The sequence below is a fragment of the Gossypium hirsutum genome, chromosome D06, assembly GCF_007990345.1.
Source record: "Gossypium hirsutum isolate 1008001.06 chromosome D06, Gossypium_hirsutum_v2.1, whole genome shotgun sequence".
Classification (NCBI taxonomy): domain Eukaryota; kingdom Viridiplantae; phylum Streptophyta; class Magnoliopsida; order Malvales; family Malvaceae; genus Gossypium; species Gossypium hirsutum.
In genome coordinates this window covers 1-122,784 of record NC_053442.1, presented here as the reverse complement: position 1 = coordinate 122,784, position 122,784 = coordinate 1, and the positions used below count along the sequence as shown (strand labels likewise).

Here is a 122,784-nt window from a genome sequence, read left to right as displayed (position 1 = left end):
TGAGTTTCTCTGTACAAACTTTCTATTTACGGGTCTCAATATCGCCTAGACGGCATATCCTCTTATTGGTCAGTAAAGCCGATAATCATATCATCTTTATCGAAATTAGCCAACCGCCTACATCCTTTCGGTTCGCTCCTTTCATCTTTCGGTTTCCCCACCTTTTTCTAAACAAGTTCACTCCTTGTTCTTCTTCAAGGGTATCTGCGTGCGTTTAAAGGATTTGGTAAACTTTTACCATCCATCTCGCATAAGATCAAAGCTCCACCAGAAAGCTTCTTTACAACATAAGGCCTTCCCAATTTGGCATCCATTTCCTCTAAATCTTTTTGCATAGAAGAATCTTTTTTAGTACCAAGTCCCTTCACGTGGGCGACTTATAAGCTGCTCATTCGTTTCTGGTCATTTGCCTGGTGAATAGCTCTTAGCCTCTTTCCTCTTTAGGTTCACTGTCGTACCGAGATTGATCCAATCGGCTTTATCAACTATAACAGATAACACCGTGAGAAGGATTTCACTTCAATGGTAATCTGCCTCCATTCCATAAACAGAAAAGCGTTGACCCAGTAGAGTTCTAACAGATGTTCGATAGGCAAGGAGAGCAAATGATAATTTCTCATGCCAATCCTGTAGGTTTCAGTCATTTTCCCCACAATCCTTTTAATGTTTTTATTGGCTGCCTCCACGCACCATTCATTTTGGACGATAAGGCGATGAGTTATGATGCTTAATTTTAAATTTGCTACAAACTTCAGCTATTGTGCTATTATTCAAGTTCATCGCATTGTCGGATATGATCCTCTCAGGCATTCCATATGCAGATCCTTCAATACTGACCTGTGACATTGCAATGAGCAGCCCACCAACTGAAAGAATCAATCTACGAAGAGACGTGCCCATTAGAAGCCTGGTGATATGGCCAATAACATCCAACCCACATGAAAACGCAAGAAGTCATGATGTGAAGGTGAAGGAGGCGTGTTTTGTCTCCGTAATTGGCATTTGTGGCACTTCTGCATATCATACATCTCCTTCCATGGTGGCCATAGTACCCAATCTCATGATCTGTCTGGCCATCGTGAACCACTGGCGTGCGTCCCACAATACCCTCATGGACTTCTTCCAAATTTTCTTGGCTTCCACAGCATCCACACATCTTAACAGTACTTGATCCTTCCTTTTTTTATATAACACTTCTCCATCTAAGACATATTCAATGGCTATCTTTCTCAGAGTTCTTTTGTCATTCTCTGTCGCTTGATCAGGGTATTCCCGATTCTTCACATATTGTAGGATTCTCTGATACCAAGAACAATCATCTTTTCCCTCCTCCTCAATATTGCAGCAATTAGCCGGGGTCTCAGAGATATTCATCTGAACAGGCCTCATTGCCTCAAGTCTATTCACCTGAATCATCGAAGCTAGAGTAGCTAATGCATCAGCCATTTGGTTTTCCTCTCGTGGGAGGTAATAGAAGGTGATATCGTCAAACTCCTCAGCCAATTCAAGAACTAGTTTCTATAACCGATTAGCTTAGGATCTCTAGTCTCCCACTCCCCTTTGAGTTGGTATATCACCAACGCTGAATCCCCGTATACTCTCAGTACTTTAATGTTCCGTTCAATGGCTGCACGAATGCCCATAATACATGCTTCATATTCTGCCATGTTATTTGTACAATCGAAGTCCAACTTGCTAGCAACAGGATAATGATCTCCACTTGGGGATACCAAAACTGCCCCAACTCCATTACCTGTAGCATTTGAAGCTCCATCGAAATTTAACTTCCATACGTGATCCATTTGAGGATTTTCTTCAGTATTCGCCACATGCATCAAGTCCTCGTTTGGAAAATCGAAATTCAAAGATTCATAGTCCTCCAAGGCTCTACTAGCTAGGAAATCGGCTATTGCACTTCCCTTTATGGCCTTCTGACTGACATATACTATATCAAATTCTGAGAGCAAGATCTGCCATCTAGCCATTCTCCCGTTCAAAGCAGTCGATTCCATCATATACTTTAAAGGATCTAACTTTGAAATCAGCCAAGTCGTGTGATACAACATATACTGCCTCAGTCGTCGGGTTACCCAGATTAGAGCACAACACAACTTCTCAATTGATGAGTACCTCATTTCGCAATCGGTAAATTTCTTACTGAGATAGTATATTGCCCTTTCTTTCTTTCCCGTCTCATCATGTTGGCCCAATACACATCCCATGGAATTCTCCAACACTGTTAGATACAATATCAATGGCCTATCTGGACTTGGAGGTGATAAGACTGGAGTATTAGCCAAGTACTGCTTTATCTTATCGAAAGCCCTCTGACACTCTTCATCCCATTCACCCGGATTATGTTTCTTTAAGAGCCGGAATACTGGATCACATTTCTCTGTCAGTTGTGAGATGAACCGAGCAATGTAATTCAACCTCCCTAGGAAGCCTCGAACCTCATTCTGAGTGCGCGGGGGAGGTAAATCTCGTATTGCCTTTACTTTGTCTGGGTCAACCTCGATCCCCTTTTTGCTAACTATGAAGCCTAATAACTTCACTGATCTCGCTCCAAACGTGCATTTGGCCGGGTTAAGCTTGAGCTGAAATTTCTTTAATCTCAAAAATAACCTTTTCAAGACCTGAACATGCTCTTCTTCCATTCTAGACTTCGCGATCATATCGTCAACATAGACTTCGATCTCCTTGTGCATCATGTCGTGAAACAAAGTCACCATAGCTCTTTGATATGTTGCTCCCGCATTCTTCAATCCGAAGGGCATTGCCTTGTAACAGAATGTTCCCCATAAGGTAATGAATGTGGTTTTCCTCATGTCCCTAGGATGCATCTTTATTTGATTGTATCCAGAGAAACCATCCATGAAAGAAAACAATGAATAACCCGCCATGTTATCTACCAAAGTATCAATGTGAGGCAGTGGAAAGTTGTCCTTTGGACTAGCCTTGTTCAAATCCCTATAATCCACACACATTCGTACCTTTCCATCTTTTTTGGGAACAGGGACGATGTTGGCTACCCAATCCGAATACTTGACTTATTGTAAGAATCCAGCGTCGAATTGTCTTTTGACTTCTTCTCTTATTTTCAACACAATGTCAGGTCTCATTCTCCTGAGCTTCTGTTGAACGGCTTTACAATCCTCCTTTATGGGCAGACGATGCACCACAATGTTAGTACTTAGCCCAGGCATATCTTGGTACAACCACACGAAAACATCTTTGAACTCTCGGAGCAAATTAATGAGGTCTTGCCTTGTCTTTGCGGTGATTTCAGTTCCAATTTTCACCTCCTTTCCATCCTCTAGGCTCACTATTTCTAATGATTCCCTATGAGGTAGGATATGCTTATCCTCTTGTTCCACCATTCTTAACAAGTCCGGAGATGCATCATAATCTTCGTCATTTTCAAAGTCGTGGGATCCCTCTAAACACACTTCTTGCTCAAAAATAGGCTCCGCGTTTGAGGCAGCGTCACTCATGTCATTGATATCTGAAGACCTATGAGGGCATATCAAAGAATATACCAAGAATATATAAATTTATGAATATGTTTGTGCAAAAGAATTACAAATGAAAGAATTATTTGTAAGGCAATCAATCAAATGGAAAATATAAAAGGAAAAAAAAGTGACTGATCGAGATGAACGTAGACACGTACTTCATTAAAATAATGATACTTAGGCCCAATGCCTATTTCACAAAAGATTTCATATCGTTTCTAGGCCAACAAACAATAGGAATGTTTTGAGCATTACTCTGAATAAGCCCTAAAGACTACAGGGATTTCTTCAGCAGTCCAATTGTTTAGCTCGCTTCCAGGCTCATAAGGGCAGATCTCCAACAAGGCCCTCCTTTCCGTTGCTTCTATGGCGTTGGTATAAACATTTTCCAACATTCTTCCCATGCCGCTACCGGACACTCCACACTCAGAATGAATAAATCCTCCCGACACAAAAGATACAGATATGTGGGGAAAGGTTAAAGGCTCACACTTAGCTTCATGTCCATTCAAACGCGCCCTTCTTTTCTCTTGTCTCTTCTCTACTTCTTTCTTTTTCTGCTTCATGTCTGGCTTGTACCCTAAACCAAATCTATCAAACTTTTCCTTCGGCATTGGTGCCTCAATCCTCCCCTGAAGATATTTTCCCAATCCTTTCCCGAGTAAGGCTCCTCTTCCTACCATCAATCGCAATCCCATCTCAGTGGTCCTGGATATTTTCGGTACTGGAATTCTATTTCCCTCCACAATAAACATCGCGTTCACAAATTCTAACGACCGAAAAGAACATTCTAGTGCCTCATCGTTGATGTCCACATAAGGTGCATCGCTAGTCATCATTGCGATAATATCCTCCTCTGCATCTATCGTTACCAACCGATCCTCCGATACCAACTTCACCTTCTGATGTAATGATGAAGGTACTGCCCCTGCTGAGTGTATCCACGGTCTCCCCAATAGACAGTTGTAGGAAGGTTTAATATCCATTACCAAGAAATCCACCTCATAAGCGACTGGGCCAATCCTTAATGGTACCTCAATTCTCCCCATAACCTCCTTTTTTGTTCCATCAAATGCCCTTACTATGCTCTGGCATGCTCTCATGTGCGAACTGTCTATTGGTAATCGACTAAGAGTGGACAAAGGCAATACATTTAGTGCAGATCCATTATTAACCAAGACCCCCAGGAGTGTGTACCCTTTGCATCGGACAGTAACATGCAGGGCTTTAGTAGAACCTCTTCCTCCGGATGGTATTTCATCATCATTGAAGAAGATAAAATTGTCAGCACCAATATTGTTGATCAACCGATCTAGCTTGTTTACCGAAATATCGTCAGCCACATATGTTTCGTTTAGCACCTTTAAAAGTGCATTCCGATGTACTTCTGAGTTTAGGAGTAAAGATAATACAGAAATGCGGGCTGGCTGTTTGTGCAGTTGCTCTACAACACTGTATTCACTGTGTTTCAAAACTTCAAAAACTCTTTTGCCTCCTCTTCTTTTATTGGTTCATTTACCAATGGCTCAACTTCTACTGCTTTCCCTTTCCTCTGTTCTTTCTTCCAATTCTCTTCCCTGGACGACTCTGCTTGAGCGTCATGTCTTTTTCTATTGCGCGTGTAAGAACCTATTTCCTGGTTTCTTTCTGCTTCTTTTCCCAAAATGGTCACATTACACCCGTAATTCCACGGCACCATTTTGTTATCCCTATAAAAGAAATTTGATGGTTTCTGGATTACAATTTTCGGTGTTACCTGAGCCCTAACCTCATTACCCTTAGGGCGTGAGATAATGACCACAGGATGATTTATTTTTGGAGCCTTTGTTCCCAACTCTGTCGCGCATATGCTCCTTATTTCTTTCGCATCTTCATAAAACCTCATCTCCTTGTTATCCATCATGCTTTGAACCAAAGCCTTGAATCCTTCACATTCTTGGATTTCATGCCCTGTTTTATGGTGAAATTCACAATAATTTCCCATCTCATGCCCTTCCTCAGAATCTGAAATAACCAACCCTCTTTTTGCCATTTCTTTCCAGACCCGTTTCAATGGAGTTTTTACTTCAGCAATGTCAGTCTTGACTTCTTCTCCCGTACCTTCGCTAACCATATTCACCCCCTTATCTGCGTGATTAGGTAACGGATTCTTTGCGTTAGGTGAGTCGTCAAGTTTGACAACACCTAAATTGATAAGTCCTTCTACTACCTTCTTGAAGGCAGTACAATTTTCTATCGAGTGCCCAGAAATTCCCGCATGATAATCACATTGCGCGTTCGTATCATACCATTTTGGATACGGGGGTTGTAGAGGACTCAAGTAACGAAGAGCAACAACATGTGCATCGAATAAAGTCTGATACAACTCCTTGTATGACATCGAGATTGGCGTGAATTGGGGCTTTTCAGTAATTTGCCTAGCTCCCGACTCTTGTCTTGATGATCCCTGTTGATTAGCAACCACTTTCTTTGGTTGATTCACGGTAATTGACCTACCATAAGCATTCACATTATTCACTTCATTTTCTCTTTTCCTCGAGGGTGCCCTCCTATTATTTTCTCCTCCATCTATTTTTCCACTTTTAATGGCATGCTCAATCATTTCACCATTCATGATTATATCCGAGAAGTTTTTTGAAGCGCTTCCCAACATGTGAGTGATGAACGGGGCTTTCAAAGTATTAATAAAAAGCGTCGTCATCTCTTTTTCCAAAAGTGGTGGTTGCATCTAAACCGCCACCTCTCGCCACCTCTGCGCATATTGTCTGAAGCTTTCGTTTGATTTCTTCTCTAAATTTTGCAGAGTTATCCTGTCAGGCATCATTTCTGAGACATGATTGTATTGTCTCAGGAAAGCCTGTGCTAAATCCCTCCAAGTAGCAATTTTAGCTCGGCTCAGCTGATTGTACCACTTTGACGCCGCTCCCGTAAGACTTTCCTGAAAGCAGTGTATTAATAATTGATCATTATTAATATGCCCCGTCATTCTTCTACAAAACATAGTAATATGGGATCCTGGGCAACTAGTCCCGTTGTATTTCTCGAATTCCGGCATCTTAAATTTGTAAGGGAGCACCAAGTCCGGAACCAAGCTCAGATCCTTTGCATCTATTCCATAGCTTTCGATGCTTTCTATTGCCCTAAACTTTTCTTCTATCCATTTCCATTTCTCCTCAAATTGTTTTGGAAATTCCTCATTCGCCTTGTCCTTTTCAACCATCTCATCAAGATCTGGGACAGCAATATTATTCGGGCTATCACCGGGATTAAAGCCCGCTCCGGGTTGAAATTCCTTGGGATTGAAGCATCGCCTTGGAACTGCTGGGGCCTAACCGACACAGAGGGTCTCCGCGGATGCAGCTCAGTCTGTACTTGCGCATGCGGAGGCGTGAAACCTGGAGGATAAAGTGGTTCACCATTGTTTTCTTCTTCACTAACAATCACAGGACCTTTACCCTTATCTACTCCCTTCAATAATTGCGTCATCTTAGCCACCAGATCATTTTGGGACTCCTCCATCTTTTGCACCATGTCACGCTGAATCTTTTCCATTTGCTCTTTCATTTGCGCCTGCAACTGGTCTTGCATTTCTTTTTGAAGTTGCTCTAGCTTCTCCAACCTTTGGTCCATAATTTTTGCCTTAGCTCAGGTGCCGTAACTTTGTTGGTTTTCCAGGTTAACTGAAATGATTTTATTCGATTAGGTTTTTTTTTTAAATGGTCATTAATGCATATGATGTGATGCAATGCATGAAAAGAATGCAAAGAAAAAGAGGCACTGATTCTAATTCAACTTCATTAGAAAACTTTACTAGATAAAGAGTTTCTTTACATAAAATAGACTACATATATGGCTTTGCCCTTACACTCAAAGCCTTAACCTTTCTAAGAAGCCAAGCTAATTCTCGGCCCCTGTCCGACTCTGACTCATATTTCAAACTTAATAGATCAGCCTGAACCGCCAGGGTTTGCAGATGATCAGCTACTTCGCGCACTTGAGCCACCGCCTCTCCCATAATATAATCTCTTTCTCTAATCTGCTCTTGAGACCGACGAAATTGTCTTTGCCACTGCTCATTATTTTCTTCCAGAAGCTCTATCCGGATTTCACTATTTTGCAATGCATTCTCTAGCCCTCCTATTTGTCCTTTTAATTCTTCAATTTTGTCTAAGCTCGCCCTTAATTCAACCGTAGCATTATGATTACAGTACTGGTGAAGCGATCTTTCTAGTTCAGTTATCCGGACCTTCAACTCCGTATTCTCGTCTTGGCAAACTAGTAGACTCTTTCCCAAGGCGACTTCTCGAGTCCGAGTATCCTGAAATTTCTTTTCCCATTAATTAGCTTTCGTCTTTTCCTCCTGAATTTCTTGTCGCCATTGTTCTGGCGTTTTACCCAAGCCAGCAGCTCTTACCGACCTACGCAACTTCTTGTAATCTGTCTTCAGGCTGTCCAAATCTTCTTCTGCTTTGTTCTTTCCTTTTCTCAATTTATCGGCCTCTAATCTTTGAATGTCCACATCCAGTCCTAACTGCATTTTTCTTCCTCTAGTTGTTCTATCTTCTTCCCCAATTCTAAACTCATTTTTTCAAATTCTTGTTTGATGATTTCTATCTCAGAAGGCAAAACTTGTAAGTGTTCCTCTAAAGATCGAGCAGTTTTTGCATTTGACGCCGGGATGTTGTCGTTGATCCTTTGATCACGCCACTGACTATACTCGGGGGTAATTGTCGGACCCATGGCTAAGATCTTCATTCGACGAGTCTGGTTCCAGGCACCAGATATTTCTCGAACCTTCTTCTTGTAATTGTCCTCCCTATAGGAAAAATCACAATAGGCCAACCCCTGCATTGCTGGTATGAATTGTCGTGATCTATACTGTCTTGATACGAGTAGAGGAGCATATCCGATAGCTCCCCATATCCCGAGCAGCGGAACCCAGTCAAAATCTCCACATCGGTACAATATCTCATCAGGAATTAACCAAGGAGCCCTCCATTCGATATCTTCATCCTGGAGATTCTGGAGTATCTCTATCCATTTTTCTTCTGAAATATCATCCCGTCTTGGCGTGGCCACCAATTCTCCTAGAGGGGAGTAGCTATCAGAGAATACCCGATAAGAGACCTTTTCGACTTTCCGGAAGTGGCTATGGAACCATGCCAATAAGAGCTGTGCGCATCCAATAAACCTTCCCTCTCTTGCTTTTCGACACGCATTCAAGGATCTAAAAGTTTCAGCGAGTATTGCCAGAACCGGTGTAACCCCTTTACTAAGCCGATCAAACAAATCAGACACAGCCTCGTCTATGTGTCCTAAAGCTTTGGGGAAAACCACTAGTCCATAGATACCTAAAGCGAAGACATCGACCCTTTTCTTTAAGTCAGGATGTACAAGCACCAAATCTCACAAACTTTTCCAAGGAACACATTTACTGTCGCCCTTCTGTTGGATCCGGGCAGCGACCCACTGCTCGCTCATCCCAGTGATGTTCATTAATTTCTTTAACAACGGAGGGACACAAGCAGCTCTGGAATAAGCCTTGTCGACTTGAATCTTTGGGCACCGAAGCAAGGTCGTATACTCCTCCACAGTAGGCGTCAAATTTACTTTCCCAAAAGTGAAACAACTGTAGGCAGGATTCCAAAACTGAGCAAGGGCTCGGAATAAATACTTGTCCACTTTGACACTAAGCAGATAAGGTAGGTCACTGTAGTTACAATAGAACAGCTGCTTGGCCTCGACATCCCATTGATCCCAGACTTCTTTCATTTCTCGAAGGTCATTCTGGATTACACAGATACGGGTAAAATCCCACAATTCTGACACGTACCCTTCGGTAAGACTATCGCCTTTCTCTCGTTGTGTCGTTTCAGCCCATATTCGCACAGCCACATTATCCTCTACTTTATCAAAAAACCCATTTTCCATGATAAGCTTTCTACCCAGAAACTGAATGTAAATCGACACCTCTTTTAGAATGAAGATGCCATGCAATCACAAACAAAGTAAATTAGCATTAAACACAGAATAAGATTTAAAATAAGCGACAATCATTCATTTAGGTAAGCACTAAAATTTGGAGTAGCTCTACCTAGGTCAGTTCCTATGGCTCATTACATGTGATTTGGTTCTAAAGTAGGGTACCTGAACCAGCAGATTCCTTGATCCTCACCCATTATAGGCTCATACGGACCGAGTTCGATTCAGGGGGATACATTTCCCTATGGCCATGCGGAGATGAAAATCTCACGAAGACATAGGTACGGATATATCCCGAAAGCGATTCACTATCCCATGCGGAGGTGAAAACCTCACGAAGGCGTAGCTTCTCACTCCCACTTAAAAAGGGTATGACCAGCGGTCATGCAATGCAATGTGTAGAGGTATAAAATAAAATACAGAACACGATAAAAAAAATATAACTCAAAACAAAAGAGATGCAATGAGAGGATCGTAAATTTAAATCGAATTTTCCACTTTCAACAGAAAGACAAGAAATAATCAACACGTGGCTTGACTCTCTTATTGTCCCCAGTGGAGTCGCCAAGCTGTTGACACCATTTTTTTAGGATGAAAAATGGGGTTGACTTGGGTTTTGAAAAAAAGAAACGGGAGTCGCCACCAATCCTCTTTTTTTATGAGGTGCGATTGGATCACCTCGAAGAGGGGTTGTTTTTAATAAACGGTTTGATTTTATTAAAACAACAAGTTTGGTCCACGAAATTCAGAAAAACGGGTTCGGGAGTCGGTTACGCACGAGGAAGGATTAGCACCCTCGATACGCCCAAAATTGGTACCTAGTTGATTACTTAATGTCTTAATGTCAAAAATTGAGAACCTTGAAGAATTTTAAAAATACGATCCTTGTATTAAAACGTTGAAAATTTTTAGGAAAAAGGGGATATTTCACGTTATTCGAGAAAGAGTATCATATCCAGTAAGTTAGGACACAATGTCTCAAATTCCCGATACGCGGATGAAAAATGCTTATTTAAAAGATATTTTATTATCTTGGTTTTAGAAATAAATCAGACCCAGTAAGTTAGGGCACGATCTTTTCTTAATTCCCGAGATCGTTTAAAAACTTGAGTTTGAAAAGATTCGTGTATTTAGATTTATTATGAAAATCGAAACCCAGTAAGTTAGAGTACGATCCTTTCGAATCTAAATACGAAATATTTTTAAAACAAATTTTGTTATATCGAGTAAAATAAAACACGAAAATCGTAGTAAAAAATGTGAAAGCAAATTACATTGTTGTTATACGTGGTAAAATCATAATACACATAAAAATAAAAAATAATACGAGCAATAGCAACAATATAAAATAAATAGAAGTCATACCTACAATCATATAAAATAACAATATATATAAACAAATAAATTAAAACATTCATTCAAAATAATAACGAAAATGAAATAAATAAGTAACAAATACAATTAAATATAAAAAGATATATATAGACATAAACTAAAATATGTATATATATAAATTAACAAAATGTATAAAGTATATTTTAATATATAAAAGAAACGATAAATGTGTATATATAAAAATATGTACATATATATGGGTGTATAAAACTATGGAATATGAAAATAATAAAATACATATAAAAGTAAGTATATATATATATGTTGAAAAATAAAAGAAAGTATGTATGTACAAATTAAAGTTTAAAAATAATGAAAATATACGTATGTATACGAATAAATACGTTAATTTTGATACATGTTAAAAAATATATTGAAAATGTATATATATATTTATGTAAATTAAGATATACAAAAATATGTATGTACGTGCATATAAAAATATATATACTTATAAAATAAAAGGATATGTATGTATATAAATTAATAGTAATATGTGTGTATATACGGATTTATAAAAAAGTATATTTTAAACTATAAAGATTATATATAAATATGTATATATTTAGGAAAATGAAAATATATATATAGATATATAGATATGTACATAAGTTGTAAAATATATAAACTATATAAGTATATATGTTATAAAAACAATGTATGTATATCACAAAAATATACGCATGTATATGTATATATGTGCCGAAAATTTAAATAAAATAAATATAAACAAATAGGTAATAATAATAATAATAATAATAATAATAATAATAGGACTAAATCAAAACGGAAACGAAATCTCAGGGCTGAAATCAAAAATGAAATAGAGTAAAGGATTAAAATGTGAGGCGCGCGAAAAGGGAAGGACTGAAAAGAGAAATATTCCCCAGTCCTAGAGTGCAACGTTTCAACGCAAAGGACCATACATGGTCAAAGGACCTGATTGAAACAGAAACAAAACTCGCGGCCCAAATCGAAAAAAATAAAAGGTTTGATTGCATTTCAACGCAAGATGGAGGGACTAAATGCATAAATTACCCATTAAGGACAAGCATGTGCAAGATTCCCCACTAATGTGCCGTTCATGATTGAAAAAAAGACCAAAAATGTTTTATATTTTTATTCTTTCACTTTTTGAATTTGCTAGAGGAAAAAGGCTCGGCCTTCTTTCAAACCACCATTTTTTTCAAACACCCAACACTTGGGTTTCTTAACACCTTGAGTGCCACCACGCCACCAAGACCGACGGCCGACGATGGAAGAAAAACCCCGGCGGCGCGGTCACGGCCAACTCCGGTGAGTTTCTCCTCTCCTTATTTCTTTTGTTTTTATTTTCGTAAGTAGAAAGAAATAAAAAGAAATCAAACTAGATATAAAAACACACAAAAATAAAGAAACGAAAATTACTTCTCCGATTCAAAGTTTATGTTTTTATTGTTCTTGTGTCTGTAAAAAGAGAGGAAGAGCCCCCTTTGCCGGCCATCGACCACCGCACCGGTCGCCGGACGCCGGCGACGACGACGCCGTTCGCGGTGGCTGGAAAACCAAAAAAAGCTCCCTTTTTCTCCTTTTTGCGAATAGAGTCCAGATCTGGGGTTAGAAAAGCCGAAATCCGGGCGAAAAGGGCCAAAATCGAAAGAGACCTTTCGGTTCCACCGTCGCCGGAAACAGGTAAACTCCTTTTTACTTTTATTTTTTTATCTTATATATATGTATGTTGATTGAATGATAATAAAAAAGAGAAAGAAATACTATAGAAAAACCGAAATAGAACGAAAATAAAGAAAACGAAAAAAAAACAAGGTGAATCACCTTCTAAAGCCCCCTTTTTTATTTCTTTCAATTTTTTCAAAAGCCGAATCTTCTCTTTTTTTGTTACAAAAGTCCCCCCCTCCTTTTTTTTTGTTTCTCTTTTTTTTTCACCTTCTAAAGCCCATTTTTTTATTTCTTTCAATTTTTTCAAAAGCCGAATCTTCTCTTTTTTTGTTACAAAAGTCCCCCCTCCTTTTTTTTGTTTCTCTTTTTTTTTTCACCTTCTAAAGCCCCTTTTTTTATTTCTTTCAATTTTTTCAAAAGCCGAATCTTCTCTTTTTTTGTTACAAAAGTCCCCCCCTCCTTTTTTTGTTTCTCTTTTTTTTCCCCCCTGGTCCGATTTTGCTTGTGGCTTTTATAGCCAAAAATACAATATTCTGTTAATGTTTATTGCTCCATTTTTTGTCCTTTTCCTTTGCTTGTTTGCAGGTGCAGCAAAAGGCATGGTGGTGGCAGACAGCATGGGAGAGTGGGAGTGGTGCTGGTGGCAGACAACATGGGAGAATGGGAAGAGGCAAGTGGGAGTCTAGGGTTTTGGGATTGGGCTTGGATGTTGGGCTAGGTTGATTTTAGGTTTTGGGTTTTATTATTTGGGTTATTTTGTTGGTATGGGCCCGGGCAAAAATGGACTTTTACAAGGATTAAATTTTTTTATTTCTTTTGATGATGTTATTTTTAAGGTTAAAATTTAATTTTATGTGTCTTACCACTATACCAAACACTTGTTAATTGTATCTGATCACGGTTTATGAGGACTAATTTTTTCGGGGCTCATGGCTACTCCTTTGGATAATGTCATCTCCAAAGTCCGAATTTAAGTTATCTTCTTAAAAATATAATGCATCTTACTACTACACCTAATATTTGTTAATTGAAGTATGATTCGTAAGAAAAAGTATATAGAATTATATAACTTTTATTTCTGAATATGAAGTAACCATGCATGTTTTTCATCTTTAACATTTATTTAAAAAGTTCCAATGACGCGTTCCCCTATCGATGTCATGCATTCAAAATATTATATGCTTTACGAACCAAATTAATAGCATCTAGGACCACCATTTTGATCAACTTTGTTCAATTCAAGAATCTCAATAGGCTATTCGGTAGGTTGGATTTATATATATATATATAAGTTGGGTTGGATATAGATTTTTTTTTGTTTGAATATATAGACTTCATTAAATTAAAGGAATGGGTACACTGTAAAACACGTAAGAAACATAAAAACACAAAGGGTTACAAATTAAAGGCTAGGCCACAAGAGCTTGGAGCCTATACAATGAACCCATGCTTACCTTCAAGAACCTCAAACCACTGAACATTGTCGAGGACAATGAACTTTTCTTTCACTGCATCCTTGAGGGAAAGCCAATTTAGTTGAAGCTTGTATTGGTGGAAGGTTCCTGACTGACTAATATCATGGCCATTCCGAAGTATTTGATCAGCAGAAGGTCGTGAGAACCCCGCTAACATACGCAAGAATGTGGTCTTGCCAGAGTCATTATTACTCCCTTTCAGCACAAGTGCTCCACCATTATGAACCGACCCATTCACGTGCCGCAAGATTTGTTGTGCATTTCTCATGCAAGACACATCGTTGAGAAGAATTCTAGGTAGTGTAGGCTTCCTCATAGACATTAATTGAAGTTGAACAATAGTTATCTAAAATTAAGAAAACTTAATATATTAAGATTGATGAACTAGTAAAATATTTAGACATGTGAGACCGAAAAGATATTCTATTGAGTAGACTTGTATCAAGCTGTGAGACAGAAAAGTTATCAGTTTGCCTAGGTGAGACTGAATCTTAGATGGTAATACTTAGTGAAGATGAGACCAAAAGGGTATTCCTAAATGAGGGTGGTAAGTACTGAAATTAAGGGTAATTATTGGCTTAGTTAATAATTAGGTGACTCAATTGATTCTAGGCTAATTAGCTCATGTTGTTGAAACTAAGAATAGGAAAATCCGATAACTTAACTTAGGGTTAGTGTAACACCCTAGACAAATCTCACATCGGCAAAGCACAAGAAAGATTTGGGCTACATAAAGCGGTAGCAACATTAAAGTGGTAAGAGGCATTTTGGGGGTGTATGGGCACTCCCAATAACAAAGACGTGAGGGTCATGTGCGTCTAAAGTGGATAATATCTTACCGAGCTGGGTGTTGGCTATGACACTTTGACCTTTTTAAACCCAATTTTTTTTATTTGGATCGTAATAAGCTAAAATAAGGAATACGATGCAAAATAAAAATTTAAAAGTAGGAGAGATTAAAAGTATAACTAAAATGGAGTAAAATTGTTATTCTATCACTATCACTTAGCTAAAGGGGTGAAAGGCATTGCCTGCCCGTAGCTACGCCGGTGGAGAAGAAAATAGGAAAAATATGTGGGAGAAAGTAAGCAACGATCCCACCAACAATGACGCAACTTTAAGATTTTCTTTATCTTTTTTAAGAGAGGAGTTCAATTAATGTTTGAATATATGGATACAAGGTTTAGGCTTAGGGTAGATATTAAATGAATTTTTTAAATATTAACGATAAAATTATATATCAAACAATTAAAGATAAAATAATCGCTTTTAAACAGCTGTATACTTTCATTTCCTTCGAAAATGATATCATCAGTTTCAAAATTCTCTTCTCTAAGAATATACTTAAATCGCATTCTTTAATCAATTAATTAAATGGAATTCAATATAATTATCCGTAAATGCCATTGTTTTCGGGATGCCTTTGTCGCATATCAATGGTTAAATAGAATTAGGCATATAATCAATTAAATCCTATGCTTTTACAACTCATTCATTAAAACCTAGTTGGATGCAGTTTATTTCTATCTATAACAAAGGTGATGATGAGATAATTAGTGAAGAAGTATCCGGTAGATATCATTTGCCGATGAGACCATGTAAATGAAAATAAAGAAAATCTCGATTATTTATTTTTTATATATTCAAACTCAAAATAAGAAATTATACATCATATAATATCGCTAAAGAAACCAAGTGATTAAGTCAAATGAGTCGTGCTTTTTTTTTTTTAACTAAACCATGCATACGTTTATTAATTTCATAACAACATCAAAAGAGAAAGATTCGTTCCGATTGTCGATTAACACTCAAGGGCACTTGCGTCGGCCACCGTGGGTGGTCAAGCTAGCATAGCAAGGACACATTTCTTGGTTACCGGCTGTCCCCGGTGGAACACAGTTGCAGCGTGCGCAACATGTCCCGCATGCCCTCTTGCATAGGTGTGGCCTCGATGATAATCGGCACCTCGCCGCACAAGCCCCGCCGCAGTCTGAAAAACAAAAAGAAAGCCAAACACAAAATCAACATGTTTAGAAAGTGTCTTAATGCCCTCTTAGCTTCCTACAATAACATTAATTTTCTCGACAATTACCAATTTTCGCAGGGGGGGCAGTTCCCTTGCGCTTGCTGGCACTTGTCACCAGTTGATCAGCAGCAACAAGTTGGAGAAGGAGAAGAGAGATGAGAAGTGAAGCAATGAAAGCCTTAACGACGGCCATAAGTAAGACAAGAAAATAATAGAGAAACCGTGTTTGGTTCTTGTGCGTCTTTAGTGTTCTTGTGTGGAACATAAGTGAAGTATTTCACGTATATATAGCCCCCAGAAAGTTGAGTGGACAGAGCAAAGAAAAGTATAACTAATGGTTGTAGTAAACTGGTGAAATATGATAAGCTGTAAGCTAAGGAGAAATAAAAAAAGAAATGTGAAAATGGTGAGCTTGTTGGGGAATATCTGGTGGAGGAACAACCCCACTGGAACCATCTGGAATAATAAAGTACCCATTTCTTTCTCACATTTATATTCCGTCCCTTTTATATATTATCAATAAATCAAATAATTACGTATTATTAAAAAGATAAAACATTATTTTATTTAATAATAATTATAAAATTATATATGATCAATATATCAAATATTAACCTAATTTTATATTTTTAATTTTTATTTATTACCATATTTTTCCTGTGGGGTTAATAAATTAGACAAAAAAAACTTGGGATTTTTGTCATGATATCTATCAGTCTGGGGTTTGAAAAACAGGGACATAGGCATAGCCCACCACTTTGGTTTTTTTACTATTCTTTAAAATGTTTATTTTGGGTTTTTTTACAAAATTATTATAAAAATAACCAAAATATTATAACTTTTTTTATTTACCAAAATATTATAATTTTTTCATTTACCAAAATATACCAAAAAAACAAAAAATAGAAAAAAAACCTGACACAGCCAGATCAGACCAATCACATTCCCGACATTAAAGGTGCCAAAGAGATTGGGGGCACCAATGGTGCCAAAGAGATTGGCGGCACGAATGGTGCTAAAGGACTAAAATGTAACTTTCTACAATTTTAAGGACTTGACATGTAAATTTATCATTTTGAATTTTGAAAGTGAATTGCTGCTATGCGCACTAAAATTAAAATGTGGCTAATTGCCTTCTAAGCCCTCCTTATTTATTATTTTTTTATTCCCCTTCAACTCACTTTTTTATTTAATAAATAAGCCCTCAACCTATTTTTGTAGTTAAATAAGCTCTTAATCTATAATTTTTACTCATAAAAGTCCTTTATTTTATTATTAAAGTAAATATATTTTACCTAAAGTAAAGCTATTTAAAAAAGTATAAACTAATTTGCATTTTATGTATTATTTTAGTAATTTGATGAGAATAGTTTATTTAAAAAATTTACTAAATTTGATGAGAATAGTTTATAATTATAATTTATTTTTTCTATTTGGGTTACAGTTATGGGTGATCGGTTTTATTATTACTTCTGGTTTTTCAATAAGGCATGCCTGGTATTTCTATTAATTTTTTTTAATTAAATCTAATATTAGTTAAGTGATAATTAAGATACTTAGAATTCTAATTAAGTAATAACTCTATTTTAATTTAATAAACTATTCTCATTTAATAACTCTATTTTAATTTAAAAAAATTAAGTAAACTATTTTAATTTAATTTTTTAAATTAAGATAGAGTTATTAAATGAGAGAATTCTAATTAAGTAATAACTCTATTTTAATTTAATAAACTATTCTTATTTAATAACTCTATTTTAATTTTAAAAAAATTAAATTAAAATAGTTTACTTAATTTTTTTAAATTAAAATAGAGTTAATAAATGAGAATAGTTTATTAAATTAAAATAGAGTTATCAAATGAGAATAGTTTATTAAATTAAAATAGAGTTATTACTTAATTAGAATTCTAAGTATCTTAATTATCACTTAACTAATATTAGATTTAATTAAAAAAATTAATAGAATACTAGGCATGCCTTATTGAAAAACCAGATGTAATAATAAAACTGATCACCCATAAATGTAACCCAAATAGAAAAAATAAATTATAATTATAAACTATTCTCATCAAATTTAGTAAATTTTTTAAATAAACTATTATCATCAAATTACCAAAATAATACATAAAATGCGAATTAGTTTATACTTTTTTAAATAGCTTTACTTTAGGTAAAATATATTTACTTTAATAAAAAAATAAAGGCTTTTATGAGTAAAAATCATAGATTAAGAGCTTATTTAACTACAAAAATAGGTTGAGAGCTTGTTTATTAAATAAAAAAGTGAGTTGAAGGGGAATAAAAAGAAAATAAAAAATAAGGAGGGCTTAGAAAGCAATTAGACACATTTCAACTTTAACGCGCACAACAGTAGTTTACTTTTAAAATTTAAAATGGTAAATTTGCATGTTAAGTCCTTAAAACTGTAGAAAGTTACATTTTAATCCTTTGGCACCATTTGTGCCGCCAATCTCTTTGGCATCATTGGTGCCGCCGATCTCATTGGCACCTTTGGTGCCTCCCATGTGATTGGCCTGATCAGGCTGTATCAAGTTTTTTTTTGTTTTTTTTATATATTTTAGTAAATAAAAAAAAAGTTATAATATTTTGGTAAATAAAAAAATTATAATATTTTAGTTATTTTTTATTTTTTTATAATAATTTTGTAAAAAACCCTGTTTATTTTAGTCCTTGAAATATATACGTACAAAATCTTTAAATTATTTCAAAGTTTCTGTTTTATTTGCTTTGGGAATAATATTGTTCTGGAGATGACAAATCCGTACTATATGAACTTGAGATCAATGGTCCTGTCTTAGACAAGACATGAGAGTGTCTTGTCAACACAAAAACAAAAAAAATTCAAATTTGTTAATATCTTATTAAGCTAATAATTAAAGTGGTAAAACTACGACAAAACCTTTATACTATACTCTAAATTACATTTTAGCTTTTTTACAGAAAAATGGGTAAATAAACTCCAACTGTTTATTAAAATTTCATGTTTATGTATAAGGTATAATAATAAAATTAGTTTTAAATTTTTATATGTTTATTCAATTTGATCCCTATTTTTTATTAGAAGTAAATTAAAACTTTTTGAAACTAAAGGGTCAAAAAACTTTAGCAATAAATTTTTTTAAAATTTTAATTAAACTATTTTAAAATTATAAACAATATTTATAAAAAAATTAAATTTATAAAATCTTAAACAAAGGAATAATTCAACCACCTCCATCCATGGCCAGCTAATAGTAGGCCGGTGCATGCAAATTCAATGGCATCCATGTCAGATTATTGGGTAGTTTTCTTTTTCCTTTTCATTAATTAATTAAATTTTCTCATTTTTCTTATGTTTTAAATCATAAACAACATTTTCTATTAGTCAAAGGTATTCATTTTATATTCACATTATGAGATCGAATAACAAAAATTATTTATTAATATTATGTACGATATTTATCTCTTTCAGTAATACGTAATTTGTATAAAAAAAATTGTGTTCTAAATTATTGTTGTAACAATGAAGACTTGTATTAAATTTTAAATTCATAATTGTCCAGAATTTGAAACTTTACATGTAAGAAATCACAAGTGTACTCGTCCATTTTACGATTTGAATGTATTCCTCTTCGAGCCAGGAGTGATATATCCACATAAATATTAATAAGCGATAATAAGGTTTAATAATTCCTAAATATATAAAATCTAAATTCTAAACAATAAAATATACCAAATTTTGTAAAAAGAGAGAAATTTTCATACACACAAGTCTATTTATATAGCACTATGATGAAAATTAGGCATAAACATAAATTTAGTCCCTAACATTTATTCATTTGTCATTTTAGTCTTTATTATTTTTTTCAAGGTCATTTTGACCCTCAACCTTTAAATTTTAGTTAAATTACTTGCTTTTGGATGAAAAATTTGACTGAACTGTTAAAATTTTACAACATTGATGTGGCCTCTAACGTGGTAGTCCACGTATAATTCATATAAATTCAAAATATATATATTTAAAAATCAAAATTTTTTAAAAAAGTTCATACAAACTTTTAGAAAATTTATCCATGTTAGTCGTGAATTATACGTAAAATGCCACATGAGCTGCCACATCAGTGTCATTAAAATGTTAACAGTTCAGTCAGTTTTCCGTGAAAAAGCAAACAATTTGACTAAATTTTAAAGGTTGAGGACCAAAATAACCAAACTGGCAAAATAAATAAATGTTAGGGACTAAATTTATCTTTATTCCTAAAAACTAAGAAACAAACTATTCTAAATAACTTAAATTCATTGATTTTAAGTGTTTGAAAATACCAAAATATTCATTGATATATATCCTTAGTAAATCAAATAATAGCACATTAAAAAGTATTTTAAAAATAAATTTAAATGCTTTTATTTAAAATGAAGTATCAAAATTTGGACCTTAGTTAGATGAGATAATATTTTTGGTCCCTCCATTAATTAATTGTTTAATATAAGCCATTTTAACATTACTCTGTTTAGCTTTGACTCCTTTTTTTTTAATTATCTCGACTCTCCGTCAAAGTAATAATACTTACAAAGTCCTTTTATTATAGGAATTGATCAAATCAGTCTCTCTCCTATTAAATTGATCAATTTAATCTTTAATTATTAAAAAAGATCAAATAAGGTCAAATTCAAACAAAATTAACATTTAGTGTTTAAAAAATGACAATAACAGTTAACATTGTTAAAAATTGACATTATTTATTACTTTTTAATAGTATAAGGACGATATTAATTTAACCCGGTCTTTATAATAGAAAAATCTCCCAAATGCATTCATATAAATATATATATATATATTATATGTTCATACTAGGTTTAAAGAATTTGAGGGACTAGAACTCCATGTGATGGTTTGATGGTTAATAGTGTTTATTGTCCCAAATATAATTTGGGTTCGAGTTGCGCTAGTCACATTTATTGTTCGGGCTTTTTGTCCTATCATTATAATTCAAATAATAATAAAAAAGAATTTGAGGGACTAAGGCTGCTAGCTTCCACTACTATTTCCCCATTGATAATAAAAGCAGATAATTTGGGCAAAAGTGAAAACAATGGATCCTCTGATGTCTGTTTCATGATTTGTATATTTATATGATTTCATATTATCATTCGGCCTCCTATATTTGGATGCCTTCTTCAATATTTTTCGTCACATCGAAGCAACCAAATTTGAAATTGGAACTCAAAAGGGACTACCTTACAATTCTATATCATATGAGTGACACTGCTACATTTGGAGGCATCTAGAAATTATGGAAACTAATTAATGAAATTGAAAAAAAACTCCGTTATATCAAAATTCAAAATTTAGTCCCTCTAATTTTATAATGTTTTTATTATACTGAAATTGGTAACACTATTGGTTGTGATGATGTTATTAAGCTTGTAAGAATTAGTAAAAGGGAAAGGTTCGCGTGCATGAGAATTGGAGTCGAAGTTTAATGTAGGGCAAATGAATGGATCTTCATATAGTAGAGGGACTAAAATCAAAATTAGGCCAATTTGAGCACTTGATGATGCAAAAATAAAATGCAATCAATTGGGACAGCTGTATCAAAGTCTCCCTTTCCACAACAGCTGTAAGTGGCTGATACTTATCCATCGAATTTCAATTTCAGCAGTTCTGGAAGTATGTTTCGAAAATGAATTTTAGTGACCCTTTTTAGGGCATATAGAGTTGTGCTCAACTCAATGCCCAATTATGCCTTTGTTTTAGCTGTATTAAAGATGGTGTTATACCTTTTGAGCATTTTAGTGCACTGCTTAACTACTATCAGCATTCAGCAGCTAATGATTTCGATTCCCCACTAACCCTAATATATTTTGATATTTTAAAAAGTTATAATTTAGCCCAAATATGAATTATCATATTAAGACAATGAAGCTAGATGCATTGGTTCCCACAATATGTGTTCATCTTGTGGGCTAATGAGGTAAAGGGTCCACAAGATACAAAGTTTTTAGATTTTTAATTGATATAATTTGATTATTGCGAAGTATCTAGTGAGACATGAGGTATAAATATAATAATATATATATAAATTAATATTTGTACCTATTTTACTTATAAACCATAATCAAAATATCTAATTCTGTAAAATAAAAATCTAAGTCCCTATAAATATTGAAAATCAGCGAGGCAGACTGGCACCTATAGGAAGTTGAAAAGCTCATTCGTAGTTTATCCAGCCAGATCATATATGAAGTAAATGGATAAAGGGAACTATTACTAACTGTAGGGGAGGGTAGGGCCATTTGGACACACACACGCACGAATGAAAATCATTGTCTCTGTCATGGCTGGACTAACATCGGGAACTGTGAACCTAGAACCAAACCAAAAGTCAAGTTTGGTACAAAAGAAAACAAAGGGTCTATAAAGATAAGAATATGTCACAGCTGGCTGCCTACTCCCCCAATCATTAAAACTTAATGCCTCACAGCTTGCAAAGGATGATCCCTATTCCATTCCACCTTTCTTTTATAAGGAAAACAAGAACTGCGAATGAAATATATTGTTTTGTATTAATTTAATTTTATAATTATTCGAATATATATTTATATTTGAAACTGCAAGTATCCCTTATGGAGTTTTGTATTAATAAGTCGAATAAATGTTAAGCATTTTGTACCCAACTCCGATTCCCAAGTTGGTGGTTAACTGAAATGGTCCTTTTTCTGGACTCTACATGAATAGCTCTCTTATGTCCTTTTTAAGCTCAAGGGAGGAGTTTCGTTTTAACATGCAATGACACAATAACTCTCGCCTCCGATGGTTGAACCAAATAAATCTAATATTATAAACTTGGAGAATGATTAAAGCTATAATGACGGATACTATGGTGTTTTGACGGATATTATTTATCGTTCCTCTGCTTAGCAAAGCCCTTTGCTCTTGGTGCTACGACGTTGATGACTCTCTGGTGTTTCACATGATCTAATCTTCGATGGACTTTAGTGTCATCACACCAGTTCCTCCTGGTAGCTGTTGTTGCTGATCTTCTAAGTTTGTTTTCGACCTTGGCTCCTACTCTATTGGTGTTCTTGCTTGTTTTGTGGCAACCTCGGTGTCTTTTTTGTGCTTCACAATGTCATGACCTCCGTCGGAGGGGTGCATGCCATTGGGTCAATTGCAGTGACCTCTCGTCATGATGCCAATGCTCTGTCCCTCTTCCTCCTTGCTTGGCGACTCTGGAAAAGCTTGTTGGGATTTTGGGCTTAGTCCTTGGGCTTTTGTTTGTTGTATCTCTCTGGGCTTTAAATATTTCTCAGTTTTAAAAGAAAAATGTTTTATGTTATTAGTTATTTGTATTTATCTATTTTTATTTTTATTTTGTAATGGTTAAATTGATTGAATCAAAAATCAATATGATTTGATCAGTTTGACAACCGACATAGTTCTTACAACATTAAACCTGATGATACTATATAGATTGTTTTGGTGAAATATTCAAATGAACTACATATATGAACAAATATAATTCATCCTTAACTTTATTGATTCCTTGTAATCATTGCCTTAGTTGCTGCCACAAGAGAATGAAAGTGCGCTAACCATCCTTATTTTGCTACCTTCAAAGTTTACACCACACCGGAGGGGAGTCGCACGACGAGTTGTCCGCCGAGGATACTGTTAAATTGAAGGAAAATAAAAGCTTTTAACGACGGATTTATCAATTGAAGGCATGTTGTAAAATTCATGCACAATACTCACTTTTTAACATAGTAGTAGCAAAAATCTGCCAAAATGGAAGTCTGAACAATCTCGGAAAGCAGGACGAAACAAGGCCATAATCCGTATCCCAGAGCCGTCAATAAGCGCCCTCGAGTCTCGAATACCTAGGCAAAAGAACGTGCACTCATTTAGATCCAACATTCAAGTCAATCAATCAAGAAACATTGTTCAGCCTATATGCAAGTCCATTCTACCTGGATAATCCAATGTGCACAACTAAAGAACCTCGCAACACCCAACGCAAACACGTAATGTGCGGTAAACGGTTCGATGATCTGAAACGGAGACACAAAAAGGAAAGGTGATATATGTTCAAACAAGTGTCGGTTTTGAGAGCGACGAGCGCTTATCGCTTGTTGCCTTACCTGAATGTTCTGCATGAGCCGCAACTGAGGCAGAACCGAAATAGCTTCGAGGTAAACACAGAAAGCCCAGCAAATCCTATTGAATAAAAGATGACTTGTTGTTGGATGAATAAACAACGACAAAACCGCACAAGGTATGACCTGTAAGGAAATAAACTGAGCGCGTTTAAGCGACGGAAAATGGATCGAAATGCATAAAGGTTAAAACAAAACACAATGCAGCAATAACAAAGGAACAAAGAGGTTAGATACGAAGACAGACCACATAGTGGATTCCTAAATTGTCTTTGTCGTGCATGTACGTTGACCTTAGTTTAAAACGGATCATGTAAATGATCCAAAGGGTTGTCCCTAACGTAGCTGTATCAAGTAGTGTATGTATGTCGTATTCCATTACAAAACTGCAGTATAATCGAACGGCTAAAAATATAGCTGTTAGTTCCTGTGATTTAAGGGAAAGTCCTGCAAAGAGAAGTGAAATTAAGACGCATGCAAAGGTAGTAGTTGATGTTCAATGAATTATCAACAAAATAAATACACATGTATATATAGTTTTGCTAAAAACAACATGGATACAATTTTTATACCTCTTGCAACTAAGTAAAAAGATGCTTTTAATTTCTTAATTTTGAGCAAATTAATTTTTATGAACAAGGTAGCAACCAATTAATTATAGTATCCTATTTTTTATTTGTATAATAACAAATTTAACCCTCAACGTTTACGAATTTTGTTGCTTTGGTCGTGATTTTAAAAAAAAAATTCAACAAACTTGGCCCTCATTGGATATCAACAAATTTAGAATAAAGAGCAAATTAGCAAAATGTGTAAACGTTAATTGCTAAATTTATTGAATTTTGTAGAATTTGAACCAAATTGACAAAATGTGTTGACATTAATGGCAATTATATCAATCAAAAGTAAGATAAATTGACGGAAAATGTGAACACCATGATTAATTGTCCTTAATTACTCACTTTCAACACTGAAAAGAATCAATTTACTCAATTGTCAAATTAAGAAAGACTATAGAAATTTTTTTTATCTTGCAAAATGATTTTATTTAAAATTTTAAAACCCAATCCAAAAAAAATTCCTACTGTGGTAAACTCCTTGTGTTGTGGTGCTACGAGTTTGATCTAACTTGACATCAACTTGAATCAGAAATTTTTAATTGAAAGTTTACTCACTTGTCTTGAATCAATTTTCAAAAAAAAAAAATTTAACGGTAATAATTATAGTGAGAATTTTTAAAATGAGAACTAAAATGATCTTGGCTATTAGATCAAAATAAATAGTTCTAAGCTTTAAATTTTGTATTTATCTTACCTTATTACAATACAAGCAATAACCTTCTTTTTTTTCTTTTCACCATGTAATTAAAGTATTACGGTTTAAATTTTTTTTTTGAGAAAAAAATTGGAATGGAAAGTAAGATATTAGAGTTATTAAGATTAATCAATTTGAGTTTTAGGTATTTATTTTTATTGATTGAAAAAAATTAGAAGCTTTAATGGATAAAAGCATTACTATAGTTGCGACCAAAATCTACTCCTATGGATCGAAACCTTACGGATTGGGGTTATTCCACCGTAAATGAAATAAACATACTAAACATCTCCACTAATGGATAATATCTGATCCTCGATTACCAGCCAAGAAACATACAACCAAGATTAAGGTCAAAGATTCTATTTTTTCTGACAGCAAGAGGCATTTATAGCAACAAAATATCACTAACTATGCATGAACATTCAAAAGATCATCAATCAAAGAAACCCAATCTATCCAGCTCAACTATGATCAAAACAAATCGAATTAAAAGAAAAAAAAAAGAGGATGTACCAGCACAAGCTTTCTCTTTGGTAAGCTTGTAAATAAGGACAAAAGTACCCAAAGCATGAACAGTCTCAGCAGCAACAAAAAGATTGTTGTGATCTTCCACCACCATTCTCAAGAACAAAAGAGCTGCCATCCCTGAGATGGTCACTAAAAACGCTTTCATCTTCGGTGGTTGTCGTCGGATCCATGTGGTGAAGGCGAAGATTGGGTTCTTGGTTGCCTTACCCTTCATTGTCTCACACACGAACTGGTTTTGTTAGAGGAATTTTTGGGAGTAGTTTCAAGTTAGAAGAGTGTCAAAAAGGTTAAACAAACTGTTTTAGTGGCGGAAACCAGAGAGGCACGCGGGTTTAGACCAACACTTAATGGAGGGTGGTTGAACTGTTTTTGGTTGTGGTTCGAGATGTTGACATTAAAGAGGATGAGGTTTTGTTAGCTCACTGTATTATATTGCCAATTAATTACATAAGTATTGTTGTGTTCTTTTTTTTACCACTTATCATTTAGTTTAGAAGGGATAATTAATTATTAATGCATTAGCATTTTGTGGTTGTCATATCAGCCCCGCCATCTTTTTTATTCTCTTGCCGATAAACATGGTAGAGGCATCAATTTCTCTAGGGCTGAAAATGTGGAATAAAGTACTGCTTATTGGTGGGTTGAGTGAAATAAAAATAAAATTCCATTTAATTGATTCAATAATTTTAATTATGAAAATCAATAATCGAATCGATTTAATCCAACAGAGATGATTTATAGAGATTATTCAGCTTCCAATATCATCCAAGTGGTGGGGGGGGTTATAGCAATAAACAAAAAGCTGTTTCACAGATAAACAGACCTCCAAATATTAGGAGACCACATAGAATGAAAATAAGACTGGTAAGAGACCATGACCAAAAGCACAACCACCACCATAATCATACCCCAAGGCAAGTCCCAAGTCCTACGTACCAAGTCCCTCTTCGTCCTCACGTAAGGAACCACCAACCTTTCACACTTACTCAAAAACTGAGCGGCGAAAATCAACATGACCGGCACGAACAGAAGGAACAGCTTCAAGTTAAACACCGTATGGTGGACCTCTCTCTTCAAGTTGATGTAAGAAGAAACCATGAGGAGGACACATATGATGCCGAATATTGAAAGGAGAGGCAAAGGTGGTGCTGAAATGGAGGTTATTGCTTGTTCCGTCCATCCTTTCTTCCAACCAGGACCTTTGTCCTTGAACAGCCAACCCATCTCTATGTTTCAGGCTTATTTGCCTCATTTATGTATGTATGCTTGTATATATAGAGGATTAAAGCATGAAAAAAGTTAGCTTCTTTTGCTTTGGTATAAATTCTAAGGTTTTAGATTCTTTTGCCTTTACCCACCTTTCTTTTCTACTCATTCCCACTATGATACAAAAAGAAAAATCGAGAAATTCATCTGATTATTATTAAGCAATGGTTTCTCTTGAAAAAATCAGACTAGTTTAATCTATCTCAATTTCGAAAATGAGTAATTGAAGATAATTAATCACAACTTTAACATTTTTTGTTATTTGTACATATTTTTTATTGATATAATACTAAATTTAGCTCTCAATGTTTATGCATTTTGTCAATTTAATCCTGATTTAACAATTTTAGCTTGCAACATTTACTTATTTTGTAGACATTTATGTAGAATATATAAACATCGATAGCAAAATTTGTTTTTATATCAATCAAAATCATGTACAATTGATGCAAGATATAAAAATTGTGATTAATTGTCCTGAGTTGTTTAGTTTTGAAATTGACAAAAATTAAATTGCTCAATTTTTTTAGAGGGACCAAATTCGCTCAATATCGAAATTGAGAGAGACTAGAAAAGTGTTTTTACCTTTCTTTTTTATTTAATTTATAAATAAAAATAAATATTTTATATTTAAAATAGTAAAAAAATTACTTAAAACAATATATAACTAATTATTTTTTAAAATACTAAAAAAGAGTTATTGGTTATTTTTTATTGACTTAAAAAAATTAATATTTTAGAAGAATCTAAAAAAATTTAAAATTTACTGAAATAATATACAAAAGTCATAAAAATTGTTATTTTGTCAAAATAAGTTCTGAAGTCCTAAACTTAGAACCTAAAATTAATATGAAAATTTTAAATTATCATAAAGAATTTGAAAAATCTAAAAAAATCCGATCAAACAGAAACAAACTCAATTAAAAGATTAAAGATTAATTTGGATGTAAAAAAATAGAAAATTTTATTTAAATAAAATGAAAAGGAATTTTTATAATATAGGGTAAATCATATTGATAGTCACCCGATTATCATTATATTTCTTCTTTGGTCACTCAATTATGAAAAATTATAAAATGACTAACTAATTATTCAATTATTTTTAATCACCCGTCGTTAAATGGCTAATGGAAAGATGATTGGGCAACTTTTAATGTGATATAATAACAAGTGTAGCCCTCAATTTTTGCACATTGTGTCAATTTTGTCTTAATTTTAAAAATTTTAGCTCTTAATGTTTACACACTACCTAATTTTATCCCTTTTTTACATGAAAAATATAATTTAATACACAATGCGTAAATTAGAAATTTAAAAAAAATATATTTATTATTAAACTAGACAATCCTCAAATATATTGTTTATGTTGTACTTAAAATGACTAAGAACTTGATATCTCTCGGTGATAATTAATTTATTTTTTTGTTAGCTTGAGTTGGTCCATTGATGAAGCAAATCAAAATTTATTTTTTCTTTTTTAAAATTGTCAGACTTATAATTTGGTTGAATTAACGAAGTGAACATTTTTTATTTTTAAGAAATTGAATTGATTATTTTTTAAAATTTGGGTCGTTTTGTTTATTTTTTCATTGAATCAAATAGGGAGACAACGTAAAAATATTGCAAGGAACAGTAAATTACAAAAAGATCAAAATACATAATGTATCAAAATTAGATTCCTTCACACCCAAAAACCAAAGTTAAACACATTCTCACCAAAAAGGAAAATCTTGCATTGAATAAATCACACTAAAAAAGCATTTATTGGAAACATTTAATACCAAATCAAATATATTCTCTTCTCATTATCAACTTCCCTCTAATTTACAATTTTCCATTCTGTCTACCTTAATGCCGCCTTAGAGACCAAAAAAATGTCATGTTAATGGGCACCCAGCTTTGTAAAGCGATTTGAAATTCTTTGCTCTGCAAATTTGCTTCCTTTTAAACCTTGCAGCTGCTGCTGCTCTGCTTTTGTTTACTATGTCTAGATCGATGAATGCTTCCTCTGCTGAAACGTTGAGGTCTGGGATACTGTTTGATGATGGCAACAATGAGATCATTTGAACCATCTGATCCATCATCAACGGTTGGTGGTGAACCCTGCTGGGAATTCCTTGTTGTTGATGATGTTGACCAACAGTCATTTGGGTTGATTGTATCCCAAGATTCAAGCTTTTATGTGTTTCTGGTGTGAGGAGGCTCTGATTTAACTGTTTAAACCCAAAAAGAACATAATTAAAAAAAAGTGATGAACTAACACGACCCCACTTTATCAAAAAAGTAAATCAATTAAAAACCTTTAGTTTCTTGGATTTCAACTCCAAATTCTCAGCTATCTGTCGGTCAAGCAATTGCCTCTTAATCTCTATATCCTGTTTGAATTCCCAGTAATCAAAGATTTTCGTAAACTATTGAATCGAAGAACCAAGTAAAAAAGATGAAGATAATGCGGTGACATTCAAGAAAATGAGTTAAAGAAAAAAACTCATCTTTTTAAGTAATTCATTGCGATGGGTAAAATCCTCCACCATCTCTAAAATTTGTTCTTTTTTCTGTTTTATTAAGAAAACAAAAACCCCAGAACGGACATGTATCAGAAAACAGAGCAGACGTGTAAACGCAATGAACTCAAAAAAAGAAAAAAAATTCAAGGTGATGATGACCCAAAGCGAAGATAAAACGACGTACCCTTTTGAGACTATTAACCGAAGAAACTTTTTTCTTGGGAGGCAGAGGCAGAGGCAGAGGCTTCTCATATGCTTCACTGGGACAAAAAGACAGGGGTGTATCAGGGCTTGAAGATAAGACCTTTTCGATGGGTCCCACGACGGTGGAAGAAGGAAGAGGCTGTTTCGACGGCGGCGGAGAAGATGTGCAAACAGATCTCTTCCTCCGGCAGCCCCAAGTACAAGAAAAGCGAGGAGGGCATAACATGAGACGGGGAAGCTCCAACATGATATTAGCAACCTCAATATCTTCCATGGCGAAAACACTGTCAAAGCTCTGTTTCATTGTTAACCCCAAAATTCCTCAATTTTCATCTGATACTTTAAAGAACAAGAAAAGGGGGGAAAAACATAATTGAAAGAATTGAAAAACAGAGAGCAAAAGAGAGAGAGAGAGAGAGAGAGAGAGAGAGAGAGAGAGATGAAGAGATTGAGTTGCTTGGAAAGAGGGTCTCGCTCGCTCTCAGCATATAAAGGACTTGCCATGGGTTATTGACACGTGTCAGACAAAGAAGGGGATTGAGAATGGTTTTAGGGTTTATGGCCGTATTTGATGGGCTTTTATTAAGTCTACTGTTGGTTGACTTATACGCGCGAGTTTAATAGAGGTTTTTCGTTCCTTTGGTTAATTTAGTTAAAGGAGTATTGGGAGACTTAAGATTAGAAACTAGTCCACGCTCCTTCAATGTGCGTGATTCTCAAACGCCCCATTATTGGCATGTTTGGATACTGGGTGGGCACATTTTTGTTTCTATGATTTTTGACTTATTATTTCCATGCCATTTAATCGCTCTATTTAATGGGAAGTACACATGAGGTATTGATTGATTCCCCACAAAGCTCATTTGGATGTAAAGTTACTTATTTGAACAAAATGAGAAAAATTCAAGAGTTTATTTAGTAGGGGGTAAACTCGGTTACTTCAAATGTAAAAAGACTCGAAAAATTTTATTTTTTGTCGATTTACGTTCACTGTTAGAAATGGTAATCAAACTGCACCTACAATGGCATCGGAAGAGATGCTTATACAAGAGGAGGCTTTCTAGGTAAGAGCGATCGATCATCGATGTATGGACTTGCCTTGATGATCAGGTGTGCATGCGAAGTTTTTGGGAAATCATCTTTAAATTGCTTTCCACGTTTCTTTTCTGGTTATCTCCAACATTTTATGATGTTTGCTAGGGAGATTGGTGTTGATTAAGCTCAAGTTTTGCTGAAAGGAAGCGATGGTCGGTTCATTCCTCTACAAAATTCTTTTATGTTCTTGAATGTTATTTTATTTTTCAATCTTTTCAGGTTTTGCTACCAATGACATTAAATCTGTTTTGTACCTCTCTTTTTTTTTTCAATAAATTGAGTCAACTATTATTATTTAAAAAATCAATCTTTTTAAGTCAGTTGTTTATAAATGGGTAACAAAAAGATGACTGACATTTTCTAAAATTGATAATAAAAAAATTAGTTTTTAATGTTTACACGTTACTTAAAATTATCCTATTTTTACATGAATATATAATTCAACACACAAAATGTAAATTAGAAATAAAAGTTCACCCAAAAAAAAACAAGAAATAAAAGCATTTAAAAAAAAAGTTCGTTTATTATTAAACTAGACAATCCTAGAATATATTATTTTTCCTTATACATCGAATGACTAGAAACTTATATCTCTTCATGATAATTAATTTTTTTTTGTTAGCTTGAGTTGATTGTCATTAATGAATCAAATCAAACCTTATAATTGAGTTGAATTAAAGAAGTGAGTTTTTATTCAAGAAATTGAATTAACTATTTTTCAAAATTTAGGTCATTTTGGTTTTTAACCAAACATAGGGACAATGTTAAAACGGGCCACAAAGAAAAACAAAGTTGTAGAAAGGATCAAATTACACAATGTATAAATATTGCGGGTTTAATTTTTTAGAATCACTACTAAATTATAAATATTGAGGGTCAAACTTATTATTATGTCAATTTTAAAAAGCTACCACATCAACTTTTCATTAGCCATTTAAAGGTCGGTAATCAGAAAAGAAAAAGTCCAATGGTGAAACAATCATTTTTGTAACTTTTTATAGTTAGGTGACTAAAAGATAAATTTCTAATAGTTGGGTGATTACCATTGGAATTTACCCTTTAATATATTAATTAAAATTGAATAAAAATAAGATGTCTACCAACTAAACTAATTTTTGGAACGACATTTGGCAGCTTATATGAATGTTGTATGATGACAGAGCAACAGTTATTCGTTAATAATAACCACAAAAAGCGACCATATTTAAGTTCTTTTCCTTAAATATCTAAATTAGGTTAAATTTAATATTATTTAAATTTTATTTTTCATATAAAGAAACATCAAACATCCTAAACTACGTCTCAAATTTTAAGTCATTCTAGTTATATCTTCAAATTATAATATTATATTATTAAAATTATTATGTTGTCAAAATTATTAATTTAACTGTTAAATTCGAAATGAAAATTTAAAATAAACATTTTAAAAATAGATATTATAAAAGTCTTAATTTTTGAGTTTTTGAAGCTTTTATGAAAATTATCGCTACTTTTCTTTTCTCTAGTTTTATTTTATTTTTAGTTTTAGAAATTTTTTCTTTAATTTTTTTAAAATTATGTATAATTTAACTATTAAATTAATAATTTTAATAATGATATTAATAGTTTAAAGATTTAATTAAAATATATTAGAATTTATGGTAGCGGAAATTGACTCTAGAAGTCAATCTATAGCAAACTCAAAAAAGCCCATTAAGTGGCAAAAGGAAATAGGGCCATAAACCCTAAAACCATCATCAACACCCTCTTCTTTTACGACACGTGTCATTAACCCAAGGCCCTCGCCATGGATTCCTTTATGTACCGAGAGCGAGAGAGACCCTCTTTCCAAGCAACTCAATCTCTTCATCTCTCTCTCTTTTATCTTTTGCTCTCTGTTTTCCAATTCTTTCAATTAAGACCGCCTTTCAATTCAAATCCCCACTTTCTTGTTCTTTTTAAGTATCAGAGCAAAATTGAGGAACTTCGGGTTAACAATGACACAGAGCTTTGACAGTCTTTTCACCATGGAAGATACTGAGGTCGCCAATATCCTGTTAGAGCTTCCCCGTCTCATATTACGCCCTCCTCGCTCTTCTTGTACTTGGGGCTGCCGGAGGAAGAGATCTGTTTTCACATCTTCGCCGCCGCTGCTTCCTTCTTCGGCAGTCGTGGGACCCGTCGAAAATGTCGTATCTTCAAGCCCTGATACACCCCTGTCTTTTTGTCCCAGTGAAGCAGATGAGAAGCCTCTGCCTCTGCCTCCCAAGAAAAAAGCTTCTTCGGTTGATATTCTTAAAAGCGTACGTTGTTTTATCTTCGTTTATGGTCATCATCACTTTCAATTAATTTTCTTTCTTTTTAGAGTTCATTGTCTTTACACGTGTGCTCTGTTTACTGATCCATCTCCGTTCTGGGTTTTTTGTTTTCTTAATAAAACAGAAAAAAGAACAACTTCTAGAGATGGTCGAAGATTTTACCCATAGCAATGAATTACTCAAAAGGGTGAGTTTATTTTTTTTACTCGTTTTCTTGAATATCACCGCATTATCTTCATCTTTTTTACCTGTTCTTCGATTCAATATTTTACTAAAATCCTTGATTTCTCGGAATTCAAACAGGATATAGAGATTAAAAGGAAATTGCTTGATCAACAACTAGCTGAGAATCTGGAGTTGAAATCCAAGAAACAAAAGGTTTTTAATTAATTAATTTATTTCTGTTTGCTTTCTTTGATGAAGTGGGGTCGTGTTGTTTTTCAAGTTTATCACATTTTTTTAAAAAATTATTTTCTTTTTGGTCTTAACAGTTAAATCAGCGTGTACTCACACCAGAATCAACCCAAATTAGTGTTGGTGAACATCAACAAGGAATTCCCAGCAGGGTTCATCAGCAACCGTTGACGATGGATCAGATGGTTGAAATGATGTCAATGTTACCATCATCAAAGGGTATCCCAGACCTCAACGTTTCGGCAGAAGAAGCATTCATGGATGTGGACATAGTAAGCAAAAGCAGAGCAGCAGCAGCAAGGTTTAAAAGGAAGCAAATTTGCAGAGCAAAGAATTTGAAAGGTGTTTATAAAGCTGGGTGCCCTTTAACATGAGTTTTGTGTCGGATTTTTTTCATCTTTTTTTACGGCGGCATTAACGTAGGGTGTATGGAAAATTGTAAATTAGAAGGAAAGTGATATGGAGAAGAGAAATTATTTGATTTGGTATTGATATTCTTAATAAATGCTTTTTGAGTATCTTTGAATGATTGATTCTGGTTTTACTTGGTGAGCAAGTATTTAGCTTTGGTTTTAGGGCGTCTTTATTTTGCTAAAAAACTTGCACCTGCTCAATTTATGACATAAAATATGGATATTATGTTCTTCTTGAAGTAGCAATTTGACAAGAATGTAATTAGGCGAGATGCTTGTACCACCCAGTCCCCAAACGTACCAATAACTGCAGGTGTGGGCGTTTCACAATCACGCACATGGAAAGGGCGTGGACTAGTTTCTAAACTTAACTCTCCTAATACTCCTTTAACTAAACTAATTATAGGAACTAAAAACCCATATTAAACTCGCGCGTACAAACCCATCATATAAATCCATAAACCCTAAAATCAGTCTAATCCTCTTCATTGTCTGAAACGTGTCAATAACCCATTGCTCTCGCCAAGGGTTCCTTTATATGCTGAGGGAGAAGCCAGGCTCTCTTTCCAACCAACTCAATCTCTCCCTCTATCTTTTGCTCTCTGTTTTTCAATTCAGTCCCTTTTCTTGTCTTTTAAGCATCAGAGGAAAATTGAGGAATTTTGGGGTTAAAAATGAAACAGAGCTTTGACAGTCAATTCACCATGGAAGATATTGAGGTTGCCAATATCATGTTGGAGCTTCCCCGTCTCATATTACGCCCTCCTCGCTTTTCTTGTACTTGGGGCTGCCGGAGGAAGAGATCCGTTTCCACATCTTCTCCGCCGCCGTCGCAACAGCCGCTTTCTTCTTCCGCCATCGTGGGACCCACCGAAAAGGTCTTATCCTCAAGCCCTGACACCCCTCTATCCTTTTGTCCCAGTGAACCAGATGAGAAGCCTCAGCCTCAGCCTCAGCCTCCCAAGAAGAAAACTTCGGTTAACACTCTCAAAAGGGTACGTCGTATTATCTTCGTTTTGGGTTATCACCACTTTGAATAAACTTTCTTTCTTTTTTCGAGTTCATTGTCTTTACACGTGTACTCTGTTCACTGATCCATGTCCATTCTGGGTTTTCTTTTTCCTTGTTAATAAAGCAGAAAAAAGAACAAATTTTAGAGATGGTGAAGGATTTTACCCATCGCAATGAATTGCTTAAAAAGGTGAGTTACATTAATAAGTTGTCATTTTCTTGAATATTTCACTAAAATCTTTGATTACTGTGAATTCAAACAGGATATTGAGATTAAGAGGCAATTGCTTGATCAACAAATAGCTGAGAATTTGGAATTGAAATCGAAGAAACAAAAGGTTTTAAATTTATTTATTTATTTATTTATTTCTGTTTGCTTTTTTTATAAAGTGGGGTGGTATTGTTTTTCAAGTTTATCACATTTTTTAAATATTTTCCTTTTGGTTTCAACAGTTAAATCAGAGTCTTCTCACACCAGTAACAAATAAAAGGTTGGATCTTGGGGTACAATCAGCCCAAGTTAGTATTGGTCAATACCATCATTATCAACACCAAGGAATTCCCAGCAGGGTTCATCACCAAACGTTGATGATGGATCGGATGGTTGAAATGATCTCAATGTTGCCATCATCAAACGGTATCCCAGACCTCAACGTTGCCGCAGAGGAAGCATTCATCGATCTAGACACAGTAACAAAGGGCAGAGCAGCAGCAGAAGCAAGGTTTAAAAGGAGGCAAATTTGCAGAGCAAAGAATTACAATGCCATTTACAAAGCTGGGTGCCCTTTAACGTGACTTTTGTTATTTTTATCCTTTTTTGCTCTCTGTTTTTATTTACAGAATGGAAAATTGTAAATTAGAGGGCGATTGAGAATATATTTGATTTGGTATTAAATGTTTATAATAAATGCTTTTTCAGTATCTTTGAATGATTGATTCAATAGAAGATTTTGCTTTGGTTTTTTGGTGTGAAAGAATCTAAAGTGAGATTCAAGGAACCTAAGATTTGCTATAAAAAATCTACAGCACACGCCATGGTTAACCGCGAGAGTTTCTTGGGTGATTGGAACTTGAGAAATTTGGTCTAATCCTGGTTTTGATCCTTTAAAATTTTCAAAAACCAAAATTGTGAGGATGGAAGTGGGTTCTTGACACCCAACAAGCACAAGGTTGCTGACTTTGAGACAGTTTGATGGTCCTCCACCTATGCTTTAAGTAGTAAAACAAAATGGATGGTTGGCAACTAGGAACCACTTATACGGAATTCTTTTTGACTGTGTGCCTGTTGGCTGCAATGCACGATAAGAAAGACTACTCCCCACTTCCAAGTAATTTTCTTATGCATCTCAAATAAAATTCATCTTTATACATCATCTCGTGTATGTAGCATGTTATGTGTAACTATCTGATTATTCAATCAATCATCTAAGTTTTCAACAATAGAAATTGATAAAATTTTTAACAAAAATGACCAATTTTCTTTTTAAGTTAGGGTAATTAATTTACTTATTTTTCAAATAATAGAGTAAAATACAATCTAATTTATAATATAAGACCTTATATGATATCCCAATTTAGATAATAACACATACATTTAATTTTTTTGGTAAATTCGTTTAAAATTTAAAACAAATTACAAGTCGTAGACATCTTAATTGATTTAAGGATGTTAAAATTTGAACCACCTACTAAACGTTTAATCGATTCACTTCGAATGGAAAGGTTTTTCTTTTTTCTTCTTGAATAATCGAGGTGGGATGGGGCAATTATTTTTGTTTGAAACGCAAATATTGGAGCAGTTTTTGGAATATGCTTGCCTCGTCCTGCTCCATATTTTAAAATTTTTTATTATACATTAAATGAAAAGTATGTAACACATATAATGGGGTCATAAAAATTTATATTTGACTTCAATTAAAACTTAAAAATTTTAAATTTATATCTAATTCGGTTATATATTAATCATTTTCCATTAAGCAAGTTTTAATGAAAAAAAATCTCAAAGTTAATATGATGAATAAATATCTAACATGTATTTACATAAAAAAGATATTAAACAATACAAAATAAAAGAGATGAAAAAAAAATTATAATAATTGCTAGCTCAAATGTAGTTATTTATAAGTGTAGTATATGTTATAGAACATGAATGTGCATGATCTTCCTTATCAAGCACCCGACAAGACGCTCTTATTTTGTGAACCTATCGAACTCTATTTAGAGTTAGAGACAGAATCTTTTATTGTAGTCCTAGTATATGTTTGGATATATTCTCTTTAATTTTCCTAAATAAGAGGATAAACGCATTTTAGCACGCTCGAATCCACATTCTCTTAGAGCTAAAATTTAATCAATTGACAGCATATTTAAATATATTCCGATTATTAATTTAATCGTGTTTTATAATGATCAATTATGATTGTAATTACAATTATGACTCCGGATGCAACTTCCAGAAAAAAAAAATATTAATTGAAGGTTTAACATATAAATATCTTCTTAAAAAGATATAATATAATAATAATTGTATACTTCCTTTTGTATTTGCATTGGAGTAGGAGTAGCTCTAAACTCTCTAATTGGGTTTTTAAGGAGCGTGAATGAAGGAAAGGATAAAGCTTATCAGTCGAAATAAGAATCCCAATGGGATTCAAGGTTTTTGTGTTTTGGTTAAGTTTCCAGCAAGCGTAGGGAACCCCTTTTCTTGTAATATATAAACTTTGAGAAGCATATATAGACACAGAGCACAATGAGATAGTAATATTTTGATTCTATGGAGAGGGGAACATTCTAGGTATGAGAAGCTCGCCCATTAACTGCGAGCGATGTCTGCACCTCATACTTCCATGACACTGATGCATATACCTTTTTGTTTCTACTTTTATTTTATTCATCCAGTTCCCTGCCTGCTTTATTTCCTTATAAGTTTTAAACACACTTTTTGAGTTGCCGCAAAACATTAATTTTAAGAAAAAATTTGTTAGTTAAATATGATAGTTATCCACATTCAAATTATCATTAGATTAGCATTTAATATTTTATTTTAATGCATCTAATTAGATTATTATATTAAAATACTAGTTAGAATTGAAAAATTACAGTCGTTAGTAAAATCGAAATTATCGTTGCTTTTAGTTTAAAAGATGAAAATCTTCTATCATTCCTATACTTAAAGTATTTTGATTAAATACAACTTCTTAACATTTAATAAACAAAATGATGAAAATATAGAATTAATATATTTTAAACTTAGTTAAACAACAATGTCTTTAATCATGGAAGACCTTATTAGCAGAGGTTATTAAGTAAAACCGATAATACTTATGTTGAATATAGTCTGGAAAGAGCAAACAGCATAATCCTGAACCTGGGAAATACAGAGTTAAACAAAGACACACCAACAGCCACACAGTATTACATAAGCATGTAAAAGCCGCAAATATGTAATAATAATTGCCCAAATATTTTAAGACTCGTAGTTCTCTTCCACACCTTCCTCCCCCTCGTACTCGCCCTCTTCCTCGACCGTGGCGTCCTGGTATTGCTGATATTCAGCCACCAAGTCGTTCATGTTACTTTCCGCTTCGGTGAATTCCATCTCATCCATCCCTTCACCAGTATACCAATGCAAAAAGGCCTTGCGACGGAACATCGCTGTGAATTGCTCACTTACCCTCCTAAACATCTCTTGGATTGATGTCGAGTTCCCGACAAATGTCGACGACATCTTCAAACCCTTTGGTGGGATATCACAGACACTGGACTTCACATTGTTGGGAATCCACTCCACGAAGTATGATGAATTCTTGTTTTGGACATTGATCATTTGTTCATCAACTTCTTTCGTGCTCATTTTGCCTCGGAACATAGCTGAGGCTGTCAAGTAACGGCCGTGACGAGGATCGGCAGCGCACATCATGTTCTTGGCATCCCACATTTGTTGTGTCAGCTCTGGGACGGTGAGGGAAATGTAATGCTGGGAACCACGGGATGTGAGCGGTGCGAATCCAACCATAAAGAAGTGAAGACGTGGGAATGGGATCAGATTTACGGCTAACTTTCGGAGGTCGGAGTTCAGCTGTCCAGGGAACCTCAAGCAGCATGTTACACCACTCATTGTTGCAGAAATCAAATGGTTCAAATCTCCAACTGAAAAATTATTAGTGTTGGTGTTAATTTCAGAATCTAAATTGTTTCACATTATAGTGAAAATGAACAATCTATCACTCACAGCTAGGAGTAGTAAGCTTTAGAGTCCGGAAACAAATATCATAAAGTGCCTCATTGTCAAGAACCATGCATTCATCAGCATTCTCTACCAGCTGATGCACGGAGAGGGTGGCATTGTATGGCTCCACAACTGTGTCAGAGACTTTAGGTGAAGGGAAAACAGAGAATGTCATCATCATCCTATCTGGATATTCCTCTCGAATTTTCGATATTAGGAGAGTTCCCATGCCTGAGCCTGTACCTCCTCCAAGTGAATGGCATACCTGGAAGCCTGGTCAAGAAATAACATAAACAAGTGAGCTTCATTAACCAATTCAAAATGACAATGGCATATCTATTTTGGGCTCCCTTAAAGTTACTCGATTCAATAATCCACCATCACCATTTTAATGATCTGTAGCTTCTTAATTGGCTGCAAGGGTTTTTTTAACAAATGTACGGGCCAACATTGATTACGAAAATAAAGTTTAAACACCTGATTCGACAAAAAAGTAATTTAAGTATTTAACTCAAACAAAGAACATAGTTTTAAAGTCCGCCTTAAAAATTCACCATTGTCATTGTCTATGACACATTGTTATTACATTATTACAGCAACAACAGAACAAATGATCACAATATTAGTCCATTTCAGCTAGATCAGGATCCAGAGATATGGTCATTTATTATAATTTAACATGTCATTGTTAGTATAATGTACTTCAAAAATATGCATAAACAAGATCTGATACTAATCCCAATTTCTATAATGTACTGTGTCATTGTTATTACTATAAAACAGATTAAATATCCACATGGTTGGTGTAATTATGCTCATTAGTTATGATTCTCCAGTCTCATTTAGATTTTTTTTTTTACATTTTTCTTCAAAATTCAGGTATTAAAATGTGAAGAACCCATGATAACAATAATGTAAAGACAATAATTACATGGTGATGAGCTGGTATGGGTCGCCAAGGGTCCAACAAATGCATAGAGAAGTTTATCAATTTCCATGAGATCTAACCTTAATGTTAAATTTTACAAAGAAACAAAACAATAGCTAAAAAATATTTGATCCAATAAAGGAGAAAACGACATCCAGCTGGTCAATCACAATCAAGATAAAGACACATGTATTCCTTTGCCTCCAAATTGGACAAAAAGCAGCTCAGATTCTATACTTATTTTCACAGTGAATTATGATCAACCATAAATTCAAGATATTACTACTCTCTACAGTGTCATGGATGGATAAAATAAGATACTTTATCCTCGATATGGCCAACGCCAAAGAAAAACAAATCAACAGGAAAGCAGATATATATCGTTATCATGAAATGAAAGTTATATCGTAATACAGCTGAGTAGTATGATCAAATAATTGCCTGCTAGTTTGGTTTTAATTAAACAAGAAACAAAAATAATAATCATCTATTAAATTATTAATCTTCTACTTCAACGACAACATTAATGATCAATAATCTGCTAAATTCGAATATATATTTACTTATTCATCCATTGCTGTATCTGTATTCCGTATATTGATTTTTGCCCGAGGATATCAAATTCTAAACAGAAACGTAGAAAAATAAACATTGATGTGAATAAAAAATAAGTAGAGTAAGTGTGTTGGAATGGATGAGGAAAATACTACGATCAGAATCACTTGAACCAAAATCAACGCGGAAATTTAGCTAAATGAAAGTATCTAAGAGAAACATGAAAAAAGGCAGAGGAATCGCATGTAGTATATAATAGTATATACCTTGCAAGCAATCACAATTCTCAGCCTCTTTACGAACAACATCAAGAACAGAATCAATCAACTCAGCTCCTTCGGTATAATGACCTTTAGCCCAGTTGTTACCCGCACCGGATTGTCCAAACACGAAATTATCGGGCCTAAAGATCTGTCCATAGGGACCGGATCTGATACTATCCATAGTACCAGGTTCAAGGTCCATGAGAACAGCACGAGGAACGTACCTTCCACCAGAAGCCTCATTGTAATACACATTGATCCGTTCCAATTGTAGATCAGAGGACGAAGATTCATCTCCAGTGTAACTTCCGGTGGGATCGACGCCGTGCTCGTCGCAAATCACTTCCCAAAACTTGGAACCGATTTGGTTCCCGCATTGGCCACCTTGAACGTGAAGGATTTCTCTCATGGTTTGGATTGGGAGAGGAATGGAAGGGGATATGTGGAGGGGAAGGGAATGGGACGGGAAAATGGTAATAATTATAGAGCGGGATGGATGGATATATATTTTTGAAGGGATTGTGTCTGTTTGTATTTTGGCTGTCGTGTGATACACGAGGGAAAGTGGAGGGTGTGGGTTCGTTTAAAGTTTAAAACGGAAAGGGAGTTTGTTGGGTGAAAAACGGTAAGGGCGCGCCATTTTAAGATTTTTGGGTTTTAATTAGATGTCAGAACGTGTCTTTCGGAATTTCCATTATCATTCTCTTATTACCTTTCCCTTCTCCCGTATGTTAGATAATTCCTCTTTCAATTTGTTAAATGTATTTATTAGTGCGAGTTTAATAATTAATCTTTTTATATTTTGTAATTTTAGTGATTATTTTATATTTTTTTAAAGTTAAGTGATTATAACGTAAATCTTTTCATAGTTTAGTGATCAAAGAGTAAATGAATTATGTTTGGGTTCGTATTTATGTTTATTTGAGTTTGTTTGTTTATTTTTTGTGTTGGTTGAGAAAATGTTGTGGTCATGGCCCATTTCAATTAAATGAATATGCTCGCAAATAATTTTTTTTAGAGTTTTACTATTATAAATATAACATATTCATAAGTATCCGAGTAATATAGAACTAAATTAATAGAAAGCACAACAGATATTTGAATTAAAGACTCAAACTTAAGTATTTAAAGACCTAAATTTATGAACTTATAATCGAACGTATACATCAACAATTAAAAATATATTCATTCATTTAACTCGGGAAACAAATATAAACAACAAAAAAAATTAAAATATTCATCGGAATTTTATTACAACTCTATTGGTAATTGGTTCTGACTCATCTGAACCGGGGATTGCTTGGTTGGCCCAATACTAGTGGGTCATAGTTAGGCCGCTGGACCTGGATGAAATCAAATTCTAAGGATTTTTTGCAAGGGTTAATTTATAAAGCATTTTCCCAATTGTAAATGGAAAAAGGCAAACTCAACGTGTTCCTCGAATGCTTAACAATAACAATGATATATATTATCAAGCGTTTAATTATGCATAAAATGAAAATTAATTAATTCTTTAATTATCAATTATAATTAATTTTAAAATATGTTACAAAAATATAAATTTCTACTAAACGTAGTATTAGTTTTAAGCTCATATTACGGATAACATATTTTATTTGATCAGAACTATCACATAAATTATTCATAAGGTTCATAAAAGCAATTCAGGTATCCTCTATTTCCGTTTTACATCTTTTCAAAATTTGTTACTATCCTTTGCAAAGAGTAAAAAATAAATAATTTAATATTAGTTACAAACTAATATAAAAAATTATAAGCAAAGAAATAAAAATAAACTTAATTCTCAATGTAATACTATTGTTAAGGAGGAATCGACTCTCTTATTGGGAGAAGTCTTTGAAGTGTTGTCCTTGAAGTAGCTAATCTGAACTTCGAACAATGGTTGTATTGTACCCAGAATTACTATGTTTGATTTTAATATTGAGATTTTGTCTTTTGACTCTGAAGAGAGTCCAAAGGGGTTCATGGAATTTGTCAAGAATGTCTAGGATCCACCAAGAAAATGTTTTATCATTTTGGCCTTGGTGGGATTTAAACCGAATCCCTTTAAGAACACTACCACTTAGCGAATGGTAGACCCTAAGCACTTCCGATAAATTCCAAAAACCCTTTTAGGCTCTCATCAGAGTCGAGAGATAAAACTTTGGAGCAAAAATCAAGTATAGACACATCAAATATAATACCTCCACTGTTTGAAGTCTAAATCAACTGTTTGTTAAAAAAAATTTGAATAAGAAAACCGATTCCATCAACAACTATAGATAAACTATATTCTAATTTTTTTTCCTATTTATAACTCAAAGGAGAGGCTTATAATTTAATAGTCCTATAATGTGCTGTTTCATGGGAGCCACATTAAGGGATGGCTGCTAAATCAGGTAGTTGTCCACTGTTATATAGAAAATTGCACAACGTACATATTGATTTTATCTTACACTAATTTTTATGGAACTTGGAATATTTCCGTCCCTACGCATTTAATGGGTCGTCGAGGGCATGGACTGATTACATGCACTACATACAACCACTATTTTCTAATATATATATATATATATATGTGATTCCATTCAAACATGGACCAACGCAACCGAGTCAAGTTACGAACATGACAGATACCGTGCATTATGAGACTCATAATTCAACTTTTTCTCTGCGTCGATTTCGGGTTTTTGTTAAACATATATACATGTTGACTATAATATCCATTAAGATAAATATTTAGCTCGAAGAATAATACAAGACCCGACATTTCACAGGCAGTTAGTATAGTGAGCAGGTATATGCATAATCCTGGAAAAGGACATTGGCAAGCTGTGAAATGGATTCTACGGTATATTCAGAAGACCGTGGATGTTGGATTATTGTTCAACCAGGATAATACACTTGGTAAAGGTGTTATTGGGTACGTTGATTCTGACTATGCCGGTGATTTGGACAAGCGAAGATCAACCACCGGTTATGTGTTTACACTTGCTGGAGGACCAATAAGTTGGAAGTCTACACTACAGTCTACAGTTGCATTGTCAACCACAGAAGCCGAGTACATGGCTGTAACAGAGGCTGTAAAGGAGGCTATTTGGTTACAAGGTATGGCTAAAACCTTGGGGTTGGTTCAGGAGCATATTAACGTGTATTGCGATAGTCAAAGTGCTATTCATTTAGCAAAGAATCAAGTCTATCATGCACGTACAAAACATATCGACGTACGATTCCATTTTGTGCGGGAAATTATTGAAGAGGGGAAAATTTGTCTTCAGAAGATCAAGACTGCAGATAATCCCGCAGATATGATGACCAAGGTGGTAACATCAACCAAGTTCGAACATTGTTGGAACTTGATTAATATCCTGCAAGTTTAACAGTTGAAGAAGGCACTATCAAGTATTGTTGTCAAAGGCAGAAAGAATTGTGTGAAAATAAGATTATCCTAATCAAATCTTCAAGGTGGAGATTATTGGAACCCACCCATTGTTTGAAAAGTCAAAAAGGGTGGGCACCGAAAGTAGAAAGTAAAATTGGTTGGCAAGTTGGGTTAAAAGTTGGCATGGGATAATTGCAATTTTGGTCCCTAATTGTATAGGGACATTGCAAGTTGATCCTTGAACCTCAACTATAAATAGGCCTAACCATTTCTTACTTTCTTCATCCCATAATTGCCATTCTCTACTTAAGGCATTATTCTCTCTCTCTATTTGTAAATTTCACTTGTAATTTTTGGAGTGAAATATATTTGGTAGTGCCCGAGGACGTAGGCAAAATTTGCTGAACCTCATTAAAATTCTGGTGTTCTTTATTATTTGTTTTGCATATTTTGTGAATGTGATTGTAATGATTTATTGTGCTATTAAATTACGATAGAGGGATATTCTGGCTAGGAAAGACTTGGTATTTAAGTGATCTTCGTGATCTACCTCTCTTTCCTGGGAATTGAACTTAGTGTGATTTTTCAGTACAATAATTTTACTCTTTCACACGCTTCCGCGCAACAAACTTCAATCTCACGGTTTCTATATTAAGGTCTTGAGGTAATACTAGGTCATCTCTGAGTACTCAAAGTTCAACTTTTACACTAATTGCATTAGGGGTGTGACAAAAAGAGCCAATCACCCAATGACCCTAATGATCGTGGATAATCATCCTACTTTATTTAGATAACCATCGGAATTCAATTTGACCTATCCCGACGGAGGAGGTTTCCATGCAACTGGAACAATGTCAGGAAGATTGAAATTCTTTGAAAAGACTAAAGGATCACGACACAACCAAATTTCTCATAAGGCGAAAGGAAAAACAATGAACCAAGGAATTGAAGGATGTTGGACTCACTTTTTTGAGGTGACATTACCTTGAATCCATTCTTCCCAATTACTCGGTTGAGGAGACCTAAACCAACAATGAAAATAAATAGAATTCTACAATTGCTGGACAATATACATTCCCGAAACAGATGGATAATGGATTCTTATTCATTAGAGCAAAAAAGGACAAAGATCTATTAAGTTCATACCACGACGATCATAAAGGTTTAGGTGGGAAGAGCTTTCCACCGACATTTCCAAAGGAAAAAAATTTAATGTTGGAGGAAGGTGAGCTTTCCCTATCAAATTCTAGAGATTTAAATTGCTAGAAGAGGGGGTGCCAAGAGAGGGAGCATTGCCTGCTAGGATGGAGGAGTAGGTACTTGACAGGGTAAAGGATCTAGATTTCGAATGACCACAGCAAACAAAATCCTAGCCAAGCTAGGAGACGATACAAGAATGCTTAAGAACACATCAATCACATATTTTGGAAGTTGGTAAGAAATTGAATGATGCTCACTAAAAGACCAACTATTGCAGACTTGTTCAAGAGACCGAACTCCTTCAAAAATGTTAGAGGGCCTTGTACTAGCTAGCGGAGAGGGTTTCTTCCCAATCAATTGTCACTCCAACATTTCACAGAACTGTCATCCTTAATAACCCCTCTTATCCCTGACTCAAAATATAACTAATCTTCCTCAAAAAAGACCAAATCAAGTATGTATTCTTTAACAGATGCAGTTGTCTACTAATACCGAGGATGGATTGGTTGCATCAAAGAATCGTTAGAACAAGCTTTTATACCAAACTAGGCTATGTCCCATGTTCCTAGAAAAAAGCCATGAATTTTATATTGGCTTTGTACTGAAATTGGTCATGGGATACAAGTCTTTCACACTACTGTTAAACTATATGAGGTGCTTTTTGTAGGCATAATCGTGAAACAAATGAGTGAAGTATTAATTCGGTTACATGAAAAATTAATATTATACACAAGTAGAGGTGCTCATGGGCTGGGTCTAAAATTTTTTTGGCCTACATCTTAGGCTAGGCTTGACCCAAAATATGGGCCTAAAATTTTGTCCAAGCCCGGCTCGGAAAAAAGTTTTAAGTCCGAATCCGGTCCAGCCCGGCCTGACCTATTTTTTTAATAAACACCAAAAATTTATTTTAAAAATAAAAAATTAAAAAAAGTATTTTAAATTTTAAAAAATATATTTATTATATTCAGGCCCGGCCCAAAAAAAGTGGTGCCTGATTTTTTTGCCCAAACTCATATTTCAGGCCTATATTTTTACCCGAACCCTCTCATATTTCGAGCGGGCCGTCGGGTAGGGCCAGATTGCCCGGCCCAGGAAGTCATCATAATATTTTTTAGAGCAAGTTGAATTTAATAAATTAATTGAATCGTACACTATTTACAAACCTAAAATCCGGAAAAAAAATGTTATGATTTTATTTTTTGGAGGTAGAAATTTTGGTTTTATTAAACTTGAGGATTTCGGTCCATTCACATTTAATGGGTCGTCGAAGCCAGTTTTCTAACATTTTTAAAAAAGTCTTGGATTCAAACATGGCTCGATGAGTAGCCGAAAAGAAACCATGTAATTGGAAGAGTCTAATAAGTGTAGTTACGAAAATGAGATAATGAGACTCAATTTTTCCATGCGTCATGAAGGACTCAAGACTTTTCTATGAAGTAAAGGAAGGGGCAGCGCGCTAGTAAACGAAGGACCTGCCAACGCAGACAATCCTGAGCTGTAATTTCTGTATAAAAGGGTGCTGAGAATTGGTGTTAGAGGCATCACAGCACTTCCACAATAGTAAAATCTTTTATTAGCCAATGGCCAATGCCATCATGCATTCAACTATGCTTCTTCTGCTTTCGGGGTTGCTATTGGCTATCTTCAAAACCACAGGTCTCTCTTTCATTCTTTACACTATCTTTTGTGTTTCTTTATGAATTATATGTTTCTATATACAGACCCAAAGCCAGAAAATATTTTTCTTTTGAGGAGGCAAAATTCAATTTTATCATTTAATAATTCCTTTAGGTACAAAGCATCTCCAACATTTTTCATATGTCCATTACTTACTAATACTTGTTTGTAATTATTATGCGGTTTGTAGGTATAAATTTATGAGAAGATATTGTATAAAATTGTGATTTTATGTCATTTTTATTCTTTTCCAATAGGCCGATGATGACAAATCAGATTTTTCTTCTTGATTCTCAGTTTTTTCCTCCTAAAAAAAATCAAATCCAACTAAAAATGCTAAAAATGTGGAGTAAAAATCTGATTTGTTATTCTCCTATTAGATAGAGATAAGGATAACATAGAATCACATTTTCATACAATCATTTCTTATAAATCTATATTATTTCAATAAATCAAGTTATATATCATACATCATATATATATATATATATAAAGAGCTATAATTTTTTTTTAAAAAATTAGCATGGTTCGCCAATCCTTTGCATTTGGTTTGTTATCAAATAATTGAGTAAAAAATTTAGGATTAAAATATGTTTGAAATATTTGTATTCTTTGTAACTTTGAAGTTTAGTTTTTGTATTTTTATTTTTTAGAATTTAGTTTCTCTATTATTCAAATCTAAAAATTTAGGTCTAATTGGTAGTTCATTTGAATTTTTTTAAAAACAAAATCCAACTTTTTATTAAATTAAATGACAAATGATTAGGTTAGGTAGAAATTGTTTAAATAAAATTATGATTATGGTCTCACTACTATATTTAAATTTTGGATTTAGTATCGATATTTTAATTTGATATAATTTAATTCTTGTATTCTTATAATATCATTAGTTGGTCCAAACAACTGACACCCTTAATTATTTCAATTAACATGATGAGGTCGATTTTTTTTCCTTAAAAAATACTTATTCCAACTTTTGTTCTAGAAAAGATTTTTTGTGTTAGAAAAGTACTTTTTTTAAAATAAAAAACTCATGTTAGCATTTTAACTAGAACAATTAAAGATGTTCTTAATTTGGACTAGCTAATGTCATCGTAAAAGTAGATGCCCAAATTATTTCAATTTAAAATATAAATATTAAATCCAAAATATGAATATAGTTAAAACTATAATTTGACTATTATTTTATATGCGTATATATAATTGTTTTTTTAAAAACACATTTTTAACACAAAAAATCTACCTCGAAATAGTTGAGGATGATAACCATTTAGGCTAATTAATGTTATCATAAAAGTAGATAATCAAATTATGTAAAATTAAAATATAAAATTTAAATCTCAAATGAGATCATATTGGAGGGATTAGAATTAAAAATTTACCATTATCAAATTAAACTCCTAACCCTAAACTATAAGTCGACTGAACCACAAGTTTGAGTTGAAGTGTTCATTTAAAAACAGTCTTGGTTTGGATCCTTAAAAAACAAATAAATAAAAACCCTAAACCAGAAGCCATTTAAAGGGTAAGACGATTTTAAAATTAAGGCATTGTGGAATTAATGTGATGCAGGTGCTGAAGTTGGTGTTTGTTATGGAATGAAGGCAAATGACTTGCCACCAGCAGCAGAAGTTATCGACCTTTTCAAACAAAAGGGCATCAAACGAATGCGGCTCTATGATCCGAACCCAGATGCTCTGCAAGCCCTCGGTGGTACCAACATTGAGCTGCTGTTAGATCTTCCGAGTGCAAACCTTGAATCCGTTGCTGCGAGTCAAGCCAATGCTGATCAATGGGTTGAAGACAACATAAAGAAATACAACACTGTTAATTTCCGATACATCGCTGTCGGGAATGAAGTAAAGCCTACAGATTCATTTGCTCAATCCCTTTTTCCGGCAATGCAGAACATTCGTACCGCAATAGTTAATGCAGGCCTAGGGGATCAGATCAAAGTTTCCACCGCTACGTTTTTCGCTGCTATTGATAAATCATCTTTCCCTCCATCGAAGGGCAGTTTAGATCCTGAATATCAGAAACTTCTTGGCCAAGTCATAACTTTCTTGAGGGACAATCAAGCTCCATTGCTTGTTAACACGTATCCCTACTTTAGCCACATCGGAGACCCCGAACATGTTCCTCTTGACTATGCTCTCTTTACGGCACCGTCTGCTGTTGTGCAGGATGGTTCGTTGCAGTACCAGTACCTTTTCGACGCGATGCTGGATACCTTTTACTCTGCCCTGGAGAAAGCCGGTGGGGTATCAGTGGACATTGTTGTTTCGGAAACTGGTTGGCCATCAGACGGTGGACAGGCCACGAGTGTCGATAACGCAATGACTTACAACACGAAATTGGTTCAACATGTGAACCAGGGTAAGGGGACTCCGAAGAAACCCGAAAAAGCTATAGTAGCTTACCTGTTTGCGATGTTTGATGAGAATGAAAAAGAACCGGCATATGAGAAACATTGGGGGTTGTTTTTCCCAAAAAAACAGGAGAAATACTCCATTAGTTTCAATTAAAACCGGTAAAGCCATTTCTCTCAGTCTCGGGTATACTAAAGTTTACCATTGTCATCGCCTCTAAAGAAGGCAGCATAGGCCATATATAGAGGCAAATAAGCGTGGATGTCTACTGTAATTTTATATAATTGGGTGCGTTCTGCTCACTTCTAAGTTAAATAAAATGGTTTCGGCTATTATCCGACTACTTTCTGAATTAATTTTTAATATTTTAGACATCACATTATACATCTTTAAAGTATAGATAACACATTAAATATTTTATAAAAGTACAGGTGAAAATGTAATTTGACATTATTTTCTTTTCATAAATTTTATATTTTTTAAAAATATATTTACCATCACTATTATTACTATTAGTCAACAAACATGCGGCAAGTATTTCTTATCTTAAAAAAATATCTTCCATTCAAACATGGACCGACCTAAAGACTCTAATAAAATGCCATTATCTGACTCGTGACTCAACATTTTCAACGCGTCCATAACGGAGTCATATTATTAATTACGGGTATAATTTCAATATTTATATTGTTATCAATTTAATCCTTTTATTTAAATTTAATCATTATTATTTTAAAAAAATTTCAAAATTTAACTTTCTATTAAAAATTAATTCGACTCTTTTTAAATTTGACTATTTTCAAAAGATTAAGAGTTAAATTTAATTAAAAATAATGATTAAATTAATAAAAGATGTAAATATTAAAAGCAAATTTGACATTCTCCCTAATGACACTAGAAAATGGTTAACTAAAAACGAAGTTTGAGTAGAGAATTAATGAGTTATATCAAAGTCTTCCATTGATATTAATTTCGTATTCAATATATATATAAATAAATAAGAAAAGGAGATGATGAATCAAAGACTTTTCAGTGGAGTACTATACGAGTGGGCAGGGCGCTCAAAAACTGCCAATAAACAAATGGCAAAGTTAGGCTTGAATTAATGGTGGTAAGAGTTTTAATTCATGTACCATAATTTCATATATATATAGGAATACTAGACCTGCCAGCGAACACCATCCTGGGCTGTAATTTCTGTATAAAAAAGGGCGGTGAGAGTTGGTGTTAGAGGCATCACAGCACTTCCAGAATAATAAAATCTTTTATCAGCCAATGGCCGATGCCATCATGCATTCAACTATGCTTCTTCTGCTTTCTGGGTTGCTATTGGCTATCTTCAAAACCGCAGGTCTCCCTTTCATTCTTTACACTCTTTATGTTTCTTAGTGAATCATTTATACAGACCCATAACTAGAAACTATTTTTGGAGGTAAAATAAAATTATAAATTTTGGGAGAATATTTTGTTTTTTTAAAAACATCAACATCTGTCATATGTGTATTCTTTTTGGCGTAACTGAGATATTTTCTATATTCTTCTTTTTTCGGTATTTGTAATTGTTGGAGTTTTCCTTCTATATCTGACTTTTAGTTTATAAAAATAAAAATATAATTTCATCATTTTTATAGCTCATATTTTTATAATTTTTTAAAAATAAAATTAAAATTTTATAATTTCGAAAGGTTTCATTGTAGGGCATGCATGGATCCATGAGTATATTTTAATCATAATCAAATTTTCATTTATATATAATTGTATCAAATTAAAGTTTATATATAATTTTAAAATTTATGAAATTAGATTAATTTGGCGAAACTTTTAAAAATCACTAATCACAAGACAACAAGACAAATATTTTTATGAATTTTAAAAATTGAAAATCTGTATTTTTTTTATATCTCACGCACCATTGGTAGGAGTAAATCGTTGTCCCCTAAACTACTAGCAGATACTTTCTAAACTCCTAACAGATACTTTCTGTAATCGGTATTGTGACTTTGTGAGTATGGAGTGAACCACGAGCAAAGTGATAAAAGATTTACGTTAAAATATTCTATTGAACTCAGTTTTGAGTTTTTAGAGTCCAATCCGAAAAGCTATTCAAAGTGTAAAATGTTTGATTTTAAAATTAAGGCATTGTGGAACTAATGTCATGCAGATGCCCAAGTTGGAGTTTGTTATGGAATGATGGGAAATAACTTGCCGCCAGCAGCCGAAGTAATCGATATTTACAGAAGAAAAGGCATCCAACAATCGCGACTCTACGCTCCCAACGAAGCTGCCCTACGAGCCCTCGGAGGTACCAACATCAGGCTGCTATTAGATGTTTCGAATCCTAGACTCGAATTCCTTGCAGCTAGTCAAGCCAATGCTGATCGATGGGTTCAAGATAACGTCAGGCGATACAGCACCGTTAATTTTCGATACATCGCTGTCGGGAACGAAGTAAAGCCATGGGATCCATTTGCTCGGTTCCTTTTCCCAGCAATGCAGAACGTTCATAATGCAATAGTTAAAGCAGGCTTAGGGAACCGAATCAAAGTTTCTACGGCTACGTTTTTCGGTGCTATGGAAGTATCTTTCCCTCCGTCTCAAGGCAAACTTCGTGGCGATTACCAACAACTTCTCGGTCCAGTCATAACCTTCTTGAGGAACAACAGAGCTCCATTACTTGTTAATGTATATCCCTACTTTAGCCACATGGAAAATCCAAGAGATGTTCGTCTAGACTATGCTCTCTTTACGGCACCATCTGTCGTTGTGACAGATGGTCCATATCGGTACCAGAACCTTTTCGACGCGATGTTGGATGCATTTTACGCTGCCTTGGAGAGGGTTGGTGGGGGAAGTTTGGACATTGTTGTTTCGGAAAGTGGGTGGCCGTCGGCCGGTGGAACGGCTACGAGTGTTAATAATGCGAGGACTTACAATACGAATTTGGTTCGACATGTGAATCAGCGCAAGGGGACTCCGAGGAAACCTGGAAAAGCAATAGAAGTTTACTTGTTTGCGATGTTTGATGAGAACAATAAAGAACCGGCATATGAGAAACATTGGGGGCTGTTTTTCCCAAACAAACAGGAGAAATACCCAATTAGTTTCAATTAAAAGGGGTAAGGCCATTTTCTTATGAAAGCCAAGGTAGAGGCAATAAATGTGGTCTGATTATTGTAATTCCAGAGCTCAGCTCTTTGCGAGTGAAATAAAATGGGTTTCTCATAGTTATAAAAATACCATAATAATATATATGATGATAGTTTAAGTATCAGGTTAGACATTTTATGAAAATATAAGTATTAAATAATACATAAATTTATAGTTCAAGTATCACATTGGATATTTTTAAAGTACAAGCACCAAATTAAACCTTCTATTTTTTTATAAACCGTATATTTAAAAAAAATACATTTACAAATACTATTATAATTGATTGATTCATAATTTATGTGTGTAAAAAAGACTTTGGTATTAATATATATATATAGTAATTTTAGTAAACTGAAGGATTTCCGTCCGACTTACTTAGGGTAAGTTTGGATGGGCGGTGCGTTTGTCTATAGTTAGTGTAAAAACAGTGATGGCGAGGAGATTAAATACTATAGCGATATTGTAGTGTGAAACAAAAAGTAAGCTAAACGCACCGCACTGCACCCAATCGTCTATCCAAACTCACCCTTATTCAATGGGTCTTTGAAGATAAAGACTGATATAATAAAAATATGCCCTTCAGCTACATGCGACAAGTATTTCTTATGTCTTCCATTCAAACATGGACCAACGTAACTACAAGCCTCTAATAAGTTTACTTACCAATCACTCATTTTTCTCTCTGCGTCCATCACGGAGTAATATTATTAATAATAAAAAAGAAATGGAGATGATGACCCAAAGACTTTTCTTTGAAGTATAGGAGGGGGCAGGGCACTCGCAAGCTGCCAGTAAACAAATTGCAAAGTTAGGCTTGAATTAATGGTGGTAAGAGTTTTAATTTATGTACCCTAATTTTCCAGGAAGTAACCACAGACAATAATTTTAATTTTTGTATAAAAGGGTGGTGAGAGTTGGCGTTAGAGGCATCGCAGCACTTCCAGAATAGTAAAATCTTTTATTAGCCAATGGCCAATGCCATCATGCATTCAACTATGCTGCTTCTTCTTTGTGCGTTGCTAATGGCTATCTTCAAAACCACAGGTCTCTTTTGTGTTTCTTTATGAATTATTTATACCTCTATATACAGACGTAAAACTAAAAAATATTTTTGGGATAAAATAAAATTATAAATTTTTGAGAGAATATTTTATTTTTAAAAAATCAACATGTGTTTTATCTTTTTGTCGGTAATTCTGATTGCTTAACTCCTCATTTCTATATTTGTTTTATTGTTTATAAAGATTAATTTTTTGCTCTTTATGATTGCCTATCCTAATAATGTCATCTCAAATATTTGAATTCAAATAGGGTGATGCTAAAATTTCTTCTAGTAGAATTAAATTATATTTTTGCGAGTTAAAATGTAATTTCATCATTTTAATTTCAAGAGATAAATTTCAAAGTTATAGATAAATTTTATTTTGATTTAAGATAATTTTTACAAATTATTAATTAATATAGCATCATTTTATGTTTATATATTGCATATATAAATTATTATATTTATCCAATATAGAAATTATTTAATGTATTTATTTCTTGAAAGGTATATAATTTAATCAAAATAAAAGTCTTATGTATATGCAAGGGCGAAGCCAGAATAATTTTTTTAGGGGGGCCGAATGAAATTTTAATTTTTTATAGTATATATTTGTGTAATTTTTAAAGGATTAAATCAAATTTTTATAATTTTAGGGGGTCAAAGTAAAATTTTACCTTTACTAATTTAAAATTTTAAAAAATTTAAAACGCCTAAATGATAAATTACAATTAAAGTTTTATGTGTATAATTGGACCAAATCAAAGTTTATATATAATTTTAAAATTTATGAAATTAGATTAATTTAACGAAACTTTTAATAATCACTAATCATTAATAATTAAAGTTTCATGTGTAAGAAATGAACCACAAATAAAGTAATAAAACACAAATCCTCAGTTTTGAATTTCATCTCCAATTTCCGAAGCTATTCAAAGCGTAAAACATTTGATTTTAAAATTAAGGCATTGTGGAATTAACATCATGCAGATGCCCAAGTTGGAGTTTGTTATGGAATGATGGGAAATAACTTGCCACCAGCTGCCGAAGTAATCGACATTTACAAAAGTAAAGGCATCCAACAAACTCTATGCTCCCGACAAAACTGCCCTACGAGCCCTCGGAGGTACCAACATCAAGCTGCTATTAGATGTTTCGAATCCGAGACTCGAATACCTTGCAGCTAGTCAAGCCAATGCTGATCGATGGGTTCAAGATAACATCAGGCGATACACCACTGTTAATTTTCGATACGTCGCTATCGGGAACGAAGTAAAGCCACAGGATCCATTTGCTCGGTTCCTTTTCCCAGCAATGCAGAACGTTCATAAAGCAATAGTTAAAGCAAGCTTAGGGAACCAAATCAAAGTTTCTACGGCTACGTTTTTCGGTGCTATAGAGGTATCTTACCCTCCGTCGCAAGGCAAACTTCGTGGCGATTACCAACAACTTCTCGGTCCAGTCATAACCTTCTTGAGGAACAACGTGTTGGGAAGAAACCGAACAACCGAAACAAAGCGAAAGCACAACCGGTGTTCTTTCTCTCCCTATAACTCCTGTCAAAAATTATGGCAAGCACAATAGCACAAGATATGTTCTCTAGCAACCTTAATCAACCACAAATCAACTAATGCAACCACAATAAAAATAAATAGAGACACCGGTATTTTACGTGGAAAACCCCTCTAAATTAAGGGTAAAAACCACGGGACTTTAGAGTCCGATAAAGAGCTCCACTATCATCAAATGTTCGGCTACAAGATCACAATATCAAGCCTACAACAAGCATTCAACTCCGACAAGGCTAACAATATGTAATCTTTAGCAAAAGAGAGAAAAATGAGAGAACATCACCAAAAACGTAGCTGCTGAAAAATGGGTATTTCCGATGCTACAAGACTCGGATGAAAAATCCGACCGTACAAAGTCAAGAACACCTTATCGCCTAGCTGCTGTCCAAAAATCAGCTCAATCGAACCACGGATGGACCTTCGATCGAGGAGTTGATCACTGCTGCACCAAGCTTGAAAAACTGATTTTTTTTTCTTTCTCTCTGTTTTAATTTGAGATTTTTTTTTGTTTAGCTCTACAAAAATTTCTGCCCACATCACCCGTTAAAAGCCCCCCAAAAATGGCTTTTGACAAAACCAAAAAGAGACAATAAAATGTGGTAGAAATTATGGGTTTCCCACATAGTGGGACCCACACCTAACAAATCTCCCCCTCCAACTATGTAGGGAATGCCTCCATACCGGAGGTCAAACAACATGCTTCAAACTTTACTCTTGGTAAGGCCTTCGTCAACATATCAGCACCATTATCATTAGTGTGTATCTTCTCAAGCTCTAACAGCTTAGCTTCAAGAACATCTCGTATCCAATGGTACCTCACATCAATATGCTTAGATCTAGCATGAAAAGTTGAGTTCTTACCAAGATGAATAGCACTCTGGCTATCACAGTACAGGACATACTTCTCCTGAGTAAAACCAAGCTCATGCACAAGCTTCTTCATCCAAAGCATCTCCTTACACGCTTCGGTTGCTGCAATGAACTCTGATTCGGTGGTGGACAATGCAACACACTTTTGCAGTCTCGATTGCCATGCCACAGCTCCCCCTGCATAAGTGATTAAGTAACCTGAAGTAGATCTCCTTGAGTCAATGTCTCCAGCCATGTCTGAATCTGTATACCCAACAAGAACAGGTTTCTCATTGCCGAAACAAAGTTTCATGTTGGAAGTGCCACGAAGATATCTCATAATCCACTTCACTGCATTCCAATGCTCTCTGCCTGGATTAGAAAGAAACCGACTAACTGTACCAACGGCATAAGCCAAGTCTGGTCTCGTGCAAACCATTGCGTACATCAAACTACCCACGGCTGAAGAGTAAGGAATTTTCTGCATCTCTTCCTTCTCCTTTTCTGTGGAAGGATTATGCTTAACACTCAATCTAAAGTGCATAGCAAAGGGAGTATTCACCGCTTTAGCTTTGTCCATACTAAACCTTTGAAGTACTTTCTCAATGTACCTCTCTTGTGATAACCATAATTTCTTGGCCTTTCTATCACGTGTCAGTCTTATGCCAAGAATTTTCTTTGCTGGCCCCAAATCCTTCATTGCAAAGGATTTACTCAACTCTTGTTTCAACTTCTCAATTCTAGAAGCATTCTGACTAACAATAAGCATATCATCAACATAAAGCAAAAGAATAATAAAATCATCACCAGAGAATCTCTTAACAAACACACAATGATCAGAAGTAGTCTTCTTGTAGCCTTGCTCCCCCATAACAGACTCAAACTTCTTGTAACATTGCCTTGGAGCTTGCTTCAAACCATACAAGCTCTTCTTCAATCTGCACACATAGTCCTCTTTCCCTTGTGCAACAAAACCCTCTGGCTGCTCCATGTAAAGCTCTTCTTCCAAGTCACCATGAAGAAAAGCAGTTTTTACATCCATTTGTTCAACCTCTAGGTCATAACAAGCTGCCAAACTCAGTATAGTTCTGATAGAGGACATCTTCACAACCGGAGAAAATATTTCTTCAAAATCAACCCCTTTTTTCTGAGTATAACCCTTGACGACCAATCTAGCTTTGTATCGTGGAGATGAAGACTTCTCTTCTTGCTTCAACCTGTAAACCCACCGATTATTCAAAGCTCTTTTGCCCTTAGGCAGTTTCACCAATTCAAAAGTATGGTTCTCATGCAAGGATTGAAGTTCGTCTTTCATCACTTCAACCCACTGATCTTTGCATTCACTCTCCATAGCCTCTTCATAACATTCAGGTTCTCCCCCGTCAGTCAAAAGAACATATTCATCAGGAGAATACCTGACAGAAGATCGTCGATCTCTGGAAGACCTTCGAAGTGGAACTGCTGGTGGAGCTATAGGTGCTTGTTGTTGATCATTCACAACATCATCCATGGGAGTATCAAAGTCACCTATAGTCTGATGGTCACCACTAACATCACCATGCACATCATCCTGGATAGGATCTGGTGAAGAGTCTAGGGGAACCGGATTCACATCGATCAAGTCACCACTACCTTGTGAATCCACTTTCTCCGTCTTATCAATGTCATCAATGGTCTGATCCTCAATGAAGACAACATCTCTGCTTCTCACGAGTTTCTTCTGAACTGGATCATAGAGTCTATAACCAAACTCACCATCTAGACCATAACCAATAAAAATGCATTGTCGAGCCTTGGCATCCAACTTGGATCTTTCATCCTTTGGAACATGAACAAATGCTTTACAACCGAACACACGTAGGTGATCATATGACACGTCTTTACCAAACCAAACTCTATCTGGCACATCACCTTTCAAAGGAACACTAGGAGACAGATTTATCACATGTGTCACTGTATTCAAAGTTTCAGCCCAAAATGATCTTGGTAACTTTGCATCTGACAACAAACATCTGACTCTCTTAATCAATGTTCGGTTCATTCTTTCAGCTAACCCATTTAACTGTGGAGTCTTTGGTGGTGTTCTCTGATGTCTGATTCCCTGTCGCAGACAATGCTCATGAAACGACCCTGTGTACTCGCCACCATTATCAGTACGAATGCACTTCAACTTCTTCCCAGTTTCCCTTTCAACTGATGCTTGAAACTGTTTAAACACCTCAAAGACTTGATTTTTAGACTTCAAAGTGTAAACCCATAGCTTTCTTGAACAATCATCAATGAAAGTCACAAAGTAAAGTGCACCACCATGTGATCTTACTTTTATCGGACCACAAACATCTGAATGGACCAACTCTAGCAACTCTGATTTCCTATGAGGAGGATGGCTTCTAAATAAAACTCTTCTCTGCTTTCCTGCTAGACAATGAGCACAATTCTTCAGTGTAGCATTCTTTAAACCCGAAAGTTGATTCTTCTTCGCTAAACAGCTAAGCCCCTTCTCACTCATGTGACTGAGTCGTTTATGCCACAACTCAGTTGAGTTGTCATTCAGTGTCACATTCACCGTCTCTCGAGAAGTCAAAGCTTGCATCAAGTACAAATTTGAGCTCTTCTTTCCTCGAGCCACAACCAAGGAGCCTTTAGTCAGCTTCCGCTGCCCTTCACTGAAGGTGTTACAGAATCCCTCATCATCAAGCTTTCCTGCAGAAATCAAATTCAAACGGACATCCGGTGCATGTTTGACATCCTTGAGAGTTAACTTTGTTCCATTGTTACTTACCAAGCTAACATCTCCCATACCAATAACCGAAACCAAACCATCATTACCCATCTTCAATACCCTAAAATCACCAGGAGTATAAGATGTGAAGAATTCCTTCCTCGACGTGACATGAAGTGATGCACCAGTACCAATTACCCAACTAGTCTCGTCGCATGCTAGGTTGATCAAATTCTCATCACAAATAACTAACAGATCTTCACGAGTAACAGTAGCAACACGCTCGAATTTTTCATCGTCATTTCGATCGTGTTTATCACCACCACTTTTGTTCTCTTTCTTCCACTTGAAGCAATATTTCTTGATATGACCTTTCTTACCACAATGATGACACTCAAGATTCTTGTATCTCGATCTTGATTTGCTTCGGCTTTTATCTCTACCCTTTCCATCTTTGTCTCTGTTTCTCCCCCTGTTCTCGATAACCAACACCTCGGACTGTGATGTAGAACCTTGAGATCTTCTTCTAACCTCTTCATTCAACACACCACTCTTAGCCAAATCCAAAGTAATAATACCCTGTGGGGCAGAATTAATGAGTGAGACTCGAAAGGTCTCCCAAGAGTTTGGTAGAGTAGCAAGCAACCAAAGTCCTAAAATCTCGTCATCAAATTTGACACCCATACCAAGCAACTGATTCATCACACTCTGAAATTCACTAACATGGTCAGCTATAGACATTCCTTCTTTATATTTCAGCGCCATCATTTTCTTCAGCAAAAACAACTTGTTATTGCCCGACCTCGAAGCATACAAGCTTTCAAGCTTCTCCCACAATGTTCGAGCATGTGTCTCTTGATCAATGTGGTTGTAAACATTTTCTTCAACAAATTGCCGAATAAAGCCACACACTTGTTGATGCTCAAATTCCAATTCTTCATCACTTTTCGAATCGGGTTTTTGAGTAGTAAAGACCGGAAGATGCAAAGCCTTCACAAACAACAAGTCCTTCATTTTATTCCGCCAAAGTTGATAATTTGTGCCATTCAACATAATCATCTTGCTCGTATTAATTTCCATAATTATCTGACACAATAACCAAGCTCTAATACCAGTTTCTTGGGAAGAAACCGAACAACCGAAACAAAGCGAAAGCACAACCGGTGTTCTTTCTCTCCCTATAACTCCTGTCAAAAATTATGGCAAGCACAATAGCACAAGATATGTTCTCTAGCAACATTAATCAACCACAAATCAACTAATGCAACCACAATAAAAATAAATAGAGACACCGGTATTTTACGTGGAAAACCCCTCTAAATTAAGGGTAAAAACCACGGGACTTTAGAGTCCGATAAAGAGCTCCACTATCATCAAATGTTCGGCTACAAGATCACAATATCAAGCCTACAACAAGCATTCAACTCCGACAAGGCTAACAATATGTAATCTTTAGCAAAAGAGAGAAAAATGAGAGAACATCATCAAAAACGTAGCTGCTGAAAAATGGGTATTTCCGACGCTACAAGACTCGGATGAAAAATCCGACCGTACAAAGTCAAGAACACCTTATCGCCTAGCTGCTGTCCAAAAATCAGCTCAATCGAACCACGGATGGACCTTCGATCGAGGAGTTGATCACTGCTGCACCAAGCTTGAAAAACTGATTTTTTCTTTCTTTCTCTCTGTTTTAATTTGAGATTTTTTTTTTGTTTAGCTCTACAAAAATTTCTGCCCACATCACCCGTTAAAAGCCCCCCAAAAATGGCTTTTGACAAAACCAAAAAGAGACAATAAAATGTGGCAGAAATTATGGGTTTCCCACATAGTGGGACCCACACCTAACACAACGGAGCTCCATTACTTGTTAATGTATATCCCTACTTTAGCCACATGGAAAATCGAAGAGATGTTGACTATGCTCTCTTTACGGCACCGTCTGACAGATGGTCCATATCTGTACCAGAACCTTTTCGACGCGATGTTGGATGCATTTTACGCTGCCTTGGAGAGGGCTGGTGGGGGAAGTTTGGACATTGTTGTTTCAGAAAGTGGGTGGCCATCGGCCGGTGGAACGGATACAAGTGTTAATAATGCGAAGACTTATAAAACGAATTTGGTTCGACATGTGAATCAGCGCAAGGGGACTCCGAGGAAGCCTGGAAAAGCAATAGAAGTTTACTTGTTTGCGATGTTTGATGAGAAGAATAAAGAACCGGCATATGAGAAACATTGGGGGCTGTTTTTCCCAAGCAAACAGGAGAAATACCCAATTAGTTTCAATTAAAAGGGGTAAGGTCAGTTTTGAAGAAAGCCAAGGTAGAGGCAAATCTGATTAGTGTAATTCCATAGCTCGGCTCTTTGCAAGTGACATAAAATGGGTTTCTCTAATATATTTATAAAAGATAAATGGCCTTTCTACTTGTCCAGATTACAAGTATTTCTATGACAAAGATAGTAACATACTTTGCACTTTAAGGGATGCTTTTATATAAAATCAAGCATTTCCTTTGGAGCACACATGTTAGTAACGAGTTTAATATTTAATTTTTTTATCACACCATTAATCCACAATTAAGTTTCTTATTAGCAGTAAACTTGCATGCTATCCAAGACAGAAGTTGAAATCGCCATGTCATAATTCCATCTGCTTGCCATAATATGCATTAACATGTCTGCAAAAAGGCTTTATTTTTCTTCCATTTTACACATTAAGAAATACACAGCACCATTTTCGCTATATTATATCAAAATACAGAACTAGTAAAGTTGTATTGAATTGGTTATGCCTACTACACTTAACTGAAAGGCTGAAACCAAACTTCAATTGATGTGGCCATATCTTTTACCTATTCAAAATAGTTGTTTATTATGTACGGTTGAATTTGTTACATTATGACTTGTGTTTTTTAAGGTCAATTTATGGTTCTAGTCCTTATACTATATTTAATTTTTAAATTTAGTTTTTATACCGTAGTTTAGCATGGGATTAATACATTATATTGTACTTCAGTTTAGTTTCAATATTCAATTTGGTACTTGAGTTTTTTTTTGTCTCTAATACATACTTAAGTTTAGCTTCGATGATCAGTTTTGATACCAAAGCTTTTTTGTCTCGATTAAGTACTTGTGTTTTTGTATTAGAACACACTTGTCAAACATTCATTAGGCCACATGATGTCATTTGGTTGGGTACCAAATTAAATATTCAAACCAACTCAAGTACCTAATGGTATATTAACCTTTTAACACGATTCAATCTCTCTACTTTTATAATGTCATTAATTAATCGAAATAGTGAACATCATTAACTATTCTGATTAAAATGTTCACACATTTTTTTTTAGAAACACCTATTTCAATTCATTTTGTTTGCATAAATTTTCCAATGTTGGAAAGTGTATTTTTAGGGAAACCCACTTCAAGATTTTGACAAAAAAAATAGTGAACTTATTCGACTAATTAATGAAATTATAAAAAAATAGACCAATTACACTATGTTAACTTAAAATACATTGACAAAATACCAATTTTAAGCATATACTAGAAGGACCAAAATCATAATTTGACCATATTCCTACCAACTCCTTACTTATCCTCTGTTTATTACATTCCTAGTACATCCAACTGCTCCATTTTCAATTTTAATGGTCCTTACGGTTTTCATTCTCTATATAAACCATCCTAGTCGTGTAGCGTCAAAATCCATAACAGCTTAATCTTTTTTTCATATTTTTTTCACAATGATGGAAATATTCAAAACCCCAAATCCCTGTCTCCTTTTATGTCTTGTGGTACTCTGTTTCACTATCCCAATCGCATTAACCAAGGCAGAAGCAACTACAACCAGCCTCCCTGAAAACGAAGCGAACAATGCTGAACCTGTGAGCAACAATGCTCCATTTGCTAAACTTGTTGGGAACAACGGGAAACAATCCCAACTGGGTTATCAACAGCAGAAAGACCCAAACTATCCACAACAAGGCATTAACCAGCCACTATCGTCAGGGTTGAACCAGCCGTATTCGGCTACGAACCAGCCTTACTCTGCCGGGTTTAATCAGCCGTTTTCTAGTATCAGTCAGCCATTTGGGGGCACCAACCAAAGGGGCTCAATGGAAAACGTTGCTTTCGAAAATGGGGTTAAAAAGGAGAAGACTGGGATTCCAAGTGTTGCCTTGGTTTGTCTATTTACATTGATGGTTTGCTTTGGGTTTTAGTAACCCATTGCTGAGTCATGAACTATGAATCAAATAGTTAAGCAGACGTTCATGCTATGTAATCTACGTACTCGTTTATTTGTAATCCCTAGTTTTATCTAATGAAAAGCTTATGTTAATGAAAATTTTAAACTAGATTAAAAATTTGGGTGTTTTCCTTCAAGATTGGGATCAGGTGGTGACAAGCGGAGTGCCCAAGTGTCGTAACCAGGCGTTGGGGCGGACACTCTTCCCGCATGCCTTGCGAGTAATGACCACTCATCATCTCCCGTTAACTGCCTGAAGGATCATGATTTTTCCAGTAGACGCGTATCTAATTTATATACAAAACGTCAGCTCCTTGCTTGTCTCGTTAGTCAGTGTGGGATTTAGAGGAAAGTTTTAAGCTAGCTTAGGACTTTTATGTTTTAAAAGTTTTAACCGCGTAAATTAAGAGAGAATTTTTATTGTAATTTTAACCCCAAAAAAAAATGGTACTAATAAAAGTAAAAATATGACTCCTAATAAAATTATGCGCATTAATAAGATATTAGTCCAATTTAATAATACGATATATGTAATTTTATCTACTTATATTGATATTTTTTTGTGATCGAAAAAATATTTATATGAATAATTAATAATAAATATTAGTAATTTAGTTAAATATTTATTAAGTCAAAATGTATGCGAAATTATCTCTAATGAATACAATTTTCAAGTTATTTAAATGATATTAATAAAACAACATATAATTATATTCTTAAAAATTAATAAATATGTCCTAAAATTAAAATACAACTATTATTGTATAAAAATAACTTTTTCGACTTGAATTATGTAAGGGTGTGTTTGGAAATATTTTTAAATTCGCGATAATCTTGATTTCTAAAATTTAGGAAAAACAAAAATAAGGTAAATGCTCAATTTTTACTAAATATTATGATTATTTAAGTTTACTTTTACCTGAATAATATTAAGATACTATTTAATGTTTATACTTAGATTCCGTTTGTTTCACTGAAAATGACTTCCGAACAATAATTTCTGGAAAATGATTTATTTTTTTAGAAAAGTTAATATTTTCTAGTGTTTGTATGAATCTGTGTAAAATATTTTCAGTTGTTTGGTCAATTTCTTAAAAATATATAATAAAAGTCGTTTTCAATAAAACAAACAAACATTTGAGATTTTCTTATTTTTTCATTGTTTAATTGAATTTATTTTTATCTATAATTTTATATTTTACATTGTTTTTGCATATATTAAAAATATTGTATTAAATTTAGGTTCATTACAACGTCATTTTTTAATTACATGACTAACAAGTGAGGATTTTTTTTTAAATGTGACATCAACAAAATTGACAAAAAAATTTAACGATGTCAACAATTGGACTTGATTTTTAAATTTGAAAAGTAAATGGACAAAATTCTTGAAAATAAAAGTACAAAGACTAAATTGTAAATCGATAAAGTATACATAGACTTATGACATATTCTAACCTTTATACTACAAAACATTTATTAATATATTTATAATTGTAACAAATATTTATTATTAAAATATTAATATTGAATATTTTTAATAATATGTGAATAATTTATTTAAAATTACAATTTTTAAAATTTATTATTAAAATAAAATTGAATATTAAATAATTTATTAAAATAATAAATTATATTTATTATTTAATAATTTATTATATGACTAAATATAAATAATTAAATATGTATGTTTAATAATATTGAAAAATATAATATTTTAGTAATTTTAAATATTTTAAAAATAAAAATTATTATCAATATAATAATATTAAGCTTGATTTAAATTAATTTTTATATAAAAATAAAATTATCTATAGAGGTACTCTTTTCCGGAAAATGACTTACCCTTTTGACAGGAAAAATGGTTTATTTTATGTTGACCTGTAAGTTATTTTCTGTTAACCAAACTATTTTCTGTGAAACAAACATAAGAAAATGTAGAAAATATTTTTTCATAAAACTTTTTACATGTAAACAAACGGACCCTTAATTATAATTGTTTTTAGAATAAAGAGCAACTTTCATTAAACCAAAAGAATTGGAGGCTAACTAACCTAAACTAGAAGGCTCACCCCATACACCCAATCTTAAGTCCCTTCTTCCCATTGCTCGTTACAGTCCTTTAACAAAATATTTGAGTTACATTCAAGACATGTATCCTAGCATGACATGTATCTAAGATACTATTTAATATTTATACTTGGTTGCAATTATTAAACTTTATTTTTACTAAATTAATATTTAGATATTACCTTATATTAGTTTACTAAATCAAACTAAAAATGTTACCAAATTTATCATTAGTTTATAACAAAAATATGGATATTGGGCTCATTTCATTAGGCCGGCCTGGGTCGTCTTTGTTTTCAGGCACTTAGCAAATCCACAAAATTCTGGGCTAAAAGACTGAAATTCCTATGGTTGGGTTCATTATAGTCTTCTACAAATTACTGGGCCTGAGTTTCAGTAAAAATCTACAAATTTTTGGGCTTTATTCAGCGACAGTCGTTTCCCAATGTTGTAAACTGCAATCAGACAAATAACAGAGATCAGTGTGCTTATACTCCATAATTTAATTGCCATTTTAAAATGTTGAATTTAAACACGTTAGGCAAATGCATCAATAAAATGGTTAAAGTTTTCCTTTATTCACATTGTTGGAATAATAGCAATACCATGATGACATCTCATTTGGGTGCGTAGTAATATGAATTTCATCATTTCAACAAATCCCATGCTGTTTAAAAATCTTATTGGTCACATTAATAACCTTGTTTCGTGCTTCTACTCTTGAAACTCTTTTGAATATTTTGTAATTTTGTTTCAACATAGTCGGCGAATAAAACCCACTTTTGTTTTGGTTATAAAGTTCACATGTATTAATATGGTAAGGATGAATCTATCATAACCTCGTGTTGGTCCACGCGTGAACCAGCTGTTTCGATATCAAATAACGAAAATGATGGGTGCTTTTGTATTACACACACTTATATTTTTGGTCTAAAATCTAAATATTTAGTGAGTGATTTATGGTATATAACTAACATCGAATAACAATTACAAAAAAAGCATTTTGCTGTTTAAATGTGAGTGGTCTTAAAGTATAAGCCATTAGGGTTTTCAACCAAATAGCAAGAGGTGTATCATTTAGATTCTACCGCTGTAACTATCGTTTAATTTTAAGTATGTTTCACTTGTACTGCAACATTAAGAAAAATTTTCGGATCAATCAACGGCCCTACCTGCCATGAACCAAGGATTTTGGGAGAAGGACATGCGGGGTTGAAAATTCATGTCACATGCATGATGCATGCATGGATAAGATTACTTTGGCGATATTAGTGATGTCGGTATTAAACCAAAAAACAAAAAACAAGATGGACCCAATCATGTTGATGCCTTTTTCTGGGTAGGGAGATAAACTCCAAACGCAATCATCGGTGAAAATGCTAACATCATCTCATGGATTTGCTTTCAGAGATATCAACACATTCAGTATGATGTTTTTGGGCTTTTATGTTCAATTTTAGTTCTGAGATTTGTTCAATTTGTGGGTAAGTTTGAGTTTGGACTGTATGGAAGAGTTAAGTTGAGTTTCTATATTGAGTTGCAATAAGACAATCATGTTAACTCCTCTCGAGTCTCGACCTACCAATTGAATTTAACTATGATCTTTTATCGCATCTGACAGGGAATCATCGTACCAGGTTTGGTTATGGTCTCAAATAAACCAAATTGAAATGTGAAGATTCTAAACGAGAGAAAAAACAAACAAAAAAAAAAAAGGTTATCATATCATAGAGTGTAGGAAAATTAATTGAATGTAACTTTAAAATGGGAATTTGAAGTGTTAAGTGACACCAAATACTTTTGACAAAACCATTATCGTTTGAAACAAAGGAATGTCAGTCTTTGACGGCAGCATGCATATAATCACTAGAAGTCTACTGAATTTTCTTCATATTATTGCTTAACATAATAATCTCCCAATTGACTGTCTCGGGTTAATTTTAAATGAGGCTAATTGTGAAATCAATACATTTGGAATTTAAAAAATTTAAATTATTATGATTTAGGTAAATTTTGATTTGGATTGTTTTAAATTTTGGGTTTGAGTTGTTTTGATCTTGGATCATTCAAGATTGAGGTTAGAGGTGTTGCAGACCATGTCTTTACGAGTTTGGTCACTTCAAGCTTGGGTTATTTCAAGTTACTCGTTCAATTATTTTAGGTTCAGGTCGTTTTGATTTGAATCAAATTTGAGTTCATATCAGTTTGGGATTAGATTAATTTAGATTGAAGTAATACAAATTTGATTTGACTTTTTGTGATCAAGGTGAGTTAAATCAAAATTTGAGTGCTTCAAATTGATTTCTAAACTTAATAATCTACATTTTAATATTTTCAATCAAGTTAGATTGGGTATTGATAAACTTGAGTTTTAATATTTTCAAATTATTTTGATTTGGGTTGTTCTAGATTTAGATTGGTTTTAGCTTGAGTTGTTCAGGGTTTTGATGGTTTAATAATCTACATTTTAATATTTTCAATCAAGTTAGATTGGGTATTGATAAACAGCTTGGTGTTGAACGGTCTTAGGCTGAGTGTAATCCTATAGCAATCCCCGTAAGCGAGAACGACCCACTGCCAATAACATTAAAAAACACACACACAATAAGCTCGGGGTCACCATGATCCCTGTATCGGTCTTCCAAGCTGTCGTGCTAAGGTTGCCAACTGCAAATTTTAGCATAAAAATCTGGTCGTTTAAGGCGGTCGGTGGCTGCGCGACACATATTATATTCTACACAAAACTTGTTTACCATCTTTCACCATACATATATTTTTTTAATTAAGGTAAATGGTGGTAGCTATATGTTAGTTCTATCCTTAAAAAGTAGTTGTTTTCAGGTGAGACCAATTTTGCTTTATAAGAAACTGACCAGGAGTCAATGGTCCGTTCAACTATTAAATAGGTTTTTTTTTATTTCCTTCCCTTTTAGAACTATATATATATACTATGGTTATTTCTATGATGGGGGCAATGGATAGGATTAATATAATTTAAGGAACCACTCATTTTTAAAAAATGAGTAAAAAACAAGGCAGAGATTTTATGTTTATTGAGAAAAGTGGGAAAACAAAAAACGTGCGCATTCAAGGATAAAGCTAACCAAAGATGACTTTCATCACTTTCTTGCTTACTTGCTACAACTATACTAAAATGTCATTTTAGTGGAGGGACCAAGTGAGCCAGCCGCAGTTGACTTGGTTTGCTGCATCATCATCAATACATAAAACATGATAATTTGATATTATTGTATACTTTTTTCTCATTCTTAATTTGTATTCTTGAATTGTTTTTATGTTAATTTTATTGTGTGATTATGAAGAACATCATTTAATGATCTTTATTATGGATCACTTGTATAATCTACTAACAGAAGTTGCAGTCTTGCACTTGCAAGAATTACAAAAAGGTCAAATTTTATACAATGACTCTAATTCATGGTCATGGGACATGGAACATGCATAAACTATGAAAACTTGGGGGGGGGGAGAAAGTGAGGTTGGCATAATAAATGGCAAGTATAAATATCGATATAAATAGAAGGTACCCCAATGATCAGGAATGCCGATTGCCATCTTTATTACAGGTTGGTTATTGCAGATTTCATTGTGTTGATTAGTTAACAAATTTATGACTGACCAATTGGATGTGGTACCCTTTCACCTTAGTTTTTACTTCTTCTAGCTAATATCATTAATTCCCACCATCTCATGCATTTATTCATCCAATGCTACTAGAGAGTCTAATTTTCTTTAAAAGGCGGCTAATATGATAAAATAATGAAGATCCATTGGATCTCACTTACAAACATCCCATCCCATCGCATCGCATGAAACCAATAAAATGATAATCAATTTAAACGACGCGACGCTAGCTCACCAAAATTTTGACCGCACCCTAATGTTTCTTGCAAATTGCACCATAGTACGCAATTTTTCTTGCCAGCAAGAATCGTTGCTAATATCTTTTATTAATTTAATTAATTAAAAATAAAATAATCATTTGATATTATTATTTGATTAATCTTTAATAAATATCACTGATAAATCTTAACATTTTTAATAAATAATCATTGGACTAAATTTGAATATTAGAGTCATTATTGTTGAGAGGACTTAATCGAAATACTATCTTCTTCTCAAACAAAATTAGGCTCAAATCGTAAAATAAACAAGGGCACCATAGTTATATATATACATTCTAATTGTGATTCAAATTTATACATGGAACTTTGTTTTGATTTAATTATACACAATAAAATAAATATATTAATTTATTTTTATATTAGATAACTATAATTATTTATTATTAATATATACTATATATGAAATAAAATAATGTTATATCCACAATAATATTGATTTGTAAAATTTAAATAAAACAAAATTTTTATATATAAAATATTCATATATCATACTTGTCAATAAAATAATTTTTAATTTTAATTTGAAAGAGGCTTTAATTTTTAATTTTATTTCTATTTATCCTCAAATTTTCACATTAAAAAAAGGGAAAGAAATAAATTTGTAATTAAACACCGACACAACTCATCTCAAAATCCGGTATGGTAGACACACTACCAAGTTCTAGTAGACCCACAAATTCATTCGTCCTGTCTGACTCTATCTGCCGTTGAATTTTTTTTACTTCAAGCCCAGTTTCCCTCTCTATAAATACCGTTCTCTATCTACCATTGCAGAATCTCACATACTCTCCCAACCCCCATTTCTAAAGAAGAAGAGAAGAAGCAGAAGCAGTTTTGCCCATTCCCCAACTTCCTCTTCTTCTTGCAAATTTTTAAGCTTTAATGGCCCAATCTACATTGGTTGCTGCTGTCTGTGTTCTTATTCTTTCGCATTCGTTCATATCAGTAGTGAAAGCCACAACCTTTACAATAGTAAACGAATGCAATTATGTCGTATGGCCTGGGATTCTATCAAACGCAGGTGTTCCAACGCTTCCCACCACTGGTTTCGCTCTCCAAAGCGGCGAAACCAAAGCCATTACTGCACCGGCATCATGGGGTGGTCGGTTCTGGGGTAGAACCCATTGCTCCGAGGATTCCACCGGGAAATTTTCCTGCCTTACCGGTGATTGTGGCTCCGGGAAGGTGGAATGTTCTGGAAACGGCGCTGCTCCGCCGGCGAGTTTAGCTGAGTTCACATTGGACGGTGCTGGCGGCCTCGATTTTTTCGATGTGAGTTTGGTCGACGGTTACAACATCCCTATGTTGGTTGTTCCACAGGGTGGCACGGGACAAAACTGTACCAACACCGGCTGCGTGGTTGACCTTAATGGCTCTTGCCCTTCCGAGCTAAAGGTGATGAGCTCCGACGGCACAGATGGCGTCGCTTGCAAGAGCGCTTGCGAAGCCTTCGGCGACCCTCAGTACTGTTGCAGCGGCGCGTATGGTACACCCGATACTTGCAAACCGTCTTCGTACTCGGAGGTGTTTAAGACAGCTTGCCCACGCGCATACAGCTATGCCTATGATGATAAAACCAGTACCTTCACATGCGCCAACGCTGATTATACAATTACTTTCTGTCCTTCGCCTAACACTAGGTAAATTTGCTCCACAACCCCCTTCAACTTTCTTTTTTTAACATTTAAGGTTAAAGGGATAAAGCAAAATTTAGTCCCTAAACTTGACAACTTTTCCTAACTTTGTCCATAAACAATTTTTTTTGTCCACATTAGTCTTTAACAAAATTTCCCACCTTAGTCTTAAAATTTGGTAACGTTTCCCAATTTTGGTCCATGTGATTGTGGTACTCTACTACTACATCATCACACAAAAAATCATATAATTTTAGGTGGTTGTGGGGATCAAAATTAATGATAATTGTTAAGTTCAGAGATTAATATAAATAAAAAAGAAGTTTAGAGACAAAATTAGAAAAAAAATCAAGTTTAGGGACTTAATGATAACTTATCCCAACGTGAAAGGGTAATTTTGTCATGAAATGAACGTTGGCATCGACGGGTGGTCTATCACTTACCGCGCAGCTTTTTCACGTTTTGTCTGCAAAAAAAACGAATCTAATTTACTATTTTATGTCGGCTCTGCCACAGCTACCCGTTGAGTTACAGTAATTGGTTCTTTTTATGGATCAATGTATTGAGAGAGTGCACGCTCATCGAAGTAATTATTGTACTGTTGATAACGGGCAGTTTAGGGCAATAAAATAAATGCTTAACAATCTCTAGAAAAGACGTTATGTTCTGTTATGGACCATACTTTACTGGCACGTTACGTTATGCTATTGTCGTTTTCGGAGTCCTTTTTTTTTGTTTTAACGGTTAATTTTGGTACGTAAAATTTGCAGCCAAAAATCATCGCAAGAGCAACAAAACACGGAAACGACAACACCACCGCTTATCAACACCACGATGGTGTATGAAGGGGCATTGGACCAAAGTGTAGCATCACCCTCCTCCTGCACCCACGTGCTCGTAAACCTGGGCATCATTATGGCATTTTGGTGGTCGTGGCAACTCTTCTAACTCCTTTCACTAACTTCTTCTGTAGGGGGCCTTAAGCCGGCCCGGCCGGGTTCGGGCATTAGACTTACGAAAGTACTTTAAGATACAAGCAAAATATATAGAGATATAGAGTAAAGCCCCAGGCTAACTTTGTCCCCTTCAAGCATGGACATTATTACGGTGTTAGGTGTAGGAGATTCTTTTTTAGGTTTAGTATTTATTGTAGGAGGGGAATGGGATTCATCTAATTGTTGGTTTCAGGAACTTATCAATAATAATATTTATTACCAGCTTTTGGCTTTATCTATTTTATATCTTGTATTTATTTGAGAGAAAAATGAAATTATTTGAGATTAAACTCAAACTCTTACACCAATAACATGATGCTATAGTTATTTGAGCTGGTTTTGTCATTAAAAAAATGATAGATGAATAATGGAATGGATAATGTATAAATAAAATGAGAGATATCTTATTATATTGCTGTTAAAAGGCGTGCATAGTAATGCTCTTTAATTAAGTGATGGATTATTTTATTTTATTTATGTCCGTATAGGATGCTGCTATACATTACTATTTTATATAGAGAGCTGAATTTTGTAAATTGGGATCGAAATTGTCAAGGCTATTGGACGGCACAAGTTGCTATAATTGGGTTGCTCTTTCTTGAGGGAAAAAGAATGGTGGTGGTTGGTGGTGGCGGATAGAGCCCAGGAGTGTTGGTTCAAACTTCAAATAAGAAGAGTTGAAACTTTTAACTTATGTACTAATATAAACGAGACTTTCATAAATTAATGTTTAAGCCATATGGTACAACAAAATTTTCAATTACATCCAAATACATGTGTTAGAGGCTTATAACCTTTTCTTTTATATAAATATTTTATGACTAATTTGAAAAAGATCGAAACATTGAAAACTCTCTTTGAAACCTTTTATTTTCTTCTAACCTTTTTAAATTATTGTATACGGTTTATAACATCGTTGTGTGAACCGTCATCAACCTTTAAATCTCACTTAATGTAAAAATAAACTCTAGTTGAATATTATACATCAAGCATCAATTTATTTCTTTCCGTCCAAGCAATAAACCATAAGCATATTGCATTCACATTTAATTCAACAATAATTAAATCGAACTTTAAGTTGGAATGTCCATTCGCATATATAATTGCAATATTGAGACAAGCCAACCTTCTTCCACACCATTTTCTCTTCATAAATTAAAGACCACCTCATTGAATTTTTTTTTATTTTAAATATTATCTCAGAATTTCAATCATAAAAGCAACAATAATGAAAAGCCCTTTTCATACATATTAACAAGCAATCCCGTTTTAATTAGACCAAAATATAATATTTAAAAATTACTAATCTCGAGTGAGAAAAGCAAAATTAGCGAGCCGCCAAGCCATTCCAAGAGCAAAGGGTAGTACACCGAGTATGAATTATTTACCGAGGGAGGCTGCAATTTCTAATATTTATAAATTATTGATCTCGAGTGGGATTTTAGCTCTTTGTTATTATATGCACGTTTCAAACAGACAAACAAAAGTGGCCTAATTTTATAACTAGTTGAAATTACGTTCCACTCTTATAAATAAATTTTTGGATTAATTCCATCATATGTCCTGAGATAGGGTTTAGATTTTAAAATATGTGGATCAAATAGTAAAATATGCATAAATTGTTGTTAAAGCGCCAAGTTAAAAATTTTCTTATAATAAATAAATATGTGTTTACAATTTGAATAAAATGTTTTATATATATGCTAATTGATGCTTAATACTTAAACTAACAGCTAGATTGATAGAGAGATATGGTTAATATAATATTGATATTTAATTTGATGATTTAATTAGAAAATTCCAAAGTTGAAATTAAAGAAATGGGTGGTGCGGCGACATACAACATGTTGGCAGTCAAAGGGAACCCTATGTTTTGCGTTGAAGACGAGAGAAAACAATGGATCCTTTGTTTTGTTTTGTCAAACTCAAGATTCTCATGTGTTTCTTATGGATAAGGTTACTTTTAGACTTTTGAATTAAAAGCTTCGGCCTTTTTTTGACTATGCAAGGCGGCTATACTGTTGGAAATGGCTAAATTATCGACAATTGCAATTTGGCAGGTCAATTTCTTTGGACTAGAAACTGGACTGGGTTATCACATCATTCTATTTATTGTATTTTGGACTGGGTTATCACATGTGCAAAACTCATCCTTCGACTAGTAATGAGCCATTTGTGCCTAATCTTTACTATGAATTTTAACTTTTAATTAAGCTATAATCTCTAGAGGAATTAATATATATTTTTATCATCAAATTATTTTACATGTCTACTTTATATTTCTTAAGGATTATGTTCTTCGGGATTTATGACATTTCAAGAGTTTAAACATTAATATTTCTTATTACTCTACTCAACATTTGTTGATAATTATATATTCTATACAGGAAAGTAAAAAAATTCATAAGCAGGATTCGAATGGTATTATAGATATATATGTCATGTAAGTTGTGCTTGTTAATTTTTATTATTTGATGTCATGTCGAAATAAAGTTTAAGTTAGGACTTTTAGGTACTTAATCTGTCTAGGCATCTAGTCAGCTTCTTCTTTATAGCGTGAATGAAGACCATGCATCTAAGTAAGAGTTTTTTGAGCAAATCCCCCCTAAAATCAAAGGCATCCACATCATATTGCTGTCCCTTCAAATATCCTCTTCAACTACCCTTAAAAAGAAATCTGTATTAAACTCAAAAGGCAATGTAGTCAAAAACTGTTTAGGTTCCTTTAATCTGGTATTTTCTTGTCCTATATATAGAACATGACATACCATCAACAAGGTGGCATGGACCCACCCCATGCGATCCAAGGTATTTTATTTGAGAAATAAAGGGGGCAAAAAAATAAATATCTGTGTCTCTGCTTTAAAAGGTCTTCAAAAGCTTATTAAGAATTATCCAAATGGGGTACTTTACACGACGGATATATAACATGTGAGAGGACAAGTCCCTGAGATGTTGAAAACATGAAAAGACTGTCATGCTATGAGTGTTGAGACTTCAACAGTAATTTCTTTGACTGCAGAAGCTTAGCTAATTAAGGAAGTAAACTAAATTGAATTATGTTATGGAAGTTTCTGCTGGTTTATATGGCGCACGTGTAAATAAGTTTGGGTGCAGAAACTTTTGAACTTGCAACGTAGACATCTCACTATTGCATGTTTCTTTTTTACGTTTATACTTAAGATGATAATGATCTTAGTTATAAATATTAAATTTCCATTTTTTTATGTCAAACCCTTTTTTTCATGCTTATCGCGAAGCTGACCCAACAATAGGTTAATATGCATACATTTACATGACCCAAAGAGCCCAATATATTAACAGAGGACGGATTCCTGTAAATTAGAAGCCGTACAACAGACAAGGCCTGTCCAGTTGTTACTAAACTTACCATGTTTGTACCAGATCATTAGTAGAAGAACAATGAGAGTAGAAGCCTTGGATCTTATATGAAAAAAAGAAAGTATAATCTGAGGTATGATGCTAGGTTTTCATTCACTCTTATTGTACTCATTTTCATTGTACTCGAGCCTTTTTCATCCTTACATCTTTATTCCATTGTTATTTAGATTCTTAATTAACTTAAGCATCGGAGAATATCAAATCTGTGAGAGAAATTTAATTAAATGTAACAATAATAGGTTTCTCTCTTCTTCTTTTTTTCTCTTTAATATTAATTCATGATTAATGCTGAGAATGAAAAGAGAGTGAGCAAAAGTGAAGTGGTATTGAGTATGTTAGCAGGCGAGCCACAAAGGCTACAAGGCATGCAGCGGCAATGCTTGAGACGCGGAATTGGATCGAAATAATTACGAGCCAAATGATGATCACATATGAGGTCCCACGGTCAAACGGCTGCCACCGGTAACACCTACACCTTGACGCGGATCATCCTCTCTTTTGCTAATCAATAAACAGAATGGGTTCCAACTTTTCTTTTCTCTGCCTTGTAATATATGGCATGCTTCATTTATAGATTGTAGTAAACCAAATCATGGTGCTAATTCCATATAACATCATCTTTCATTTCCATTTACAATTCAAGAGTGATGGCGTTTTAACTGTAACACAATTTTTTCCATTGGTTTTTGCAAGATTTGACCTACTTTGTTTAACAAATTAATTATTATTCCAAGTGTGAATTTATATAAATAGATGAATCCATCAGTTTCTGTACAGGAATCTGATTCCTTTGAAAATTGATTAGAGCTTTACCCAAAACTGATAGCAACATATCCACCATATTCATAATTAAGGCTTCAAAGCTTATCCACATTTTAATTTACCTTTTATATATGTCTGATTAATTATAGATGGGTATAAAATACAGTATATAACAGAACCGAAAATAATTGAATAGAACAGGAAAGAATAGGGACAGAACATGTTGGTTAGGTGAATAAGTTGAAGCAGGTGATGTTTTGGGCAGTTTCATCAAACAGATAGCTTAATGAATTATATAAAATATATGGTTGGCACTAAATCTTAATCAAGGACTAGTATGCCAAGGAAATTATGGAAGATGATATGAGCTTATATAATATAAAAATAAAAGAAATATTAATTAAATGGAATTTGAGGGGTCTTCTTAAAAATATATATAAGCTCACTCTAAAAGATAGTTTACTTTATTTTCATCATTTTAAATTTTTTAATTTAGTTATTTTAATTAAATTGATTATTCAAACTAGTGACTCTTTTCTATTAATAAATTACCGCGACATGGTAATTGTATTAACTTTTAACTAAAACTTAAAAACCACACTATAATTAACCCAAAATACTTTTTTCCTCTGTGGAAAAATATATGGAAAAAGTAAACATATATATAACTCTCCCTCACCCACCGGATGCCCAAAGCTCAAGTCAGAGCTTATCCTCTGACAGGCGGTACAATGATGGGTGAAGGTCCTGGCGAGCGTAACGTATTATGGAAGTATTAAACATAAAATTTGGAGCTGTTGCCAACATTTTCATTCCAAAATCCTGCTATAATAAAACCACTTGTAGTGGTAATTGATATAAATTAGGTGTTGAAGGCCCATAATGGAACACCACAGGACACATGTCTAGCTTTTGGAACTCCAAGGAAATGAGGCATAAATGCATTAAACAGAAATTCCAGATTAAAGCAAAAGAATGGTTTGTTTTTTCCTTTTTGGTAGTTGCTTATGTTGTCGCTTGGACAAGGTATATGCATGATTAGCATGTCGATACATATGTGTGAACTTATTACATTAAATCCACAAGCCTCTAAATGGCCTAAAAAGATGACGGAAAATACCTTGATCCAATCACTGCTGCTGGAATTTGAAAAGATTAACCTAAAACGACATTTGGGTTGGTGTAGTAAAATTACGTTGTCTTTTTTCTTGCTTGTAAATTACCAACTACCAAGTAGATTTTGCTCCAACCTTTGAGACAAACAAACAAATTAAATCATTTCTTTTGACGACGCCTGTTTATCATCACTCTTCCACCCCTTAAACTAACCTTTTTCTTCTTCTACATGTTCATCATCACTCCACCAATGCACCCTTCTTTTTCTTCCGACAAATTCAAATATATTTAGTTCATTTACCTGCGAAATTTCACTGCAGATATGGATCTGTTCTTCTCCACTTGTTTATTTAGTCTTCTCTCCATGTTACAAGGTAACATTTCACTTTTCAGCTTGATTTATATTTTGTACATTAACATAACATTGCCTGCCATTTTTGCAGGGATTTCGGGGACTACATTTACAGTAGTGAATAAATGTGATCATACAGTTTGGCCTGGCATTCTGGGCAACTCGCAGTTAGATACCACCGGGTTCGAGCTACTAACAGGCGGGTCACGATCCATCCAGGCACCGCCTAGTTGGTCTGGTAGATTTTGGGGCAGAACCGGATGCATATCGGACCAGAATACGGGTCAACTCACCTGCCAAACTGCTGACTGTGGCTCCACCCAAATGGAATGCAATGGCAAAGGCGCGACCCCACCGGTCACCTTAGCTGAGTTCACGATCGGGTCGGGTACCCAGGATTTCTACGACGTTAGCTTAGTGGATGGATATAATTTGCCGATGTTAGTGGAGCCGAGCAGTGGTTCAGGCACGTGCTTGTCGACGGGGTGTGTTAATGATTTGAACCGGCAGTGCCCGGATAAGTTAAGGGCTCAGTCGGGTCAGGCTTGTAAAAGTGCCTGTGAGGCTTTTGGGAAGCCTGAGTATTGCTGCAGCGGCGCGTATGCTTCACCGGACGCGTGCAAGCCGTCTTCTTATTCGGAGATGTTTAAAGCGGCTTGTCCGAAATCGTATAGCTATGCATACGATGATGCTACGAGTACGTTTACGTGTACAGCTGCTGATTATACGATTATATTCTGTCCTTCATCCACAAGGTAAGCATTAAGGATAGAATTATTAATAATATTCCAATATTTTAATTCACAATACATCTCTAAACTATAAGCTAAATTCTAAATTAGTCCATAATTTTTAAAAAAATTCAATTAAATCTACGGTTTCAAACAATTAGGTCTATTTGTTAACTCAACAGTCAATTTTGATGGTAAATGTTAGCTTAGATTTGACATGATATATATATGTTTAAATACATCAAGCCGAAACTGGCATTTCTAATCATATGGCTACACTAACAGAAAGATCCAAATTTGAATGAACCAAAGATTGATATATTCGTGTCTTGAAAAAAAAAGGTTAACTATTTAGGGCTTGTATTTGGAAATAACTCACACGTTGGGGTTTGAATTAGGTAATTTTTTTCCATTTTAGGGCTTGAACCTTGTTTTTGTCCAAATTAACTCTTGAACTTGACAATTATTCCTACATCGAGACTTGAACTTTAATGTTTTCAAAAAAATATCTGGAACTAACTTAAATAAAAAAAAATACAAGCTCTTATATGAGAATAATTATCAAGTTCGGAAACTAACTTGAATAAAAGAAATTTAGAACTTAGAAAAAAAAAATGTAAACTCCAATGTGGCGACAATCATGAAATTCAGGGCCTAACTTTCCTTATATGAAAAAAAAATGCTAAAATGAAACAGCTTGGTTCCACTTTGTATCAAAATAGAATCTCCTTTTAAACCATTGCTGTAGTTTCTAAAAGGTTACATAAATATCTCGCTTCAATATTAACAGTTTTGGTGTTGTAATTTCTATTTGTACAGTAAAAAATCAGCAAGCAATACAGCCCCAGCAGCAGCAACAACAACAGGGACGACAAGCCCCATATATGGATCAATTACAGGGTCAGGAGAGGTCCCAGCAGACGTCAATATTAGCTCATGGTTTCCTTATTTTCTTACAGGACAGTCTTCCAGGACTGTTTCTTCCTCAGTTTCCCACAACACACTGTTGGCGTCAGCCATTTCCTTTCTCTTCCTCTCATCTCTTGATTTTAGTCATACTTATAACTTTCTCCAAACGTAAAAGCGTAATGTGGAAATTAATTTGCTTAATGAACATTATACTACTGTTGAAGTCCAATTTATTTTTCCAGAGACCATGTGTATAGGAAGCAAAAGGGTTAATTCCATCAAACCTCTCTGAACTATCGCATTTAAATTGATTACAATATTTTAAAATGTTTTAATTAAGAATTAGTATCATATCATCATGTCTTTTCATTAGTCTAGCCGTTAATTTAGACACTAAATAAAAATTCGAATCTAACATACACTATTTTTAAAGCATACGAATTAAATTGTAAACACGTGTGCATATATGATTGGACTTGACCTATTAAAAAACGTAAAATTTAAAAAGATTATTAATTTTTGACAAGTCATATCCAATCTATTTATGAGGTAGGTACAAATATTCTTATAATTTAATTCATATGCTTTAAATATACTTCATGCTAGATTCGAGCATATATCTAACACCCAAACTAATTACTTGACTGATAAATAAATCTAATTATTACAATATTAATACTCTTAAGGATCAGATTAGAATATTTTAAAATTTAAATTGCATGAGAATGCGGGGTTGGAAGAGAGTTGTACTCCAAAAGCAACAAATGAGAAGAAGTGTAGTCATTACTTTTAATTGATTAAGAAAGCATTTGAAGCAAAAGAAAGTGTCTACTTTACTGGGAATCTGAGCAAACACTGAAAAGGAAAAATACCACTTTGCTGGAATTGCAAGCTTGGTGGTTTGATGATTTAATTTAAGCTTGCAATGGAGTTGTATATGGTGTTAAACATTAAAAAAAGCTGCCTTTAAGATTCCTTCTTCAGTGGGGTTGAGACGGTGGATGATGATAAATTGGCAACTTCAGATTCTCATCTACAAAGGGACTGTTGCTCTCTACACTTTCTTTCCAATTTTCTAGTGTGGTCCGAAGCCAAAACCTTCCCTATTTTAGCACAAGCGACAGAGAATATGGTTAAGCCGCAAAGGAGAAACTGCTTTCTAAGGCCAATAATGTAGCAGCATTTTGTGGCTTTTTAACAAAGATGCTTCAGTTCGGGCTCGTGTTTCAATCACTGCGTTCCACGAAATAAGCAGTGTCTCAAAGAATGAAATTGTAGTAAGGCCGCAAAAGTTGCAAGAGCCGACAATTCGGGGCATTTTTCAAGTAAAACGGTTTCCCTTCATCCACTGAAATTGCATAACAATACAAGATATAATCTTAAGCAATGGAAGTTGACCATGTTGACAGATGATAAGATCGAAACAACCATATATCAATACGCGAAAATCTTAAGAGCACTGCGGTGCATTAAAAGAGCAAAAATTGCAGACAGATTAATTTCACAGTCGACTATGGTTTACATATATTCTACTAACTAATGTTTCACTTTATCCAAGTTTCAGACTTGAAAATGCATGTTACAGTTCCTTCGGCTTGTCATCAGAGGGTAAAACTAACTCAGAAGGCATGTCCCCGAGGTTTCAGGCAATCTACAACTCATCTTTGACTGCACTGTCTTTTGTCTCCGACTCTGTCTCGGTTTCTTCTACATCATCATCATCCTCAATTGTTGCATCGGGACTGATATTTAGGCTAGATTTCACTGAGCTGTAGATGCGTGAAGCAAAATCCTTGGGTTCGGGTAGATTGAAACCACTCTCCATTAGAGCCGTCTGGTAAATAAGCTGAGCTGTTTGCTTCACACCCTCATCCTGTAAGATCCACCAAATGATTTCATCAAATTAAGCAAAACTGAATACCGACTCATCAAACATGCATGTTACTGTTTACATATACAGATAAGTACCTCAGAGTCCTTGGCAACTCTCTCACGAAGCTCCTTGATGATTGGGTGTCTTGGGTTAATCTCTAGGATCCTCTTGCCGCGCATGTAAGCTTGCTTGCTAGAATCAGATAGGGTTTGAGATTGCATGATTCTCTCCATATTAGCACTCCATCCGTATTTTGATGTAACGACCACACAGGGAGTGTTGTCCAAACGGTTGCTTATCTTCACTTCATCAACATTATCACTAGCAAGTGCATTCTTCCACCATTTGGTTAGTTCCTTAAATGACTCCTTGAGTTCTTTGTTCTTTTCTTTCCCGATTTTCAGGCCCTCCTTGGATACATTTTGGAACTGCTTTCCCTCATAATCCATAAGGTATTGCATCAGGTACTCATCAACAGGATCAGTGAAGAAAATAACCTGGAAACAACAAAGGTCATTAGAACCCAAGCGCAGATAGAAAAAGAGATACAAATTAAGTAAAAGGGAAGATGAGAAAAGTTGGTTCGGAATGCTTTAGCAGTTACCTCGTAATTTTTCTTCTTAAGCCTCTCCAAGAATGGAGATTTTTCTAATTGTTCCTTGCTGGTTCCTGTAATGTAGAATATATCTTTCTGTCTGGATTTCATCCTTGAGATGTACTGATCAAGTGATGTCAATTTACCATCCGACTTGGTGCTGCAAGGCAATTCATACACTATTACTCATTAGTTACTAGCAGAAAAGTGATTATCATGTGCAAAGAATGCTTCTGTTTGGACTCGATTAAAAGGAAAAACAAATCAAGGCCAAATACTTGTTTTTAAGTTTCAGGATCCAAACCAATCCAAATAATACTGTTTGGTCTTACACACAACTGAAATTTGACGCTTTTAAACCAATCAAATTAATCAGTTCAGTTCGGTTTCTTGATTTTACCCATACAATGCTCATGCCTAAATACCATATACAAAGTTAAATACCTCTCAAATCGAAGGAGTTTTGCCAAGCGATTTCTATTGGTTGCATCCTCAATGATACCGAGTTTAATGGATTTTCCAAATTCATTCCAGAACTTGGTGTATTGTCCCTTTTTCTCGTCATCATCACCAGATGTTTCCACTTCTGCATACCCATCATATTCAGTATCAATATTCACCCAGAAATAACTAGGAATAGAATAGTTTCATTGTCAAAGGCTAGTGGTAGGCAAAGTCTAGGCGGTGAAGTATTAGCAAATTAAATTTAATTCTATAAGGAATCAATATACAATACCTTTCTCATCTTTTCCACTCGACTCATCAGGATCCTCCTCGGCAATTTTACGAATCATATCAAGGGCTTTCCTGATGAGTTTTTTCTTGATTGTTTTCAAACTGCTGTGGGCTTGCAGCATCTCTCTTGAAACATTGAGAGGCAGAGTATCAGAATCAACAAGACCCTGCTCAACAGGTAAACAATAAGAAACAACTCAGAAAACTCATTAGTGAAGATTCAAGTCAACTAAAATAACTTGGAATGTCTTCTATTACCTTCAAGAAGCTAAGATACTTCGGCAAAAGCTCATCAAATTCTTCAGAGATAAAAACTCGTCGAACATACAACTTCAAGTTGGCTTTATTGGTGTTATAGTAACTCTCATATAGATCCTGAGGAGCCTTAGGAGGCACAAACAAAACGGCCTTGAACTCGACATCACCTTCAGCAGTGAAGTGGCTCCAGGCCAAGGGCTTCTCATCACTAAAGTCCTGCAGAGAAGCAGAAATATGCATCGATAAATGATAGAAACTTCTCTATAATGCTTTCGGTACTATGGAGCTAGAAAATATATGGAAAATTACCTTAGCTAGAGAGTGATAGAATTTCGTGTATTCTTCATCTGTCACCTCCTTTGGACTGCGCAACCATATGGCTTTAACATCATTCAGAAGTTCCCATTCATAAGTAGTTTCCTTCACCTTCTTTGTCTTTGATTTCTTTTCAGCATCATCATCCTCACTTTTCTCGGCATCTTCATCTTCTCCTTCCTCGGAAGAGCTGCTATCGGCTGTTTGTGGAAATAAAAGAGAAGGAAACCAAAAACTATAATCAGTTAATCACAACATGCCTACTCTTACAGCATTAAGGAAAAAGACAAGTTTTAAATAAACACTAACAGGCTAGCTAATACATACAGGTTTCCTCCTCATCACTTGGCTCATCTTCATCTGCAGGTACCTCAACATCAACCTCTTTGCTTGCCCAGATATAGATGGGGAAGTTGATGAACTCAGAATATTTCTTCACCAACTCCTGCAGATGAGAAACACAGCATGCTTTGTTAGCATATCTTCAAAAGGCCAAGTTTAAGTAAATACATCAAATTACAAGTTCATGGAAATAACAATTCAAAGGATGGTAACATAATAGAAAATATTTCACAAATGAAAATCAGCATACGCAAAGAATAGGCTATGTAAACAAGAAAAGTTCAAGTTGCTAACCTTCAATTTGCTTTCCTCCAAATACTCCTGAGCTTCATCCCTAAGATGCAATCTAATCTCAGTCCCACGTCCAAGTGGTTCATTCCAAGTATCCTCGGAAATTGCAAATGCCCCATCCGCCTTTGATTCCCATACATACCTGAAGAGAAAAACATATTAATCAAATAATAATTCAACAATCGGTCAAACATTACCATAAGAACTACATTGAAGCTAGAAGACTCACTGTTTGTCATCATTGTGTTTACTAATGACTTCGACATAGTCAGCTACAAGATATACGGAGTAGAACCCAACTCCAAACTGCCCAATCAGATTAAGGTCTCCACTGGATTGCATTTTCTCAACGAATGCTGCACAAAAAAGATAATAACAATAACTTCAGTTTATGTAATCTATACTTAATCAAATATAACTCTACTTCTGCAATATCAAATATAAAGATTTAGTTACCAGAAGTTCCAGATTTCGCAATTGTTCCCAAGTTCTTGATTAGATCTTCTTTTGTCATTCCTATACCTCTGTCGCGAAGGGAAAGAATCTTCTTCTCTTTGTCCAACTTAATCTGCAATTTCATTGCATTTTTAAGGCTCAGCAACGACATTATACACCAGGCTCATTCTAATTAAACGGTAACCGGAGTTCTCTGTAATTAAATTTCAATAAGATAAAGTTTTAGTTTGAAGAACTGACCTGGATATCCAGCTTGGAAGTGTCGCCTTCACCCAAAACTTCTTTGTCTGTGAGTGAAAGGAACCTAATCTTGTCCAGTGCCTTAAATTAAAACAAAAACAATGACTCAACATCGAGTTCGAAACAATTACTGGAAACAATTCAAAGAAGGAAACACATAAAACTTACATCAGAAGCATTGGAGATCAACTCCCTCAGGAAAATATCCTTGTTGCTATAAAGAGAATTGATAATGATATCCATAAGCCGAGACACTTCAGCTTGGAACTCAAACTTCTCCGCATTATTGCGAAGCGATCTCGAAGAGATGGATTCCGATTCCCTAGTAAGAACATTCGGATTCAAAATTCAAGTAAACAAAAAAGAACAAAGTAATGAAAAGTATATTCCAAAACAAAATTATGCTAACCTTTTAACTACATCAGAATCAGTTTGTAAGCCATGAGGCACAGCGCCGATCTTTTCCTCGACTTTAGGAGGATCTACACCTCCTTCCTCGGCATTTGCTTGTACTTTTCTCCCTGAAACAAGTGTAGATCCGGATTCAGCATTTCACAAGCCAGAAAAATAAGGATAAGCAGCGTAAGCTTACCATGATCTGAGAGGAGACTGAGAAGGCAAAGAAGAACCAAAGCGGAAGGGATCGCCCACTTCCTCATAGTTTGCTCAGGCTACCTTTGTTTGTTTTTTTTTTTTTTTTTTTGAAATCTAGTAGCTTTGCCTTCAGTGCAGGATTGAGAGTTCTTATATAAGCGGGGGTTTTAGCGATGTTTTTTGCGATCGAAAAGAGTTGTTGGCGCCAGCGTGGAGGATCTAACGGCTCATGATTTAGTTTGTTGACACGTGGCATGATTTTATTGGTTTAGATTTGTTTCTTTGACGTGGCTGTGTGTTATGGGCAGGCAGGCCCCATATCAGACGACTTCAACTCTTTAGTCAACTTGACCTGATGATCATCAAATGATCGAACGACTCGGCTTTGCTGTAAACGTTGCTTAATATGCTTGGAGGTGTATGAATCACGGTTTCTAGATTGTTCTTTATTACTATCCTTGCCTTACAGTTCTGTGTATTTTCCTTCTCTTTTCCATGTAGATCTATCTCTTCTCTTCTGTAAATCAATTTATACGTTAAATAAATGTATCCTTTTTATTAAAGAAAATAGCTAAATTAGTTTTTATATAATGGGTTAAAAAGTAAATTGATTTACTGGTGAAGTGAAAAAACTTATTAGAGGTCGAAATTAAATTGTAATTTTTATGATAGTAAAAATATAATTTTATAATTTTAATAGTATATCTTTTTAATTTTTAAAGAATTAAATTAAAATTTTATCATTTATAGGAGGGCCATAGTGTAATTTTATTTTTATTAATTTAAAATTTTAAAAGATTTAAAAGATTTTTTTTATGTTAGGGGTCGAGGTCACTGCCAACCTTTTAGCTATCCTTATTTCTATTAAAAATTCATCCAATTGTAATATTAAAAACTAAGATGGATGGGAGAATATCCATACAACGTCATGTGGCATGTTACATATAACTCGTAGTGAAGTATAGAGACCAATTTTTAGTAGTAAAAATAGATAATTCTTAAATCTAATATATAGTAACTAATTTAATTTTTTAAGAAAAAATAGTAAAATATAATTTGACTTTAGCATAGGATGTCCTGAGCTATTATCGGAAATATTTGTTTCTATGATATTTCACTTAAATAAAAAATTATTACATCCTAAAAACTATCAATAGGTATGTATCTATGTATTTATAATTTAAATTTGTCTGAATTGAATTTATTGATCCTGTAATAAATACAATCGCACTGACAAGGTAAAAAACTTGATTAAAAATAAGATTCTCTTTAGCTTTTATAATTACAATGTTTTAATTTGTGAATTTTGACCAACCGAACCAAATTAAATAACACTGAACCAAAGACTACGGTCTGAATCAGTTTTCAGTGTTTTTTTGGGTTTTGTTGGAAGCAAGAAAAAATGCGACAGCATGAAGGTCGTTACAGAATAAGGCATCATCATCATGGAATTAGAACAGTTGGCCTCCGTGAAAATCCATTAATCAGAAGTGAGAAATTACTTGATTCTGTATTTTCAACACAGATTTTAAATGTGGACAGAAAAACAAAAGAAAGCATGCAATTATCCAAATATTGACCGCCATGACCATTCATGCATTTGGATGAGTGATGCAAGAGAGGTAATAAAAGCTCTCAAAAGATAACAAAGCACAATACAATCAAGTTTTTTCTTCCTCTATCACTGGAATGAGGACAAACTTTTGCTATTTGAGTTTTAGTGCATGATACATAGGTACCAATAGGCATGATATAGACAGAACTTGCGCTACCATGATCGTAGTGTTCAAGGAGGTCGTGAGAAGTTGGGTGAGAAAGGACATTATGTAAGACAACTACAGACTATCGAAGTCTAGTATCACTAAAACCCCCATTAGCCAGGGAAAGTGTTAGAAGTTCTTGGGACTGAAAAGACTGCCTTGTATGATGTACTAGAAATCAAAGCGGATCTCCAAATGTAAACCAAAGATCATTAATGAAACTCCTCATGCACTAGGCATCCCTAGAACAGTGCTCTTACATGTAGAACCGCAGGTTCTTTTACTTCTAAAACCGACTATCGTCATCAAAATTAAAAAGAAGCCACCATAATATACCTTCCAAACAAGCTAATCATGCAAACCAGTATATACTGTCAACAAAAACACATTCCACAGACAAAATCGATGAGACTTCTCAACACTCGAAATGAAAGAACTACGTAAAATTTCTTTTTATCCTAGTTTCAGACTTGAAAATGCATGTTACAGTTCAATCGGGAATGTCTTCAGAGGGTAAAACAAACTCAAAGAGTATATATCCTCGAGGTTTCAGGAAATCTACAACTCATCTTTGACTGCACTGTCTTTTGTCTCCGACTCTGTCTCGGTTTCTTCTACATCATCATCATCCTCAATTGTTGCATCGGGACGGATATTTAGGCTAGATTTCACTGAGCTGTAGATGCGTGAAGCAAAATCCTTGGGATCGGGTAGATTGAAACCACTCTCCATTAGAGCCGTCTGGTAAATAAGCTGAGCTGTTTGCTTCACACCCTCATCCTGTAAGATCCACCAAATGATTTCATCAAATTAAGCAAAACTGAATACCGACTCATCAAACATGCATGTTACTGTTTACATATACAGATAGGTACCTCAGAGTCCTTGGCAACTCTCTCACGAAGCTCCTTGATGATTGGGTGTCTTGGGTTAATCTCTAGGATCCTCTTGCCGCGCATGTAAGCTTGCTTGCTAGAATCAGATAGGGTTTGAGATTGCATGATTCTCTCCATATTAGCACTCCATCCGTATTTTGATGTAACGACCACACAGGGAGTGTTGTCCAAACGGTTGCTTATCTTCACTTCATCAACATTATCACTAGCAAGTGCATTCTTCCACCATTTAGTTAGTTCCTTAAATGACTCCTTGAGTTCTTTGTTCTTTTCTTTCCCGATTTTCAGGCCCTCCTTGGATACATTTTGGAACTGCTTTCCCTCATAATCCATAAGGTATTGCATCAGGTACTCATCAACAGGATCAGTGAAGAAAATAACCTGGAAACAACAAAGGTCATTAGAACCCAAGCGCAGATAGAAAACGAGAAATAAATTAAGTAAAAGGGAAGATGAGAAAAGTTGGTTCTGAATGCTTTAGCAGTTACCTCGTAATTTTTCTTCTTAAGCCTCTCCAAGAATGGAGATTTTTCTAGTTGTTCCTTGCTGGTTCCTGTAATGTAGAATATATCTTTCTGTCCGGATTTCATCCTTGAGATGTACTGATCAAGTGATGTCAATTTACCATCCGACTTGGTGCTGCAAGGCAATTCATACACTATTACTCATTAGTTACTAGCAGAAAAGTGATTATCATGTGCAAAGAATGCTTCTGTTTGGACTCGATTAAAAGGAAAAACAAATCAAGGCCAAATACTTGTTTTTAAGTTTCAGGATCCAAACCAATCCAAATAATGCTGTTTAGTTCTACACACAACTGAAATTTGACGCTTTTAAACCAATCAAATTAATCAGTTCAGTTCGGTTTCTTGATTTTACCCATACAATGCTCATGCCTAAATACCATATACAAAGTTAAATACCTCTCAAATCGAAGGAGTTTTGCCAAGCGATTTCTATTGGTTGCATCCTCAATGATACCGAGTTTAATGGATTTTCCAAATTCATTCCAGAACTTGGTGTATTGTCCCTTTTTCTCGTCATCATCACCAGATGTTTCCACTTCTGCATACCCATCATATTCAGTATCAATATTCACCCAGAAATAACTAGGAATAGACTAGTTTCATTGTCAAAGGCTAGTGGTAGGCAAAGTCTAGGCGGTGAAGTGTTAGCAAATTAAATTTAATTCTATAAGGAATCAATATACAACACCTTTCTCATCTTTTCCACTCGACTCATCAGGATCCTCCTCGGCAATTTTACGAATCATATCAAGGGCTTTCCTGATGAGTTTTTTCTTGATTGTTTTCAAACTGCTGTGGGCTTGCAGCATCTCTCTTGACACATTGAGAGGCAGAGTATCAGAATCAACAAGACCCTGCTCAACAGGTAAACAATAAGAAACAACTCAGAAAACTCATTAGTGAAGATTCAAGTCAACTAAAATAACTTGGAATGTCTTCTATTACCTTCAAGAAGCTAAGATACTTTGGCAAAAGCTCATCAAATTCTTCAGAGATAAAAACTCGTCGAACATACAACTTCAAGTTGGCTTTATTGGTGTTATAGTAACTCTCATATAGATCCTGAGGAGCCTTAGGAGGCACAAACAAAACGGCCTTGAACTCGACATCACCTTCAGCGGTGAAGTGGCTCCAGGCCAAGGGCTTCTCATCACTAAAGTCCTGCAGAGAAGCAGAAATATGCATCTATAAATGATAGAAACTTCTCTATAATGCTTTCGGTACTATGGAGCTAGAAAATATATGGAAAATTACCTTTGCTAGAGAGTGATAGAATTTCGTGTATTCTTCATCTGTCACCTCCTTTGGACTGCGCAACCATATGGCTTTAACATCATTCAGAAGTTCCCATTCATAAGTAGTTTCCTTCACCTTCTTTGTCTTTGATTTCTTTTCAGCATCATCATCCTCACTTTTCTCGGCATCTTCATCTTCTCCTTCCTCAGAAGAGCTGCTATCGGCTGTTTGTGGAAATAAAAGAGAAGGAAACCAAAAACTATAATCAGTTAATCACAACATGCCTACTCTTACAGCATTAAGGAAAAAGACAAGTTTTAAATAAACACTAACAGGCTAGCTAATACATACAGGTTTCCTCCTCATCACTTGACTCATCTTCATCTGCAGGTACCTCAACATCAACCTCTTTGCTTGCCCAGATATAGATGGGGAAGTTGATGAACTCAGAATATTTCTTCACCAACTCCTGCAGATGAGAAACACAGCATGCTTTGTTAGCATATCTTCAAAAGGCCAAGTTTAAGTAAATACATCAAATTACAAGTTCATGGAAATAACAATTCAAAGGATGGTAACATAATAGAAAATATTTCACAAATGAAAATCAGCATACGCAAAGAATAGGCTATGTAAACAAGAAAAGTTCAAGTTGCTAACCTTCAATTTGCTTTCCTCCAAATACTCCTGAGCTTCATCCCTAAGATGCAATCTAATCTCAGTCCCACGTCCAAGTGGTTCATTCCAAGTATCCTCGGAAATTGCAAATGCCCCATCCGCCTTTGATTCCCATACATACCTGATGAGCAAAACATATTAATCAAATAATAATTCAACAATCGGTCAAACATTACCATAAGAACTACATTGAAGCTAGAAGACTCACTGTTTGTCATCATTGTGTTTACTAATGACTTCGACATAGTCAGCTACAAGATATACGGAGTAGAACCCAACTCCAAACTGCCCAATCAGATTAAGGTCTCCACTGGATTGCATTTTCTCAACGAATGCTGCACAAAAAAGATAATAACAATAACTTCAGTTTATGTAATCTATACTTAATCAAACACAACTCTACTTCTCCAATATCAAATATAAAGATTTAGTTACCAGAAGTTCCAGATTTCGCAATTGTTCCCAAGTTCTTGATTAGATCTTCTTTTGTCATTCCTATACCTCTGTCGCGAAGGGAAAGAATCTTCTTCTCTTTGTCCAACTTAATCTGCAATTTCATTGCATTTTTAAGGCTCAGCAACGACATTATACACCAGGCTCATTCTAATTAAACGGTAACCGGAGTTCTCTGTAATTAAATTTCAATAAGATAAAGTTTTAGTTTGAAGAACTGACCTGGATATCCAGCTTGGAAGTGTCGCCTTCACCCAAAACTTCTTTGTCTGTGAGTGAAAGGAACCTAATCTTGTCCAGTGCCTTAAATTAAAACAAAAACAATGATTCAACATCGAATTCGAAACAATTACTGAAAACAATTCAAAGAAGGAAAAACATAAAACTTACATCAGAAGCATTGGAGATCAACTCCCTCAGGAAAATATCCTTGTTGCTATAAAGAGAATTGATAATGATATCCATAAGCCGAGACACTTCAGCTTGGAACTCAAACTTCTCCGCATTATTGCGAAGCGATCTCGAAGAGATGGATTCCGATTCCCTAGTAAGAACATTCGGATTCAAAATTCAAGTAAACAAAAAAGAACAAAGTAATGAAAAGTATATTCCAAAACAAAAATTATGCTACCTTTTAACTACATCAGAATCAGTTTGTAAGCCATGAGGCACAGCGCCGATCTTTTCCTCGACTTTAGGAGGATCTACACCTCCTTCCTCGGCATTTGCTTGTACTTTTCTCCCTGAAACAAGTGTAGATCCGGATTCAGCATTTCACAAGCCAGAAAAATAAGGATAAGCAGCGTAAGCTTACCATGATCTGAGAGGAGACTGAGAAGGCAAAGAAGAACCAAAGCGGAAGGGATCGCCCACTTCCTCATAGTTTGCTCAGGCTACCTTTGTTTGTTTGTTTTTTTTTTTTTTTTCAAATCTAGTAGCTTTGCCTTCAGTGCAGGCTTGAGAGGTCTTATATAAGCGGGGGTTTTAGCGATGTTTTTGAGATGGGAAAGATAGTGTTAATTGGTTATTGGCGCCAGCGTGGAGAATCTAACGGCTCATGATTTTTTTGTTAGGACGTGGCGGGAGTTTATTGGTTCCAATTTGGTTCTTCGACGTGGAGAGAAGGCCGTGTGTTTTGGGCACGCAGTCCCCATATCAAACGACTTGAACTCTTGAGTCAACTTGATCTGATGATCATCAAACAAACGAACAACTTGGGTTTCTTGTAAACGTGGCGTATTATGATTGGAAGTGTATAAATTACGATTTCTAGATGGTTCTTATCGACTATTCTTAACTTAAAAGTTCTGCGTGGTTTCCTGGTCTTCCCCATTTTGATGTTTGGGATCAATAAAAAAAGTATTTGTTTCTTTGGTATTTCACTTCAATTAAAAATATTAATTGAACCCCGTTCTCAAACTATAAATACGTGTTTATGTATTTGTAACTTGATTAAATTAGAATTTGATTTATACATTAAGTTCAAATTAATCTTGAATAGAATCGTGCTTATAATTTGATTAATATATTTTTTTTTATGAATGACAAATTCATTAATCTAAGAATGTAGTTAAAACTATTAGAAAAAAAAATACCGTGCAGTAACTGTTAATACAATATTAATATAAAGTTAATTAGAACATTTTTTTACTAATACAATATTAATATACAGTAAATTAGAAAATGATAATTTGAGGACATTAAGTATAATTAAGCCTTTTAAAAACTAAGATCATTCACGTATAAACTGTGGTTGCCAAAAGGAGAGAAAATGGTAGCTTAGTTTTCTGGAACTTTGTGTTTTATCATGGAAAATATGTTACAACTACAATGAACCTAACCTTGTGTGGTTGCAATGGCCTTCAATGGAACAGAAAAAAGAAAACAAGACGGTAAGGTAAAACTAGAACAATTAAAACCTATTTTCCTTCCCTTCAGCAATCAATCTTATGAATTACATTACATTCCTGATTCCCTATTTAACTCAGTTCAAACTCCCCTCCTACGAAGCCAATGGGTTCTTTGATTTTCCAAGTATCCTTGCAAAGCAAGCATCAATTAGCTTGGACTTAACTCATCCCAAGAGAAGGGGCAGCATAAATATGAACTTGCTAGTTCCATGGAAATTGCTCTCTGTAGTTGATTTGCTTTTGGCTGGCTCCCAACGACTATCTGGTTCCTTCCCTTTTTGCACCAACTCCGGAACTAGAGGAGGGTTGAGTATTCACACTCAAATGCTCGACAGGCATGAAAGGCTGCCTTAAACTCATGAAATCTCTATTTCCTCCCTCAATTGCTAAACCAGAATTTAAATCGAAATTTGGTCGTGAGGGGACCAAACCATTTAAACCAACATTTGTGTTGTTCATGCCCATAATGAACTGTGGTTGAGTGTATGCTGGAGGAACGGCATATGTAGAGCCCATTGTTTGAGGCACAACAGTTGCTCTTGAATCTCTTGAATCAACCATATACGGGATTGAACCACTAGCCCCATAAATGGCAGAAGAGAAGGAAATAGTTGGTGCCATAGCCACTCCATTATAACTGAATGCAGGAGAATGTGAATATGGCATATTGGGACTTAACCCCAGAAAACCTCCTGTCCTTGTGATGTTTGCATCTCTTGCAGGCTCAAAGGCCTTGCCATGTAGCAAGGATACAACCTGAGGAATGGAATCCTTCCTATTGACTTCCACTCTTGTTCCCATCAGAGAAATAACAGGATCATTTGGTTTAGGCCCTCCACCATATGCATTAACATTTTGGGAACATTTACCATGATAAGGCCTTTGTTCTGAGGCATCATTGTGACTGTATGGTCTGTCATTCAAGTCAATGTTCCTCATAGAAGGTTGCATTGATGATGATGACAGAGCAGGTGATGGGTTATGGTGCCCATTCATGTCGTAGAAGAACCGTCCCTCTACTCTTGAGTCTAATGATGAAGCATCAACATCATCGTTGATACAGTTTAAATCCAGTTTAAGTCTCTTGGATTTTCTTGGACTCACTTCAAGTGAAGACTCTATGGAATTGAGGCTTGACAAGGCTGTAACCTGTTTGCCTGACATTAGTTCAGCACCTTTTTCATCACCAGCTTCAGCAACATTAAGATCAAAATCAATGCAATCCATCCTCTGTTTTGTGCTACTGCTTGTTCCCCCAAGAGAGAGAGTTTTTTCACCATCAGAATTTCGACAAGCTGATGCTGGGCGAAAAGCACTTGTGGCGGCAGATCCTTTCCATCCGAGAGCCCCCTCAAACTGTAGAGGAGCTACAGGAAAGCCATGAGCAGCTGCTGCCCTTGAAGCAGAAACCACTGAAACGGGGGTGGAGATGGAATTGACTGTTTGTTCTACATCATCAGAACAGATTTCCTGGTTCAGGTCAAACTCACATAGGCATTTAGTGTTAGGTTCAGGTTCTTGAGCCACAGTCACCTGAGAGGACTCCATGAGATGCAAACCATTTTCCTTTTCATTGTCTGCATTATCTGAACTAACCACGCACCCCTCCCCCTCATTATATGCTTCAGTAGATTGATTGTGTCCAGTAGACACCCCACTTGGTATAACCTGAGCAGGTAGGTCTTGCTTTGCATTTAAGGAGTCTGGGGTACTAGGTTGCTCAATTCCACCTCCTGAAATCTTCTCTGAAGAGCTGCATGAAGCCTCTCTGTCATCTACTACTTCTCGTTCCACTTCTTGAGCAACTTGTCGGGCAACTTCCAGAGCATCAACTATGCCATAGTCAAGCTCCATATCAGACATTCTCCTATTGATCACATCAGGACTAACATAATTGGCACCACGCCTCGAATCCTCCATGCCATAATTCTCCTTACCTTCATCTGCTGCTCCAGTGAGTTCCGTCCTGGAAAAGATAGTGTCCAGATTCCCAGGCTTTCTATATTTAAACTCATTTTCAGAGGAGCTCCACTTGCCCAAATGAGGCTCACTACCTTTGCCTGTGGTCTTGAACTGCTGTGAACCATTGCCCAAATGATTCATAACTCCACTATCATCCATTGCCTTCTTTGGCTCAGACACAGGGGCCTTATCATCACCAATAGCAACAAATTTTAGGACATCACTCTTACTGGCTTCAGACTCATTTTGCAAATTTGGTTCTGCTATAGCCTCCTGAGCACTTCGAACAAGAACACCAGAAGACACTAGAACATGTTCTGAAGTACTAGAGGAAGAAACTGTCATATCCAACTTCTGGTTTTCATCAATTGGTAACCCATTCAACTTCTGAGCATCTGAAACTTCAACATGTTCTTGCTTTGATTCTGGCAAACTGCAGACCTCAACAGAAGCAGTTTCTTCCACAGTAGTTGCCAGAGGCTCTTCCTTCATAGATGACTTCTCTTGAATGGGATTAGGCATGAAAGAGGAAGCCATATGACTTTGAGATCTGTTTTCCAGGTTTGCGTGATCTGAGTTTATGTTAGACTCGAGCTGATCATTAGTACTTTCAATGTGAAAATCTTTATCACTTTCTGACTGAACACCATCTAGGTTTGAAGGAAGGTTCTCAACTTTTGCAGCATCTGTTCCATCAATTTCTTCATGGGCATTTGCTCCAGAAGGACCACCTCTGACAGAAGATTCTGGCCCGCTGTTTTCTACAGTAACTTTTGCACTGTCTGAAATCCCGTAGTCATGTCCACCAGTATCAATATCACCATTGGCAACCTTATCCTGTTTCAAGTTGTCAAAGAGCAATCTAGCTCCGTCCTGAACTCGAGGGCTATTGTGGCCAAGAAGATTCTTCACTGTAATCCGGATCTCAGAAGAAATAGACCTCTCATTATTTCTATGCAACTTTTCAAGAGCTCGTAAGAGTGCAGTAATTGATTCTTCCACAAAATTGCCACTAGACTCATTACCGCAATCTTGAGCATCCTTAAGCCATCCATCAAGGAAACAGAGTCCATCTAGTTGAACAAAAAGATCGAGACAATCCTTATTCTCAGTCGCAGCAATTGTACTTGCAACAGCAGTCCACTGCCTGGTCACATCACTAACATTCTTTCCAACAACATCTTTCTCTTTCTTCATTACAGTTAGTAGCTCCTCAACTCGAGAAGGGGATGTCAGCCCGTCTTTCATCTCAGTCAATGTAAAAAAATCTTCCAGCGTCATGGTGCTTCAGTTGCAAAACCACCAACTACAGAAGACATTATAACCTGATAAAAATTTTTGTGCCATCTAAAACAGGAGTAAAGCTTCAAGGCGAAGTCCAAGAACAAACCTGTTAAATAACATGACGTTAATTCTGCATCTCCAAATTTCTAACTAAAATGCAACATCTTGCAAACAAATTAGTGGTATCAAAAGCCACTACATGTTCAAACATCAACCCGAGTAGCATAGCTATGAATAATACAGAATTTAATTAGAAACACATCCATATATATAGCTACATTTCTTGAAAAAGAAAATTTTAGTTATGCGATACTGCATCCATTCTTCCATAAAAGTAGGGGCGATATCAATTTCTTTTGAAAAAAAATTGCAGTTACCACACAGGATTAAATTTTTTCAGAAACTAAACCGAAACCAAATGGAATCCCACCGGTTCGAATCAGTTCAGTTCATCGGTTTTTAAATTTTTTCTAAAAGTATCTTTAATATAGTATTTTAAAGATGTCTTCACTAATTTAAATATAAAATATTTATTTTTATATCATAAAAGATCTAAAAATAGTTATAAATTAAATAAAAATAGAATTCGCTTTAGTTCGGATAATTACAGTTCTTTAATTAGAGAACTGTGAATGAACCGACCAAATTAAATATAACTGAACCAAACACTACGGTCTGAATCAGTTTTCGGTGTTTTTTCTTTTGGTTTTTGCTTAGCCTGACATACAAGCAAGAAATAATATGACAGCATGAAGCTCTTTACAATAAATAAAAAAACAATAGAAAGCATGTAATTATTGACCATTCATGCATTTGGATGAGTGATATAAGAGAGGTAATAAAAGCTCTCCAAAGATAACAAAATACAATGAACCTTTTTCATCCTCTATCACTGCAATAAGGACAAGTCTTTGCTTTTCAATTTTAGTGCATGATATAGACAGCACTTGCACTAACATGATCAGAGTGTTCAAAGAGATCACAGAAAGGTGGTTGAGAGAGCACATTACGTTAGACAACTACTGGAAAAATCTAGTGAAGCCTAGTACCACTAAAACCCCCCATTAGCCAGGGAAAGTGTTAGAACTTCGGACTTCAACTAAAAAGATTTGAAGTTCATGGGATGGAAAAGACTGCCTTGTATGATGCAGTCAAAAGCAAAGTGGATCTCCAAATGTGTACCAAAGAATTTTCAATGATGAAACTTCTAATGCACTAGGCATCCCTAGAACAGTGCTCTCACATGTAGAACCTCAAATTCTTTTACTTCTAAAACAGATTATCATCACCAAAATTAAAAAGAAAGAAGCTAAAGTCACCATAATATACCTTCCAAACAAGCTAATCGTGCAAACCAGTATATACTGTCAAGAAAAACACATTCCAAAGACAAAATCGATGAGACTTCTCAACACTCGAATTAAAAGAACTACCTAATATCTACCACAATAGAATTTGAATCCTAAAACAGAATCACGCCAAAACCAAAATAACATACAAGAACCTATTCATAAATTGCAGGCAAAATAAACCAAAAACTGAAAGATAGTTCCTCCAGTTTCCTCTAAAACTATAACCAGGCAAAGCGAGAGCAATTACTATAAACAAAAAAAATCTAAACCCTAAAAGTCAAAACCAGTAGAAACAGCAAGACAAAACCCTAGCTTTACTGCTCAATATCATAGGAGTGCTTTGAATTTAAACGAAATCTATTTTAATTAAAATTATATTAACGTAGAATTACTAGCTGATTTTATTAATAATGTTAATCCTCAATACATAACTAAAATGATAATAAACCAAAAGGAATTAAAACAAAATGCAAGAAATCGAGAAAGCGAGACACGTAGTTCATTCACCTTCATCAGAAAAGGAGTTTCAAAAAGAGGAAAGATGAAACCCTAGCTCCAAAGCTCACCTCCGATAGGTAGATGACACCAAACTTTTTTCTCTCTAAAGAGAAAAATTTTCTCTCTTTCTGTTTTAAGGCTTTGAGCTTTTCCCTCTCTTTGCAGATTAGGGGGTGTTTTTTTTCTTGTTTGGGTTAAAATTTTGTACTTTTATCTCTCTCTTCACAAAACCCTTTGCTTTGTCCTCAGCGAAGCTTTTTTTTGGAAACAGATTGAGACAGCGAGAGCTAGAGAAAGAGAAAGAGAGCAACGTTTCTTTTCTCGTAATTTTCTGGGTTTTGCTAACTTTGATTTTTTTTTTTTTTACTTTGTCAATTTTCTTGTCGGTTTTAGTTTTTGTTTCGCGGTTAGGGGATGGCAAAGGCACGTGCAGGGCGTGCTTGATAATCAGGAATAGGTAAAAATCTATAACAGGTCCCTGTATTTTAAAGACAAGATTAAATTCATCCTTTTGATATTAAATACATCGATTTAATCTCTTTACTATTAAAAAAATAATCCTTCCAAAAAATCAAATAAATTTAAAATTTATTATTTTAAAGAGTCATTTAGGACATTAATATTTTTAAAGATTATAAATTTAAAATTTATTATTTTAAAGAGTCATTTAGGACATTAATATTTTTAAAGATTTTATAATTTTACAAATAAAATCTTTCGAAACTGAATTGCAAACAAAAAAATTTTATGTTATTTTCTAAACAATAAATATTAAATTAGTTAAAATTTGACTTTGGTATACTGATCAAATTGATTGATTTAAAGCTAAATCCTTAAGTCCCAGTTTTTAAGAGTTGATCACATAAAGACTAAATCTCAAACTTTTAAAATATAATACAAAATAAGTAAATGTTCACGTCTTAAAATATAATACATGATAGTTGAATTAAATATTACTTGAAAAGAAAAGAAAAAAAAATTAAACATAATTTGAAGTATGATACACATTATTTAAAAACCCTTATTTGAGTACTCTTGAAAAGATTTGGCCTTTGTTTTGTTTGACCATTTTAAAAGGTTTAGCCTTTAGATTTAGCCATTATATAACCATTTTGAAAATAGTTTATACGTGAACGACCCCAAAAAGGAAGCATTGAGCCTTCATTTAATAATAAAAGGACTAATTTGATTCATTTCTTAGAAAATAGTTGACTTAAAAGTTACTTTTACAATAATAATAAAAAGGTAAACTACGCTCAATGTTACTAAACTATTAGTAAGTTTACATTTTGGTCATTTAACTTCAAAAAGTAATAAGATAATCACTAAATTATTCAAAAGTTTCATTGAAATCACTGAATTATTCAAAAGTTTTTATTTAAGTTATTGAGTTATTAATTTTTTTTAATTCAGCTATTGAACTCCAAACGACGATTCAACGATCGATGTGATAAATCAATGCCTATTGATGAGTAAAACATTCCTTAGATCTTAGTTGATTTGATGATCAATGTTGAAGATTAGAGAAAAAAATTATTTATATTTTAATTCGCATATTCGTGATGTTTAAAGCTATTTCATGAAAAAAAAATTAAACTATAAAAGAAAATGAAAATGAAAGCTTCCAATTGGCACAAGCATTGTAAACAATGAAAGCCATACATAAGCGTTGGTTTAAGTAAAAAAATTTGAAAAATTCAATAACCATTTTATAATCTTTTAAAATTGAGTGACCAAAACAAAACTTAGTAACCTTGGCTGTAATTTACCCTTAAAAAATGCTATATAAAAAAAATGTTTTTAAATTTTAGTTTTTTACGAAAATAAATAAAATATAGGAAAAAACAACAATTCGGGAATTGCCGTTAAAAGTATGGGCTTCATATGAGGAATGATGAATTTTCCTCATTTGTTTGTCCTACAACTATTTTTCTAAAGATGATATAGCATCTGCAGCTGCTGCTGCATAGTGGGTCAATACTTGTCTAAAAGCAACACATGATATTGGGGTTGACAGACACTTGACAAGATTGGTCAAAAGTGGGAAAAGGATAAGAACCCAAAAGATTTGAGGTAATAACCCTACAACTGTGTGTTGAAATGAGCATTGAGTGCTGCTTACGTGCTGTCATTCATCCCCCCACTCACTGGGTCCTCACTTTTACAACCCCTTCTTATAATCTAAACAACAAAATGTACAACTAACCATTTCATTCCCAATGAAAAACTAGAATGATAACACAACTTGACCACATACTATTGATCTTTTTTTATATATAATAATGAAAACGGAACATCAGCTTTTGTGGTGCCATTAGCTATGCATATAATCTTAGTAGGCCACTAAATTTTATTGGTGCAGACCATTAAGCAACTCAAAACCAACCATCTATACAAGGAAAGCAAGCTTTACATAAAAACAAGGGAAAAGGGATCTGTCTATGCTAGAGAATGAAGATAATTTTGGTGCCGGACACTTCCTGATCATGAAGAAAAACTCAACACATGTAGCTTTTTTTTATTATAAATATTTTATAAAAATCGTTAGACCAGAAGCAAAAGCAGGAGAAAAGGATACGCGATAAATTGGAACTTGCAAAACAAACTAATTAAAATAAGCCCCCAATCAAGCCAGATAGCTAGTATACATGGAAATTTGATTCTCGAGTAGTACTACTCTTTCAACGTCCAAAACCAACCTCTCATCTCTCAAGTCCAGGTCAGGTAAATAAGTACCAAGCTATTCTATTTCTATGAACCATACCATTATTACAGATCCCTATATCAAAATTGCCTAAGGGATTTAATAGCAAAACTTACCAACGTATTCTACACATCTCCAATAGAACAAAATTTTGTTTAATGAGGTGATATTTCCAATAGAAGATAAGGTCATCTCTTAACCTTCATGGCTTCATCTGCTCTTCTTGGCGATCCCTTGCAGCTTTAGAAAGTTGATGAGAGAGACTCAATTTTCGGTATCCCTTGCTTTACACTTCGGGCATACAAGGAATACAGTCTGCCCTTCATCTGCTGATCTCATCTGTATAGGAAAAGAGAAAGAGACAGAGAGAAAATAATATAAGTTAAATGAGGAGGGATTGATTATTCATAAAAAAGAAACTTGTTTTTATCGAGATGTTGTTTTACTTGTCGGGTAGTGTACTCAAGCTCTGCGTTTCCACAGGATTTACAAGTCTGCTTGATCAACTGCACATGATAATTAATACCCAAAATGGTGAGCAGCAGATTTAAGGATTGTCTCTATCTTTAACTTAATAAAAGTAATTACCGCAGCTGATTCTTTTGTCGTCATCTCTTCCGCAGCATGTGAGATGCCAAGGTCTCTCCGAATATCCTGCAAAATGTAAAGCAAATGGAGTAAAATAATGCAGCATCAAGAACACGAAAAGAGGTGAGAGGGCAGAGCAAGAATACAGCCATCAGCATGCAAGTTCAACATTCTTTACATATATGTATGGGTGTTGTGACTTCTACTAAGAATTATACGAAAGAACAATAGGAAAAACCAACCAACATGACCAACTTATTACGTGCTTTCTTGTATACTACAGTCTATAGCCAATTGGGACATCTCAATATATGAAGGATTAGCAGCAGAATCGCTCTTTACTTAGAACAGGGTGCCCGCTCATATAAACAAAGAAAACAATATCTCAGTTCATTTGTAATCTCTCACTCTCTATGATATCAAAACCAACATAACCAACATATGCAATCATCATATAACTAGTAGCTTGCACAAATAGAAGGTAACAAAGGTCAAGGCGAACCTCAACAGTGAGTGTGTAGCCGATTTCTCGTCCCACAATACCTAATAGATAAGGATAACAACTTTAGTAAAGCAGCCAATGAATAAGATAAACAAAAACGATAGTACTAAATAAAGTGGATACCTTTAGCACTAGTTTTAGATCTACACAAAGAGCATTCAGCAATCTTAGGTGAAACCAAAGACAGCATCGTACCACACAAGTTACAGAACATGAAGTCTCGTGCTTGAGAATACGCCATGAATCTTTCCTTTAAAGAACTATTGAAATGGGAATTTTATAAGATCCACAAGAAACTGAAACTAGTAAACTTTTTTTTTTTGGTGTGTGTGTGTGTGTGAGTGAATTATAGCATTAAACTAGGAAAAATTGAACCAATAAAGCTACAAAAAATAGTTCTCTGAGAAATTACTACAAACACTAATCACCTAATTGAAGATTTCCTCTTTTTTACTGAAAATGTTGTTTGATAATAGCATAAAATTCATGATATACGAAAAGAAGAAAAATCCCAAAAATTTAATAATTGAAACATATGAAGTTAGAGCAGCTACCTCAATAGAAAGAAACAATCTCTTATTTGTATTTATTTTTAAGGATTCAGCTCCCGCCAATAAATAACAAACCCTTGTTTCTGGTAAGAGTTTCAGAAAATTATTGTTATATGTAAAACCCTAGAAGAAGCGGGAAGGAGAAGATGAGTTAGCGCTTAGTTTTAGCGTCAATGCAAGCCCATTTTACATATGCCTCAATTTTAACTTTTTAACAATTTGGGCCCAGGCTCACCGATAAACTGTGTTTTACTTAAGCTAAGTTTTTAAATTCAAGTTTCAATTAAATAGTAGAACCGATCAAATTCAAGGTAGAAAGAATGTGTTGAATTTTATTATAATTTAATTTAATGGCCGAAAGAGAAATCTAGCTTAACATAATGTTCAAAAGGATAATGACATAGAACATATCTTTATAGGCCTTGTAAGAACTTTTGGTAGACCTGTAGTGAAAACCAAATTTTGTAGTAACTAAATATTAAAAATACTATACTATGGACAACTAAAAAATGTATAAATTAATTTTTGTAAATTAGATCAACAAGAGTCTCCATGTTACTTTTACCTTTATAATTCTATTGTATTTATTAAGATATAATCCAAAGAAAGAGGCAATGTCAACCATCACATTTCTAAATTGAGTTTTTTTGGGTTAATTGTACCAGACTACAGAAATTATGGTACAATTGCTAAATTGATCGTATTTTTTTAAAATATTCTAATTAAATATTCAAAGCATCAGTATAATATGAATCAAACCCTTTGGTTAATTTTGACATCAGCTTCCAAATCTAGCAGTGGTTCTATCATCACATGGCCAAGTGGACCTTACTCCTTTTTAACTCTCTCACCGCCATGGTCGATAGGGCCCCGAGAAGTAAATGCCTCCAATTGGCATACTGCATTGTTTGAAAAAAAAAAAAACAAGGGTCCACATTAAAAAGAAAAGATGGTCTTTAAGGGAATGATCGTGGATCATGAAACAACTAAACCGGCTTGGGGTTTCTTGGTTTAATTGAATGGAAAATGACTGCAATTTGACTGATGTTTTATGTGTATCATTAAGAAGCAGCACTGATTAATACTTCAATTGCAGAGTTAATATGGCCGAGTTGTTGGTTGGCCAACTATGTTAACTTTACATTTAAGGAAACCGGGAAAGCACTTGCCTAGCCAGCCTCTCATCAACATTCAACACCAGCACAAGAACTTCATGATGCAATCCCTTTTTTGCTGCTGCGTTTCCTTTCATCATCTCTCTTAGTCACTGCCAAAACATTTCTGGGTGTTTTTTCACTGTAAAAATGGAAGAAATAGAGCTGAGTCACCACCAGGAATCGGTTCCGAAACCGGAGCAATCGTCGGATTTGACAAGAAGGAAACCTGTTTCATTCCTCGGTCTTTTTTCAGCTGCTGATAAATTAGATTGTGCCTTGATGGTTTTTGGGAGTTTAGGGGCGTGCATACATGGGGCTGCTCTTCCAGTGTTCTTTGTTATGTTTGGTCGCATGATAGATTCTTTAGGGCATTTGTCTTCGGATCCTCACAAGCTGTCTGCACAGGTTTCTGAGGTACTTCTCCATGACTGCTTATTGGTTTAAACTTTAAGAGTAAATGTAAGTCAATACATGGTTTTGCTTAATGCTCGACACTTCTTTTATCCCCTTTGCAGCATGCTATTTACTTGGTCTACCTCGGCCTCGCCGTTTTCGCATCGGCATGGATAGGTGTGTTTCATGTTTCCTATCCTGAAAAATTCATACCAGTGCTTCAGTTTGCCTACTGCTAATAACACCCTTGTTGATTTCTATATCTTTCAGGTGTTGCATTCTGGATGCAAACCGGGGAGAGACAGACGGCTCGTTTGCGACTGAAATACCTTCAGTCGGTCTTAAGAAAAGATATAAGCTTCTTTGACACTGAAGCTAGAGCTTCTAACATAATTTTTCATATCTCAAGTGATGCAATCCTTGTCCAGGATGCCATAGGTGACAAGGTATTTTTACTAAAAACGGGAACATAAAGATTAGCATAATGTTCAAAACTTTGGTATATGATATTTCCTTAATACTAAATATTTCTCTGATGTATCTTGGTGCAGACAGGCCATGCTTTCCGTTACCTTTCTCAATTTATCGTTGGTTTCGCCATTGGGTTTACATCTGTATGGCAGCTTACACTACTCACCTTAGCTGTAGTTCCACTGATAGCCATTGCAGGCGGAGCTTATACTATAATTATGTCAACTCTATCCGAAAAAGGCGAGGCTGCTTATACCGAAGCTGGGAAGATTGCCGAAGAGGTAAATTGCATACACCTTATATATGAAACACACAATTCCAAGGTTCAAGAAACACCATGCTGTTTTAGTTTTGGAATGATATTGCTCTATGGGGTAGATTTTTCTTTCCTTTTGGTACAGGTTATTTCGCAGATTCGTACAGTATACGCATTTGTAGGAGAGGAAAGAGCAGTTAAAGCATACTCTAGTTCACTTAAAAATGCTCTTAAAATGGGGAAGAGAAGTGGACTTGCAAAGGGGGTAGGTGTTGGATTTACATATGGTCTGCTGTTCTGTGCATGGGCCTTTCTTCTTTGGTATGCCGGCATACTCGTCAGACACAGTAAAACAAACGGAGGGAAAGCGTTTACAACGATTATCAATGTCATTTTCAGTGGATTGTAAGTATAATCTGCATATGGTTAACAACTTTTCAGGGAGTTTATCTCTCGTTAATTGAATTTTATGATAAAAAAACAGCTGTTTTGCTTTTGTAGTGCTTTAGGCCAAGCAGCACCAAACCTTGCTGCCATTGCTAAAGGCCGGGCAGCTGCTGCCAATATCTTCAGCATGATAGATACTGACTCAAAGCCTTCAGGACAGACAGATGGTGAAACTATTTTACCAGAAGTAGTTGGAAAAATCGAGTTCCGTGAGGTCTGTTTTGCTTATCCGTCTCGGCCTGGCACGGTGTTTGAGAAATTAAGTTTCTCAATAGATGCTGGGAAGACGTTTGCAGTTGTTGGTCCTAGTGGTTCAGGAAAGAGTACCATCATTTCCATGGTTCAACGTTTCTATGATCCCACTTCAGGTAAGTTAGAGACTGAGTTACAGTATAGTTTTACTTTCTCTTGGCTGATACACCGGCATTTCACCAGGTTCTATATTATTGGATGGATATGATCTTAAGAATCTGCAGCTAAAATGGTTGAGAGAACAAATGGGATTGGTCGGTCAAGAACCAGCACTGTTCGACACGACAATAGCCGATAACATCCTACTTGGTAAAGAAGATGCAGATATGGAGCAAGTTATATTAGCTGCCAAAGCTGCTAATGCACATTCTTTCATTGAAGAACTACCTAATAGTTATAATACACAGGTATCTTCTCCTTAGTATCCAACTTCATTCTTTATTTCTACTGATCTGTGGACGATCCTCGAAACTGATGCTTTGAAATGTTGTTGAATATAGGTTGGAGAAGGAGGAACTCAGCTTTCTGGAGGTCAAAAACAAAGAATTGCTATAGCAAGAGCAGTGCTGAGGAACCCCAAGATACTGCTTCTTGACGAGGCTACAAGTGCTCTTGATGCAGAATCTGAACTCATAGTTCAACAGGCACTAGATAAGATAGTGTCAAGTCGATCAACGATCATTGTGGCGCATCGATTATCCACTATTCGAGATGTTGACACTATCATCGTTTTGAAGAATGGACAGGTTGTTGAGAGTGGGAGCCACATGGATTTGATGTCTAAGAAAGGAGAATATGCGGCTTTGGTTAGCTTGCAAATATCAGAAAACACTGAAATTTCGAGCTCTATATGTCATTCCGATGTTTCCGAAAGTTCTAGCTTTCGACAACCTCAAGACAGTCAAAATCTGGGGCAGGATTCGAGACCAATTACAGCAATAGAATTGGAGCAAAGTTGTCAAAACTCATCTCAGCAAAGTTCTGCTTCTAATCCATCAATATGGGAACTACTTAAATTAAATGCACCGGAATGGCCATATGCGCTACTTGGCTCGGTTGGTGCAATTCTGGCCGGCATGGAAGCTCCGCTATTTGCCTTCGGAATCACGCATGTCTTGACTGCATTTTACTCTCCTGATGATATTCATATCAAGGAAGAGGTTAAAAGAGTGGCTCTTATATTTGTTGGTCTGGCTATTCTTACCATTCCTATATATATGTTGCAACACTACTTCTATACCTTAATGGGGGAGAACCTTACAGCTCGTGTCCGTTTATCGATGTTCTCAGGTACTTCCATACTTTTCATTGATGGAACATTCATCACATTGCAAATCCTCTGAACTACGAAATTTTATTCCGACTTTGCACTGTAAACTAACGTACATTTCACTTCATATCTAGCTATCCTTTCCAATGAGGTTGGTTGGTTTGATTTGGATGAGAACAATACTGGCTCATTGACAGCAGCTTTAGCTGCAGATGCAACCCTCGTGCGAAGTGCTTTAGCTGATCGGCTATCCACAATCGTGCAGAACGTAGCACTTACCGTGACAGCATTTGTAATAGCATTTGCTTTAAGCTGGCGTATCGCATCTGTTATCATTGCCTCCTTTCCTTTACTCATAGGTGCATCCATAACTGAGGTAAGGCTTAGAAACCACTTGCTTTGGTTATGTCAGCAATGAATGACACTGCAGGCCTTCAATTCCAATTCTTTTATTCGTTTTTCTTTCGAAATTGCAGCAACTGTTTCTTAAGGGGTTCGGAGGGAATTACAGCCATACGTACTCTAGAGCAACTGCTGTGGCACGTGAAGCAATTGTTAACATTCGTATTGTGGCTGCATTTGGTGTTGAAGACCGGATTTCGATCAAGTTTGCCTCTGAATTAAACCAACCGAAAAAGCAAGCATGCTTACGAGGTCATATATCGGGTTTTGGATACGGCGTATCACAGCTCTTTGCATTCTGTTCCTACGCACTTGGCCTTTGGTATGCATCGGTGCTAATCAAGCAAAACAAATCTAACTTCGGAGATGTCATGAAGTCCTTCATGGTTTTGATAATCACAGCACTGGCAGTAGCAGAAACACTAGCTCTCACACCAGATCTCGTTAAAGGGTCGCAAGCACTTGGGTCCGTTTTCGGTATTCTTCATAGGAAAACATCAATAGAGCCAAATGATTCCACATCAAACGTAGTAACCGAGATCAAAGGTGACATAGAGTTCAGAAATGTTAGTTTCAAGTACCCAATGAGACCTGATGTAACCATTTTTGACAAGTTAAACCTGAAAACTTCAGCTGGAAAAAGTCTAGCCGTAGTTGGACAAAGCGGGTCAGGGAAAAGCACAGTGATTGCATTGATTATGCGGTTTTACGACCCCGTTTCCGGGGCAGTTGTGATCGATGGCTACAATATTAAGACACTAAACTTAAGGTCTCTAAGGCTAAGAATGAGTTTAGTCCAGCAAGAGCCTGCACTGTTCTCAACCACAATATACGAAAACATCAAGTATGGCAAAGAGGATGCATCAGAGATTGAGATAATGAAAGCAGCAAGAGCAGCTCATGCTCATCGATTCATTAGCCGAATGCCTGAAGGGTACCAAACCCACGTCGGCAATCGAGGTGTCCAGTTATCGGGTGGCCAAAAGCAGAGAGTGGCAATTGCTAGAGCAATACTAAGGAACCCTTCCATTCTTCTCCTAGATGAAGCCACAAGTGCATTGGACTCGGAATCTGAGAAACTAGTTCAAGAAGCTCTGGATAATCTCATGGAAGGTCGTACCACAATCATAGTAGCGCATCGGTTATCGACTATACGTAATTCGGACAGCATTGCGGTGTTGGAACAAGGGAAGGTACTTGAAATTGGCAGCCATGAACAACTGACGAAGAAACCAGGCAGTGTTTATAAACAGTTGGTCAGTTTACAACAGTAAAGGAACATCCATGAAAAAAAAACCAAGTTTAGCATTAAAACCACAAGCAAATTATATTACTCTATGTTGAAACTGCAGAAAGATGAACTTTTTTCTTAAATGTTTCTCTTTAAAACATGATTATAGTAACACCATTTCTTGATAATAAGGAATTGCTAATGCAACAGATCAAAAGCGTTTGTTTACTGTTGTTGATCGAAAATTTTGAATTTATTACCCACAAATTCAGTGATTCAAAATTTAAACACAAAAGCGGACTACATTGATTTGAAATTAAAAGCAAGTAGAGAGGAATGGTGGCTCCTTTGATTTCAAATTAAGGAATCTTAACTTTTGTGGGGGACTGTGACTCTTTAGCCTTTCGGCCTTGCATTTGCTTTTTTGAACTACCGCTTTATTCAAATTTAAATAATCTTATTTTTCTAAAAACATCCCTATACTTTTTATAAATTTAAAATTTAGTCTCTGTGTGTTTTTTTTTAGAAATTTAGTCTTTCTATCTTTCAGATTTTAAAATTCATGTTCAACTTTAATACTGTTAAAATTATTTTGCTAAATTCAGATTCATTATAATATCATCTTTTTTAGTTACACTATTATCAAGTGAGTATTTTTTTATTATTTCAAAGTATCAAAACAACAAATTTAATAATATTTGAAATATAAAAAATAAATACTAAATTCCAAAAAATAATAGTATTTAATGCATTTGTTTTAACAGCTTATAACCATGCATTAGAATTTTCTTTACTTCAAATTATCGCATTTAATAGGACAACCTTACTGTAAATAGAATATTAATTAATATAAATAAATATGCGAAAAACTGAAAACCATAGATTTTCTTTTACGTAAAAGAGCAAATGAAAGGATATGATGACATCTTGGGAATAATTATCTTATCATGCTAACAAGTACACTTAGATTAACTTCAGCAAATAAAAATGGTTAGCTGATAGATTTTGTACTTTTTATATTTTGGTTAATTTCACCAATAGTCCTCAAACTATTGGCTAGATTTTAAATTGATTTTTAAACTTTAAAAAGGATTTAATCAAATAAAATATAATATTATATTAAGCAGGCCATTCCGTCAACCTTGTTGATAGTTTAGATATTAAATATTAGTTTCAACCTAACATAAAACGTATTTAAAATATGTAACTTAATTTGCTTGACCCGTTTCTATTTAACATATTAAAAAATAAGATAAATTATATCTAATATCATTAAACTATTAGTAAGTTTACGTTTTAGTCACTCAAATTTAAAAAGTTATAAAATGATCAATGAACTATTTGAAAATTTTCATTTAAGTCAACGAAGTATTCAAAAGTTTTTATTTAAGTCGCTAAGCTGTTAAGTTTATTTTTAAAGTCCGGCTAGCAAGCTCCAAACAGTGATTCAAAAATTGATATGGTGGATCGTACCTGAGTAAAAGAACATACCTTACATCTAAATTGATCTGACAATTAGTGTTGAAGTTTGTAGATTCATCACTTCATGAAAAAATTGAATTTTAGAAGAAAAGGGGAATTGGAAGCTTTCGACTGGTAATATGAACAGAATAGGCCAACGACTTTAACAACCCAAAGATGTAAATGAAAATTTTTAATAGTTCAATGACCATATAACCAAAATATAAACTTAATAATAGTTTAATAATATTTGGTGTAGTTTTCCATAATTTTTAAAAATCATAATCTAGTGTATAAATAATGAATGTTATTATGGGGTAATGATGATAAAGGAGTTTGTATGGAGGGGTAAGCTGTCGAGAGTTTGTTATAGGTCAGCTTTTACTTCAACTGCACATGTGATTCGTGATTTTTTTTTCCTTCTTCTCTGTTCTCTTTCTTTTCCCTCATTTTTCCCGGTTCTTCGCTTTTTCCTTTCTCTTCACTCACTGCCACTTTCCTGTCAATCTTCCCCCTTTAGGGTTTGCTTCGCGAAGAAAAATGATGATCTCATTCTTCCTTCAACAAACAACTTTAGCGTGAAGCAAATCTGACCAAGAAAATCCCCAGATTGTTAGTGAAAAACCAAAAAGAAAAAAGAATTTCAAGATTTGTAGAAGAAAAGGAGAAAAAGACTCGAGCTATAGGAACGATTGAGTATATTAGTGCGGCGGCGAAGGAAAATGAGCGCCTCCAGATTCATAAAGTGTGTTACTGTCGGCGATGGTGCTGTCGGCAAAACTTGCTTGCTTATTTCCTACACCAGCAACACTTTCCCTACGGTGAGTCTCTTTTTCGCCCTCTTTTTATTTTTAATTTTCGAAATTATCTGATCTTTCTTGCATGATCGTATGTGTTATTAGCATTTTCTTGTTTTCTTGTGTAATTTGAGAGAAAAATTGGTTGAAATTGTCGATGTTCGAGTGAGCTTCAGTTACTTGAAAATTTGTTTCATTGTTATTGAAACCAAGAATGGGGCTTTATGCTCTCTGTTAGTGGTTAGGTTGTCTTGGACACTGATTTTCTTCATTATTAACAGTTTGTGTTTAAATGGTAACAGGATTATGTCCCTACTGTTTTCGACAATTTCAGTGCAAATGTTGTTGTGGATGGCAGCACTGTCAACTTGGGTTTATGGGATACTGCTGGTAAATTTTGAAATAGCTTCTTCAATTTCTCTTGTTTTAGTAAGCCTTCTATTTCTTTCTTGTTTTTTGGTTTGAAATCATTACCATGGAACAGGTCAAGAGGATTACAATAGATTGAGACCATTAAGCTATCGTGGGGCCGATGTCTTTATTCTTGCATTTTCCCTCATCAGCAAGGCTAGTTACGAAAATGTTACAAAGAAGGTTTAACCATTGGATATCTTCTCTTTTGAGATAATGGTTTTGTCAGTATAAGATGTCTCCAACGCAATATGCATTCTGATTCATGTTTTTTTCTTGCTATTGATTTCAGTGGATTCCTGAATTAAAGCATTATGCACCTGGTGTTCCGATAGTTCTTGTTGGAACTAAGCTTGGTAAGATTCTTACTCCCTGTGTCTTGGTGTTGTTGTATATGTTTGAAGTGTTTGTAGAATCCTTTCCATTTTCTTAAATGTTGTCATGTTTACAACTCTTTCCTGCTGCAGATCTCCGGGATGATCAGCAATTCTTTGTAGACCATCCTGGTGCAGTGCCCATTTCTACAGCTCAGGTAAATGTCAACATCATGTTATCAATTCCATTTTTGTTCTTTTCAATAATAATATATTTCACGAATAGGGGTCTTGCTTTGCATCTTTGTGAAGGGTGAAGAATTAAGGAAACAGGTAGGGTCTTCTGCCTACATCGAGTGTAGTTCAAAAACACAGCAGGTTCGTAGAATTCATGTACTTTGGCAAAAATATATTGCTGAGGTCGATTTTGTCTAAATGGGGTCTTGTGTGTTGGCTTGACTTCAGAATGTGAAGGCAGTTTTTGATTCAGCTATTAAGGTAGTGCTTCAGCCTCCGAAGAAAAGCAAGAAGAAAAAGGCACATGGTGGTTGCTCAATATTGTGATGGGTGGAAGATTCAAGTCCGACAAAGATGGATCAACCTGCCAGCTTCTTGCTGCTTGTATCCCTGTCGATGTCACCTTTTAAAATTGTAGGAAGCAGCAAGCCATGATTGTATAGTGTCTGCTGACATTCTGGGGGTTTCTGTGAAAGATTCAAGTGGTTTGTTTCTGTGTTTTTACTTATTATCAATCAATCTATAGTTGATGACAAGCATTCCTTCCCTGTTAACATGCACATGCCTTTTCTGCTTTTCATGTTTAAGCTTCACGCATGCATTAACATTTATGCAATTTGTATTTATTGTTTGATGCCACCGATCAATCGTGGAACTTAATTCAAATGATGTCATATTGTTATTATTGAACCGTATGTGGTCATATCCTATAATCATTGCCCCTTTTTATCACCCATACTATTAGATGCCCCTTAGGCCTTAACCCAAGGTGGGGAAGAAGTCGTTGTTAGTGTGATAGTTTACTGACTGACCGCAAAGAAAGTTGTAGGATCACGCCATTTGGCACACTCTGAAACAAGTAGATGATAAGTGGAATTTGGTAAGCAGCTGCATGAATCATGATGCAACAACAACCGCAGCTCGCTTCAAAGTCTTCCACCAAGTATTGTCTTTTTCTTTGGTTCTTATAATCACAAATGTCCACCCATCTGCCCCTTTTTCCAGGTTAATTTCTTCATTTTTGTTTTGGGCGCAACTAAAATTAAAGAAAGAAAGGCAGCCAGTCAATGTTCACAATTACCACATATCTTCCGACTCCAATTATTTAAATAGTCTTCCCTTTTCTTTTTCCTTTTCGTCATCTTTACTCAATGTTCCTTTTGGATTGGTAATGGTATCATGAATGCTTTAGTATTAAATTAATTACCTTTATTTGGGTAAGGCATGTCTTTTTTTTTAAGATATGCTTGCTTCATCCTTTTTATGCAAAAAAGCAAAATTTGTCAAATATATACTGTAAACAAATCGAAAAAGAAAAGAAAAAGTGTGGTTTTGGTATGCCATTAATATATTGTAAACGCAAAGAATTGTAATTTGCAAACGAAAAATACAAGAGTTGGAAAAACCCGTACGCTCGAAAGCACCGTGAGCCACCGAACCCCACACCATTCAAGTTGGACGTTTTGAAAAAGTTAATAAATAAAAAAAAAGAGAGTCTAAATCCATTTAATTAAGAAGAAAGTTAAGACAAAAGTGTCATACATTAATGAATGAATGGATCGTGAGAGTGAGACCCCTTCAACTTCGAGGAAAAAGGTAATTTGCTCAAACGTGGCCAATTCACGACCTCCATGAGGATGACCTATTCCCCTCCTATCCTATGTGTTTCCGCGTGATATATTGAAAATGTTGCCCATTTCATTTATTAATCATCAAACATATAATACATACGCTTCGAAATAAAGGGATTTACCATACCGTCACCAAAACCAACGTTATACATACAACAATACAATATCTAAAACTAAATTGTAAAAACGTGGCGTTACGTTATTGGAAGAAAATATAAAATCGGCGGGTGTAGGACAAGTACTTCCACACCATCCTCCATTTTCCTTTTTTTCAATCAATACCCTTTTTTATATTAATTGAAAGCCCGAGCCCGACATTCCCGAGACGACTCATTTAACTCGTTAGAAAGATCCTCTCCACTAGGAACTAGTTATAGTCTTCTCTCTTCCACCAGATTCTTTTTGGATCATGGCGATATCGGATGTGGTGGTTGGGAATTTGCTGATCATATACGTGGCGGTTATAGCGGGGATAAAGGCGTACGGTTTAGTGTGTGGGAGGAACTTCGGTGGTTGGTTTGTGTTGATGGCGTCGACTACGGTGGTGGGTCTGATCTTGGTCGGGGCTTTGACGTGGGACGTCAGTCGTAAAGCCACGCAAGCAATTTCCGGTGAGGATCAAGATGCTGGTTCCCTTCAAGTTCACGAGATGTGTAAAGGTGGTATTTGCTGGCACGGCGTGGCTGTCCGGTTCCCTGCTTCTCAACTCCGGTTCAGCCTCCCTCAACAAATTCCATACGGTTCTTTGTAAAAAGAAGAAGAAAACTTTGGGAATTTCAGGTTTAAAGCTGTAAGATATAAGATTAGCTTTGGGTTTGGGTTTGGCCGAAAACAAAACCCCATGAGGTCTTTTCCTTTTCTCCTTAATTTTGATTGCGAGGAATAAAAGAGCGTGTATAAGGTTATATATATAGAAGAAATGAAAATGAAGATGCTTTAATTTGTGAATAAATAATTGTCCATGGGTTTTGGTTTACCAACCAAATGAAGCTTGTTTTCGTTTGTTTCCAAGTGGTTTTACATAGTTTAATTGTTTAGTTTTGGTAACAATGGTTGTCTACCGACAAGCAGAACAGCATATTTGATATTAAGGAGGAAGTACAGAAGAGGATTGTTGCTATTGCAGTGGAAGTTAACGTGTCGGTAGTAGTATGTATGTGTGTCGGAAACTATACATAGAGTTCAGGAAAACAAGGAATAAGAAGAGTACTGACTCATTGTTATGTTCTTACAAATCTAAACAGTTGGGTTTGTTTTAGGTAGAGAATAATCTTGAGTTAGACTCTGTTTGTAGGTTTGTCACTTTGTCTGTTTAGAGCAAAGTCTTATTTGTCCGTACTACTTGTTGGCTTTCCTGGGTTTTTTTTAGCAGTACTTGAGAATGAGTTTGCCAAAATATAATGGTGAAAAGCTGCCTGCCTGCAATTTGTGGACTCAAGAGCAATCAATCCCCTTAATCAGCAATTCAGCAAGTGATGTAAATGATGAGACATAATATTAAATGTTGCCTTCATTCTCCCACCCAACCATAAACAAAAGTGTCACTTTAATATAAAATCCTAGACTTAAAACCAATTTGGATGAGGTTTTAAAAAACCTAGCCTTAGCCATAAAGCAATTAAAAGAAATTGTAAGCATTTATTGTGAATTTAAAAATGGGTTGATTTTTGTATATGACATCATTGAGAATGATTTTTAGAAAATATTTAATTATGTTTATTTCATAAAAAATGATTTGTTTAATGGAAGGAAAATAACTTTTAAATTAATGAAAAATAAATTATTTTTCTGGTAAAACAATTTACTTTTTTGAAAAGTACGAAAGAACTCTTTCCGGATGATTTTATTAATTGATTTAATTGCGAAGAAGTGATATTATTGCCAAATTGATGACCTACACCTACAATTCTCAAGACACTTGCTCAAAGGAATTATGGAACTTCTGAAATTTACATGAAATTATTCTAAATTGTTATATAAACATTTTGTTACGTGTTCTTATAACAAGTTTATGTAAACAAACATATGTAAATTTGTTCTTATAACAAGTATATAATAATCTATTTCGTCTAATTAAATTATTTTGAAATTTTTAGATTTAAAGTTATCATGTCTCGAGACACTACATGTTGTGCATTGAGACAAAGTTCTCCGTGTCTCGAGATTAGGTCTGGAGACCAACCCTCCCCTATTTTCTTATTTTTGTTTCGATGCTTGAATGTCTTGAGGTAAGAGGTTTCTGTCTCGAGACTTGAAGCATAACAAAATTAATTTAGCTTCGATGTTCTTCTATTCGAGACAAATGTCACTTGTCTCAAGACCTAAGAACAATTGTAACACCCCTAACCCATATTTGTCATCGGAACAGGGTTACAATGTATTACAAATGGAATAGTAAATCATTCAAATCATACATTAGTACAAACATAATCAAATTGCTTGAACCTTAAGAAACTCAAATACTAACCAAAATACAAAATCAAAATGACATTAATCAGGTCAAAAACACATCAAAACCAACCTAATATGTGCCTAACCAATGTACCCTCATTTGTGCCACAATTATATACAATTTAATCTCAAAATACACATTAATTCAATTCATCAACTCATTCAAGCAATACCAAATCAAAATACCTAACAAAGCTACCACAACCATAACAAATCAAATATATGTAAGCCGCACATACTAGCATAGCAACTATACCTCATTCTCATACCCTTTGCAAATTGGTTATTTGCACAAAATATCATTCATAACATTTACATAAGCCAAACATTAACCAAAATAGCACAAGAGCCTATACATGCCATATACTTCAAATTTAACGTTTCAAAAACTACCAAGATAAACTGGATAGTGTGACTTGAGTGCCGATCCGATCGTCCAACCTTTTGAAAATCTACAATGACATTAAACAACACAAGTAAGCTTAATGAAGCTTAGTAAGTTCGACGAGATAAACAAAAATCTTACCGAACTAACTATAATAAATCAAGTAATAAAAATCATCCATGACAACTCCCTTTCATTCACAATTTCAATCGATAAATACATCCGTATTCAAATCAATACAAAAATAAATAACATGTCTTTCAAATTCATTAAATAAATCACCTTACAGAGATTTTTCCATTCGAAGAACGACTTACGGATAAGAGTACATCGTCAACAGAAGCTCATAAGAACTGGTTCTCTCGAATACGCCAACAGAAGCTTGTAAGAGTTGATCCACCCAATTAACTTATCTAAACATGTTCAAACATTACCAAATTATAACCTTCAATATATTATTACTAGTCCAACCAATATGCACATTCAAACTCACAAAATGAAGCATGATTAACTAGTAATTAAAAGGTAAAATTCAACCAATATAGCATTATAGGTCACTTACCAAAAGTGCTCAAAATAACTTAGGTAATAAGCCAACCAACCTAGGTACATGTCATATGACCTCAAAACATATAAATACATACAGAATAAGATCATATTGGCTTCCAAGCTGAGCTTGAGAGTTGGATGCTTGACCACAAAATTTTTTTAACCTTATTCGAGACTTGGACACGGAAACTCCATACGCTGATTAATGGTTACTCAGTCGTGTTAACATAACTCGAATTCAATATAAACTTAACAAAATACAAGTAACATGAGTAACAGAATAATTCAAGCTAACTGATCTGCTGTAATTTGATGCGTCAAATTAAGCTCTTCAATATACTTGAGGAGCTTATTCTCAAACAATTTAAGAATCTTTTATATGTTTTTGTCGATTTTTAGTTCTAAACAATAACAAATGTTTTTGTTTAATTTTATACCCCTTTGAGACCCAAATTAGCGAAATGACGTTATGGGACCTAACAATATATTTGAATTGGTGTAAAAGGTCGATAATAGTCCGAACTTTAAAAAAATCATTTTTGTAACTAATTTGTTTTTCGATAAATTTTTGTTTATTCTTTTGTTTGGATGTAAAATTAAATATTAAAGTCAAACTTAAATATCAAATTGATATAAAAATGCTTACATACCAAATTGAACATTAAAGGTCAATATAGGTACTAAATGATATATTACCTTTTAAAAATAATAAAATTGTATTTTAATATAAAAATGTCTTGGACTTTTAGTCTTATTGAAAAAGGGAGCCCATATTGGAACCTCATATCATAGATTATGGTCAGCCCAAGCCCTAATCCCCCAAAGAGATATTGCAATTTGCAGTCTGCATGAAACATTTTGTCGTTTGGAACCAACACATATACATAAATGCAAAGGTTGGTAGTGCAATTATGCAATAATGTGGTGTTACAGTTACATACACTTTTTACTTTTTACCTGTAACTAGTAAGATATTTTTTTGAGAAACTGCTAGTGAAAGAATTAATGGAAAATGCTATTATTCAGCCTTTTCCAATGACCAAACTGTCAAAATTTCTCCAATCTCTTACCCTCTTCTCCGCTCCTCTATAACGTTCTGACTCTTTCACGTCCCAATTGAGTGACTTGCTGTCACAAAATCTGCATGTCTACGTCGTCGTTTACCGCCACCTTTCTTCTCTCTCTCATTAATGCTTTCTTTTTGGGTTTTGAAAGACAGAGAGAGAGAGAGAGAGAGAGAGAGAGAGAGAGAGAGACCCCTAAGCATTCACTTAGTCTCTTTGTCCCTCTTCCTTAAGCACGTCTTCACCAAAAACAGTATATATATATTAAAGCTTTTATCGGTTTTCCTGCCTTACTTATAGTTATAACCCATCCACGGATTTCTCATTCATAATGGGCATGGCTTTATTTTCATTCTGATATAAATATATGAAGAAAGCCTTAGCTTTTTTAGCTTTCAAACCAAACCCCATTTTTTTTGCTTCCCTTCTCTGCTTCGTTGTTTGAATTTTTACAATAAGTTATTATTATGGTTGTTCAATCACAGTTGTATCCTGAAAACTTGGGTTTACTACCTTGGCCCATGTGCGCCCTTCAGGATTGGATGCCACCAATCCCTGCACCACCTCAGCCTGTTTTTTGTTTCAGTCTTCAACAACCTTCTCAAAATACGCTTCCTTTTCATATACAAAAAAAGGCTCACAACTTGGCTTCTACTTCTTCTCCATCGTCGTCTTCGTTGTCAATGTGTGATAATTTTCTCTCAATGACACTTTCTCAAGCTTTAGATGCTCAACTTGAGGTGCAAAGGCAGGAACTTGATTGCATTCTTCATTTTCAGGCAAGGGTTCTTTCTTTTAATGTTCTTTTTTTTTATATCAGAAATTGATCACTTTCACTCAAAGTTCCTTGTTTTTTTTTGGTGGGGAAAAACACAGAATGAGAGGCTAAAATCTGTATTACGAGAGCAAAGGAGGCGACAGCTAGGCACGCTACTAAAGACCATGGAATGGAAGGCTTTATATTTGATGAAGCGAAAAGAAGAAGACTTGGCACGAGCAACAAAGAAAACAATGGAGCTCGAAGCTTGCTTGAAGAAAGCCGAAATGGAGAGCGAGTGGTGGGAAAGGCTTGCCAAAGCAAATGAAGCAATGGTTAAGGGTTTAAGCAACACAATGGAACAGGTCAAAGAGGAGCTAATCAGGGTCAGCAATAAAAATACAGCCGAAGATACCGAGTCCCATTGCTGCGGCTCATGCGATCAAAGAGATGATCAACAAGGAGAAAAGAAGAGCAAAAAGGTTGCTTGCAAACACTGCAGGTTTAGGAGCTCGTGCGTTCTGTTCCTACCTTGCAGACACCTTTGCTCGTGCATCTCTTGTGAAGCTTTCCTTGATTCTTGTCCTGTCTGTAAATCTGTAAAGGAGGCTAGCATGAACGTATTTTGGGTTTAACAAGAAAGCTTTTCGGGGTCTAGGTTCAACAGATTTCCTATTATTATTTTTTCTCTGTTGTTTGTCTACTCTAAATGATGATAGTATTGGTTCGGTGAAGAATCTTTTTCAACTCTTACCTTTTCTGGATTAATTACCATTCCCACATTTAGATTGCAGTATTGCACCTTCAAGAAGAATCATAAAAATATTGTTTTTTGATTTCTTTAATGAGGTTCTTTTCTTCACGGAAATGCCAGCTCGATTCAGCGGTAAGCAGTGTACTGTTTTTGTTTCAAACTGCAGAAAATATTTGATAAAACATTTATCGAGGGGAACTTTCCACCGCCACTACTCTTTTCTCTTTGCTTTTATCCATTGAAATGAAAGAAACACCCTTTACTTGTTACTGTAGTAGTGGAGGAATAATCCAGGTTTTACTGATAACCCGTCCAAATACTATGTAACTGATCAAAAAGGGTCAAATTTGTTTTGTTTTAATATACCCTTTCTTTAGTCACTGTGTTTGAGATGTATTCAATGGTCCCAACTCAGCAACGGTGAAGGGTGATTGAGTGGGGCCTAAAATACGAGGGAAAAAACCGTTTGCAAGCTGAGAAGTGAGGATGGGGAGATTCGATCTCATCTTTTCAAGGTGTTGCCAAAATCTATTTTGGCAGCTCTATTTATCTTTTTTATTAATGGTACTGCTACGGACTGGACCAACTTTTTCGTAGGCGTAGAGTTGTAGGTGGAGGGCTAGGATGGACTTTGGCAATGACGTGTGGATTCCACTGACCAGCCGCCTTTGACAACATCTGCGGGTTGTTGTAACTTGGGAAGACAAGCTACCCACTTGTTAAACTCATTGGTGAATTGGCCCAACTCAGCTGCTTGTTTCTTTGAAAGAGTCGGATCCATTTAAGTGTACTAGATGGGCAGAAACTAAACTACTGTATCCAGAAAGCTGAGTACTATTAGTGGCAGTGGCCCTTAATACGGTTTTGAAATCTAAAAACGCTGGTGCTTTGAACGTCATTCATGGGTTTGGGTTATTTACCCAATTTGAAGATTTATCCGAAACTTAAGAAAGTTTAAGTAAAAAATTAGACTAAAAAAATAGACTTGAATAAAAAAATTGAGTTTATTTAAAATATAGGTTGAGCTTACGCTTAAACGTTCAAGGCCTAAGTCTAGTTCAATCTAGGGGTGTGTATTCGGTTAACCGACCCGAAATAGCTATAACCGAATTAATCGACCTTTCAAATTTTTTAACCATTAACCGAACCGAATTTTTTTCAATTAATTAGGTCGGTTACCCGAATTAACCGAAAATTGTATGCTTTTTATTTTTGGTTAAAAGTTAACCGAATTAACCGAATTACCTGAATTGAATCACTACATAATTAAAAATATTACATAAATCTTTGAATCACTACATAATTAAAAACACATAAGTATTTGAATCACTACATAATTAAAAACATTACATAAGTCTTGAAATTAACACATAATTGAAATGTAAGTCTTTAATATTCTCCATTTATATCCATTTCTTCTCTCCAAAAAATCTCCATTTGCATTAAACTTTTAAAAAAAAAACATGTGTAATTGGGTAGAGACTTAGAGTTAAACTTTAGTTTTATTTTTATTAGGTTGGTAATTTGGTAGACTTTAGTTTTAGTTTTATTGGGATGGGTAATTGGGTAGACTTTAGTTTTAGTTTTATTGGGTTGGGTTGGTAATTGGGTTGGGTAATTAGGTTGGGTTGGATAATTTTATTTATTATTTTTTCGGTTAAACTGAAAAAATTTGGTTAACCGACCGGTTCCGAACCGAATTAACCTTTAACCGAAAAATCATAAAAAAATTAACCGACCACCTACCGAAAAAATTTGGTTAACCGACCGAATTCGGTTAACCAGTCGGTTAACCGAATTTTTTCGGTTTTAACCAAATTATGCACACCCCTAGTTTGATCCGACCCATTTTCTATGTTTATAATATAATATTTTAAATAATATATATTATATTTTATAACACATAAAAGCTAAATCTATAACAATAATAGTATTATAATGTAAATCTTAAAGAAAAATATTAAGATAACTATCTATTAATATTTAATAAATGAAAAAAATTAAATTAAAAATAATATAATTTAAAAAAAGATTCAAAAAAATAATATGAGTGAGCTTAAAATAGACTTGGGTTAGCCATTAACAAATATAAGCAGATTTAAGTAAAATTTTAGGCCCATATAACGAGTTAGGCCAGATTTACACAAGAATAAAATATATTAATATTATGCTTAAATCTGGCCTGATCTATAGACATATTTATCATTAATAAATTAATTAATTTTATATATTTCGGACCAGATTCATATTTTATATTTGTTTTACAATCAATTAAACTAATCCTCTCGAAATCTATTACTACCTTCTTTAATAATGTCATCTTTAAAGTTAGAATTTGTAGTTGAAGCACGAAGATGATCCGATAGGCTAATAAAGGAAGTTTGCTGTCTTACACTTGCAAACATGCAAGTGTAATCCATTGTGTAACAATGACAACTACCAACTTTTTATTTTTGGTTTTCAAGCTTGTTTTGTAGTAAGCTACAAGTTCCCAGCTCAGGTTCTAAGACCATTAAATGTAGGGTTTACCACCATCCTTGTTAGTGCCCATTAACTATGGTAAAGCATATAACATTGTTCCGTTCCTAAAGCTATTCATTATTTTCTATTCATTTCTAATATTCAACATTCAAAAGTATAGCAACTGCTTATAGTAGTAAATTACAAGGATGATGATTTTACAGTCTATATGCACACACGAAAATTAAGACAATGAAAGAGACATTTAACTTGAGATTGGTGTTACGTTAGTCAACATGCTTTAATTGATTGATAAAAGAAGCTTGGGACGCGTGTGTTGGTACACCATGGTTCGGCCAATAATATAACCATTAATAAATAGAAAAATTCACCAAATAGCTTCATAACCGATTCCATAAATATAAACGGATGCATACATAGGTGTATAAAAATTATTGGCCATATTTAAAAGGTTGATGCCATCAAGCATGATTAGCATTTATGGGTATCTTTGAATAGAAGAAAAGAATGGGTCATGGATGATTTCAGAAACTACTGGGTTGATATTGCTACCAAGTATATACATGCAAAGTTCCCTTCTGAAATGAGATTAATCGCGATTATTAATGCAAGAAGTTGATAAGTAAGGTGGATAGGGTGGTGGACTGTTAGATATATTATCCATTTAATGAAGCAAGAGGAAATTATGAGGCTTTGGTTGAGTCCAAACAACTTTCTGCAAATTATATACATGTTTCTCTTATTATCTTTGTTTACTTCATAAAAGATAATCAATGCAGTGTAGACGTGTAATGGAAGGTGTCAAATATCATGTCGTTTTTGTGGCTTTCAATATCAGTACAATTATTGCTGCAACTACTTTTATGCTTTATTAAATGCTTCGTTGCTTTACAATCACATTTATAATTGTGATTGGCAGTAAGCGATTATGTAGGTTTCTTTTTTATACTAAAAAATAATTGATTGAGCCAAATATAGTATAATGTTGATTTCATTAGGTTTTAGGGTACTTTAATTTTTGCATACGAGGTGGTTAATGGGTATTATTATTTACTTAGTTGCCTGTCATCCGAACATATATATTATATGTGGATGGTATTGGTGGTAATGCCAAGAACATGTGCAAGCCAAATTCATTAAATCTGATTCTGTGACTTAATCTTTGGAAACCAGCATGACTTCTATTTTCTATTAATTAATTGAAGTTCTGAGTTGGGAGGGTTCAGCGTAGTAATGTTGTATCAGTGTGAATACCCGTCATTTTAGGCATAATTGTAAAATTCACCCTTAATGTTTCTGGATTTTTTCACTTTGGCCCTTAACTTTTTTTTCTGATTCTCTTCCCCAACGTTGCAAAAATTTTCAAAAAAAGGCCAAAGTTAGCGGAAACTATTAGTCAACTAACGGTCAACAATTTTGTCTGACGTGGCATGACACCTCGTCTATTACCACGTGGTGGCATGAAACTCTTAATGGCTAGGACACATGGTGGTTTTGGGTACTACTTTGAAGACGTTGAGGGGTATTTTAGGGTGATCCGAATCAATATGTTGAAAGAGAATAGAAAGGTGGACCATTTAGTAGCTTTTTCGACTTTTCATTGGTTGTGTCTGATTTCTTTTTCCTCCAATTTCCTGTATAAATCGATTCTTAGAAAACCAGATTAAATTAAAC

General features: G+C 34.8%; 22 protein-coding genes, 1 non-coding gene and 1 pseudogene across 30 annotated transcripts; 13 read left to right on the top strand and 11 right to left on the bottom strand.

Moving 5' to 3' along the window:
• Nucleotides 1-12,018: 12,018 nt before the first annotated feature.
• Nucleotides 12,019-13,497, top strand: LOC121218138 (uncharacterized). Its single transcript, XM_041094843.1, has 3 exons — nt 12,019-12,188; nt 12,349-12,563; nt 13,134-13,497. The coding sequence occupies exons 1-3, from the start codon at nt 12,148-12,150 to the stop codon at nt 13,232-13,234; spliced, it is 357 nt and encodes a 118-aa protein (XP_040950777.1). The 5' UTR covers nt 12,019-12,147; the 3' UTR covers nt 13,235-13,497.
• A 413-nt stretch (nt 13,498-13,910) lies between these two features.
• Nucleotides 13,911-14,366, bottom strand: LOC107940718 (ABC transporter I family member 1-like). The gene has a single exon (XM_016874162.2). The coding sequence runs from the start codon at nt 14,343-14,345 to the stop codon at nt 13,980-13,982; it is 366 nt and encodes a 121-aa protein (XP_016729651.2). The 5' UTR covers nt 14,346-14,366; the 3' UTR covers nt 13,911-13,979.
• A 1,260-nt stretch (nt 14,367-15,626) lies between these two features.
• LOC107940708 (gibberellin-regulated protein 1) lies at nt 15,627-16,529 on the bottom strand. Its single transcript, XM_016874151.2, has 2 exons — nt 16,116-16,529; nt 15,627-16,013 (listed from the first exon to the last, which is right to left on the bottom strand). Exons 1-2 carry the CDS (start codon nt 16,312-16,314, stop codon nt 15,832-15,834), a joined length of 381 nt encoding a protein of 126 aa, XP_016729640.2. The 5' UTR covers nt 16,315-16,529; the 3' UTR covers nt 15,627-15,831.
• A 6,915-nt stretch (nt 16,530-23,444) lies between these two features.
• Nucleotides 23,445-26,435, bottom strand: LOC107940703 (ER lumen protein-retaining receptor erd-2.2). The gene is made up of 6 exons (XM_016874144.2): nt 26,039-26,435; nt 24,456-24,655; nt 24,194-24,334; nt 24,023-24,103; nt 23,808-23,932; nt 23,445-23,723 (listed from the first exon to the last, which is right to left on the bottom strand). The coding sequence occupies exons 1-6, from the start codon at nt 26,265-26,267 to the stop codon at nt 23,675-23,677; spliced, it is 825 nt and encodes a 274-aa protein (XP_016729633.1). The 5' UTR covers nt 26,268-26,435; the 3' UTR covers nt 23,445-23,674.
• Nucleotides 26,436-26,860: 425 nt separating this feature from the next.
• LOC107940704 (uncharacterized) lies at nt 26,861-27,277 on the bottom strand. The gene has a single exon (XM_016874146.2). It carries the CDS (start codon nt 27,275-27,277, stop codon nt 26,861-26,863), a length of 417 nt encoding a protein of 138 aa, XP_016729635.1.
• A 1,815-nt stretch (nt 27,278-29,092) lies between these two features.
• LOC107940707 (uncharacterized) lies at nt 29,093-30,485 on the bottom strand. Of its 2 annotated transcripts, XM_041094842.1 has the most exons (4): nt 30,011-30,485; nt 29,812-29,874; nt 29,620-29,694; nt 29,093-29,532 (listed from the first exon to the last, which is right to left on the bottom strand). In XM_041094842.1, the coding sequence occupies exons 1-4, from the start codon at nt 30,332-30,334 to the stop codon at nt 29,197-29,199; spliced, it is 798 nt and encodes a 265-aa protein (XP_040950776.1). In that variant the 5' UTR covers nt 30,335-30,485; the 3' UTR covers nt 29,093-29,196. The 2 variants fall into 2 exon arrangements, with proteins under 2 accessions (XP_040950776.1, XP_016729639.1); XM_016874150.2 differs by lacking the exon at nt 29,812-29,874.
• Nucleotides 30,486-32,928: 2,443 nt separating this feature from the next.
• On the top strand, nt 32,929-34,354 carry LOC107940711 (uncharacterized). The gene is made up of 4 exons (XM_016874153.2): nt 32,929-33,407; nt 33,547-33,609; nt 33,726-33,800; nt 33,914-34,354. Exons 1-4 carry the CDS (start codon nt 33,102-33,104, stop codon nt 34,208-34,210), a joined length of 741 nt encoding a protein of 246 aa, XP_016729642.1. The 5' UTR covers nt 32,929-33,101; the 3' UTR covers nt 34,211-34,354.
• Nucleotides 34,355-34,724: 370 nt separating this feature from the next.
• LOC107940709 (uncharacterized) lies at nt 34,725-36,181 on the top strand. Its single transcript, XM_016874152.2, has 4 exons — nt 34,725-35,244; nt 35,388-35,450; nt 35,524-35,598; nt 35,714-36,181. The coding sequence occupies exons 1-4, from the start codon at nt 34,924-34,926 to the stop codon at nt 36,053-36,055; spliced, it is 801 nt and encodes a 266-aa protein (XP_016729641.1). The 5' UTR covers nt 34,725-34,923; the 3' UTR covers nt 36,056-36,181.
• A 2,380-nt stretch (nt 36,182-38,561) lies between these two features.
• Nucleotides 38,562-41,842, bottom strand: LOC107940732 (tubulin beta-6 chain-like). Its single transcript, XM_016874178.2, has 3 exons — nt 41,238-41,842; nt 39,492-39,761; nt 38,562-39,409 (listed from the first exon to the last, which is right to left on the bottom strand). Exons 1-3 carry the CDS (start codon nt 41,641-41,643, stop codon nt 38,727-38,729), a joined length of 1,359 nt encoding a protein of 452 aa, XP_016729667.1. The 5' UTR covers nt 41,644-41,842; the 3' UTR covers nt 38,562-38,726.
• Nucleotides 41,843-47,353: 5,511 nt separating this feature from the next.
• LOC107940712 (glucan endo-1,3-beta-glucosidase, basic isoform-like) lies at nt 47,354-50,216 on the top strand. The gene is made up of 2 exons (NM_001327439.2): nt 47,354-47,472; nt 49,066-50,216. The coding sequence occupies exons 1-2, from the start codon at nt 47,397-47,399 to the stop codon at nt 50,016-50,018; spliced, it is 1,029 nt and encodes a 342-aa protein (NP_001314368.2). The 5' UTR covers nt 47,354-47,396; the 3' UTR covers nt 50,019-50,216.
• An 821-nt stretch (nt 50,217-51,037) lies between these two features.
• On the top strand, nt 51,038-53,086 carry LOC107940715 (glucan endo-1,3-beta-glucosidase, basic isoform). The gene is made up of 2 exons (XM_016874158.2): nt 51,038-51,213; nt 52,024-53,086. Exons 1-2 carry the CDS (start codon nt 51,138-51,140, stop codon nt 52,971-52,973), a joined length of 1,026 nt encoding a protein of 341 aa, XP_016729647.1. The 5' UTR covers nt 51,038-51,137; the 3' UTR covers nt 52,974-53,086.
• Nucleotides 53,087-53,951: 865 nt separating this feature from the next.
• On the top strand, nt 53,952-61,483 carry LOC107940724 (glucan endo-1,3-beta-glucosidase, basic isoform-like; annotated as a pseudogene).
• A 1,414-nt stretch (nt 61,484-62,897) lies between these two features.
• LOC107940723 (uncharacterized) lies at nt 62,898-63,541 on the top strand. The gene has a single exon (XM_016874166.2). The coding sequence runs from the start codon at nt 62,940-62,942 to the stop codon at nt 63,414-63,416; it is 477 nt and encodes a 158-aa protein (XP_016729655.1). The 5' UTR covers nt 62,898-62,939; the 3' UTR covers nt 63,417-63,541.
• A 42-nt stretch (nt 63,542-63,583) lies between these two features.
• Nucleotides 63,584-63,686, bottom strand: LOC121218977 (small nucleolar RNA Z279/snoR105/snoR108). Its single transcript, XR_005915459.1, has one exon. It is a non-coding gene; the product is annotated as a small nucleolar RNA Z279/snoR105/snoR108 (small nucleolar RNA).
• Nucleotides 63,687-70,001: 6,315 nt separating this feature from the next.
• LOC107940730 (thaumatin-like protein 1b) lies at nt 70,002-72,306 on the top strand. The gene is made up of 2 exons (XM_016874176.2): nt 70,002-71,078; nt 71,843-72,306. Exons 1-2 carry the CDS (start codon nt 70,321-70,323, stop codon nt 72,018-72,020), a joined length of 936 nt encoding a protein of 311 aa, XP_016729665.1. The 5' UTR covers nt 70,002-70,320; the 3' UTR covers nt 72,021-72,306.
• A 5,001-nt stretch (nt 72,307-77,307) lies between these two features.
• On the top strand, nt 77,308-79,582 carry LOC107940716 (thaumatin-like protein 1). The gene is made up of 3 exons (XM_016874159.2): nt 77,308-77,721; nt 77,791-78,454; nt 79,250-79,582. The coding sequence occupies exons 1-3, from the start codon at nt 77,670-77,672 to the stop codon at nt 79,509-79,511; spliced, it is 978 nt and encodes a 325-aa protein (XP_016729648.1). The 5' UTR covers nt 77,308-77,669; the 3' UTR covers nt 79,512-79,582.
• Nucleotides 79,583-80,789: 1,207 nt separating this feature from the next.
• On the bottom strand, nt 80,790-85,192 carry LOC107940719 (endoplasmin homolog). Its single transcript, XM_041094841.1, has 15 exons — nt 85,037-85,192; nt 84,854-84,965; nt 84,613-84,766; nt 84,445-84,525; nt 84,205-84,316; nt 83,978-84,104; nt 83,752-83,890; nt 83,443-83,560; nt 83,110-83,315; nt 82,801-83,016; nt 82,544-82,709; nt 82,252-82,393; nt 81,817-81,967; nt 81,308-81,709; nt 80,790-81,212 (listed from the first exon to the last, which is right to left on the bottom strand). Exons 1-15 carry the CDS (start codon nt 85,101-85,103, stop codon nt 80,991-80,993), a joined length of 2,415 nt encoding a protein of 804 aa, XP_040950775.1. The 5' UTR covers nt 85,104-85,192; the 3' UTR covers nt 80,790-80,990.
• A 2,034-nt stretch (nt 85,193-87,226) lies between these two features.
• Nucleotides 87,227-91,559, bottom strand: LOC121218137 (endoplasmin homolog). The gene is made up of 15 exons (XM_041094840.1): nt 91,403-91,559; nt 91,220-91,331; nt 90,979-91,132; nt 90,811-90,891; nt 90,571-90,682; nt 90,344-90,470; nt 90,118-90,256; nt 89,809-89,926; nt 89,476-89,681; nt 89,167-89,382; nt 88,910-89,075; nt 88,618-88,759; nt 88,183-88,333; nt 87,674-88,075; nt 87,227-87,578 (listed from the first exon to the last, which is right to left on the bottom strand). The coding sequence occupies exons 1-15, from the start codon at nt 91,467-91,469 to the stop codon at nt 87,357-87,359; spliced, it is 2,415 nt and encodes an 804-aa protein (XP_040950774.1). The 5' UTR covers nt 91,470-91,559; the 3' UTR covers nt 87,227-87,356.
• Nucleotides 91,560-92,371: 812 nt separating this feature from the next.
• Nucleotides 92,372-97,968, bottom strand: LOC121218136 (uncharacterized). Of its 5 annotated transcripts, XM_041094838.1 has the most exons (3): nt 97,604-97,968; nt 95,851-95,972; nt 92,372-95,766 (listed from the first exon to the last, which is right to left on the bottom strand). In XM_041094838.1, exon 3 carries the CDS (start codon nt 95,739-95,741, stop codon nt 92,757-92,759), a length of 2,985 nt encoding a protein of 994 aa, XP_040950772.1. In that variant the 5' UTR covers nt 95,742-95,766; nt 95,851-95,972; nt 97,604-97,968; the 3' UTR covers nt 92,372-92,756. The 5 variants fall into 5 exon arrangements, with proteins under 5 accessions (XP_040950772.1, XP_040950769.1, XP_040950771.1 ...); XM_041094835.1 differs by lacking the exon at nt 95,851-95,972 and having other exon boundaries at nt 92,372-95,850; XM_041094837.1 differs by lacking the exon at nt 95,851-95,972.
• A 2,212-nt stretch (nt 97,969-100,180) lies between these two features.
• On the bottom strand, nt 100,181-102,194 carry LOC107940714 (DNA-directed RNA polymerase I subunit RPA12). The gene is made up of 6 exons (XM_016874157.2): nt 101,943-102,194; nt 101,512-101,648; nt 101,389-101,429; nt 100,887-100,952; nt 100,745-100,804; nt 100,181-100,637 (listed from the first exon to the last, which is right to left on the bottom strand). The coding sequence occupies exons 2-6, from the start codon at nt 101,627-101,629 to the stop codon at nt 100,563-100,565; spliced, it is 360 nt and encodes a 119-aa protein (XP_016729646.1). The 5' UTR covers nt 101,630-101,648; nt 101,943-102,194; the 3' UTR covers nt 100,181-100,562.
• A 670-nt stretch (nt 102,195-102,864) lies between these two features.
• Nucleotides 102,865-107,961, top strand: LOC107940702 (ABC transporter B family member 13). Of its 2 annotated transcripts, XM_016874143.2 has the most exons (10): nt 102,865-103,510; nt 103,612-103,666; nt 103,760-103,935; nt 104,041-104,241; nt 104,362-104,621; nt 104,718-105,031; nt 105,099-105,322; nt 105,416-106,205; nt 106,320-106,561; nt 106,662-107,961. In XM_016874143.2, exons 1-10 carry the CDS (start codon nt 103,244-103,246, stop codon nt 107,859-107,861), a joined length of 3,729 nt encoding a protein of 1,242 aa, XP_016729632.1. In that variant the 5' UTR covers nt 102,865-103,243; the 3' UTR covers nt 107,862-107,961. The 2 variants fall into 2 exon arrangements, with proteins under 2 accessions (XP_016729632.1, XP_040951407.1); XM_041095473.1 differs by having other exon boundaries at nt 103,029-103,510; nt 104,041-104,621.
• Nucleotides 107,962-109,606: 1,645 nt separating this feature from the next.
• On the top strand, nt 109,607-111,574 carry LOC107940727 (rac-like GTP-binding protein 5). Of its 2 annotated transcripts, none has more exons than XR_005915207.1 (7): nt 109,607-110,100; nt 110,379-110,466; nt 110,561-110,670; nt 110,780-110,843; nt 110,955-111,019; nt 111,088-111,179; nt 111,267-111,483. XR_005915207.1 is itself a non-coding variant. In XM_016874173.2 (7 exons), the coding sequence occupies exons 1-7, from the start codon at nt 110,002-110,004 to the stop codon at nt 111,363-111,365; spliced, it is 591 nt and encodes a 196-aa protein (XP_016729662.1). In that variant the 5' UTR covers nt 109,607-110,001; the 3' UTR covers nt 111,366-111,574. The 2 variants fall into 2 exon arrangements, 1 of the variants encoding a protein (XP_016729662.1); XM_016874173.2 differs by having other exon boundaries at nt 111,114-111,179; nt 111,267-111,574.
• A 946-nt stretch (nt 111,575-112,520) lies between these two features.
• On the top strand, nt 112,521-114,079 carry LOC107940728 (uncharacterized). Its single transcript, XM_016874175.2, has one exon. It carries the CDS (start codon nt 113,079-113,081, stop codon nt 113,418-113,420), a length of 342 nt encoding a protein of 113 aa, XP_016729664.1. The 5' UTR covers nt 112,521-113,078; the 3' UTR covers nt 113,421-114,079.
• A 3,026-nt stretch (nt 114,080-117,105) lies between these two features.
• Nucleotides 117,106-118,622, top strand: LOC121218731 (probable BOI-related E3 ubiquitin-protein ligase 2). The gene is made up of 2 exons (XM_041096428.1): nt 117,106-117,897; nt 117,995-118,622. Exons 1-2 carry the CDS (start codon nt 117,586-117,588, stop codon nt 118,508-118,510), a joined length of 828 nt encoding a protein of 275 aa, XP_040952362.1. The 5' UTR covers nt 117,106-117,585; the 3' UTR covers nt 118,511-118,622.
• The last annotated feature ends 4,162 nt before the right edge of the window (nt 118,623-122,784 follow it).

Bases quoted from the DNA above. Each gene is read 5' to 3' on its own strand.
- LOC121218138 (XM_041094843.1), top strand. From the start codon at position 12,148: ATGGAAGAAAAACCCCGGCGGCGCGGTCACGGCCAACTCCG. The intron at 12,189-12,348 runs GTGAGTTTCTCC...GTCTGTAAAAAG, and splicing joins CGCGGTCACGGCCAACTCCG to AGAGGAAGAGCCCCCTTTGC. The intron at 12,564-13,133 runs GTAAACTCCTTT...GCTTGTTTGCAG, and splicing joins TCCACCGTCGCCGGAAACAG to GTGCAGCAAAAGGCATGGTG.
- LOC107940718 (XM_016874162.2), bottom strand. From the start codon at position 14,345: ATGTCTATGAGGAAGCCTACACTACCTAGAATTCTTCTCAACGATGTG.
- LOC107940708 (XM_016874151.2), bottom strand. From the start codon at position 16,314: ATGTTCCACACAAGAACACTAAAGACGCACAAGAACCAAACACGGTTT. The intron at 16,014-16,115 runs GTAATTGTCGAG...TTTGTTTTTCAG, and splicing joins TGCCCCCCCTGCGAAAATTG to ACTGCGGCGGGGCTTGTGCG.
- LOC107940703 (XM_016874144.2), bottom strand. From the start codon at position 26,267: ATGAAGGGTAAGGCAACCAAGAACCCAATCTTCGCCTTCACCACATGG. The intron at 24,335-24,455 runs GTCTGTCTTCGT...ATTTCCTTACAG, and splicing joins ATTTAGGAATCCACTATGTG to GTCATACCTTGTGCGGTTTT. The intron at 23,933-24,022 runs GTAGAATGGACT...TCTTTTGCCTAG, and splicing joins GTGCACATTGGATTATCCAG to GTATTCGAGACTCGAGGGCG.
- LOC107940704 (XM_016874146.2), bottom strand. From the start codon at position 27,277: ATGGGTTGGCTGTTCAAGGACAAAGGTCCTGGTTGGAAGAAAGGATGG.
- LOC107940707 (XM_041094842.1), bottom strand. From the start codon at position 30,334: ATGAAACAGAGCTTTGACAGTGTTTTCGCCATGGAAGATATTGAGGTT. The intron at 29,875-30,010 runs GTACGTCGTTTT...TTAATAAAACAG, and splicing joins CGGTTAATAGTCTCAAAAGG to AAAAAAGAACAAATTTTAGA. The intron at 29,533-29,619 runs GTTTTTAATTGA...GGGTTTAAACAG, and splicing joins TGAAATCCAAGAAACTAAAG to TTAAATCAGAGCCTCCTCAC.
- LOC107940711 (XM_016874153.2), top strand. From the start codon at position 33,102: ATGACACAGAGCTTTGACAGTCTTTTCACCATGGAAGATACTGAGGTC. The intron at 33,610-33,725 runs GTGAGTTTATTT...GAATTCAAACAG, and splicing joins GCAATGAATTACTCAAAAGG to GATATAGAGATTAAAAGGAA. The intron at 33,801-33,913 runs GTTTTTAATTAA...TGGTCTTAACAG, and splicing joins TGAAATCCAAGAAACAAAAG to TTAAATCAGCGTGTACTCAC.
- LOC107940709 (XM_016874152.2), top strand. From the start codon at position 34,924: ATGAAACAGAGCTTTGACAGTCAATTCACCATGGAAGATATTGAGGTT. The intron at 35,245-35,387 runs GTACGTCGTATT...TTAATAAAGCAG, and splicing joins CGGTTAACACTCTCAAAAGG to AAAAAAGAACAAATTTTAGA. The intron at 35,451-35,523 runs GTGAGTTACATT...GAATTCAAACAG, and splicing joins GCAATGAATTGCTTAAAAAG to GATATTGAGATTAAGAGGCA.
- LOC107940732 (XM_016874178.2), bottom strand. From the start codon at position 41,643: ATGAGAGAAATCCTTCACGTTCAAGGTGGCCAATGCGGGAACCAAATC. The intron at 39,762-41,237 runs GTATATACTATT...TTTCTTGACCAG, and splicing joins GAATTGTGATTGCTTGCAAG to GCTTCCAGGTATGCCATTCA. The intron at 39,410-39,491 runs GTGAGTGATAGA...ATAATTTTTCAG, and splicing joins AAAGCTTACTACTCCTAGCT to TTGGAGATTTGAACCATTTG.
- LOC107940712 (NM_001327439.2), top strand. From the start codon at position 47,397: ATGGCCAATGCCATCATGCATTCAACTATGCTTCTTCTGCTTTCGGGG. The intron at 47,473-49,065 runs GTCTCTCTTTCA...AATGTGATGCAG, and splicing joins GGCTATCTTCAAAACCACAG to GTGCTGAAGTTGGTGTTTGT.
- LOC107940715 (XM_016874158.2), top strand. From the start codon at position 51,138: ATGGCCGATGCCATCATGCATTCAACTATGCTTCTTCTGCTTTCTGGG. The intron at 51,214-52,023 runs GTCTCCCTTTCA...AATGTCATGCAG, and splicing joins GGCTATCTTCAAAACCGCAG to ATGCCCAAGTTGGAGTTTGT.
- LOC107940723 (XM_016874166.2), top strand. From the start codon at position 62,940: ATGATGGAAATATTCAAAACCCCAAATCCCTGTCTCCTTTTATGTCTT.
- LOC107940730 (XM_016874176.2), top strand. From the start codon at position 70,321: ATGGCCCAATCTACATTGGTTGCTGCTGTCTGTGTTCTTATTCTTTCG. The intron at 71,079-71,842 runs GTAAATTTGCTC...TAAAATTTGCAG, and splicing joins TGTCCTTCGCCTAACACTAG to CCAAAAATCATCGCAAGAGC.
- LOC107940716 (XM_016874159.2), top strand. From the start codon at position 77,670: ATGGATCTGTTCTTCTCCACTTGTTTATTTAGTCTTCTCTCCATGTTA. The intron at 77,722-77,790 runs GTAACATTTCAC...CCATTTTTGCAG, and splicing joins TCTTCTCTCCATGTTACAAG to GGATTTCGGGGACTACATTT. The intron at 78,455-79,249 runs GTAAGCATTAAG...CTATTTGTACAG, and splicing joins TTCTGTCCTTCATCCACAAG to TAAAAAATCAGCAAGCAATA.
- LOC107940719 (XM_041094841.1), bottom strand. From the start codon at position 85,103: ATGAGGAAGTGGGCGATCCCTTCCGCTTTGGTTCTTCTTTGCCTTCTC. The intron at 83,561-83,751 runs GTTAGCAACTTG...TCTCATCTGCAG, and splicing joins TGGAGGAAAGCAAATTGAAG to GAGTTGGTGAAGAAATATTC. The intron at 81,710-81,816 runs GTAACTGCTAAA...TGTTGTTTCCAG, and splicing joins TTAAGAAGAAAAATTACGAG to GTTATTTTCTTCACTGATCC.
- LOC121218137 (XM_041094840.1), bottom strand. From the start codon at position 91,469: ATGAGGAAGTGGGCGATCCCTTCCGCTTTGGTTCTTCTTTGCCTTCTC. The intron at 90,683-90,810 runs GTCAGTTCTTCA...ATGAAATTGCAG, and splicing joins CTTCCAAGCTGGATATCCAG to ATTAAGTTGGACAAAGAGAA. The intron at 87,579-87,673 runs GTACCTATCTGT...TGGATCTTACAG, and splicing joins GAGTTGCCAAGGACTCTGAG to GATGAGGGTGTGAAGCAAAC.
- LOC121218136 (XM_041094838.1), bottom strand. From the start codon at position 95,741: ATGACGCTGGAAGATTTTTTTACATTGACTGAGATGAAAGACGGGCTG.
- LOC107940714 (XM_016874157.2), bottom strand. From the start codon at position 101,629: ATGGCGTATTCTCAAGCACGAGACTTCATGTTCTGTAACTTGTGTGGT. The intron at 100,953-101,388 runs GTTCGCCTTGAC...TACATTTTGCAG, and splicing joins GCTACACACTCACTGTTGAG to GATATTCGGAGAGACCTTGG. The intron at 100,805-100,886 runs GTAATTACTTTT...TATCATGTGCAG, and splicing joins CGACAAAAGAATCAGCTGCG to TTGATCAAGCAGACTTGTAA.
- LOC107940702 (XM_041095473.1), top strand. From the start codon at position 103,244: ATGGAAGAAATAGAGCTGAGTCACCACCAGGAATCGGTTCCGAAACCG. The intron at 106,206-106,319 runs GTACTTCCATAC...CTTCATATCTAG, and splicing joins CCGTTTATCGATGTTCTCAG to CTATCCTTTCCAATGAGGTT. The intron at 106,562-106,661 runs GTAAGGCTTAGA...TCGAAATTGCAG, and splicing joins TAGGTGCATCCATAACTGAG to CAACTGTTTCTTAAGGGGTT.
- LOC107940727 (XM_016874173.2), top strand. From the start codon at position 110,002: ATGAGCGCCTCCAGATTCATAAAGTGTGTTACTGTCGGCGATGGTGCT. The intron at 110,671-110,779 runs GTTTAACCATTG...TATTGATTTCAG, and splicing joins ACGAAAATGTTACAAAGAAG to TGGATTCCTGAATTAAAGCA. The intron at 111,020-111,113 runs GTAAATGTCAAC...ATCTTTGTGAAG, and splicing joins TGCCCATTTCTACAGCTCAG to GGTGAAGAATTAAGGAAACA.
- LOC107940728 (XM_016874175.2), top strand. From the start codon at position 113,079: ATGGCGATATCGGATGTGGTGGTTGGGAATTTGCTGATCATATACGTG.
- LOC121218731 (XM_041096428.1), top strand. From the start codon at position 117,586: ATGGTTGTTCAATCACAGTTGTATCCTGAAAACTTGGGTTTACTACCT. The intron at 117,898-117,994 runs GCAAGGGTTCTT...GGAAAAACACAG, and splicing joins ATTGCATTCTTCATTTTCAG to AATGAGAGGCTAAAATCTGT.